This window comes from Ovis canadensis, chromosome 1 (assembly GCF_042477335.2).
Source record: "Ovis canadensis isolate MfBH-ARS-UI-01 breed Bighorn chromosome 1, ARS-UI_OviCan_v2, whole genome shotgun sequence".
In the NCBI taxonomy this organism is placed as follows: domain Eukaryota; kingdom Metazoa; phylum Chordata; class Mammalia; order Artiodactyla; family Bovidae; genus Ovis; species Ovis canadensis.
Window position 1 is genome coordinate 121,872,167 of NC_091245.1, and position 142,421 is coordinate 122,014,587.

The window sequence follows — 142,421 nt, forward strand, 5'->3', positions numbered from 1 at the left end:
TATATGCCCTAAGTTTTACATAATGGAAGATGCAGAGTCATCCAGGAGCAGCAGTCCTGACGCTTATTGATACCAGGCTTTCTTTCTGTATACTTTTCCGTATTCAGAAGGTTTCAGGTGATTTATATTATCTTCTGGCCAAGAGGTCTGTTAACATTTTATGTCTCTTTTCCTTGATGAATACTAATCAACCAAAAAACTCATTTTCCCTTGAAGTGTTTTTTCTTTAATCTGCATCACCCTCAAAGTACTAAATAAAGTTAAGTTACATTCCTATAGAACAAAGGTGCAGTTGGTTACAACAAAGCGTTTAACTCAAAGATCTAATGTTGATGCCAGGGCTACTACCTGTTTTTTTCTATATACCAACTATATCAAAGTAAAAGATATGAAAACTTGGCAGCAAGTATTGGCTCAACAATCAAACCCTTAACCACTTCTATTCTAATGATTTTTAACTCCTCAAAAGGCTCTACATTCCCACAATGTTTTAAGATTCCTGTGCCTCTCGCAGTTGGGAGGCTGTAAACAATCACATGCTTAGTTGAAAAAGTACAGATAAACCTGTCAGGCAAGTTAGAAAGCCATCAGAGGTGTTTGAATTGAAACACTCCAATTAAATGCCCAGGAGACTTATAAACTAGAGCTCTAAGATAATTTTCTTCAGAGAAAGGTGGTCGGGGACAGCCCCATGTTGGTAACAGAGGAGCTGATGAAAAATAGCAGGACAAGCAGATTTCGGTTTTGGGGTAGATGCTCGAGAAGGTCCAGTGGATCCCACAAGTAGTGAGTCAACTTTACCTGTAAGGACTCGTCCTCATGACCTTTGTCATGGGTAGGATCTCCCGAGCTGGCTCAAGGCAGACCCTCATGTCAAGATGAGGAAGGAACAATGGGGCTTTTCTTGAGATGTGGCGGGACACTTGGGGTTCCTCTCGAGTGGAGATGGGGATGTAGGGAAACTGCTTGAGTTGCATCAATGGTGTTAAAGACACTTTCAAGGCTCAAGAGGGAAAGTGGAATTTCTCTCGAGATGCCACAATGGAAAAGGGCCTCATCTCACGTGGAGGGGAGAATCTCCTTGTTTCTCTTGTGTTACAGCCGGAAACATGGGGTTCCTCTGGAGTTTAATGGAGACGTCAGGTTTCTGATCACGTTTCCTCAGGAGAGTCAAGTCTCCATGTGAGTTGCGAGGGTCCTTTTGGGATTCCTCTCCAGTCGGTGCAGGGGCCTATGGCCTCTTTAAGTGTTGAGGCCGGAATCTAAGATTCCTCTCCAGTGCTGACATGGATCTCGGGGTTCCTATGGAGTTTCAAAGGGGAGTCAGGCCTCGTATTGTGTGGAGACATGCAAGTCCGCTTTCCTCTCGAGCTGTAAAAGTAGTGTTAGGTTCCGGCCGAGATGACATAGGGATCTGTGGCTTTCTCTCCAGGTGCCACAGGGCTGTCACACATGCCAAAATTGTGTTGAATTGATTTTCGGGGTGACAGTCGAGTCAGTACAGGGGAATCAGGTGTATGTGGAGTGGATTGGGACATCAGGGTCTTTTTGAATTGTGGGAAAACCTATGGAGTTGCTCTAGAGTTTCAAGTTGAGACCGCCTCCTCTTGAAGTGCGTCGGGAACGCTGGGATTCCTTTCCCTACGAAGCAGGGAAATGGACCCTCATCTCGAGATGAAGAGGGAAAAACGGGGCTCTTCTTGAGTTGTGGCTGGACCCTAAGTGTTACTCTCGAGTGGGGGAGTGTACATCGGGGAACTTCTTGAGTTGCATCAAGGGTGTCAAGGACCCTTTCGAGGCTCAAGGGAGAAAGTGGGATTTCTCTCGAGACACCGTAGGGGAAAGAGGCCTCATCTCGCATTGAGAGGAGAATCTCCTGCTTTTTCTGTTTGCAGCAGGAAAACTGGGATTCCTCTCAAGTTGCGACGTGGCCCTCAGGGACCTGCTCATGTTGCCTCAGGAAAGTCAAGTCTCCATGCGAGTTGCAAGAGGCCTCTCAGGATGCTCTCCAGTCGGTACCGGGTCTTAGGTCCTTATCTCGAATTGAGGCTGAACCTCAGTGTTCCTCTCCAGGGCTGAAATGGATCTCAGGGTTCCTATGGAGTTTCAACAGGGTAGTAAGACCTGATCTCATCTCGTGTGGAGATACGCAAGTCAGCTTTCCTCTCGAAATGTAATAGTAGTTTCTGGTTTCTAGCTGAGTTGACATAGGCATCTGCTGCTTTCTCTCGAGGTGTCACAGGGCTGTCACACCTCCCATCGTGTTTTGAGTTGACATTTGGGGTGACAGTCGAGTCAGTGCAGGGGAATCAGGATTATCTGGAGTGGATTGGGACATCGAGGTCTTTTTGAATTGAAGCACAACCCCCGGAGTTCTCTCGAGTTTTAAATTGAGACCGTCTCCACTTGAGGTACGATGGGAACACTGGGATTCCTTTCCTGATGAAGCAGGGAAGTGGAATGTCATCTCGAGATGAGGAGGGAAAAACGGGGCTCATCTTGAGTTGAGGTGGGACACCCGGTGTTTCGCGTTGAGACGGGTATTTAGGGGAACTTCTTGAGTTGCATCAAGGGTGTCAAGGACCCTTTTGATGCTCAAGAGGGAAAGTGGGATATCTCCCAAGATGCCGCTGTGGAAAAAAGCCTCATCTCACGTTGAGAGGAGAATCTTCTGGTTTTACTCGAGTTGCGGCAGGAAACTTGGGGTTTCTCTTGAGTTACGACAAGGAAATCAGGAACCTACTTGTATTGCCTCAGGAAACTCCAGTCTCCATGCGAGTTGCATGGGCCTCTCGGGATTCCTTTCCAGTCGGTGTCGGGTCCTAGGTCCTCATCTGGAGCTGAGGCCAGAGCCTCAGGGTTCCTCTCCTGTCTGACGTGGATTTCAGGGTTCCTATGGAGTTTCAAAAGGGTATCAGGCCTCGTCTCGTGTGGAGACATGCAAATCTGCTTTCCTATTGAACTGTAACAGTAGTGTCAGGCTTCCTGTCGAGTTGACATAGGGATCTATGGTTATGTCTTGAGATGTCAAAGGCTGACATAAGTGCTATCGTGTTTAGAGTCAATACTTGGGTTGACAGTCGAGTCAGTGTTGGGGAGTCAGGTGTATCTAGAGGTATTGGGACATTGGGGTCTTTTGGAATGGTGGTATGACCCCTGGAGATCCTCTCGACTTTCAAGTAGGGACTGCCTCCTCTTGAGGTGCGATGGGAACACTGGGATTCCTTTCCGGACGAAGCAGAGAAATGGAACCTCATCGCAAGTTGAGGAGGGAAAACCGGGGTTCTTTTTGAGTTGTGGCGGGACCCTCGGTGTTCCTTTCAAGGGGAGACAGGTATGTCGGGGAATTTCTTGAGTTGCATGAACGTTTTCAAGGACCCTTTCGAGATTAAGAGGGAAGGTGGGATTTCTCTCAAGATGCCACAGCGGAAAAGGGCCTCATCTAGCGTTGAGTGGAGAATCTCCTGGTGTTTCTCAAGTTTATTCAGGAAACGTGGGGTTCCTCTTGAGATACGACGGGGACCTCATGAACTTGCTCGTGTTGCCACAGGAAAGTCAAGTCTCCATGCGAGTTGCGAAGGGCCTCTCAGGATTCCTCTCCAGTCAGTGCCAGGTCCTAGGTCCTCATCTGGATCTGAGGCCAGAACCTCAGGGTTCCTCTCCAGTGCTGACATGGATCTTGGGGTTCCTATGGGGTTTCAACAGGGGAGTCCGGCCTCGTCTCATGTGGAGACATGCAAGTCTGCTTTCCTCTCGAGCTGTAACTGTAGTGTCAGGCTTCCTGTCGAGTTGACACAGGGATCTGTGGCTTTTTCTCGAGGTTCCAGAGGGCTGTCACAGGTGCCATCGTGTTGTGAGTCGATGCTCGCGGTGACAGCTGAGTCAGTGCAGGGGAAACAGGTGTATCTGGAGTGGAATGGGAATTCGGGGTCTTTTGGAATGGTGGCATGACCCCTGAAGTTCCTTTCGAGGTTCAAATTGAGACCGCCTCCTCTTGAGGGACAACGGTAATGCTGGGATTCCTTTCTCGACAAAGATATACCCATCTCCACTCGAGAGGAAAACCGATGGTCCAGCCACAACTTTAGAAGAGCCCCTTTTTTCCTTCTCATCTCGAGATGAGTGTCCTTTCCTTGCTTCTTCAGGAAAGGAATCCCGGCTTTCCTGTCACCCCTCAAGAGGAGGCACTCTCAACTTGAAACACGAAAGGAACTCCAGGGGTCGTGCCACAATTCCAAAAGACTCCGATGTCCCAATCCACTCCAGAGACACCTGACTCCCCTGCACTGACTCGACTCTCACCCCGATTATCGACTCACAAGACGATGGCACGTGTGACAGCCCTGTGGCACCTCGAGAGAAAGCCACTGATCCCTATGTCAACTCAACAGGAAACCTGACACTACTGTTACAACGCGAGAGGAAAGCGGACTTGCTTGTTTCCACACGAGACGAGGCCTGACTCCTCTGTGGAAACTTCATAGGAATCCGAGATTCATGTCAGCACTGGAGAGGAAACCTGAGGCTCCGGACTCAGCTCCAGATAAGGACCTAGGACCTGGGACCGATTGGAGAGGAATCGCAAGAGGCCCCTCGCAACTCGCATGGAGACTGGACTTTCCTGAGGCCACACGAGCGGGCCCCAGAACTCCCCGTTATAACTTGAGAGGAATCCCAATTTTCCAGCCGCAACTCGAGAAAAACTGGGAGATTGTACCCTCAACGTGAGATGAGGTGCTTTTACACTGTGGCTTCTCAAGAGACATCCCACCTTCCCTTTGAGCCTCGAAAGGGTCCTTGTCACCCTTGATGCAACTCAAGAAGTTCCCCGACATACCTGTCTCCTCTTGAGAGGAACACTGAGTGTCTCACCAAAACTAAAGAAGAGCCCCATTTTTCCCTCCTTATCTTGAGATGAGGGTCCCTGTGGAATCCCTGCATTGCTGTCTCACCTCAAGAGGAGGTGGTCTCAACTTGATAATCGAGAGGAACTCCAGGGGTCGTGTCACCATTCCAAAAGACCCTGATATCCCAGTGCACTCCAGATACACCTAATTCCCCGTCACTGACTCGACTGTCACCCCGCGTAGCGACTCACAACACGATGGCACGTGTGACAGCCTGCCGGGAGCCAGAGTGAGGAATCCCGCCCATTGCGAAGGTCATGAGGAAGGAATCCTGACATACGCAAAAGGCATGATCTGGTTTCAGGGGTATCCCCCGGATTTTCCTGAGCATCTACCCCCCAAAACTGGAGTCTGCCTGCCTTATTGTACTGTGCATTCCACTCTTCTGACATTAACAGGGGCTGTCCCACACCACCTTTCTCTGGAAAATTTTAACTCAGAGCTCCAACCAGTCTCCTGTATATGAAAGGAATGTTTCAGCTCAAATCCCTCTGATGTTCTCTAACTTGCCTGAGAGGTTCCCCCAAACTTTTACAAGTTGTGATTGTTTACAGCCCCCCAGCCGCGAGAGGCACAAAGCTTAAAGCATCTTAAAGATACAGAGCCTTTTCTAAAAAGCTAAAAATTACTTTGGTGATGGGTTTCACTGTTGAGTCAAATACTTCTGCCAGGCCTCCATATTCTTTATCTTTTATATACCTGAAGGATATTAATCAATATACTTTGGATATAGAAAAAGGAATATAGTAGTTTTGATCTTACCAACACTAGACCTGTGAGTTAATTAATTTTCTCTTTGTTATAGATCACTGTACTCCTCTTTCTTTGTTATAAATTGTTGTGTCCTTGCTATGTAAGAATGTAACTTTATGTGGTGCTTTCTGAGAGTGGCACCAGGCTTTGCGAGAACAACACTTTTAAGGTGTTCTGGTTGACAGACCCTTATCAGAAAACGGCCGTAAAATGTTAATTGGCCCTCTGGCCAGAAGATGATGTAAATCACCTAAGACTTGTGTATACAGCTAGGTATGCAGAGAGAAAGCTTGGTCTCGATAAGAGTCAGGGCTGCTGACGCTGCATAATTTTGGATTATCCATTGATCTCTATGTACAACCAAAGGTATAAAAAGCTTTTCCAGACAATAAAGGATGGACCAGTTTCTCAGACCAGCTTCTGGAACTGGTTTCTTGGAAATCTGGCTCCCCCCGTGTCGACTTCCTCTCTTTCTCTTTCTCCCTCTCCTTCCCTCTCCTTTTCAGGCAGAATTCCCATCTGGAGCGTGGAGGCTCACCACGTGTACTTACGTGCCCTGGCTTCTAAGACCCACACGAGAGAGAGCTTAATGCAGGGCAGCCCCTGTTATTCAAGCGGACACTGGTGGCCTAATGTAGATGGTGCAAACCTCTTATTTGGAGGTTTTATTAGTTTCCCACGTAAACCATGTTATTCAGTCTCTATTCTCCATTCAGTCTTCTGCAACAATACTTTTTCATAATCTCTCTTATGTTTCAAATTAAATAGTCCTTTCCCAGAGTCTGACTCCATCCCTGCTTCAAATTCCCTGGATCCACCAGGGCTGGACCCAGACAAGAGCCCAGTGGTACTCCGAGAAAAAGCCACAAATCCCTATGTCAACCGGACAGGAAGCCTGACTCTACGGTTACAGCTTGAGAGGAAAACGGACTTGCATATCTCCACATGAGACGAGGCCTGAGTCCCCTGTGGTAACTCCATACGAACCCCGAGATCCATGTCAGCACTGGAGAGGAATTCTGAGGTTGCGGTCTTAGCTCCAGATGAGGACCTAGAACCTGGCAACGATTGAAGAGGAATCCCAAGAGGCCCCTCGTAACTCGCATGGAGACTGGACCTTCCTGAGACCACACCAGCGGTTGCCTGATGTCCCCATCGTAACTCGAGAGGAACTCCAAGTTTCCTGCCGCAACTTGAGAAAAACAAGAAGATTCTCCCTTCAACACAAGATGAGGCCGTTTTCCGCTGCGGCGTCTCGAGAGATATCCCACCTTCCCTCTTGCGTCTCGAAAGGGTCTTTGACACCCTTGAGGCAACTCAAGAAGTTCAACGACATACCCTTATCCACTCGAGAGGAACACCAAGGGTCCCGCCTCAATTCAGGAAGAGCCCCGGTTTTTCCTCCTCATCTCTAGATGAGGGTCCCTGTTCCTGCTTTGTTGGGAAAGGAATCCTAGGAATCCTGTTGCACCTCAAGAGGAGGTGGTATCAACTTGAAAGTCGAGAGGAACTCCAGAGGTCGTGCCACCATTCCAAAAGACCCCGATGTCCCGGTCCACTCCAGATACACCTGATTCCCCTGCATTGACTCGACTGTCACCCCGAGTATCAAATCACAACACGATGGCACATGTGACATCCATGTGGCACCACGATAGAATGCCACAGATCCCTATGTCAACTTGACAGGAAGTGTGACTCTACTGTTACAGCTGGGGAGGAAAGCGGACTTGCATGTCTCCACATGAGATGAGACCTGACTCCCCTGTGGAACTCCAAAGGAACACCGAGATCCATGTCAGCACTGGAGAGGGACCCTGAGGTTGTGGTCTCATCTCCAGGTGATGACATAGGACTGGCACCGAATGGAGAAGTATCCCGAGAGGCCCCTCACAACTCGCATGCAGACTGCACTTTCCTGAGGCGACACGAGGGGGTCCCTGAGTTCCCCGTTGTAACTCGAGAGGAACCCTGAGTTACTGCTGCAACACAAGAAAAGCCATGAGATTCTCTCCTCAAAGGGAGCTGAGGCCCTTTTCTGCTGCAGCATCTTGAGAGAAATCCCACCTTCCCTCTTGTGCCTTGAAAGGGCCCTTGACGCCATTGATGCAGCTCAAGAAGTTCCTGAACATACATGTCTCCACTTGAGAGGAACACTGAGGGTCCCGCCAACTCAAGAAGAGCCCTGTTCTTCAATTCTCATCTCAAGATGAGGGTCCCTTTTCCTGCTTCTTCGGGAAAGGAATCCCAGCATTTCTGTCACACCTCAAGAGGAGGAGGTCTCAACTTGAAAGTCGAGAGGAACTCTAGGGGTCGTGCCACCATTCCAAAAGAACTGGTTGTCCCAGTCCACACCAGATACACCTGATTCCCCTTCACTGACTTGACTGTCACCCCGAGTATCGACTCACAACATGATGGCACGTGTGAGAGCCCTGCGGCTCCTAGAGAGGAAGCCACAGATTCCTATTTCATCACGACAGGAAGCCTGACTCAACTGTTACAGCTCGGGAGGAAAGCGGACTTGCATGTCTCCAAATGAGAGGATGCCTGACTCCCCTGTGGAAACTCCATAGAAACCCCTAGATTCATGTAAGCACTGGAGAGGAAGCCTGAGGTTGCAGCTTCAGCTCCAGAAGGGGACCTAGGACCCAGCACCGACTGGAGAGGAATCCTGAGAGGCCCCTCGCAACTCGCATGGAGAGTGGACTTTCCTGAGCTCACACGATTGGGTCCCTGAGGTGTGCATCTTAACTCGAGAGGAATCCCAAGTTTCCTGCCGCAACTCCAGAAAAACAAGGAGATTCTCCCCTCAACGCAAGATGAGGCCTTTTCCCAATGCTGTGTCTGGAGAGAAATCCCACCTTCCCTCTTGAGCCTCGAAAGGGTCCGTGAAACCCTTGAGGCAACTCATGAAGTTCACCGACATATCCTATCCAATTGAGAGGAACCCGAGGGATCTGCCACAAGTCAGGAATAGCCCCATTTTTCCTTCCTCATCTCGAGATGAGGGTCCCTGTTCCTGCTTCATCAGGAAAGGAATCCCAGCAAACTCTTTGCACCTCAAGGGGAGGCGGTCTCAACTTGAAAGTCGAGAGGAAATCCAAGGATCGTACCACCATTCCAAAAGGACCTGATGTACCATTCCACGCCAGATACACCTGATTCCTCTGCACTGACTCGACTGTCACACTGAGTATCGACTCACAACACGATGGTCGTGTGACAGCCCTGTGGCACCTCGAGAGAAAGACACAGATCCCTATGACAGCTCAACAGGAATCCTGATGCTACAGTTTCAGCTTGGCAGGAATGTGGACTTGCATGTCTCCACATGAGCCAAGTCCTGACTCCCCTGTGGAAACTCCATAGGAACCCCGATATCCTAGTCAGCACTGGAGAGGAACCTGAGGTTGTGGCCTCAGATCCAGATGAAGACCTGGGAGCCAGCACCGACTGGAGAGGAATCCCGAGAGGCTCCTGGCAACTCGCATCGAGACTGTACTTTCCTGAGGCCACACGAGTGGGTCCCTGAGGTCCCCGTCGTAACTCGAGAGGAACCCCAAGTTTCCACCGCAACACGAGAAAAATCAGCACATTCTCCACTCAACGTGTGATGCGGCCTTTCTCCACTGCGACGTCTCAAGAGAAATCCCACCTTCCTTCTTGAGCCTTGAAAGGATCCTTGAGACCCTTGATACAACTCAGGAAGTTCCCCGATATACCCGTCACTACTCGACAGGAACACAGAGGATCCGCCACAACTCAAGAAGAGCCCTGTTTTTCCCTCCTCATCTCTAGATGAAGGTCCATTTCCCTGCTTCGTTGGGAAAGGAATCCTGGCGTTCTCATCGCACCTCAAGAGGAGGCGATCTCAGCTTGAAAGTCGAGAGGAACTCCAGGGGTCGAGCCACCATTCCAAAAGAACCCAATGTCCCAGTCCACTCCAGATCTACCTGATTCCCCTGCACTGACTCGACTGTCATCCGGATTATAGACTCACAATTCGATGGCAGGTGTGACAGCCATGTGGCACCTCGAAGGAAAGCCACAGATCCCTATGTCAACTCGACAGGAAGCCTAACTCTACTGTTACAGCTGGGGAGGAAAGCGAACTTGCATTACTCCACATGAGATGAGGACTGACTCCCCTGTGGGACTGCCTTAGGATCCCCGAGTTCCATGTCAGCATGAAAGAGGAACCCTAAGGTTGTGGCCTCAGCTCCAGATGAGGACCTAGGACTCAGCACAGACTGGAGAGGAGTCCCGAGAGGCTCCTCAGAACTCTCATGGAGACTGGATTTTCCTGAGGCCACACGAGCATGTTCCTGAGATCCCCGTCATAACTTGAGAGGAACACCACCTTTCCCGCTGCAACTCGAGAAAAACCAGGAGATTCGCCCTTCAATGCTAGATGAGGCCCTTTTCCACTTCAGCATCTCGAGAGAAATCCCATCTTCCATCTAGAGCCTTGAAAAGGTCCTTGACGCCCTTGATGCAACCCAAGAAGGTCACTGACATACCTTTATCAAATCGAGAGGAACACAGTGGGTCCCGCCACAACTCAAGAAAAGCCCCGTTTTTTCCTCCTTATCTCGAGATGAGTGACCCTTTTCCTGCTTTGTTGGGAAAGGAATCCCGGCATCCCCGACACACCTCAAGAGAAGGCGGTCTCATTTCTCCAAAGAAGACTTATGGATGGCTAAAAAACACATGAAAAGATGCTCAACATCACTCATTATCAGAGAAATGCAAATCAAGACCACAATGAGGTACCATTTCACACCAGTCAGAATGGCTGTGATCCAAAAGTCTGCAAGCAATAAATGCTGGAGAGGGTGTGGAGAAAAGGGAACTCTCTTACACTGTTGGTGGGAATGCAAACTAGTACAGCCACTATGGAGAAAAGTGTGGAGATTCCTTAAAAAATTGTAAATAGAAATGGTTATGACCCAGCAATCCCACTGCTGGGCATACACACCGAGGAAACCAGAATTGAAAGAGGCACATGTACCCCAATGTTCATTGCAGCACTGTTTATAATAGCCAGGACATGGAAACAACCTAGATGTCCATCAGCAGATGAATGGATAAGAAAGCTGTGGTACATATACACAATGGATTATTACTCAGCCATTAAAAAGAATACATTTGAATCAGTTCTAATGAGATGGATGAAAATGGAGCCGATTATACAGAGTGAAGTAAGCCAGAAAGAAAAATACCAATACAGTATACTAACACATAGATATGAAATTTAGAAAGATGGCAAGGATAACCCTGTATGTGAGACAGCAAAAGAGACACAGATGTATAGAACAGACTTTTGGACTCTGAGGGAGAGGGAGAGAGTGGGATGATTAGGGAGAATGGCACTGAAACATGTATACTATCATGTAAGAAACGAATCACCAATCTATGTTTGATACAGGATACAGGATGCTTGGGGCTGGTGCATGGAGATGATCCAGAGAGACGATATGGGGTGGGAGGTGGTAGGCGGTTTCAGGATTGGGAACTCATGTACACCCGTGGTGGATTCATGTCAATGTATGGCAAAACCAATACACTAGTGTAAAGTAAAATAAAGTAAAAATAAAAAATTTAAAAAAAATTAAAAAAAAAGAGAAGGCGGTCTCAACTTGAAAGATGAGAGGACCTCCAGGGGTCTTGCCACCATTCCAAAAGACATCTATGTCCCACTCCACTCCAGATACACCTGATTCCCCTGCACTGACTTGACTGTCACCCCAAGTATCGACTCACAACACGATGGCACGTGTGACAGCCCTGTGGCACCTGGAAAGAAAGCCACAGATCCGTATGTCAACTCAACAGGAAACCTAACTTTACTGTTACAGCTGGGGAGGAAGGAGAACTTGCAGGTCTCCACACGAGACGAGGCCTGATTCCTCTCTGGAAACTCCATAGGAACCTCGAGATCCATGTCAGCAAGGGAGAGGAAGCCTGAGGTTGTGGCCTCATCTCCAGATGAGGACCTAAGACCCGGCAACTACTGGAGAGGAATCCCAAGAGTCCCCTCCCAACTCACAAGGAGACTGGAGTTTCCTGAGGCCACACTAGTGGGTCCCTGCTTTCCCCATCTTAACTTGAGAGGAACCCCAAGTTTCCTGCCACAACTCGAGAAAAACCAGGAGATTCTCCCCTCAAGGCAAGATGAGTCCCTTTTCCACTGCGGCGTCTCTAGAGAAATCCCACCTTCCTTCTTGAGACTAGAAAGGTTCTTTGACGTCCTTGACGCAACTCAGGAAGCTCTTCGACCTATCCTTCTCCCTCGAGAGTAACACCGAGGGTCGAATCACAATTCAAGAAGAGCCCAGTTATTGTCTCCTCATCTCGAGATGAGGGACCATATCCCTGCTTCATCAGGAATGGAATCCCAGCATCCTGTCGCACTCAAGAGGAGGCGGTCTCAACTTGAAAGTTGACAGGAACTCCAGTGTTTGTGCCACCATTCCAAATAACCCCGATGTCCCAGTGCACTCCAGATACACCAAATTTCCCTGCACTTACTTGACTGTCACACAGATTATCGACTTACAACACAATAGCACGTGTGACAGCCCTGTGGAACCTCGAGAGAAAGCCACAGAGCCCTATGTCAACTCGACAGGAAGCTTGACTCTACTGTTACAGCACGGTAGGAAAGTGGACTTGCATGTCTCCACATGAGACGAGGCCTGACTCCCCTGTGGAAACTTCATAGGAACCTCGAGATCCATGTCAGCAGGGAGAGGAACACTGAGGTTGCAGCCTCAGCTCCAGATGAGGACCTAGGTCCTGGCACCGACTGCAGAGGAATCCTGAGAGGACCCTCTCAGCTCGCATGGAGACTGGACTTTCCTGAGTACACAAGAGCGGGTCCCGGAGGTCCCCAACGTAACTCGAGAGGAAACCTAAGTTTCCTGCCACAACTCGAGAAAAACAAGGAGGTTCTCCCCTCAATGTGAGATGAGGCCCTTTTCTGCTGCGGCGTCTGGAGAGAAATCCCATATTCACTCTTCAGACTCAAAAGGGTCCTTGACATCCTTGAGGCAACTCAAGAAGTTCCCCGGATATCCGTCTCCACTCGAGAGGAACACCGAGGGTTCAGCCACCTCAAGAAGAGCCCCATTTTCCCCTCCTCATCCCGAGTTGGGGGTCCCTTTCTCTGCTTCTTTGGGAAAGGAATCCCGAAATTCCTGTCGCACCTCAAGAAGAGGTGGTCTCAACTTGAAATTAGAGAAGAACTCCAGGGTTCATGCCACCGTTTCAAAAGATCCTGATGTCCCAGTCCACTCCAGATACACCGGATTCCCCTGCGCTGGTTTGACTGTCACACCGAGTATCCACTCACAACAGGAATGCACGTGTGACAGCCCTGTTGCACCTTGAGAGAAAGCCACAGGTCCCTATGTCAACTCGAAAGGAGGCCTGACACTACTGTTACAGCTCTGGAGGTGAGCAGAATTGCATGTCTCCACATGAGGTGAGGCCTGACACCCCTGTGGAGACTGCATAGAAGCCCTGAAATCCATGTCAGCACTGAAGAAGAAGCCTGAGGTTGCGGTCTCAGCTCCAGATGAGGACTTAGAACCTGGCACAGATGGGAGAGGAATCCCGAGAGGCCCCTTGCAACTCGCATGGAGACTGGACTTTCCTGCGATCACACGAGCAACTCCGCGAGGTCCCCGTCGTAACTTGAAAGGAACCCAAAGTTTCCTGCGTCAACTCGAGAAAAACCAGGAGATTCTCCCCTCAACGCGAAATGAGGCCCTTTTCCACTAGAGCGTCTCGAGAGAAATCCCGCCTTCCCTCTTGAGCCTCGAAAGGGTCCTTGACCCTCTTGAGGCAATTGAAGAAGTTCCCTGACATACCCGGCTACACTCAAGCCAAGACCGAGGGTCCTAACACAACACAAGAAGAGTCCCATTTTTCCCTCCTCATCTCGAGGTGAGGGTCCCTTCCCCTGCTTCGTCAAGAAAGGAATCCCATCGTTCCTGTTGCACCTCAAGAGGAGGCGCTCTCAACTTGAATGTTGAGGATATCACCAGGGGTCAAGCCACTGTTCCAAAAGACCCCAACATCCTAGTCCAATCCAGATACAACTAATTCCCCTGCACTGACTGGACTGTCACCCAGAGTGTCGGTTTACAACACGATGGTATGTGTGACAGTATTGTGACACTGCGAGAGAAAGCCACAGACCCCTATGTCAACCCGACAGGAAGACTGACACTACTGTTAGAGCTCAGGAGGAAAGCGGACTTGCATGTCTCCACACAAACGAGGCCAGACTCTGCTCTGGAAACTCCATAGGAACCCCGAGATCCATGTCAGCACTGGCAGGAACCCTGAGGTTGCAGCCTCAGCTCCAGATGAGGATCTCGGCCCCAGAAGTGACTGGAGAGGAACCCGAGAGGTCCCTTGCAACTCACATGGAGACTGGACTTTTCAGAGGCCACACGAGCGATACCCTGCGGTCCTCATAGTAACTCAAGAAGAACCCCAAGTTTCCTGATGCAACTCGAGAAAAACCAGGAGATTTTCTCCTCAACGCGAGATGAAGCCCTTTTCTGCTGCAGTGTCTTGAGAGAAATCCACCTTCCCTCTCGAGCCTCGAAAGGGTCCTTGACACACTTGATGCAATTCAAGAAGTTCCCCGACATAACCGTCTCCACTCGAGAGGAACACCGACGGTCCTGCCACAGCTCAAGAGGAGCCCCGCTTTTCCCTCCTCATCTCAAGATGAGGGTCCATTTCCCTGCTTCTTCGGTAAGGAATCCTGGCATTCATGTTGCACCTCAAGAGGAAGCAGTCACAACTTGAAAGACAAGAGGAACTCCAGGGTTTGTGCCAACATTGCAAAAGACCCCAAAATCCTAGTCCACATGAGATATGCCTCCTTCTTGACTCACAACACGATGGCACGTGTGATAGTCCTGTGGCACCAAGAGAAAGCCACAGATCCCTATGTCAACTCGACAGGAAGCGTGACTCGACTGTTACAGTTCAGAAGGAAAGCGGACTGCGTGTCTCCATAAGAGATGAGCCCTGACTCCCCTGTGGAAATTCCATAGGAACACCGAGATCCATGTTAGCACTGGAGAGGAAACCAGAGGTTGTGGCCTCAGCTCCAGATGAGGACCAAGGACCCGGCACCGAATGGAGAGGGATCCCGAGAGGCCTTCATAACTTGACAGAAACTGGAATTTACTGAGGTGACACGAGCGGGTCACTGAGGTCCCTGTTGTAACTCGAGAAGAACCCCAATTTTCCTGCTGCAACTCGAGAATAACCAGGAGATTCTCACCTCAACACGAGATGAGACCCTTTTCTGTTGCAGCATCTCGAGAGAAATCCCACCTTCTCTCTTGAGCCTTGAGAGGGTCCTTGACACCCTTGATGCAACTCAAGAAATTCCACGACAAACCCATTTCCACTCCAGTGGAACACCGAGGGTTCCACACAACTCAAGAAGAGCCCCCTTTTTCCCTCCTCATCTCGAGATGAGGGTCCTTTTCCCTGCTACGTCGGGAATGGAAATCCGGTGTTCCCGTCACACCTCAAGTGAGGCGCTCTCAACTTGGAAGCCGACAGGAACTCCAGGGGTCGTGCCACAATTCAAAAAGACCTCGTTATCCCAGTCCATTCCAGATACACCTGATTTCCCTGGACTGACTCGAATGTCACCTCGGGTATCGACTCAAAACATGATGTCATGTGTGACAGCCCTGTGACACCTCGAGAGAAAACCACAGATCCCTATGTCAACTCGACAGGAAGTGCGACTCGACTGTTACAGCTCAGAAGGAAAGCGGACTTGCATGTCTCCATACGAGATGAGGCCTGATTGCCCTGTGGAATCTCCATAGAAACACCGAGATCCATGTCAGCACTGGAGAAGTAATCTGAGGTTGCGTTTTCAGCTCCAGATGAGGACCTAGGATGCAGCACAGAATGGAGAGGGATGGCGAGAGTCCCCTTGCAACTCACATGGAGACTGCACTTTCCTGTGGTCACTTGAGCGGGTCCCTGAGGTCCCCCTCGTAACTCAAGAGGAACCCCAAGTTTCTTGCCACAACTCGAGAAAAACCAGGAGATTCTCCCCTCAACGCGAGATGAGGCCCTTTTCCACTGCAGCGGCTAGAGAGAAATCCTACCTTCCCTCTTATGCCTCGAAAGGGTCTTTGACACCCTTGATGCAACTCAATAACTTCCCCTACATACCCATCTCCACTCGAGAGGAAAACTGAGGGTCCCGCCACAACTTCAAGAAGGGCACCGGTGTTCCCGCCTCATCTCGAGATGAGGATCTCTTCCGCTGCTTAGTCGGGAAAGGAATCTCGGCGTTCCCGTCGCACCTCAAGAGGAGGCACTCTCAACGTGAAAGTCGAGAGGAACTCCAGCGGTCGTGCCACTGTTCCAAAAGACCCCGATGTCCAAATCCACTCCAGATACACCAGATTCCCCTGCACTGATTTGACTGTCAGCCCGATTATCGACTCACAACAGGATGGCACGTGTGACTGCCTCCCAGGAGCCAGCGTTAAGAATCCCATCTATGGCACAGGTTATGAGGAAGGAAGCCTGACATATGCAAAGGCGTATTCTGGTTTCAGGCGTTCCCTCTGGATTTTCCTGGGCATCTACCCCCAAATACAAGAGTTTGCCAGCCTTATTGTGCTGTGCTTTCCACTCTTCTGACATTAACAGGGGCCGTCCCCTATGTCCTTCCCCTGGAAAAAGTTAACTTAGAGCTCCAACTGGTCTCCTGCATGTGAAAGGAATGTTTTAGCTCAAATCCCCCTGAGGGCTCTCTAACTTGCCTGACAGGTTCTCCCGCACTTATACAACTTGTGATTGTTTCAGTTCAGTTCAGTTCAGTTCAGTTCAGTAGCTCAGTCGTGTCTGACTCTTTGCAACCCCATGAATTGCAGCACGCCAGGCCTCCCTGTCCATCACCAACTCCCAGAGTTCATTCAGACTCATGTCCATCGAGTCAGTGATGCCGTCCAGCCATTTCATCCATTGTCGTCCCCTTCTCCTCCTGCCCCCCGTCCCTCCCAGCATCAGAGTCTTTTCCAATGAGTCAACACTTCACATGAGGTGGCCAAAGTACTGTTTCAGCTTTAGCATCATTCCTTCCAAAGAAATCCCAGGATTGTTCTCCTTCAGAATGGACTGGTTGTATCTCCTTGCAGTCCAAGGGACTCTCAAGAGCCTTCTCCAACACCACAGTTCCAAAGCATCAATTCTTTGGCACTCAGCCTACTTCACAGTCCAACTCTCACTTCCATACATGACCCCTGGAAAAACCATAGCCTTGACTAGATGGACCTTAGTCGGCAAAGTAATGTATCTGCTTTTGAATATGCTATCCAGGTTGGTCATAACTTTTCTTCCAAGGATAAGCGTCTTTTAATTTCATGGCTGCAGTCACCATCTGCAGTAATTTTGGAGCCCAAAAAACAAAGTCAGTCACAGCATCATCTTTCAGGATTTGAAATAGCTCCACTGGGATTCCATCACCTCCACTAGCTTTGTTTGTAGTGATTCTTCCTAAGGCCCACTTGACTTCACATTCCAGGATGTCTGGCTCTATATGAGTGATCACACCATCGTGATTATCTTTGTCGTGAAGATCTTTTTTGTACAGTTCTTCTGTGTATTCTTGCCACCTCTTCTTAATATTTTCTGCTTCTGTTAGGTCCATACCATTTCTGTCCTTTATTGAGCCCATCTTTGCATGAAGTTTTCCCTTGGTATCTAATTTTCTTGAAGAGATCTCTAGTGTTTCCCATTCTGTTGTTTTCCTCTATTTCTTTGCATTGATCGCTGAAGAAGGCTTTCTTATCTCTTCTTGCTATCCTTTGGAACTCTGCATTCAGATGGTTAGAGCTTTCCTTTTCTTCTTTGCTTTTCATTTCTCTTCTTTTCACAGCTATTTGTAAGGCCTCCCCAACAGCAATTTTGCTTTTTAGCATTTCTTTTCCATGAGGATGGTCTTGATCCCTGTCTCCTGTACAATGTCACAAACCTCATTCCATAGTTCTTCAGGTACTCTATCTATCAGATCTTGGCCCTTAAATCTATTTCTCACTTCCACTGTATAATCATAAGGGTTTTGATTTAGGTCATACCTAAGTGGTCTAGCGGTTTCCCCTACTTTCTTCAATTTAAGGGTGAATTTGGCAATAAGGAGTTCATGATCTGAGCCACAGTCAGCTCCCCGTCTTGTTTTTGCTGCCTGTATAGAGCTTCTCAATCTTTGGCTGCAAAGAATATAATCAATCTGATTTCGGTATTGACCATCTGGTGATGTCCATGTGTAGAGTCTTCTCTTGTGTTGTTGGAATGGGGTGTTTGCTATGACCAGTGCATTTTCTTGGCAAAACTCTATTAGTCTTTGCCCTGTTTCATTACGTATTCCAAGGCTAAAGTTGCCTGTTACTCCAGGTGTTTCTTGACTTCCTATTTTTTCATTCCAGTCCCCTATAATGAAAAGGACACATTTTTTGGGTGTTACTTCTACAAGGTCTTGTAGGTCTTCATAGAACCTTTCAACTTCAGTTTCTTCAGCATTACTGGTTGGGGCATAGACTTGGATTACGGTGATATTGAATGGTTTGCCTTGGAAACGAACAGAGATCATACTGTTGTTTTTGTTATTGCATCCAAGTACTGCATTTCGGACTCTTTTGCTGACCATGATGGCTACTCCATTTCTTCTGAGGGATTCCTGCCCACAGTAGTAGATATAATGGTCATCTGAGTTAAACTTACCCATTCCATTCCATTTTAGGTCGCTGATTCCTATAATGTCGATGTTCACTCTTGCCAGCTCTTGTTTGACCACTTACAATTTCCCTTGATTCTTGGACCTGACATTCCAGGTTCCTATGCAATATTGCTCTTTACAGCATAGGACTTTATTTCTACCACCAGTCACATCCACAGCTGGGTATTGTTTTTGTTTTGGCTCCATCCCTTTTTTCTTTCTGGAGTTATTTCTCCACTGATCTCCAGTAGCCTATTGGACACCTACAGACCTGGGGAGTTCCTCATTCAGTATCCTATTATTTTGCCTTTTCATACTGTTCGTGGGGTTCTCAAGGCAAAAATACTGAATTGGTTTGCCATTCCTTTCTCCAGTGTACCACATTCTGTCAGACCTCTGGTCATGGTGTGATTGTTTACAGCCCCCCAACCGTGAGAGGCATGAAGCTTAAAGCATCTTAAAGATACAGAGCCTTGTCTAAAAAGCTAAAAGTTTTATTGGTGATGGGTTTCACTGTTGACTCAATAACTGCCGCCTGGCCTCCATATTCTTTATCGTTTAGGCACCTGAATGATATTAATCAATATAATTGGGATATAGAAAAAGGAATATAGTAGTTTTGATGTTAGCAACACTAGACTTTTGAGTTAATTAAATTTCTCTTTGTTATAAGTCACTGCACTCCTCTTTCTTTGTTATAAATTGTTGTGTCCTTGCTATGTAAGAATGTAACTCTATTTAGTGCTTTCTGAGAGTGGCACCAGACTTTGGGAAGAACAACACTTTTAAAGTTTTCTGGTTGACAGACCCTTATCAAAAGAGGGCCATAAAATGTTAATTGGCCCTCTGGCCAGAAGATGATGTAAATCATCTAAGACTGGTGTATATAGCTACGTATGCAGAGAGAAAGCCTGGTCTCGATAAAAGTCAGGGCTGCTGACGCTGCATAATTTTGGATTATCCATTGATCTCTATGTAAAACCAAAGGTATAAAAAGCTTTTCTGGTCAATAAAGGATGGACCAGTTTCTCAGATCAGCTTCTGGAACTGGTTTCTTGGAAATCTGGTTCCCCCACGTCGACTTCCTCTCTCTCTCTCTTTCTCCTTCTCCCTCCCTCTCCTTTTCAGGATGAATTCCCTGAAAGGAGGAGGCTCACCATGTCTACTTACTTGCCCTTGCTTCTAAGACCCACCTGAGAGGGAGAACAAGACGGGGCACCCTCCACTATTCAAGTGGGCTCTGAAGGCCTAACGTAGATGGTGCAAACCTCTTGTCTTGAGGTTTTATTAGTTTTCCACGTAAGCAAAGTTATTCAGCCTCTTTTCTCTGTTAAATTTTCATACTACACTATTTTTTCCTAATCTCTTGTATATTTCTAATTAAAGAGTCCTTTCCCAGACTCCAACTCTTTCCCTGCTTTGAATTCACTGGATCCACCGGGGCTGGACCCTGGCAACAGCCCTGTAGAACTTCGAGAGAAAGCCACAGATCCCTATGTCAACTCGACATGAAGTCTGACACTACTGTTAAAGCTCGAGAGGAAAGCAAACTTGCATGTCTCCACACGAGACAAGGCCTGATTCCATATTGAAACTAGACAGAAACCCCAAGATCCATGTCAGCACTGGAGAGGAAACCTGAGGTTCTGGCCTCAGCTTCAGATGAGGACTTAAGACCTGGCACTGACTGGAGAGGAATCCCGAGAGGCCCCTCGCAACTCGCATGCAGACTAGACTTTCCTAAGGCAACACGAGCAGGTCCCTGAGGTCCCCATCATAACTCAAGAGGAACCCCTCGTTTCCTGCCACAACTCGAGAAAAACCAGGAGATTCTCCCCTCAATGTGAGATAAGGCTGTTTTCCGCTGTGGCATCTCAAGAGAAATCCTACCATCCCCCTTGAGCCTCGAAAGGGTCCTTGACATCTTGATGTAATTCAAGAAGTTCCCCGACATACCCATCTCCACTCGAGAGAAACACCAAGGGTCCTGTCACAACTCAAGTATAGCCCCGTTTTTCCCTCTTCATCTCGAGATGAGGGGCAATTACCCTGCTTCATCAAGAAAGCAATCCCGGTGTTCCCGTCGCAAGTCAAGAGGAGGAGTTCTCAAATTGAAAGTGGAGAGGAACGCCAGGGGTCGTGCCACCATTCCAAAAGACCACAATGTCCCAATCCACTGCAGATACGAACTGATTCCCTTGCATTGACTCCATTGTCACCCCGTGTATTGACTCACAACATGATGGCACGTGTGACAGCCTTGTGGCACCTCAAGAGAAAGACACAGTTCCCTGTCAAATCCACAGGAAGCCTGACGCTAATGTTACAGCTCGAGAGGAAAGAGGACTTACATGTTTGTACATGAGACGAAGCCTGACACCCTATTGAAACTCCAGTGGAATTCCGAGTTCCATGTCAGCACTGGAGAGGAAGCCTGAGGTTCTGACCTCAGCTCCACATGAGGACCTAGGACCCGGCACTGACTGGAGAGAAATCCTGAGAGGCCCCTCGCAACTCGCATGGAGACTGGACTTTCCTGAGGCCACACAAGCGGGTCCCTGAGTTCCCTGTCATAACTCGAGAGGAACCCCAAGTTTCCTGCCCCAACTCGAGAAAAATCAGGAGATTCTCCCCTCAACCCGAGATGAGGCCCTTTTCCACTGCGACGTCTCGAGAGAAATCCCATCTTCCCTCTTGCGCCTCAAAAGGGTCCTTGACACCCTTGATTCAACTCAAGAAGTTTCCCAACATACCTGTCTCCACTCGAGACGATCACCGAGAGTCCCGTCAAAACTCAAGAAGAACCCCATATTTCCGTCCTCATCTCGAGATGAGGGTCCATTTCCCTGCTTCTTTGGGAAAGGTAATCCTGCCGTGTCCAGCCCCTGTGCATCCAGGATAATTCGATGTGAAGACGGAGTCGGTGATTGATTTAGAGAAACATAATGAAAGAATGTTGTAGATAAGAAAATGGAGGAGAGAAAGAGGCTGATATTCCTTGGTTTACATGGAGAACCAATAAAACTTCGAGACGAGAAGTTTGCCCTGTTCACAGTGGCCACAGGTTCCCTCCCAGTCTCTCGAGTGAGTGAAGATGCAGAACGTCTTCCCGTTCAGGTCTTAGAAACTCGGGCAGATAACTGATCACATTGAGCCTCTATGCTCCAAGAGATCAGCCTGAGAAAGAGATTGAGAGGGAGAGAGAGAGAGAATGATAGACACGGGGAGACCAAGCTGGTTCAATGAGTGAGGCCCAATAACTTTATTTTCAAAATTACTTTTATACATTTTCCACAAATGATGCTGTGTACATTATCTTCTGGCCTTGGAGGCCTGTGAAACATTTTAAGACCCTCTTTTGATAAAGGCTGCTCAACGAGAAAACTTATTTTTCCCTTGAAGTGTTTTTTCTTTATATTTCTAATCTAAGTCAGCCTCAGAAACTATCAAACAAAGTTACATTTTCATGAAGCAAAGGTGCAGCGAGTTACAACCAAGAAAGAACCAATTAGCTCAAAGGTCTGATGTGGTTAGTTTCAAGGCTACATTTGTTTATGTTAATTCTGAATATGTTAACAAATGTACTCCCAGGTGCACAGTGGATAAAAGATATGGGAACTTAGCAACAAGCATTGGCCCAATAATGAAATCTTACACCTGCACTACTCTAATAACTTAACTCTTTGAAAGGCTCTATGTTTTAGGCTTCCCTTACCTCTCACAGTTGGGAAGCTGTAAACAATCACATGCATGGTTGTAAAAGTCCAGGTAAGGCAAGTTAGAGAGCCATCAAAGGGTTTGAGCTGAAACACTGCCTTTATATGCAGGAGACTGTTAACTGGAGTTCTAAGTTAACTTTTTCTAGAGAAAGGTGGTCAGGGATAGGCCCACTGTAATGTCAGAAAAATAGGTGGAAAGCATAATGAGGTAAGGCAGGCAGAATATGGTTTTGGGGTAGATGTTTGAGAAAATTCAGTGAGGCTCCCTTAAGGTGTGACTCGCATTTGCCTGTGGGACCCTTAACCTCAAGACCTTTTCCACGGGTGGTATTCCCCATGCTGGCTGCCGGCAAATGCCGGCATTCCCGACACACCTCAAGAGGAGGTAATCTCAATTTGAAAGTTGAAAGGAACTCCAGGGGTCCTGCCACCATTCCAAAAGACCCATTTATGTCCCAATCCACTCCAGATACACCTGATTCCCCTGCACTGACTTGACTGTCAGCCCTAGTATTGACTCAAAACATGATGGAATGTGTGACAATGCTATGGCACCTCGAAAGAAAGCCACAGACCCCTATGTCAACTTGAAAGGAAGCCTGACACTACTGTTACAGCTCGAAGGAAAGCGGACTTGCATGTCTCCACACAAGACGAGGCCTGATTCCACTGTTGAAGCTCCATAGGGATACCAAGAACACTGTCAGCACTGGAGAGGAATCTTGAGGTTCCGGCCTCAGCTCCAGATGAGGACATAGGACCCGGCACCGACTGAAGAGGAGTTCCTAGAGGCCACTCGCAACTCTCATGGAGACTGGACTTTCCTGTGGCCACATGAGTGGGTCCCTGAGGTCCTCGTTGAAACAGGAGAGGAACCCCAAGCTTCCTGGCACAGCTGGAGAAAAACCAGGAGATTATCCCCTTAACACGAGATGAGGCCCTTCTCCACTGCATGTCTCGAGAGAAATCTCACCTTCCCTCTTGAGCCTCGAAAGGGTCCTTGACATTCCTGATGCAACTCAAGAAGTTCCCCAATATACCCGTCTCCTCTCGAGAGGAACACTGAGAGTCCCGACACAACTCAAGAAGAGCCCCGTTTTTCCCTCCTCATCTCGAGATGAGGGTCCCTTTCCCTGCTTCATCGGGAAAGGAAACCCGGCGTTCCCGTCACACCTCAAGAGGAGGCTCTCTCAACTTGAAAGTCGAGAGGAACTCCAGGTGTTGTGACACCATTCCAAAAGACCCTGATGTCTCAGTCCAGTCCAGATACACCTGATTCCCATGCACTCACACGACTGTAACACCGAGGATCAACTCACAACACGATGGCACGTGTGACAGCTCTGTGGCATCTCAAAGAAAGCCACAAATTCCTGTGTCAACTTGACAAGAAGCCTGACACTAATGTTACAGCTCAGGAGGAAAGCGGACTTGTATGTCTCCACACGAGACAAGGCATGACTCCCCTGTGGAAACTCCATAGGAACCCCGAGATCCATGTCAGCAATGGAGTGGAAACCAGAGGTTTCGGAATCAGTTCCAGATGAGGACCTAGGACGCGGCACCGACTGGAGAGGAATCCCGAGAAACCCCTCGCAACTCGCATGGAGACTAGACTTTCCTAAGGCCACAAGAGCGGGTCCCTGAGGTTCCCATCGTAACTCGAGAGGAACCCCAAGTTTCCTGCCGCAACTCGAGAAAAACCAGGAGATTCTCCTCTCAATGCGAGATGAGGCCCTTTTCTGCTGCGGCATCTTGAGAGAAATCCCACCTTGCCTCTTGAGCCTCGAAAGGGTCATGGACACCCTTGATGCAACTCAAGGAATTCCTCGACATACCCGTCTCCAATCGTAAGGAATCCAGAGGGTGCCGCCAAAACTCAAGAAGAGCCCCTTTTTCTGTCCTCATTTCGAGATGTGGGTCCCTTTCCCTGCTTCGTAGGAAAAGGAATCCTGGCATTCCGGTTGGACCTCAAGAGAAGGTGCTCTCAAATGGATCATTGGGAGGAACTCCAGAGGTCGTGCCACCATTCAAAAACACCCCAATATCGCAGTCCACTCGAGATACACCTGATTTCCCTGCACTGACTCGACTGTCACCCCAAGTATGGACTCACAAAATGATGGCACATGTGACAGCCCTGTGACACTTCTAGAGAAAGCCACAAATCCCTATGTCAACTCTACAGGAAGCCTGACTCTACTGATACAGATCGGTAGGAAAGCAGACTTGCATGTCTCCACAAGAGATGAGGCCTGACTCCCTTGTGGGAACTCCATAGGAACACCAAGATCCATGTCAGCACGGGAAGGGAATCCTGAGTTTGCGGCCTCAGCTCCAAATGAGGTCCTAGGACCTGGCATCGATGGGAGAGGAATCCCGAGAGGACCCTCGCAACTCGCATGGAGACTGGACATTCCTGAGGCCACATGAGCGGGTCCCTGAAGTCCCCGTCATAACTCAGGAGGAACTGTGACTTTACTGCCACAACCTGAGAACAACCAGGAAATTCTCCCCTCAGTGCGATATGAGGCCCTTTTCTGCTATGGCATCTCAAAATAAATCTCACCTTCCCTCTTGAGCCTCAAAAGGGTCCATGACACCCTTGATGCAACTCAAGAAGTTCCCCAACAAACCCATCTCCACTCGAGAGGAACACCGAGGGTCCCACCACAACTCAAGAACAGCCCTGTTTTTCCATCCTCACCTCTAGATGAGGGTCCCTTTCCCTACTTCTTCGCGAAAGGAATCCCGGCATACCCGTTGCACCTCAAGAGGAGGCGCTCTCAACTTGTTAGTCGAGAGGAACTCCAGCGGTCGTGCCACCATTCCAAAAGACCCTGATGTCTCAGTCCAGTCCAGATACACCTGATTCCCCTGCACTGACTCGACTATCACGCCAAATATCGACTCAAAACATGATGGCCGTTGTGACAGCCCTGTGGCACCTCAAGAGAAAGCCACAGATCCCTATGGCAACACGACAGCACTTCCTTTGCTGCCTATTTTGGGACTCCATACCCCCCAATAGAGAACTGAAAGGGAGATTGGAAGGTCACCTTCTCTTACTTAAAAGAGTATCCAACTTTCTGGTTGTCATTTTTCCATTGAAATTCTGGTTCAAGTGCCCCATCTCGGCTGCTTTCAGTGGCTGAGCCTATAATGGCTCCCTGCATTCTACTCCTTTACTTTCATAATTTGGGTCATTTTCCCACTTCTGTGGTGATTGGGCACTGTCATTGCTTCTAACTTCCAGATAGATTTATGAAAAGGTCTGTAAAATCTACTCATTTCCTCTCTCTTGATCAGTGTCTCTCTCTAGACATCTCTTTCTTTTCCTTTCAAAATTCTGTCTCTGTCTTCCTTTTTCTCTTTCTGTGTCTCCTGTGGATGTATGGAAGCCTTTGAATGCACATGTATATTAATAGCTTAGGGATAGTTTTTAGGGATAGGTTAAAGTGAGATCAAGTGTTTAGTTTGGAGTTGAATTTGGGGGATGGGACAAGGGTGGTGTGTTTTTTCTTGGAGACTTGAGTGCTGTTTATTCTTAGTCTATTTTACATAGGATCTGCTTATCAGATACATCACTTGCAAGTCGTCTCTTGTGTACAGTTTACTATATTTTTGATTTGTGAAAGCTTGATTCCCTGGTGGCTCAGTTGGTAAAGTGTCTGCTCGTAATGTGGGACCCTGATTTTATCGCTGGGGTGGGAAGATCCCCTGGAGAAGGAAATGGCCAATCACTCCAGTACTTTTGCCTAGAAAATTCCATAGATGGAGGAGCCTGGTGGGCTACAGTCTATGGAGTCACAAACAGTCGGACAGGACTGAGCCACTTAACTTTACTAGTGGTTGGCAAAAAGATTTGTAGTTTCAACACCACTAAAGACTGTGTGCAGGTGCAGGAGGGCTGAGAGGAGCTACTCCACGTTCAAGGTCAGGAGAGGTGGCCCTGATGAGATACCCCTCGTCCAAGGTAAGGAGCAGTGGCTGCGCTTTGCTGGAGCAGCCGTGAATAGATACCCCATGACCAAGGAAATCGAAACTTAACTAAGACGGTTGGTGTTGTGAGACAGCATCAGAGGGCAGACACATTGAGACCATAATGACAGACAACTAGCCAATCTGATCACATGAACCACAGCCTTGTTTAACTCAATGAATCTAGGCCATGCCGTGAGGGGCCACCCAAGTCGCCCAGGACATGATGGAGAGGGCTGACAGAATGTGGTCCACTGGAGAAGGGAATGGCAAACCACTTCAGTATTCTTGCCTTGAGAACCCCATGAACAGTGTGATAAGGCAAAATGAGAGGATATTGAAAGAGGAAATTCCAGGTTGGTAAGTGCTCAATATGCTACTGGAGATCAGTGGAGAAATAACTCCAGAAAGAATGAAGGGATGGAGCCAAAGCAAACACAATACCCAGTTGTGGATGTGACTGGTGAAACAAGCAAGGACTGATGCTGTAACCAGCAATATTGCATAGGAACCTGGTATGTTAGGTTCAGGAATAAAGGTAAAGTGGAAGTGGTCAAACAGGGGATAGCAAGAGTGAACATTAACATTCTAGGAATCAGCGAACTAAAATGGACTGAGTTGGGTGAATTTAACTCAGATGACCATGATATCTCCTACTGTGGGCAGGAATCCCTTAGAAGAAATGGAGTAGCCATCATGGTCAACTAAAGAATCTGAAATGCAGTACTTGGATGCCCTCTCAAAAACGACAGAATGATCTCTATTTCTTTCCAAAGCAAACCACTCAATATCAGGTAATCCAAGCCTATGCCCCAACCAGTAATGCTGAAGAAGTTGACATTGAACGGTTCTATGAAGACTTTCAAGACCTTTTCGAACTAACACCCAATAAAGTTGTCCTTTTCATTCTAGGGGACTGGAATGCAAAAGTAGGAAGTCAAAAAACACCTGGAATAATAGGCAAATTTGGCCTTGGAGTACGGAATGAAGCAGGGCAAATAATAGAATTTTGCCAAGAGAGCGCACTGGTCATAGCAAACAGCCTCTTCCCACAACACAAGAGAAGCCTCTTCCCACAACACAAGAGAAGACTCTACACGTGGACATCATCAGATGGTCAACACTGAAATCAGACTGATTACATTCTTTGCAGCCAAAGGTGAAGAAGCTCCATAGATTGTGCAGAAACAAGACAGGGAGCTGACTGGCTCAGATGATGAACTTCTTATTGCTAAATTTAGATTTAATTGAAGAAAGTAGGAAAAACCACTAGAAAATTCAGGTATGACCTAAATCAAATCCCTGATGATTATACAGTGGAATTGAGAAATAGATTTAACAGATTAGATCTGATAGAGTGCCTGATGAACTATGGACAGAGGTTCATGACATTGTACAGGAACAGGGATCAAGACCATCCCCAAGAAAAAGAAAGGCAAAAAAGCAAAATCGCTTTCTGAGGAGGCCTTACAAATAGCTGTGAACAGAAGAGAAGAGAAAAGCAAAGGAGAAAATGAAAGATATAAGCCGCTGAAAGCATCGTTCCAAAGAATAGCAAGGAGTGATAAGAAAGCCTTCAGGAGTGCACAGTGCAAAGAAATAAAGGGAAACAACAGAATGGAAAAGACTCAAGATCTCATCAAGAAAATGAGAGATACCATGGGATCACTTCATGCGAAGATGGGCTCAATAAAGACAGAAACGGTATGGACCTAACAGAAGCAGAAGATATTAAGAAGTGGCAAGAATTCACAGAAAAGCTGTACCAAAAAAATCTTCATGACCCAGATAATCACGATGGTGTGATCACTCACCTAGTATCAGACATCCTGGAATGTGAAGTCAAGTGGGCCTTAGCATCACTATGAAGAAACTAGGGGAGATGATGGATCACCAGTGGAGCTCTTTCAAATCCTGAAAGATGATGCTGTGAAAGTGCTGCACTCAATATGACAGCAAATTTGGAAAACTCAGCAGTGGCCCCAGGACTGGAAAATGTCAGTTTTCATTCCAGGGCCAAAGAATGCTCAAACTACCACACAGTTGCACTCATCTCACACGCTAGAAAAGTAACGCTCAAAATTCTCCAAGCAAGGCTTCAGCAATACATGAACTGTGAACTTCCAGATATTCAAGGTGGTTTTAGAAAAGGCAGAGGAACCAGAGATCAAATTGCCAACACTGCTGCATCCTCGCAAAAGCAAGAGACTTCTAGAAAAACATCTATTTCTGCTTTATTGACTATGCCAAAACCTTTGACTGTGTGGATCACAACAAAGTGTTGGCAAATTTTCAAGAGATAGGAATCCCAGACCACCTGACCTGCCTCTTGAGAAACCTATACGCAGGTCACGAAGCAAAACTTAGAACTTGACATGGAACAACAGACTGGTTCCAAATAGGGAACGGAGTAGGTCAAGGCTCTATATTGTCCCCCTGCTTGTATAACTTATATGGAGAGAACATAATGAGAAAGTCTGGGCTGGAAAAAGCACAAGCTGGAATCAAGATTGCCGGGAGAACTATCAATAACATGGTGATATGCAAATGAAAACACCCTTCTGGCAGAAAGTGAAGAGGAACTAAAGTGCCTCTTGGTGAAAGAGAAACAGGAGAGTGAAAACGTTGGCTTCAAGCTCAACATTCAGAAAACTAAGATCATGGCATCTGTCCCATTATGTCATGGCAAATAGATGGGGAATTGTGGAAACAGTGTCAGACATTATTTTGAGGGGGCTCCAAAACCACTGCAGATGATTGCAGCCATGAAATTAAAAGACGCTGACTCCTTGGAAGGAAAGTAAAGAACAACCTAGGTAGCATATTCAAAAGCAGAGACAATAATTACTTTGCCAACAAAGTTGCAGCTAGTCAAGCCTATGGTTTTCCCAGTTGTCTTGTATGGATGTGAGAGTTGGACTGTGAAGAAAGCTGAGTGCCGAAGAATTGATGCTTTGAAACTGTGGTGTTGGAGAAGACTCTTGAGAGTCCCTTGGACTACAAGGAGATCCAACCAGTCCATTCTGAAGATCAACCCTGGGATTGTGTTGGAAGGAATGAAGCCAAAACTGAAACTCCAGTACTTTGGCCACCTCATGTGAAGTGTTGACTCATTGGAAAAGACATTGATACTGGGACGGATTGGGGGCAGGAGAAGAACGGGACAACCGAGGATGAGATGGCTGGATGGCATCACTGACTTGATGGATGTGAGTCTGAGTAAACTCCAGGAGTTGGTGATGGACAGGGAGGCATGGCGTGCTGCGATTCATGGGGTTGCAAAGAGTCAGGCATGACTGAGCAATTTAACTGGACTGAACTGAAAGGCTGAAGTAGGCTCCAGGGGTTCAGAACTAGGGCTTGGGCCAAAGTGACTCAACAGGCGTTTGGATGCCAGGGGAGGCTTCTGGCTCTAGTGGGAATGGGGTGAGTTTCTTGAGGTTCTGAAGGACCACTCTGTGCAGTTTCATGGTGCATAGGGAAGAGAAGGTGGAGTCTAAAATGGAGGTGGTCGCAGCTCATGGCTGAGTCAGCTGCCTTCCTGAGAGTGGGATGTGGGGCAGAGGAAGGGACCCAGGTCTCCTCCCTCGTGTGGTACCCGGGGCATGTTGACACCAGACTAAACACTTACACGGTGAAGACCATCGCTGCTGTCTGCAAAGGGTTTACACTGGCATGTGTCTTCATATGAGAGGTCAGGCCATCTTGAAACGACTCTGGCCATGGGCATGGCCTGTCCACCCTCACATGTTTCTTCTCTTCCTTACTGAACATTCATTTCCAAGAGGGTTTTGGGCCATAGGATGTTGGGTTTTCTCTAGCTTTGTCCAATGAGGAATGCTTTTTGGTCTTGGTGTTGTCATTTTCCAGCTCTCTCTTTTGGCTTCTTTTGTGAATTTGTTTGTGGAACAGAAAGAGCTCCGAATCTCCCTTCTGGCTGAGATGTCACATTTACAACAGCAACGCCTACCTGGAACGTTCTGACCAGATTTGCCAAAAGGGCTTGGTTTTGCAGATGACATCCTGAAAGTACCTACACTGTCCCTTCTTTTACCGAAAGGATACTTCAAATGAAATAAAAAAAGATAATTCTCAAGTTGAATGTTGCAATATGTGCAGAGTCAGAAAAATCCCCTGGAGAATGGAAAAGTTACCCATTCCAGTTTTCTGACCTAGATAACCCCATGGACTGTAAAAACCATGGAACTGCAAAGAGTCCAACATGACTAAGCGCCTATAAAATTCCTTTTCTGTCAAAAAAAAAAGAATCTATTTTTCTTTCATTTCAGTGATTGGCATTGATTGTGGACACCCAAAGAATGGGAAGAAGTGGAGAAAGAGGACAACTAAATGTTTTCAGGTGGAGGAAGAAGAAATGGGGAGTGCTTGACATGAATGGGGAGTGCTTGACATGGATTTTCTGGGAAGTGGGGGGATAGAATGAGAAGATGAGAATGTAGACATTGGTGATGGTTACACAGCACTGTGAAGGCCTTAATATTCCCAGATTGCATTAATTAAATTTAAATTTACTAAGAGAATCTTAACAGAAACAAATAAATAAAGCCATAAATAAAATAAAACATCACAAGAAAGCTACACACCCACCAGATGCAAATAAGCTCGGGGGAAGGGCACTCAATCTGCCCTGAGTGGGGATCGAGTTGATGGCATCCACAGGAAGCAGGCAGGGATGGAGGCTGCAGAGCCAACTGCTCCCCTGGACAAGGTGTTTCCAGAAAGGGCTCTGGGTCTCTGTCCAGAGTGGGGGCCCATTCTCCCTGCAGGGATGGGTCAGTCATCGTGGGCATCTGGGTCTTGGGCAGGAGCCAGGGCAGGCTCTCCCTGCAGAGGTGGTGACTCATCCTCTGACTCGGGTTCTTCTGCCAAAGCCTCGGCAGGTACAGGTGCAGGTTGAGGTGGATGTTCTCGCTGAGGGGGTGGGACATCGGTGCCTGTGGCTGGGGGTCCTGCAGGCACAGAGGTCCAATATGCCCAGTGTGTGGCCAGTACCCAGCTGGCCCAGTGTCTTTGGGAAGAGAAGTCTCAGGTCTCGATGTCCCCTCAGTGGATCCCTGGATCCTGCACCTGGAGCACCCACTGCTGTAGGGACAGGATTTGGAGGTGGAGTCTGTAATGAGAGGCCAGTGCTAGAGCTGTGAGAGAAGAGGTTACCCATTGCCAGCATTTTGATGTGTGTATACGGGGACAGAAAGCTTCCCAGAGAATCACAAAGAATACCCAGCATAGGATGCACTCTGACTGCATTGTGAAAGATGGGTGGTGTGAGGCCAGCCTTTGTTCCAGGCCCAGACCCAGCTGTGGGGGACTCATCCCTGTGTAGACCAGCAGCCCTTCCCCACACACTCACATGCACAGCCCCAGCCTCCTCACCTCTCTGCTCTGCTGTGCTGAGCTCCAGGTCCTCCTGCTGCCTCAGAGGCAGGGGTTCTCGGGGCTCAGGGTCAGAGCCGTGTGCTGAGCTCCATGGCAGCATGAGACTGGGCCCCAGGGTGTGTCCTGGGTGGTGTGTGTGGAGCAGGCCTTCCCTGCTCCCTATTCTTTCCTAGTTGGGCTGATCCCTCCATAGGCACACTCACCTGAAGCCTGCACTGGGCCTCACGGGCAGGGGGTTGGTGATCCGACGCCTCCCTTGGAGAGGTGAATGGGTTGACCCCTCATCGGCCACGTCGACTGGGAAGCTCTGAAATGACACTGACCATCAGCCAGCCCTGCCTGGAGTCTACTGAGCTGGGCCTGAGCAGTATCATGGCTGCTTCTGCCCACTCGAAATTCTGCTGCCAGCAGAAACATGTGTCTGCTCAGGTACCCACCCTGGACGAAGGAGATGCCCCTGTGGGTGTGGGGTCTTCCTGGGCAGCCAGTGCTGCCTGGACTTTCCCCATCCCACCCAGCCTGGTCTCCCCTGGAGTGTGGACACACCCAGCCCACACACTTGTGAGCCACATCCGCAAGGGCTTGCATGAGGCAGAGATACCCCAGGAAACCCCCATACACACACAGGGAAAGGACTCAGGGTTACCCTGGTGGGATGGAAGAGGGGACCTGGCCTGGGCTGGAGCTCCCCTGTTACCTTTCTGTTCCTTCGGTCAAAGGGCCAGAGGCCTCTTGGGGGTTTCCTGAGGCTGTACCAACTGTGTTCCCACACACCTGGCTGGTGAGCTCTCTCGAGGCACCCAGCAAAACATCCTGGCTGCCCTTGAACTTGCTGGGGTCTCCTCTCCACTGTGAGGCCTGGAGATCTGGTTTCCGTGTTCTGTTTGGTTCTGTTACCAGGAAGTGACATCATTTCCTAAGTTCCTTGCCGAGGTCTCTTACCAAAGCTCCCCAAGCGGACCTCTGGATTTCTGTCTGTTCACCCACCCCCTTAGGCCATGTGCAGGCACAGTGACACGCACACCAGTCACCCCACAGCTTTGGAAAGCCTGGGTGCAGCCAGGGCCTGAGCTCTGAAAACACAGCTCTTTCAGACAGGCTCCTTCTTATCTGTGATGTGGCCCTTGAAAATCCATATGCCCCTCAGGGTTTCCCTGTTCTCTCCATCTGCAGAGTGGGGTCAATCTCTCATCTAATGCCTTGGTCTGTCAGCCTAGAGCACCTACATGCCTTTCAACCTGGGGCTGGTATCACAAGGAGCTTGTGCCCTGGGACTTTCCAAAAGCAAGATTCAATAAATGGCTGAACTAGCACAGAATGCGGCAGAAACGGTTGTGGATGGGCTCTCGGACCTAGAAAAATGTCAGGGAAATTATCAGGACGTCTGAGACTACTTTTGCAGCTCGAGAGGAAAGCGGGCTTCCTTCTCTCCACGCAAGATGAGCCATGACTCCCCTTTTGAAACTCCATAGGAGCCCCGAGATCCATGTCAGCACTTTGAGGGATCCTGCGGTTCCAGCCTCTAGTTAGATGAAGATCTATGCCCCTGCACTGACTGAAGAGGAATCCCTAGAGGCCCATCACAACCTGCATGGAGACTTGACTTTCCTGAGGCAACTCGAGCAGGTCCCTGAGGTCCCCATCGTAACTTGAGAGGAACCCCAAGTTTCCTGCTGCATCTCGAGAAAAACCAGGATATTCTCCCCTCAAAGCGAGATGAGGCCTGTTTCCACTGAATCGTCTCCAGAGAAATCCCATCTTCACTCTTCAGCCTCGAACGGGTCCTTGACACCTTTAATACAACTTAAGAAATTCCCCAATATACCCATCCCCTCTCGAGAGGAACACCGAGGGACCCGCCACAACTAAAGAAGAGCCCCATTTTCCCTCCTCATCGCGAGTTCAGGCTCCATTTCCCTGCTTCGTCGTGAAAGGAATCCCAGCATTCCCCTTGCACCTTAAGAGGAGTCAGTGTCTACTTGAACCTCGAGAGGATATCCAGGGGTCGTGCCACAATTCAAAAAGACCCTGATGTTACAGTCCATGCCAGATACACCTGATTGCCCTGCACTGAGTGTACTGTCAACACAAGTATCACCTCAAAACACGATGGGAGTGGTGACAGCCCTGTGGAACCTCAAGAGAAAGCCACAGATCCCTATGTCAACTCGAAGGAAGCCTGACACTATTTTGACAGCTCGAGAGGCAAGAGGACTTCCATGTCTCCGCAAGAAACGAGGCATGACTCCCCTATTGAAACTCCATAGGAACCCCGCGATCCATGTCAGCACTGGAGAGGAACCCTGAGTTTCTGGGCTCAAATACAGATGAGGACCTAGGCCCTTACACTGCCTGGAGAGGAATCCCGAGAGGCCCTTCGCAAGTCACATGGAGAATTGACTTTCCTGAGGCAACAAGAGCGGGTCCCTGAGGTCCTCATCATAACTCAATAGGAAACCCAAGTATGCTGCCAGAACTCTAGAAAAACCAGGAGATTCACCCCTCAACGTGAGATGAGGCCCTTTTCCTCTTTGGTGTCTCGAACAAAATCCCAGCTTCCCGCTTGAGTCTCGAAAGGGTCTTGACACCCTTGATGCAGCTCAAGAAATTCCACTATATAAACATCCCCACTCAAGAGGAACACTGAGAGTGCCACCGCAACTCAAGAAGAGCCCCGTTTTTCCCTCCTCATTTCGAGATGAGAGTCCATTTCCCTGATTCGTCAGGAAAGGAAACCTGGCATTCCGATCGCATCTCAAGTGGAGGCGGTCTAAAATTTAACCTTGAAAGAAACTCCAGGGGAGGTGCCACAAATTAAAAAGACCCCGTTGCCCCAATCCACTCCAGAAAAAACTTATTCCCTGGCACTGACTCGACTGTCACCCCAAGTGCCAACTCAAAACACGATGTCAGGTGTGAAAGCCCTGTGGCTCCTCGAGAGTAAGCCTCAGATCTGTATGTCAACTCGACAGGAAGCCTGACACTACTTTTACAGCTCGAGAGGAAAGCACACATCCATGTCTCCACACGAGACGAGGCCTGACACCACTGTTGAAACTCCATAGGAACACTGAATTCCATGGCAGCACTGGAGAGGAACACTGAAGTTCCTGCCTCAACTCGAGATGAGGACCTAGGCCCCTGCACCAACTGCAGAGGAATCCTGAGAGACCCCTCGAGCTCGCATGGAGAGTGGACTTTCCTTAGGCAACATGAGCGGTTCCCTGAGGTCCCCATTGTAACTTGAGAGGAACCCCCAGTTTGCTGCCACAACTTGAGAAAAAACGGGAGATGCTCCCCTCAAAGCGAGATGAGGCCCTTTTTCACTGAAGTGTCTCTAGAGAAATCCAACCTTCCCTCTTGAGCCTCGAAAGGGTGCTTGACACCCTTGATGCACCTCAAGAAGTTCCATGACAAACCCGTCTCCACTAGAGAGGAAAACTGAGTATCCTGTCACAAATCCAAGAAGAGCCCCGTTTTTCCCTCCTCATCTCAAGATGAGGGTCCATTTCCCTTCTTAGTCGGGAAAGGAATCCCGGAGTTCTCATCACACCTCAAGAGGAGGCTGTCTCAAATTGAAACTCAAGAGGAACTCCAGGGGTCTGCCACAATTAAAAAAGATCCCAGTGTTCCAATCTACTCCAGATCAAAATGATTCCCTTCACTGTATTGACTGTCACCCCAAGTATCGACCCAAAACAAGATGGGAGTTGTGACAGCCCTGTGGCATTTCCATACGAAGCCACAGATCCCTATGTCAACTTGAGAGGAAGTCTGACACTAATTTTAAACCTCAAAAAGAAAGTGGACTTCCATGACTCCGAAAGAGACGAGGCCTGATACCCACGTTGAAACTCCATAGGAAGCTCGAGATCCATGCCAGCACTGGAGAGGAACCCTGAGGTTCCAGCCTTAACTTGAGATGAGGATATAGGCCACTGCACTGCCTGGAGAGGTATCTCGAGAGGCCCCTCGCAACTCGCATTTGACTTGACTTTCCTGAGGCAACACAAGCACTTCCCTGAGGTCCCTGTCGTAACTCGACAGGAATCCCTAGATTCCTGCTGCCACTCGAGAAAAACCAGGAGATTCTACACTCAAAGCGAGATGAGGCCCTTTTCTGTTGTGGTGTCTCGAGAGAAATCCCACCTTCACTCTTGCGCCTCAAAAGGGTCCTTGACACCCCTGATGCAACTCAAGAAGTTCCCCGACATACCCCTTTCCACTCGAGAGGAACACCGAGGGTCCCACCATAACTTAAGAAGAGCCCCATTTTTCCCTCCTGATATCGAGATGAGGGTCTCTTTTCCTGCTTCGTTGGGAAAGGAATCCCATTGGTCCCGTTGCACCTCAAGAGGAGGTGCTCTCAACTTGAAAGTCAAGAGGAACTCCAGGGGTGGTGCCACCATTCCAAAAGACCGTGATGTCCCAGTCCACTCCAGATACATTTGATTCCCTTGCACTGACTCGACTGTCATCCTAAGTATCGAGTCCAAACGGATGGCAGGTGTGACTGCTCTGTAGCACCTTGATAGAAAGCCAGAGATCTCTATGTAAACTTGACAGGAAGCCTGACACTACTTTAACAGCTCGAGAGGAAAGCAGAGTTCCATGTCTCCACACGAAACGAGGCCTGACTCCCCTGTTGAACTCCATAGGAACCCCGAGATCCATGTCAGCACTAGAGAGGAAACTTGAGGTTCTGGTGTCAGCTCCAGATGAAGACCTGGGACCCTGCACCGACTGAAGAGGAATCCTGAGAGGCCCCTAGCAACTCGCATGGAGATTTAACTTCCCTGAGGCAACATGTGAGACTCCCTGAGTTCCACGGAGTAGCTGGAGAAGAATCCCAAACCTCCTGCTGCAACTCGAGAAAAACGAGGAGATTCCCCCGTCCTCGCGACATGAGACCATTTGTTCCTGCAGCACCTAGAGAGCACTCCTGAGTGCCCTCTCCAATCTTGAGATGAGGCTTGACTCTTTTCATGCAATTAGAGGGAGTCCAGAGATCCCCATTACACCTCAAGTGGAAGCCCTTTTTTCCAGCCACAATTCGGGAAGAACCCCATGTTTCCCATCTCACGTGGAGATGAGGGCCCATTCCCTGCTTCAACTCAAGAGGAATCCCAACTTCCCCTTGCATGGCCAAAGGAGGCCTGCCTCACCTATTGATCTCAAGTGGAACCCTGAGGATCCTGCTACAGGGGAAAAGGACACCAAGTTCCCACTCAACTCGAGATAAGTCCTAATTCCCCTGCAACAGCTCCAAAGGAACACCAAGGATCCCCTCACAACATGATGGGAGGCCTGACTCCCTTGCTGATCCTCTTGTAAAAGCCCAGATTCCCCACCTGAACTCGACAGGAAGCCTGACACCCCTTTGACAACTCGAGAGGAAAGCAGAGTTCCATGCCCTGACACCAGACGAGGCCTGACTCCCTGTTGAACCTTGAGAGGAAGCCCCAGATCCCCATCGCCTCTGGACAGGAACACTGAGTTGACCAACAGAACTCTAGACACGGCCCTATTTCCCGGTGGCGATTGGAGAAGAATCCCGACATGCCCCTTGCAAAGTGGAAAGAGACCTGACTTCTCGGAGGCAACACAAGCAGGTCCATGAGGTCCCTTTTGCAACTTGAGAGGAACCCCAAGCTTCCTGCTGCAACTTGAGAAAAACCAGGAGATTTCCCCCTCAACGCGAGATGAGGCCCTTTTCCAGAGCAGTGTCTAGAGAGGAATACCAAGTTCCCTCTTGAAATGCAAAAGTGTATTTGACACCCTTTATGCAACTGAGATACCCGTCCCCACTCGGGAGGAACACTGAGTTTCATGCCACAACTCAAGAAGAACCACGTTTAGCCCTCCTCAACTGGAGATGAGGGTCGATTCCCCTGCTTCGTGGGGAAAGGAATCACGAAGTTCCTATCGTACCTCAAGAGGAGGCCAGTCTCACCTTGAAACTCGAGCGCATCCCCAGGAATTGTGCCTGTATTTGAGAAGACCCCGATGTCACCATCCACTCCAGATAAGCCCAATTCCCCTACACTGACTCGGCTGTCACCCCAAGTATTGACTCACAACACGATGGCAAGTGTGACAGCCCAGTGGCACCTCGAGAGAAAGCAACAGATCCCTGTCAACTCGACAGGAAGCTTGACACTACTTTTACAGCTCAAAAGGAAAGCGGACTTGTATGTCTCCACTAGAGATGAGGCCTGACTTCCCTGCTTAAACTCCATAGGAACCCCAAGATCCATGTCAGCACTGGAGAGGAACACTGAGGTTCTGGCCTCAGCTCCAGATGAGGACCTCGGCCCCTGCACCGACTTGAGAGGAATCCAGAGAGGCCCCTTGCAACTCGCATGGAGACTGGACTTTCCTGAGGCAACACGAGCAGCTCCCTGAGGTCCCTGTCGTAATTCAAGAGGAACCTCAAGTTTCCTGCCCCAACTCGAGAAAAACCAGGAAATTCTCCCCTCAAAGTGAGATGAGGCCCTTTTCCACTGCAGCATCTCGAGAGAAATCCCAACTTCCCTCTTGAGCCTCGAAAGGTCCTTGACACCCTTGAGGCAACTCCAGAAGTTTCCCAACATTCCCGTCTCCACTGGTGAAGAACCCCAACTGTCCTGGTACAACTCAAGAAGAGCCCAGTATTTCCCTCCTCATCTCAAGATGAGGGTCCATTTCTGTGCTTCTTTGGGAAAAAAATCCCGGCGTTGATATAGGGATAAGTGTCCTTCTCTCAAGGTGCCACAGGGCTGTCACACATGCCATCGTGTTTTGAGTTGATGCTTAATGACAGTCGAGTCAGTGCAGGGGAACCAGGTGTATCTGGAGTGGATTGGGACATCTGTGTCTTTTGGAATGGTGGCACGACCCCTGGAGTTCCTCTCCAGTTTCACGTTGAGATCACCTCCTCTTGAGGTGCGAAAGGAACGCAGGGATTCCTTTCCCGACAAAGCAGGGAATTGGACCATCATCTCGAGATGAGGACAGAAAAACAGGGCTCTCCTTGAGTAGTGACGGGACACTCGGGGTTCCTTTCCAGTAGAGACGGGTATGTCGGGGAATTTTGTGAGTTGCATCAAGGGTGTCAAGGAACCTTTTGAGGCTCAAGAAGGAAGGTGGGATTTCTCTCGCAACCGCGCAAAGGAAAAGGGCCACATCTTGCAAAGAGAGGAGAATCTTCCGGTTTTTCTCGAGTTGCGGCAGGAAATATGGGGCTCCTCTTGAGTTACGGTGGGGATCTTAGGGATCTGCTCGTGTTTCTGCGGGGAAGTCAGGTATTCATGCCAGTTGCGAGGGGCCACTAGGGATTGCTCTCCAGGTGGTGCAGTGGCCTAGGGATTCATCTGGAATTGAGGCCAGAAACTCAGGGTGCCGCTCCAGTGCTGACATGGATCTCAGGGTACCTATGGAGCTTCCTCATGGGAGTCAGGCCTCATCTCGTGTGGAGACTTGCAAGTCCGCTTTCCTCTCGAGCTGTCAAAGTAGCGTCAGACTTCCTGTCGAGTTGACATAGGGATCTGTGTCTTTCTCTCAAGGTGCCACAGGACTGTGACTGCCATCTTGTTTGGAGTGGATAATCGGGGTGACAGTCGAATCAGTGCAGGGGAATGCGGTGTATCTGGAGTGGATTTGGACATTGGGGTCTTTCAGAATTGTGGCATGACCCATGGAGTTCCTCTCGAATTTCAAGTTGAGACCGCCTCCTCTTGAGGTGCAACGGGAATGCCGAGGTTCCTTTCCCAACGAAGCAGGGAAATGGAACCTCATCTCAAGATGAGGAGGGAAAATGTGGCTTTTCTTGAGTTGTGGTGGGACCCTCGGTGTTCCTCTCAAGTGGAGATGGGTATGTGGGGAACTTCTTGAGTTGCATCAGTGGTGTCTAGGACCTTTTCGAGGTGCAAGAGTGAAGGTGGGATTTCTTGAGAGGCCGCAGAGAAGGGCCTCATCTCGCATTGAGGGGAGAAACTCCTGGTTTTCCTCAAGTTGCGGCAGGAAACTTGGGGTTCCTCTCGAGTTACGACGGGGACCTCAGGGACCCCCTTGTGGGGCATCAGGAAGGTCAAGTCTCCATGCCAGTTCCAAGCAACCTCTCGGGATTCCTCTCCATTCGGTGATGGGGCCGAGGTCCTCATCTGGAGTTGATACCAGAACCTCAGGTTTCCTCTCCAGTGCTGATATGGATCTCGGGGTTCCTATAGAGTTTCAACAGGGGAGTCAGGCCTCATCTCCTATGGAGACGTGTAATTCCGCTCTCCTCTCTAGCTAGAACATTTGTGTCAGGCTTTCTGGCCAGTTGTCATAGTGATCTGCGACTTTCTCTCGAGGTACCACAGGGCTGTCACACTTGCCATCGTGTTTTGAGTCGATACTCGGGGTGACAGTCGAGTCAGTGCAGGGGAATCCGGTTCATCTCAAGTTGATTTGGACATCAGGGTCTTTTTGAATTGTGGCATGATGCCGGGAGCCTGTACATGAGATTCCACTCATGACAAGGTCATGCCGATGATCCTGACAGTGCAAGTCAGATCAGGTCTCAAGAGGTCCTGCCTGAGCATCGGCCCCGAGCCTGTACGTGAGATTCCACTCATGACAAGGTCATGCCGATGATCCTGACAGTGCAAGTCAGATCAGGTCTCAAGAGGTCCTGCCTGAGCATCGGCCCCCAAACCAGAATCTGTCTGTTTTATTATTTCATGTCTCTCACCAATACTTCTGACATTAATGGGGGACTCTCCCTGACCACCTTTCTCTAAATAAAATTAACTTAGAGGTCTAGTTAATAAGTCTCCTGGACCTATTGGAGTGTTTTTATTCAGACCCATCTAGTAGCTTTCTAACCTGCCTGACAGGTTTAACTGGACTTTTACTACTACGCATATGATTTCTTAGAGCTGCCCAATCACGAGAGGCACAGGATGCTTAAAAAATTCTAAGTATGCAGAGCGTTTTGAGGAGTTAAAAAATCATTAGAATAGAATTGGTTAAGGGTTTCATTGTTGAGCCAATACTTGCTGACAAGTTTTCATATCCTTTATTTGTTGTGTACCCAGGAGTGCATTAAATAATATAGTTGGTATATAGAAAAAACAAGTAGCACCATTAGATCTTTGAGTTAAGTACTTTCTTAGTTGTAACCCACTGCACCTTTGTTCTATAAGGATGCGACCTTAGTACTTTGAGGGTGACAGAGATTAAGAAAAACACTTCAAGGGAAAATGAGTTTTTTGTTCAATTAACATTTATCAAGGAAACGTCCGATAAAATGTTAACATGCCTCCTGGCCAGAAGATAATGTAAATCACCTGAGACCTTTTGTATTCAGAAAGGTATGCTGAAAGAAAGCCTAATATTGATAAAGGCCAGGACTGCTGACCCTTCATGACTCTGCATCTTCTGTTATGTAAAACTTAGGATATATAAGCACCTTTTGAAAATACAGTTATGGGGTTTTTGCACAAGCGTGACCTCCCACATGTCAATTCTTTCTCTCTTTCTCCCTCTCTCTCCCTCTCGTTTTCAGGCTATTCCCTTTGAAGACAGAGGCTCTATGTGTTCACTTTTCTGCCCGGGCTTCTAAGACCCACGCGAGAGGGAGCCCAAGGTGGGGTAAACTCCACTATTCAAGTGGGCGCCTGTGGCCTACGAGAACAGAGCAAGTGTCTTGTCTTGAGACTTTATTAGCTATTTGCGTAAACCAAGGAATATCAGCCACTTTCTCTCCTTTAATTTCATAATGGCTCTCTTACCTCCCTCTATAACTCTAAGTATATAAATCTATATCTATATACCTCTCTGGCTTAGCCATCCACTCTTCGGATACCCTGGAACCAACCGGGGCTGGACCCCAGTAGCACGACTCCTGAGTTCCTCTCGAGTTTCAAGTTGAGACAGGTTCCTTTTGAGGTGCGACGGGAATGCTGGCATATCTTTCCAAACGAATCAGGGAAATGGACACACATCTCGAGATGAGGAGGGAAAAACGGGGCTCTTCTTGAGTTGTAGCAGGACCCTTGGTGTTCCTCTTGAGTGGAGACAGGTATGTCGGGGAACTTCTTTAGATGCAACAATGGTGTCAAGGACCCTTTCGAGGCTCAAGAGGGTAAGTGGGATTTTTCTGGAGACACCACAGTGGGAAAGGGCCTCATCTCGCATTGAGGAAAGAATCTCTTGGATTTTCTTGAGTTGCAGCGGGAAACTTGGGATTCCTCTCGAGTTACGACGGGGACATCAGGGACCCGCTCATGTTGCCTCAGGAATGTCCAGTCTCCATGCGAGTTGCGAGGGGTCTCTCGGGATTCCTCTCCAGTCAGTTCTGGGTCCTAGGTCCTCATCTAGAGTTGCGGCTGGAACCTCAGTGTTCCCCTCAAGTGCTGACATGGATCTAGGGGTTCCTATGGAATTTCAACAGGTGAGTCAGGCCTCATCTCTTGTGGAGACATGCTAGTCCACTTTCCTCTAGAGCTGTAAAAATAATGTCAGGTTTCCTGTCGAGTTGACATAGGGATCTGTGGCTTTCTCTCAAGGTGCCACAGGGGTGTCACACATGCCATCATGTTTTGAGTCGATTCTCGGGGTGACAGTCCTGTCAGTGCATTAGAATCAGGTGTAAATGGAGTGGATTGGGAATCGGGGTCTTTTTGAATTGTTCCACGATCCCTGGAGTTCCTCTCAAGTTTCAACATGAGATCGCCTTCCTTTGAGGTGCGACAGGAATGCCTGGATTCCTTTCCTGACCAAGCAGGGAAATGGACCCTTACTGGGGTCCTTCCCCAGTTGCATCCAGGGTATCCAAAGCTTGAACGGTGAGGTGAAAGGGCTATATATATAGAGAGAGATAAGGAAAGAGTTTGCAATTAAGAGAATAGAGGAGAGAAGAGAGGCTGATATGCCTTGATTTACACAGAAAGCCAATAAAGTCCCAAGCCAAGGGACTTACACAATTCACGTAGGCCACCGGTGCCCATTTGAATAGCGGAGGGTGCCTCTCTTTGGGCTCCTTCTTACGTGGGTCCTAGAAGCCCAGGCAGAGAAGTGAACACGGAGGACCCCTGCATCCCAAGGGATCATCCTGAAAAAGAAATAAACTGAGAAAGAAAGTTCGACACGGGGAGGCCAAACTTCTCCAAGACCCGTAGCTTTATTTTCAAAAGGACCTTACATACCCTAAGTTTTACATAATGGAAAATGCAGTCATTCAGGGGCAGCAGTCCTGACCTTTATCGATACCAGGCTTTCTTTCTGCATACTTTTCCATATGCAAAAGGTCTCAGGTGATTTACATTATCTTCTGGCCAAGAGGCCTGTTAATATTTTATGTCCCTTTTCCTTTATGAATGTTAATCAACCAGAAAACACATTTTCCCTTGAGGTGTTTTTTTTTTCTTTTTAATCTGCATCACCCTCAAAGTACTAATAAAGTTAAGTTACATTCCTATAGAACAAAGGTGCAGTGGGTTACAACAAAGAACTTAACTCAAAGATCAAATGTTGCTGATGCCAGGGCTAATACCTGTTTTTTCTATATATCAACTATATCAACAAATAAAATATATGAAAACTTGGAAGCAAATATTGGCTCAACAATGAAACCCTTAACCAGTCCTATTCCAAGAATTTTTAACTCTTCAAAAAGCTCTACATTTATAGAATGTTTTAGATTCCTGTGCCTCACATGGTTGGGAGGCTGTAAACAATCACATGCGGAGTTGAAAAAGTCCAGATAAACCTGTAAGGCAAGTTAGAAAGCTATCAGAGGTGTTTGAATTGAAACACTCCAACTACAGGCCCAGGAGACTTATAAACTAGAGCTCTAAGTTAATTTTTTTTCAGAGAAAGGTGGTCAGGGACAGCCCCCCGTTGGAGTTGTTGAAAAATAGCAGGACAGGCAGATTCAGGTTTGGGGGCTGATGTTCATGTATGTCCAGAGGATCCCTCAAGTTCTGAGTTGTCTTTTCTGTAAGGCGTCGTCCCCTTGACCTTTGTTATGGGTGGGATCTGCGTGCTGGCTCCCAGCAGACCCTCATGTCAAGATGAGGAGGGCAAAACGGGGCTCTTCCTGAGTTGTGGCAGGAAACTCGGTGTTCCACTCGAGTGGAGACGGGTATTTTGGGGAACTTCTTGAGTTGCATCAAGGGTGTCAAGGAACCTTTCGAGGCTCAAGAAAGAAGGTGGGATTTCTCTTGCGACCTCGCAGAGGGAAAAGGCCTCATCTCGCATTGAGAGGAGAATCTCCCAGTTTTTCTCGAGTTGCGGCAGTAAATATGGGGCTCCTCTCGAGTTACAATGAGGAACTCAGGGACCTGCTCGTGTTTCCACAGGGAAGTCAGGTCTTCATGCCAGTTGTGAAGAGCCACTAGGGATTGCTCTCCAGTTAGTGCCGAGGCCTAGGGATTCATCTGGAGTTGAGGACGGAAACTCAGGACGCCCTTCCAGTGCTGACATGGATCTCAGGATTCCTATGTAGTTTCCACAGGGGAGTCAGGCCTCATCTCATGTGGAGACTTGCAAGTCTGCTTTCCTCTCGTGCTGTCAAAGTAGTGTCAGACTTCCTGTCGAGTTGACATAGGGGTCTGCGACTTTCTCTCAAGGTGGCACAGGGATGTCACACATGCCATCTTGTTTTGAGTCAATGCTCGGAGTGACAGTCGAGTCCGTGCATGGGAATCCGGTTTATCTCGAGTTGATTTGGACATTGGGGTCTTTTTGAATTGTGGTATGATGCTGGGAGCCTGTACATGAGATTCCACTCATGACAAGTTCATGCCAAAGATCCTGACAGTGCAAGTCAGATCAAGTCTCAAGAGGTCCTCTGCCTGAGCATCAGCCCCAAAACCAGAACCTGCCAGTTTTATTATTTCATGTCTCTTACCATCACCTCTGACATTAATGGGGCTCTCCCCGAACACCTCTCTCTAAATAAAATTAACTTAGAGGTCTAGTTTATTAGTTTCCTGGGCCTAATTGGAGCGTTTCTATTCAGACCCATCTGATAGCTTTCTAACTTGCCTGACAGGTTATCCGGACTTTGACTACAATGCGTATGATTGTTTAGAGCTGCCCAACCGCGAGAGGCACAGGATGCTTAAAAAATTCTAAGTATGTAGAGCATTTTGAGGAGTTAAAATATCATTAGAATGGAACTGGTTAAGGTTTTCACTGTTGAGCCAATACTTGCTGCCAAGTTTTCATATCCTTTATTTGTTGTGTACCCGGGAGTGCATTAAATAATATAGTTGGTATATAGAAAAAACAAGTAGCACCATTAGATCTTTGAGTTAAGTACTTTCTTAGTTGTAACCCACTGCGCCTTTACTCTATAAGGATGTAACTTTATTTAGTACTTTGAGGGTAACACAGATTAAAGAAAAACACTTCAAGGGAAAATGAGTTTTTTGGTTGATTAATATTCATCAAGGAAAAGTGCCATAAAATGCTAACATGCCTCCTGGCCAGAAGATAACGTAAATCACCTGAGACCTTTTGTATTCAGAAAGGTATGCAGAAAGAAAGCTTGATACCGATAAGGGTCAGGACTGCTGACTCTTCATGACTCTGCATCTTCTGTTATGTAAAACTTAGGATATATAAGCACCTTTTGAAAATAAAGTTATGGGGGTTTTGCACAAGCTTGACCTCCCTCATGTCAATTCTCTCTCTCTTTCTCCCTCTCACTCCCTCTCGTTTTCAAGCCGATCCCTTGGAAGATAGAGGCTCTATGTGTTCACTTTTCTGCCCGGGCTTCTAGGACCTACGCAAGAGGGAGCCCAAGGTGGGGCAACCACCGCTATTCAAGTGGGCCCCTTGGCCTACGAGAACAGAGCAAGTCTCTTGACTTGAGACTTTTTTAGCTATTTGTGTAAACCAAGGAATATCAGCCTCTTTCTCTCCTTTAATTTCGTAATGGCTCTCTTAACTCCCTCTATAACTCTAAGTATATAAATCTATATCTATATAACTCTCTGGCCTAGCCATCCATGCTTTGGATACCCTGGAACCAACTGGGGCTGGACCCCAGTAGTACAACTCCTGAGTTCCTCTCCAGTTTCAAGTTGGGACTGGCTCCTCTTGAGGTGGGATGGGAACGCTGGCATATCTTTCCAAACGAATCAGGGAAATGGACACTCATCTCGAGATGAGGAGGGAAAAACGGGGCTCTTCTTGAGTTGTGGCAGGACCCTCGGTGTTCCTCTCGAGTGGAGAAGGGTATGTTGGGGAACTTCTTGAGTTGCATCAAGGGTTTCAAGGACCCTTTCCAGGCTCAAGAGGGAAATTGGGATTTCTCTCGAGACAGCACAGCAGAAAAGGGTCTCATCTCGAGTTGAGGGGAGAATCTCTTGGATTTTTTCGAGTTGCGGTGGGAAACTTGGGATTCCTCTCGAGTTATGACTGGGACTTCAGGGACCCGCTCGTGTTGCCTCAGGAAAGTCCAGTCTCCATGCGAGTTGCGAGCGGCCTCTCAGGATTCCTCTCCAGTTGGTGCCAGGTCCTAGACTCACCTCTGGAGTAGGGGGAGGAACCTAAGTGTTCCCCTCCAATGATGACATGGATCTTGGGGTTCCTATTGAAATTCAACAGTAAAGTCAGGCCTCGTCTCGGGGGAGACATGCAAGTCCGCTTTCCTCTCGAGCTCTAAAAGTAGTGTCAGGCTTCTTGTGGAGTTGACATAGGGATCTGCGGCTATCTCTTGAGGTGCCCAGGGCTGTAACTCCTGCCAACTTTGTTTTAGTCAATTGTCGGGGGGACTGTCGCCTCAGTGCAGGGGAATCAAGTATATCTGGAGTGGATTGGGCCCTCGGGGTCTTTTTGAATTGTGGCACGACCCCTGGAGTTCCTCTCGAGTTTCACGTAGAGACTTCCTTATCTTGAATCGCGACTAGAATGCCAGGATTCCTTTCCCGACCAAGCAGGGAAATGGACCCTTACCGGGGTCCAGCCCTGGTTGGATCCAGGGTATCCGAAGCATGGACAGTGAGGCAAGAGAGATATATAGATATAGAGAGAGATAAGGAAAGAATTTGCAGTTAAGAGAATAGACGAGAGAACAGAGACTGATATTCCTTGGTTTACACAGAAAGCCAATAAAGTCCCAAGACAAGGGATTTATACCATTCACGTAGGCCACCGGCGCCTGCTTGAATTGTGGAGGGTGCTCCGCCTTGGGCTCCTTCTCATGTGGGTCTTAGAAGCCCAGGCAGAGAAGTGAACACGGAGGACCCCTGCATCCCAAGGGATCAGCCTAAAAAAGAAGTATACAGAGAAAGAAAGTACGACACCAGGAGGCCAAGCTTGTGCAAGACCCGTAGCTTTGTTTTCAAAAGAAGCTTATATATCCTAAGTTTTACATAATGGAAGATGCAGAGTCATGCAGGGGCAGCAGTCCTGACCCTTATCGATACCAGGCTTTCTTTCTGTATACTTTTCCGTATTCAAAAGCTCTCAGGTGATTTACCTTATCTTCCGGCCAAGAGGCCTGTTAACATTTTATGTCTCTTTTCCTTGATGAATACTAATCAACCAAAAAACTCATTTTCCCTTGAAGTGTTTTTTTCTTTAATCTGCATCACCCTCAAAGTACTAATAAAGTTAAGTTACATTCTTATAGAACAAAGGTGCAGTTGGTTACAACAAAGTACTTAACTCAAAGATCTAATGTTGCTGATGCCAGGGCAACTACCTGTGTTTCTTTTTTTCTATATACCAACTATGTTTAAAAAAAAATATGAAAACTTGGCAGCAATTATTGGCTCAACAATGAAACCTTTAACCAGTTCTATTCTAATGATTTTTAACTCCTCAAAAGGCTCTACATTCCCACAATGTTTTAAGATTCCTGTGCCTCTTGCAGTTGGGAGGCTGTAAACAATCACATGCTTAGTTGAAAAAGTACAGATAAACCTGTCAGGCAAGTTAGAAAGCCATCAGAGGTGTTTGAATTGAACCACTCCAATTACATGCCCAGGAGACTTATAATATAGAGCTCTAAGATAATTTTCTTCAGAGAAAGGTGGTCGGGGACAGCCCCATGTTGGTAACAGAGGAGCTGATGAAAAATAGGACAGGCAGATTATGGATTTGGGGTAGATGCTTGAGAAGGTCCAGTGGATCCCACAAGTACTGAGTCAACTTTACCTGTAAGGACTCGTCCTGGTAACATTTGTCATGGGTAGGATCTCCTGTGCAGGCTCAAGGCAGACCCTCATGTCAAGATGAGGAGGGAAAAACAGGCCTCTTCTTGAGAGGAACACTTGGGGTTCCTCTCAAGACGGGGATGTAGGGAAACTGCTTGAGTTGCATCAAGGGTGTCAAAGACACTTTCAAGGCTCAAGAGGGAAGGTGGAATATCTCTTGAGATGCTGTAGCAGAAAAGGGCCTCATTTCGCATGGAGGGGAGAATCTCCTGGTTTTTCTTGAGTTACGGCCGGAAACTTGGGGTTCCTCTGGAGTTACGACGGAGATGTTATGTTCCCGATCATGTTTCCTCAGGAAAGTCAAGTCTCCATGCGAGTTGCGAGGGGCCTCTCGGGATTCCTCTCCAGTCGGTGCAGAGGCCTCTTTAACGTTGAGGCCAGACCCTAAGATTCCTCTCCAGTGCTGACATGGATCTCGGGGTTCCTATGGAGTTTCAAAGAGGAGTCAGGCCTCGTCTTGTGTAGAGACATGGAAATCCGCTTTCCTCTTGAGCTGTAAAAGTAGTGTCAGGTTCCGGCCGAGATGACATAGGGATCTGTGGTTTCTCTCGAGGCGCCACAGGGCTGTCACACGTTCCAACGTGTGTTGAGTTGATTTTCGTGGTGACAGTTGAGTCAGTGCAGGGATATCAGTTGTATCTGGAGTAGATTGGGACACCAGGGTCTTTTTTTGTTTGTTTGTTTTTGTTTTTAATTTTTATTTTTACTATATTTTACTTTACAATACTGTATTGGTTTCGCCATACATTGACTTGAATCTGCCATGGATGTATATGGGTTCCAATCCTGAGCACCCCTCCCACCTCCCACCCCATATCATCTCTCTGGATCATCCCTGTGCACCAGCGCCAAGCATCCCATATCCTGTATAGAATATAGACTGGCGATTTGTTTCTTACATGATAGTATACAAGTTTCAATGCCATTCTCCCTAATCATCCCACCCTCTCCCTCTCCCTCAGAGTCTAAAAGTCCGTTTTATACATCTGTGTCTCTTTTGCTGTCTCGCATACAGGGTTATCCTTACCATCTTTCTAGATTCCATATCTATGTGTTAGCATACTGTATTGGTATTTTTCTTTCTGGCTTACTTCACTCTGTATAATCGGCTCCATTTCATCCATCTCATTAGAACCAATTCAAATGTATTCTTTTTAATGGCTGAGCAATACTCCACTGTGTATATGTACCACAGCTTTCTTATCCATTCATCTGCTGATGGACATCTAGGTTGTTTCCATGTCCTGGCTATTATAAACAGTGCTGCAATGAACATTGGGGTACGTATGCCTCTTTCAATTCTGGTTTCCTCGGTGTCTATGCCCAGCAGTGGGATTGCTGGGTCATAAGGCATTTCTGTTTACAATTTTTTAAGGAATCTCCACACTTTTCTCCATAGTGGCTGTACTAGTTTGCATTCCAACCAACAGTGTAAGAGGGTTCCTTTTTCTCCACACCCTCTCCAGCATTTATTGCTTGCAGACTTTTGGATCACAGCTATTCTGACTGGTGTGAAATGGTACCTCATTGTGGTATTGATTTGCATTTCTCTGATAATGAGTGATGTCGAGCATCTTTTCATGTGTTTGTTAGCCATCCATATGTCTTCTTTGGTGAAATGTCTATTTAGATCTTTGGCCCATTTTTTGATTGGGTCATTTATTTTTCTGGAATTGAGCTGCATAAGTTGCTTGTATATTTTTGAGATTAGTTGTTTGTCAGTTGTTTCATTTGCTATGATTTTCTCCCATTCAGAAGGCTGTCTTTTCACCTTGCTTATAGTTTTCTTTGCTGTGCAGAAGCTTTTAATTTTAACTAGATCCCATTTGTTTATTTTTGCTTTTATTTCCAGAATTCTGGGAGGTGGATCATAGAGGATCCTGCTGTGATTTATGTCGGAGAGTGTTTTGCCTATATTCTCCTCTAGGAGTTTTGTAGTTTCTGGTCTTACATTTAGATCTTTAATCCATTTTGAGTTTATTTTTGTGTGTGGTGTTAGAAAGTGATCTAGTTTCATTCCTTTACAAGTGGTTGACCAGTTTTCCCAGCACCACTTGTTAAAGAGATTTTCTTTACGCCATTGTATATTCTTGCCTCCTTTGTCAAAGATAAGGTGTCCATAGGTGTGTGTGGATTTATCTCTTGTCTTTCTATTTTGTTCCATTGATCTATATTTCTGTCTTTGTGCCAGTACCATACTGTACTGATGACTGTGGTTTGGTAGTAGAGCCTGAAGATAGGCAAGTTGATTCCTCCAGTTCCATTCTTCCTTCTCAAGATTGCTTTTGCTATTCGAGTTTTTTTGTATTTTGACACAAATCTTGAAATTATTTGTTCTAGTTTTGTGAAACATACCGCTGGTAGCTTGATAGGGATTTCATTGAATCTGTAGATTGCTTTGGGTAGTATACTCATTTTCACTATGGTAATTCTTCCAATCCATGAACATGGTATATTTCTCCATCTATTAGTGTGCTCTTTGATTTCTTTCATTAGTGTTTTAGTTTTCTATATATAGGTCTTTTGTTTCTTTAGGTAGATATATTCCTAAGTATTTTATTCTTTTCGTTGCAATTGTGAATGGAATTGTTTCCTTAATTTCTTTTTCTACTTTCTCATTATTAGTGTATAGGAATGCAAGGGATTTCTGTGTGTTGATTTTATATCCTGCAACTTTACTATATTCATTGATGAGCTCTAGTACTTTTCTGGTGGAGTCTTTAGGGTTTTCTATGTAGAGGATCATGTCATCTGCAAACAGGGAGAGTTTTACTTCTTCTTTTGCAATTTGGATTCCTTTTATTTCTTTTTCTGCTCTGATTGCTGTGGCCCAAACTTCCAGAACTATGTTGAATAGTAGCAGTGAAAGTGGGCACCCTTGTCTTGTTCCTGACTTTAGGGGAAATGCTTTCAATTTTTCACCATTGAGGATAATGTTTGCTGTGGGTTTGTCATATATAGCTTTTATTATGTTGAGGTATGTTTCTTCTATTCCTGCTTTCTGGAGAGTTTTAATCGTAAATGGATGTTGAATTTTGTCAAAGGCCTTCTCTGCATCTATTGAGATGATCATATGGCTTTTATTTTTCAATTTGTTAATGTGGTGAATTACATTGATTGATTTGCGGTTATTGAAGAATCCTTGCATCCCTGGGATAAAGCCCACTTGGTCAGGGTGTATGATCTTTTTAATGTGTTGTTGCATTCTGATTGCTAGAATTCTGTTGAGGATTTTTGCATCTATGTTCATCAGTGATATTGGCCTGTAGTTTTCTTTCTTTGTGGCATCTTTGTCAGGTTTTGGTATTAGGGTGATGTGGCCTCATAGAATGAGTTTGGAAGTTTACCTTCCTCTGCAATTTTCTGGAAGAGTTTGAGGAGGATAGGTGTTAGCTCTTCTCGAAATTTTTGGTAGAATTCAGTTGTGAAGCCGTCTGAATCTGGGCTTTTGTTTGCTGGGAGATTTCTGATTACAGTTTCAATTTCCATGCTTGTGATGGGTCTGTTAAGATTTTCTATTTCCTCCTGGTTCAGTTTTGGAAAGTTGTACTTTTCTAAGAATTTGTCCATTTCTTCCACGTTGTCCATTTTGTTGGCATATAATTGCTGATAGTAGTCTCTTATGATCCTTTGTGTTTCTGTGTTGTCTGTTGTGATCTCTCCATTTTCATTTCTATTTTTATTGATTTGATTTTTCTCCCTTTGTTTCTTGATGAGTCTGGCTAATGGTTTGTCAATTTTCTTTATCCTTTCAAAGAACCAGCTTTTGGCTTTGTTGATTTTTGCTATGGTCTCTTTTGTTTCTTTTGCATTTATTTCTGCCCTAATTTTTAAGATTTCTTTCCTTCTACTAACTCTGGGTTGCCCATTTCTTCCGTTTCTATTGCTTTAGGTGTAGAGTTAGGTTATTTATTTGACTTTTTCTTGTTTCTTGAGGTATGCCTGTATTGCTATGAACTTTCCTCTTAGCACTGCTTTTATAGTGTCCCACAATTTTGGGTTGTTGTGTTTTCATTTTCATTTGCTTCTATGCATATTTTGATTTCTTTTTTGATTTCTTCTGTGATTTGTTGGTTATTCAGAAGCATGTTGTTCAGCCTCCATATGTTGGAATTTTTAATATTTTTTCTCCTGTAATTGAGGTCTAATCTTATTGCATTATGGTCAGAAAAAAGATGCTTGGAATGATTTCATTTTTTTTTAATTTATCAAGGTTAGATTCATGGCCCAGGATGTGATCTATCCTGGAGAAGGTTCCGTGCACACTTGAGAAAAAGTTGAAATTCATTGTTTTGGGGTGAAATGTCCTATAGATATTAATTAGGTCTAACTGGTCTATTGTATCATTTAAAATTTGCGTTTCTTTGTTAATTTTCTGTTTAGTCGATCTGTCCATAGGTGTGAGTGGGGCATTAAAGTCTCCCACTATTATTGTGTTACTCTTAGTTTCCCCTTTCATACTTGGTAGCAATTGTCTTACATAGTGCAGTGCTCCTATGTTGGGTGCATATATATTTATAATTGTCATATCTTCTTCTTGGATTGATCCTTTGATCATTATGTAGTGGCCTTCTTTGTCTCTTTTCACAGCCTTTGTTTTAAAGTCTATTTCATCTGATATGAGTATTGCTACTCCTGCTTTCTTTTGGTCTCTATTTGCATGGAATATCTTTTTCCAGCCCTTCACTTTCAGTCTGTATGTGTCCCTTGTTTTGAGGTGGGTTTCTTGTAGGCAACATATATAGGGATCTTGTTTTGTATCCATTCAGCCAGTCTTTGCCTTTTGGTTGGGGCATTCAACCCATTTACGTTTAAGGTAATTATTGATAAGTATGATCCCGTTGCCATTTACTTTACTGTTTTGGGTTTGGGTTTATACACCCTTTTTGTGTTTCCTGTCTAGAGAATATCCTTTAGCATTTGTTAGAGAGCTGGTTTGCTGGTGCTGAATTCTCTCAGCTTTTGCTTGTCTGTAGAGCTTTTCATTTCTCCTCCATATTTGAACGAGATCCTTGCTGGGTACAGTAATCTTGGCTGTAGGTTATTTTCTTTCATCATTTTATGTATGTCTTGCAATTCCCTCCTGGCCTGAAGAGTTTCTATTGAAAGATCTGCATTTATCCTTCTGGGAATCCCTTTGTGTGTTATTTGTTGTTTTTCCCTTGCTGCTTTTAATATTTGTTCTTTGTGTTTGATCTTTGTTAATTTGATTAATATGTGTCTTGGGGTGTTTCGCCTTGGGTTTATCCTATTTGGAACTCTCTGGGTTTCTTGGACTTGGGTGATTATTTCCTTCCCCATTTAGTGAAGTTTTCAACTGTTATCTCCTCAAGTATTTTCTCATGGTCTTTCTTTTTGTCTTCTTCTTCTGGGACTCCTATAATTCAAATATTGGAGTGTTTCATATTGTCCTGGAGGTCTCTGAGATTGTCCTAATTTCTTTTAATTTGTTTTTCTTTTCTCATCTCTGATTCATTTATTTCTACGATTCTATCTTCTATTTCATTAATCCTATCTTCTGCCCCCGTTATTCTACTATTTGTTGCCTCCAGAGTGTTTCTGATCTCATTTATTGAATTATTTATTATATATTGACTCTTTTTTATTTCTTCTAGGTCCCTGTTAAACCTTTCTTGCATCTTCTCATTCCTTGTCTCCAGGCTATTTATCTGTGATTCCATTTTGCTTTCAAGGTTTTGGATCATTTTCACTATCAATATTCAGAATTCTTTCTCAGGTAGATTCCCTCTTTCTTCCTCTTTCGTTTGGTTTGGTGGGCATTTATCTTGTTCCCTTACCTGCTGGGTATTCCTTTGTCTCTTCATCTTGGTTATATTGCTGCGTTTTGGGGGCCTTTCTATATTCTGGGAATTTGTGAAGTTCTCTTTATTGTGAAGTTTCCTCACTGTGGGTGGGGTTGTATCAGTGGCTTGTCAAGGTTTCTTGGTTAGGGAGGCTTGTGTTGGAGTTCTGGTGGGTGGAGATAGATTTCTTCTCTCTGCAGTGCAATGAAGTGGCCAGTAATGAGTTATGAGAGGTCAATGGTTTTGGAGTAACTTTGAGCTGCCTGTATATCAAAGCTCAGGCATGTGTTCCTGTGTTGCTGGAAAATTTGTGTGGTATGTCTTGCTCTGGAACTTGTTGGCCTTTCGATGGTGCTTGGTTTCAGTGTAGGTATGGAGGTGTTTTATGAGCTTCTATCGATTAATGTTCCCGGGTTCAGGAGTTCTCTGATGTTCTCAGGATTTGGACTTAAGCCTCCTGATTCTGGTTTTCAGTTTTATTTTTACAGTATCCTCAAGACTTCTCCATCTATACAGCACTGATGATAAAACATCTAGGTTAAAGATGAAAAGTTTCTCCACATTGAGGGATACCCAGAGAGGTTCACTGAGTTACATGGAGAAGAGAAGAGGGAGGGGGAATTTAGAGGTGACTGGAATGAGATGAGGTGGGATCAAAAGAGGAGAGAGCAAGCTAGCAAGTAACCACTTCCTATGTGCACTCCAGTCTGGTCTGCTCAGAGGTGTTCACAGAGGTGTACAGGGAAGAGGAGAGGGAGGAAGTAGACAGAGGTGGCCAGGAGGATAAAAGAGGGAAATGAAAAGGAGAGAGACAGATCCAGCCAATAACCAGTTCCCTAAGTGTTCTCCACCGTCTGGAACACATAGAGATTCACAGAGTTGGGTAGAGAAGAGAAAGGGGAGGAAGGAGACAGAGGCGACCTGGTGGAGGAAAAGGAGAGTCCAAAGGAGGAAAGAGTGGTCAAGCCAGTAATCTCACTCTCAGGTAAAACTGAGTACTGAATATTAGGTTTTTAAATGTACAAAATTGACAACAAATAAAAAAAGCAAAGATTAAAAATCTAGCATAGAGGTTGTATTTTCAAAAACACAATATTAAAGAAAAGACGAAGAAGGAGAAGAAAAAAAAAGAAAAAAAGCCATAGGAATTATTATAAAATGACGACAACCACAAAAAGACTATATACAGCTTTTGCTTTAAAAATAGGGTGTTTTTTTTGAAAAGTAATAGTGGGTTATAAAAATAAAAATTAAAGAAGAAATAGAGGACTTAAATTTTAAAATGGTTAAAAAAAGAAGAAAAGGAAAAGAAAAAAAACAATCACACAACAATATCAACAACAACAACAACAAGAATGATTATAAAAATATTAAAGCTATATTTGGCCCTTTCTCTGGTGTTGTGGGCCATGTGGGGTCACTTCCAAGGAGGTTCCCTCTGTTTAACTTCTTCTGTTTTCTGGTCTCTTCAGTGTCTGATTTCCACCCTGACACAGGGTGGGCAGTGGTGGAGACTTTTTTTTTTTAGGCTCACTTGTTCAGTCGTGCTGTGGGTAGGGAGGGATGCTGCAAACAAATAACACTGTTGTGTGCTTACAGTGTCTCAGCCCCGCTGGGCCTGCCCCTGCTCGTGGCACACACTGCTCAGGCTCTATGTTGCTCTGCAGGGAACCGTCTGAGGCTGGCCCTAGGCTGCATGCACCTCCCCGGTCTAAGCCACTCAGGCTTGGTGTTCAGGTAGCCCTCAGAGGTGAAGATTTGGTTGGGCCTGTGTTTTGTGCCCTTCCCAGGACCGAGTAGCTCGGGTGTTTGGTGAGCACAGTCGCTGTGACTTATCGCCTTTCCCGTCTCTGCTGCTTAGTTTTCTGGGTGTATCGCTGGTATCCCTTCTCAGGAGAATGATGATTGTCCAGAACCCCAGAAGTCTTAGTTAGCAAAGAAGCCTGCTTGCATTTTGGTAGGTTATGCCTCTCTTGGGCTGCGATTGCCCCCTTCCAGCCCTTATTGCTCTGGCTGCCTGTCACCAGAGGGGCAGCCGGCTATTTCTGTTCTGTCCTTTGTTCTGTGTGCAGTCCTAGCAGCGTCTTAGGTTCGAGCTTTTTGCGTGGTAGCTATCCTACAGTCTGGTTTGCTAGCCCAAGTTAGTTTACTCTGGTTACGCTTGGGGCATTCCGGCCCGAATCTTACAAAGCACTGCAGCCTGCACCTCCCGCGCCTCCCTGCCCAACCCCCACTTGCTAGTGGCTGATGCAGGTGTCTGCATTGCTTCTCCGCTGGGGGAGTTACTGTTGGGCTCATAATCTGTTGGTTTTAATTATTTATTTATTTTTCTTTCCTGTTATGTTGCCCTCTGTGCTTCCAAGGCTCTCCACAGACTCGGCAGCAAGAGTGTTTCCTGGAGTTTGGAAACCTCTCTTCTTAAGATTCCATTCCAAGGATGGAGCTCCCTCCCTACCTCCTTTGTCTCCTTTTTCATCTTTTATGTTTTTTCCTACCCGTTTTTGAAGACAATGGTCTGCTTTTCTGGGTGCCTGATGTCCTCTGCCAGCATTCAGAAGTTGTTTTTTGGAATTTACTCAGCGTTGAAATTTTCTTTTGATGAATTTTTGAGGGAAAAAATTGGTCTCCCCGTCCTATTCCTCCGCCATCTTAGGACCCCCCCCCCCAAGAGTCTTTTTGAATTGTGGGAAAACCGCTGGAGTTCCTCTCGAGTTGCCAGTTGAGAGCACCTCTGCTTGAAGTGCAATGGGAATGCTGTGATTCCTTTCCCTACGAAGCTGGGAAATGGACCCTTATCTCGAGATGAAGAGGGAAACCAGGGCTCTTCTTGAGTTGTAGCAGGACCCTAAGTGTTACTCTCCAGTGAGGGAGGGTATGTCGGGGAACTTCTTGAATTGCATCAAGAGTGTCAAGGACCACTTCGAGGCTCAAGAGGGTAGGTGGGATTTCTCTCCAGACACCGCAGGGGAAAGGGGCCTCATCTCGCATTGAGGGGAGAATCTCCTGCTTTCTCTGTAGTTATGGCAGGAAAAATGGGGTTCCTCTCATTTATGACATGGCCCTCAGGGACCGGCTCGTGTTGCCTCAGGAAAGTCAAGTCTCCAAGCGAGTTGCAAGAGGGCTCTCAGGATCTTCTCCAGTCAGTACCGGGGCCTAGGTCCTTATCTTGAGTTGAGGCCAAACCTCAGGGCTCCTCTCCAGGGCTGAAATGGATCTCAAGGTTCCTATGGAGTTTCAACAGGGGATTCAGGTCTCATCTCCTGTGGAGACATGCAAGTCCACTTTCCTTTTGAACTGGAAAAGTAGTTTCTGGTTTCCAGCTGAGTTGACATAGGGATCTGAGGCTTTCTCTCTAGGTGTCACAGGGCTGTCACACCTCCCATTGTGTTTTGAGTTGACATTCGGGGTGACAGTCGAGTCAGTGTAGAGGAATCAGTATTATCTGGAGTGGATTGGGACATTGGGGTCTTTTTGAATTGGAGCACAACCCCCAAGAGCTCCTTTCGAGTTTCAAGTTGAGACTGCCTCCACTTGAGGTGTGACAGGAATGCTGGGATTCCTTTCCTGATAAAGCAGGGAAATGGAATGTCATCTCGAGATGAGGAGGGAAAAACAGGGCTCTTCTTGAGTTGTGGCAGGACACTCGGTGTTTCTGTAGTTGAGACGGGTATTTCAGGGAACTTCTTGAGTTGCATCAAGGGTATCAAGGACCCTTTCGAGGCTCAAGAGGGAAGGTGGGATTTCTCTTGAGATGCTGCTGCGAAAAATGGCCTCATCTCACGTTGAGGGGAGAATTTTATGATTTTAATAGAGTTGCGGCCGGAAACTTGGGGTTTCTATCGAGTTACGATAGGGAACTCTGAGACCCGATCATATTGCCTCTGGAAACACCAGTCTCCATGCAAGTTGCAGGGGCCTCTCAGGATTCCTCTCCAGTCGGTGCCGGGTCCTAGGTCCTCATCTGGAGCTGAGGCCAGGACCTCAGGTTTCCTTTCCAGTGTCGACGTGGATCTCGGGTTCCTATGGAGTTTCAAAAGGGCATCAGGCCTCGTCTCGTGTGGAGACATGAAAGTCCGCTTCCCTCTCAAGCTGTAACAGTAGTGTCAGTCTTCCTGTCGAGTTGACTTAGGGATCTGTGGCTTTGTCTGGAGATGTCAAAGGCTATCATAGGTGCTATCGTATTTAGAGTCAATACTCGGGGTGACAGTTGAGTCATTGTTGGGGAATCAGGTGTATCTGGAGTGTATTGGAACATCGGGGTCTTTTGGAATGGTGGTACGACCTCTGGAGTTCTTCTCGACTTTCAAGTAGGGATCACCTCCTCTTGAGGTGTGATGGTAATGCCGGGATTCCTTTCCCAACGAAGCAGTGAAATGGAACCGCATCTCAAGTTGAAGACGGAAAAACGGGGCTTTTCTTGAGTTGTGGCAGGACCTTCGGGGTTCCTCTCGATTGAAGACGGGTATGTCAGGGAACTTCTTGAGTTGCATCAAGTGTGTCAAGGACCCTTTCAAGATTAAGAGGGAAGGTGAGATTTCTCTCGAGATGCTGCGGTGGAAAAGGGCCTCATCTCGTGTTGAGGGGAGAATCTTCTGGCGTTTCTTGAGTTGCTGCAGGAAATATGGGATTCCTCTCGAGTTACGACGGGGACATCCGGGACATGTTCGTGTTGCCTGACGAAAGTCCAGTCTCCATGCGAGTTGCGAAGGGCCTCTCAGGATTCCTCTCCAGTTGGTGCCAGGATCTATGTCCTCATCTGAAAGCTGAGCCCGGAACCTCAGGGTTCCTCTCCAGTGCTGACATGGTCTCCGGGTTCCTATGGTGCTTCAACAGGTGAGTCTGGCATCGTCTCGTGTGGAGACATGCAAGTCTGCTTTCCTCTCGAGCTGTAACAGTAGTGTCAGTCTTCCTGTCAAGTTGACATAGGGATCTGTGGCTTTCTCTTGAGGTGCCACAGGGCTGTCAGATGTGCCATCGTGTTGTGAGTCGATACTTGGGGTGACAGTGCAGTCAGTGCAGGGGAATCAGGTGTAACTGGAGTGGACTGGAACTTCGGAGTCTTTTGGAATGGTGGCACAACCTCTGGAGTTCCTTTCGAGTTTCAAGTTGAGACTGCCTCCTCTTGAGGAGTGACGGTAACTCCGGGATTCCTTTATCAATGAAGACATACCTGTCTCCACTCAAGAGGAAAACCGATGATTCAGCCACAACTCAAGAAGAGACCCTTTTTCCTCCTCATCTCTAGATGAGGGTCCCTTTCCCTGCTTCTTCAGGAAAAGAATCCCGGCTTTCCTGCCACCTGTCAAGAGGAGGCGGTCTCAACTTGAAACTCGAAGGAACTCCAGGGATTGTGCCACCATTCCAAAAGACCCCTATTACCCAGTCCTCTTCAGATACACCTGATTCCCCTGGACTGACTCGACTGTCAACCTGAGAATTGACTCAAAACATGATGGCACGTCTTACAGCCCTGTGGCACGTCGAGAAGAAGCCACCAATCCCTATGTCAACTCGACAGGAAGCCTGACACTACTGGCTGGAGAGGACAGCAGACTTGCAAGTCTCCACTGGAGATGAGGCCTGACTCCCCTATGGAAACTCCATAGGAACCTCGAGATCCATGTCAGCAGTTTAGAGGAACCCTGAGGTTGCAGCCTCAGCTCCAGATGAGGACCTAGGACCCAGTACTGACTGGAGAGGAATCCCGAGAGACCCCTCGCAACTCGCAAGGAAACTGGACTTTCCTGAGGCCACATGAGCAGGTCCCTGAAGTCCCCCTCCTAACTCGAGAGGAACCCCATGTTTCCTGCTGCAACTTGCAAAAAACCAGGAGATTCTCCGTTCAATGCAAGATGAGGCCCTTTTCTGCTGCGGCGTCTTGAGAGAAATCTCACCTTCCCTCTTGAGCCTGGAAAGGGTCCTTGACACGCTTGATGCACCTCAAGAAGTTCCCCCAACATACCCATCTCCGCTTGAGAGGAACACCAAGAGTCCTGCCTCTACTCAATAAGAGCCTCGTTTTTTCTCTCCTCATCTCGAGATGAGGGTCCCTTGCCCTGCTTCGTCGGGAAAGGAATCCCGGCATTCCCGTCGTGCCTCAAGAGGAGGCGGTCTCATCTTGAAAGTCGAGAGGAACTCCAGGGATCGTGCCACCATTCCAGAAGACCCCAATGTCCCAGTCCACTCCAGATACACCTGATTTCCCTGCACTGACTAGACTGTCACCACGACTATTGACGCACAACACGATTGCACGTGTGACAGCCTGCCAGGAGCCAGCCTGAGGAATCCCGCCCGTGGCAAAACTCATGAAGAAGGAATCCGGACATACACAAAGGCATGATCTGGCTTCAGGGGTTCCCCCTGGGATTTTCCTGAGCATCTACCCCCCCAAAACCTGAGTCTGCCAGCCTTATTGTACTGTGCATTCCACTCTTCTGACATTAACAGGGGCTGTCCCGCACCACCCTTCTCTTAAAATGTTAACTCAGAGCTCAAACCAGTCTCCTGCATATGAAAGGAATGTTTCAGCTCAAATCCCTCTGATGGCTCTCTAACTTGCCTGACAGGTTTCCCCAGACTTTTGCAAGCTGTGATTGTTTACAGCCCCACAACTGCAAGAGGCACGAAGCTTAAAGCATCTTAAAGATACAGAGCCTTTTCTAAAAAGCTAGAAATTATTTTGGTGATGGGTTTCACTGTTGAGTCAAATACTGCTGCCAGGCCTCCATATTCTTTATCTTTTATATACCTGAAGGAAATTAATCAATATATTTGTGATTTAGAAAAAGGAAAATAGTAGTTTTGATGTTAGCAACATTAGACCTTTGAGTTAATTAATTTTCTCTTTGTTATAAATCATTGTACTCCTCTTTCTTTGTTATAAATTGTGTCCTTGCTATGTAAGAATTTAACTTTATTTGGTGCTTTCTGAGAGTGGCACCAGACTTTGGGAAGAGCAACACTTTTAAGCTTTTCTGGTTACAGGCCCTTATCAGAAAAGGGCTGTAAAATGTTAATTGGCCTACTGGCCAGAAGGTGATGTAAATCACCAAGACTTGTGTATACATTAGGTATGCAGAGAGAAAGCCTGGTCTCAATAAGAGTCAGGGCTGCTGACGCTGCATAATTTTGGAATATCCACTGATCTCTACGTACAACCAAATGTATAAAAAGCTTTTCCAGACAATAAAGGATGATCAGTTTCTCAGACCAGCTTTTGGAACTGGTTTCTTGGAAATCTGGCACCCCCAGTGTCGACTTCGTCTCTCTCTATCTTTCTCACTCTCCCTCCCTCTCCTTTTCAGGCTGAATTCCCATCTGGAGCATGGAGGCACACCACGTCTATTTATGTGTGCTGGCTTCTAAGACCCACACGAGAGGGAGTGAAATGCAGGGCAACCTCCGTTATTCAAGCGGACATTGGTGGCCTAACGTAGGTGGTGCAAACCTCCTGTTTCTAGGTTTTATTAGTTTTCCATGTAAACCAAGTTATTCAGTCTCTTTTCTCCATTAAATTTTACCACTACAATACTTTTTCATAATCTCTCTTACATTTCTAATTAAATAGTCCTTTCTCAGACTCTGGCTCCTCCCTTGCTTCGAATTCGCTGGATCAACCGGGGCTGGACCCCAACAACAGCCCTATAGCACTCCGAGAAAAGCCACAAATCCCTTTATCAACTCGACAGGAAGCCTGACACTACTGTTACAGATAGAGAGGAAAGCGGACTTGCATATCTCCACACGAGACGAGGCCTGACTCCCCTGTTAAAACTCCGTAGGAACACCAAGAACCATGTCAGCACTGGAGAGGAACCCTGAGGTTCTGGCTTCAGTTTCAGATGAGGACCTAGGACCCGGCAAAGACTGGAGAGGAATCCCAAGGGGTGCCTCGCAGTTCGCATGGAGACTGGACTTTCCTGAGGCAACACGAGCGGTTCCCTGAGGTCCCTGCCATAACTCGAGAGGAACCCCAAGTTTCCTGCTGCAACTCGAGCAAAACCAGGAGATTCTCCCCTCAACGTGAGATGAGGCCCTTTTCCACTGAAGTGTCTCAAGAGAAATCCCACCTTTCCTCTTGAACCTAGAAAGGGTCCTTGACTCCCTTGATGCAACTCAAGAAATTCCCCAACATACCTGTCTGCACTGGAGTGGAACACAGAGCATCCCGCCACAACTCAAGAAGAGCCCCGTTTTTCCCTCCTCATCTCGAGATGAGGGTCCCTTTCCCTGCTTTGTCGGGAAAGGAATCCCGGCATTCTCGTTGCACCTCAGGATGGGGCAATCTCAACTTGAAAGTTTAGAGGAACCCAAGGGTTGTGCCACCATTCCAAAAGACACAGATGTCCCAATCCATTCCAGATACATTTGATTCCCCTGCACTGCCTCGATTATCACCCCAAGTATCGACTCAAAACATGATGGCATGTGTGACAGCCCTGTGGCACCTTGAGAGAAAGCCACAGATACCTATGTCAACTGGACAGGAAGCCTGACACTACTGTCACAGCTCACTAGGAAAGGGGAATTGCATGTCTCCAGATGAGACGAGGCCCAACTCCCCTGTTGAAACTCCATAGGAACCTTGAGATCCATGTCAGCACTGGAGAGGAACCTGATGTGCCAGGGTCCAGCCCCGGTGGATCCAGGGTAATTAGAAGGAGAGATGGAGTTTTCATCCTAGGAAAAATCTATTTAATCGAAATATATAGAGAGATTTGAAAAGAATAGTGTAGTAGGAAAACTAGTGGAGAAAAGAGGCTGAATAACTTGGTTTACGTGGAAAACCAATAAACTCCAAGACAAGGAATTTGAACCATTTACACAGGCCACTGGCTCCTGCTTGAATAGCAGAGCACACCCTGCTTTTGCCTCCCTCTCCCATGGGTCTTAAAAGCCAGGGCAAGTAAGTAGACATGGTGAGCCTCCCCACTCCAGATGGAAATTCAGCCAGAAAAGAAGAGAACGAGAAAAGACCACACGGGGGAACCAGTCTTTCCAGGAACTGGTCCGTTTTCTTTATTTTTCAGGTTTGCTTATATACTTTTTGTTATACATAGAGATAGAATACAAAGTCACGCGGGGTCAGCAGACCTGACTTTTATCAAAATCAGGTGCTTCATATAATTGTATACAAAAGGTCTTAGGTGGCTTTACATCATCTTCTGGCCATGAGGCCTGCTGACATTTTGTGACCCTTTCTTTCTGATAACGGTCAGTCAGCCAGAAAACCTATTTTCCATGGGTGAATTTTCTTAAACCAGAAGCCACCCTCTGAAGGTACCAGATAAAGTTGCATTCCTATAGGGTGAAGGTGCAATGGGTTACAATCGAGAAAGGAATTTACTTAGCCTAAGGTTTAACACGATTATACCAAAGGTTAATACTTATTTCTCTTATATGCTAGTTATATTCATTAATGTGTATAAAGGCAAGGAATATGGAGACTTAGCAGCAAATATTGGCCCAACAAATGAAAAGCCTTCACTAGTATAATTTCTCACCAACCCAATATACTAATAAATTCTAACTTCTCAAAAGAATCTGTATTTAAGAAAGTTTAAAGCATCTCGTGCCTCTCATGGTTGGGAGGCTGTAAACAATCACATGCGGCTGGACGAACCTGCTCAGGCAGGCTAGAGAACCTTCAGAGGAATTTGTACATTGAAACACTCTTGTCATGCCCAGGAATTTTTATTGACTGGTGCTGCAAGTTAAATATTTCTCTGAGAGAGGTGGTGGGGGACTGCCCACCGTAAAGTCAGAGGTGTAGTTGAGAGCATAAAGCAGTAAAGCAGGCAGACTCTGGTTTGGGGGGTATATGCTCGTGAACAGGGGGTATCCTGAGACTCGATCCCACCTTTGCGTATGCCAAAGCCTCCTTCCTCATGACTTTTGCCATGCACGGAGTTCCTCACGCTGGCTCCCAGCACTGAAGTTCCGACTTCAGCTCCAGATGAGGACCTAAGACACAGCAGCAAAAGCAGAGGAATCCCGAGAGGGGCTTCACAACTCGCATGGAGACTGGCCTTTCCTGAGGTAACACAAGGGGGTCCCTGAGGTCCCCGTCGTAACTCGAGAGGAACCCCACATTTCCTGCCGCAACTGGAGAAAAACAAGTCCCCATCTCCCCTCAAAGTGAGATGAGGCCCTTTTCCATTGCAGCATCTCGAGAGAAATCCCACCTTCCCTCCTGAGCCTAGAAAGGGTCCTTGACATGCTTGATGAAACTCAAGAAGTTCCCCGAAATGCCCGTCTCCACTCAAGAGGAACACCGAGGGTCCCGCCATAACTCAAGAAGAGTCCCGTTTTTCCCTCCTCATTTCGAGATAAGGTCCCTTGCCCTGCTACGTAGGGAAAGGATTTGGAGCATTCCATCACATCTCAAGTGAAGGCGGTCTCAACTTGAAAGTCAAGAGGAACTCCAGGGATGGTGCCACCATTCCAAAAGACCCCGTAATCCCAATCCACTCCAGAAGCACCTAATTCCCCGGCACTGACTCGACTGTCACCCCGAGTATCGACTCAAAACACGATGGCACATGTGACGGCCCTGTGGCACCTCGAGAGAAAGCCACAGATCCCTATGTCAACCCGAAAGGAAGCCTGAAACTACTGTTACAGATCAAGAGGAAAGTGGACTTGCATGTCTTCACACGAGACAAGCCTAACTTCCCTGTTGAAACTCCATAGGAAACCCGGGATCGATGTCAGCACTGGAGAGTAAAACTGAGTTTGCGGCCTCAGCTCCAGATGAGGACCTAGGACCAAGCACCGAATGGAGAGGAATCCCGAGAGGCCCCTCGCAACTCACATGGAAACTCTGGGTTCCTGAGGCCACATGAGAGGGTCCCTGAAGTCCCCATCATAACTCGAGGGAAACCCCAATTTTCCTGAAGCAACTCGAGAAAAACTAGGAGATTCTCCCCTCAAGGCGAGATGAGGCCATTTTCCATGGTGGCATCTCGAGAGAAATCCCACTTTTACTCTTGAGCCTTGAAAGGGTCTTTGATACCCTTGAGGGTGTCAACTCAAGAAGTTCCCCAACATACCCGTCTCCACTCGAAAGGAACACCGAGGGTCCACTCAAACTCAAGAAGAGCTCCGTTTTACCCTCCTCATCTCGAGATGAGGCTCCCTTTCCCTGTTTCGTTGGGAAAGTAATTACGGCATTCTGGTCGCTCCTCAAAAGGAGGTGGTCTCAACTTGAAAGTCGAGAGGAACTCCAGGGGTCATTCCAGCATTCCAAAAGACCTCGATGTCCCAGTCCACACCCCATACACCTGATTCCCCTGCACTGACTCGACTGTCACACTGAGGATTGATTCACAACACGATGACACATTTGACAGCCCTGTGGCACCTTGAGGGAAAGCCGCAGATCCCGATGTCAACTGGACAGGAAGCCTGGCACTACTTTTCCAGATCGAGCAGAAAGCGGACTTGCATGTGTCCTTACAAGACGAGGCCTGACTCCCCTGTGGAAACTCCATAGGATGGCTGAGATCCATGTCAGCACTGGAGAGGAAACCTGAGGTTGCGGCCTCAGCTCTAGATGAGCACCTAAGACCCGGTACCGACTGGAGAGGAATCCCGAGAGGGGCTTCACAACTCTCATGGAGACTGGCCTTTCCTGAGGTAACACAAGTGGGTCCCTGAGGTCCCCATCATAATTCGAGAGGAACTGCAATTTTACTGCCGCAACTAGAGAAACACCAAGAGATACACCCCTCAATGAGAGATGAGACCCTTTTCCACTGCGGCGTCTCGAGAGAAATCCCACCATAACTCTTGAGCCTCAAAAGTGTCCTTGACACCCTTGATGCAACTCAAGATATTCCCCGACATTCCTGTCTCCACTCTAGAGGAGCACCGAAGGTCCTGCCACAACTCATGTTGAGCCCGTTTTTTACCTCCTCATCTGAGATGAAGGTCCCTTTCCCTGCTTCATCGGGAAAGGATTCGCGGCGTTCCCATCGCAAAAGAAGGGGCGGTTACCACTTGAATGTCGAAAGGCACTCCAGAGGGCGTGCAACACTCCAAAAGACCCTGATGTCCCAGTCCACTCCAGATACATCGGATTCCCCTGCATTGACTTGACAGTCACCCTGAGGACTGACTCAGAACACTAGGGCAGGTGTGATAGCCCTGTGGCGCCTCAAGAGAAAGCCACTGATCCTTATGGTCAACACGACGGGAAGCCTGACACTGCTTTTCTGGCTTGAGTGGAGAGCGCACTTGCATGGATCCACACAAGACGAGGCCCTGACTCCCCTGTGGATGCCCCAGAGGAACCCCGAGATCCATGTTGGCCCTGGAGAGGAAACATGAGGTACTGGACTCAACTACAGATAAGGACCTCGGACCCGGCAGGGACTTCAGAGGAATCCCGATGGGCCTCTCGCGAATCACGTGGAGACTGGACCTCCCTGAGGCCCCATGAGCGGGTCCCTGAGGTCCTCATCTTAACTCGAGAGGAACACCACCGCAACTCGAGAAGAACAAGAAGATTCTCCCCTCAACATGGGATGTGGCCCTTTTCCACTGCAGCGTCTTGAGAGAAATCCTTCCTTCCCTCCTGAGCCACGTAAGGGTCCTTGACATCCTTGAGGCAACTCAAGAAGTTACCTGACATACCCGTATGCACTAGAGGAACACCGAGGGTGCTGACGCAACTTAAGAAGAGCACCGGTTCTCCCTCCTCATCCCGAGAGGAGGGTTCGTTTCCCTGCTTTGTCGGAAAGGAAATCCCGACATCGCACCTTAAGAGGAGGCAGTCTCTACTTGACCCTTGAGAGGAACTCCAGGGGTCATGCCACCATTTCAAAAGGCCCCGATGTCCCAGTGCACACAAGACAAACCTGACTCCCCTGCACTGACTCGACAGTCACCCCGAGGACCGACTCAAAACACGATGGCAGATGTGACAAACAAGTGGCTCCTCGAGAGAAAGCCACTGATCCCTATGGTGAACACGACAGGAAACCTGACACTGCTTTTCTGGCTTGAGAGGAGAGCGGACTTGCATGGCTCCACACGAGACAGGGCCTGACTCCCCTGTGGACGCCCCAGAAGAACCCCGAGATCAATGTCGGCACTGGAGAGGAAGCCTGAGTTTCTGGCCTCAACTCCAGATGAGGACCGTGGCCCTGACAGCGACTGTAGAGGAATCCCGAGGGGCTCCTCACGACTCGCGAGGAGACTGGACCTCCCTGAGGCAAAAGAGCGGGTCCCTGAGGTCCCCGTTGTAACTCGAGAGGAACCCCGCCACAAGAGGGGAAGAACCAGGAGATTCTCCCTTCAACACGAGCTGAGACTCTTTTCCTCTGCAGCGTCTTGAGAGAAATCCCACCTTTCCTCCTGAACCGTGAAAGGGTCCTTGCCACCTGTGAAGCAACTCAAGAAGTTCCCCAACATCCTCGTCTTCCCCCGAGAGGAACACCGAGGGTCCCACCACAACTCACGAAGAGCCCTGGTTCTCCCTCTTCATCCCGAGAGGAGGGTCCGTTTCCCTGCTTCGGTGGGGAGGAAATCCAGAACTTCCCGTCACACCTAAAGAGGAGGCTGTCTCCACTTGATGCTCGAGAGGAACTCCAGGGGTCGTGCCATCATTTCAAAAGACCCCCAATGTCCCAGTGCACTCCAGACACAGCTGACTCCCCTTCACTGGCTTGACGGTCACCTCTGAGGACCGACTCAAAACACGATGGCAGGTGTGACAGCCCTGTGGCGCCTCGAGAGAAAGCCACCTATCCCTTTGGACAACACGACAAGAAGCCTAACACTGCTTTTCCCAATCGAGAGGAGAGTGGACTTGCATGGTTCCACAGGAGATGAGGCCTGAATCCTCTGTGGACGCCCCACAGGAACCCCGAGATCGATGTCGGCCCTGGAGAGGAAACCTGAGGTTCTGGCCTCAACTCCATATGGGGACCTTGGCCCCGGAAGCGACTGCAGAGGAATACCGAGGGGCCCATCACGACTGGAGTGGAAACTGGACTTCCCTGAGACCACACGAGTGGGTCCCTGAAGTCCCCATCATAGCTAGAGAGGAATCCCGCCGCAACTCGAGAAAAACCAGGAGATTCTCCCCTCAACTCGAGCTGAGGCCCTTTTCCACTACAGCATCTCGAGAGAAATCCCACCTTCCCTCCTGAGCTCCGAAAGGGTCCTTGGCACCCTTGAGGCAAATAAAGAAGTTCACCGACATCTCCGTCTGCACTGAGAAGAACACCGAGGGTTCCGCCAAAACTCAGGAGGAGCTCAAGTTCTCCCTCCTCATCCCTTCATCCCGAGACGAGATTCCTTTCCCCTGCTTAGTTGGGGAGGGAATCCCAGCGTTCCTGTCACACCTCAAGAGGAGACGGTCTCCACGTGACACTCGAGAGAAACTCCAGGGGTCGTGCCACCATTTCAAACAACCCCTGAAGTCCCAGTGCACTCCAAAATCACCTGACTCCACTGCACTGAGTTGACAGTCAAACTGAGGACCGCCTCAAAATACGATGGCTGGTGTGACAGCCTTGTGGGCCTCGAGAGAAAGCCACCGATCCCTGTGGTCAACCCAACAGGAAGCCTGACACTGTTTTTCTGGCTCGAGAGGAGAGCAGACTTGCATGGCTCCACACGAGACGAGGCCTGACTCCCCTGTGGATGCCCTAGATGAACCCTGAGATCCATGTCAGCCCTAGAGAGGAAACCTGAGTTACCGGCCTGAACTCCAGATGAGGACCTCGGACCCAGCATCGACTGCAGAGGTATCCTGAGGGGCCCCTCGCTACTCGCGTGGAGATTGGACCTTCCTAAGGACCCACGAACGGGTCCCTGAGGTCTCCGTCGTAACTCGAGAGGAACCCCACCACAACTAGAGAAAAGCCAGGAGATTCTCCCCTCAATGCGGGCTGAGGCCCTTTTCCCCTGAAGAGTCTCGAGAAAAATCCCACCTTCCCTCCTGAGCCCCGAAAGGGTCTTTAACACCCTTGAGGCAACTCAAGAATTTCCCCGTCATCCCCGTCTGCACTCGAGAGGAACACCGAAGGTCCCGCCACAACTCAAGAAGAGCCCCGGTTCTCCCTCCTCATCCCGAAAGGAGGGTCCGTTTCCCTGCTTCATCGTGGAAGGAATCCAAGCGTTCCCGTTGCACCTCAAGAGGAAGCCGTTTCCACTTGACTCTCGAGAGGAATTCCAGGGGTCATGCCACCATTTCAAAAGGCCCCCAATGTCCCAGTGCATTCCAGAAACACCTGACTCCCCTGCAATGACTCGATGGTCATCCCGAAGACCAACTCAAAACACGATGGCAGGTGTGAGAGCCCTGTGGAGCCTCGAGAGAAAGCCACCAATCCCTTTGGACTACCTGACAGGAAGCCTGACACTGCCTTTCCAGCTCATGAGGAGACTGGACTTGCATGGCTCTACATGAGACGAGGCCTGACTCCACTTTGGACACCCCAGAGGAACCCCAAGATCCATGTCGGCCCTGAAGAGGAACCCTGAGTTTCCAGCCTCAACTCCAGATGAGGACCTCGGCCCTGGCAGCGACTTCAGAGCAATCCCGAGGGGCCCCTTGAGACTCGCGTGGAGACTGGACCTCCCTGAGGCCCCTCGAACGGCTCCCTGATGTCCCATCATAACTCAAGAGGAACCCCGCTGCAACATGAGAAAAACCAGGAGATTCTCACCTCAATGCGCGCTAAGGCTCTTTTCTGCTTCGGCATATCGAGAGAAATCCCATCTCCCCTCCTGAGCCCCGAAAGCATCCTTACACCCTTGAGGCAACTCAAGAAGTTCCCTGACATCCCCGTCTGCACTCGAGAGGAACACCGAGGATCCCGCCACAACTCAGGAAGAGCCCCGGTTCTCCCTCTTCATCCCCTCATCCCAAGAGGATGTTCCTTTACCCTGCTTTGTCAGGGAGTGAATCCCAGCATTCCGGTGGCATCTCAAGAGAAGGCTGTCTCCGCTTGACACTCGAGAGGAATTCCAGGGGTCTTGCCACTATTCAAAAGACCCCCAATGTCCCAGTGCACTCCAGACACACCTGACTCCCCTGCACTGATTTGACGGTCACCCAGTTGACCGACTCAAAACACGATGGCAGGTGTGACAGCCCTGTGGTGCCTCAAGAGAAAGCCACCTATCCCTATGGTCAAACCACCAGGTACACTGACACTGCTTTTCACGCTTGAGAGGAGAGAGGACTTGCATGGCTCCACACGAGACGAGGCCTGACTTACCTCCGGATGCCCAGAGGAACACCGAAATCCATGTCGGCATTGGAGAGGAAACCTGAGGTTCCGGACTCAAATCCAGATGAGAACCTCAGCCCGGGCAGCGACTGCAGAGGAATCCCGAGGGGCCACTCGGGATTCGGGTGGAGACTGGACCTTGCTGAGGCCCCACGAGTGGGTCCCTGAGGTCCCCGTCATAACTCGAGAGGAACCCCACCACAACTCGAGAAAAACCAGGAGATTCTCCCCTCAACGCCAGCTGAGGCTTTTTTCTGCTGCGGCATCTTGTGAGAAATCCCACCTTCTTTCCTGAGCCCCGAAAGGGTCCTTGACACCCTTGAGGCAACTTAAGAAGTTCACCGACATCCATGTCTGCACTCGAGAGGAACATCAAGTGTTCTGCCACAACTCAAGAAGACCCCCGGATCTCCCTCCTCATCCCGAGAGGAGGGTCCGTTTCCCTGCTTCGTCGGGGAGGGAATCCTGGCATTACTGTCACACCTCAACAGGTGGCGGTCTCCACTTGATGCTCGAGAGGAACTCCAGGGGTCTTGCCACCATTGCAGGAGACCACCAAATCCCAGTGCACTCCAGACACACCTGACCCCTCTGCAGTGACTCGGTGATTTCCCCAAGGACTGACTCAAAACATGATTGCAGGTGTGACAGCCCTGTGGCAGCTCGAGAGAAAGCCACTGATCCCTATGTTCAACCAGACGGGAAGCCTGACACTGTTTTCTGGCTCGAGAGGAGAGCGGACATGCATGGCTCCAAAAGAGACAAGGCCTGACTCCCCTGTGGACGCCCCAGAGGAACCCTGAGATCCCTGTTGGCCCTGGAGAGGAACCCTGAGTTTCTGGCCTCAACTCCAGATGAGGACCTTGGTCCCGGCAGCGAGCACAGAGGAATCCTGAGGGGGCCCTCACGACTCGCGTGGAGACTGGACCTCCCAAAGGCCCCACAAGCAGGTCCCTGAGGTCCCCGTTGTAACTTGAGAGGAACGCCGCCACAACTCGAGAAAACCAGGAGATTCTCCCCTCAAGCTAGCTGATGACCTTTTCTGCTGTGGTGTCGCGAGAGAAATCCCACCTTCCATCCTGAGCAACAAAAGGGTCCTTGACAGCCTTGAGGCAACTCAAGAAGTTCCCGCACATACCCTTCTGCACTCGAGTGGAACACCGAGGGTCCCGCCACAACTCAAGAAGAGCCCCGGTTCTCTCTCCTCATCTGGAGAGGAGGATCCATTTCCCTGTTTCGCCATAGAGGGAATACCGGCATTCCCGTTGCACCTCAAGAGGAGGCGGTCTCCACTTGACACTCGAGATGAACTCAAGGTGTTGTCCCACCAGTTTAAAAGACCCCCAAAATCCCAGTGCACTCCAGACACACCTGACTCCCATGCACTGACTCTATGGTCACCCCGAGGAGCGACTGCAAACACGATGGCAGGTGTGATAGCCCTGTGGCACCTCGAGAGAAAGCCACCAATCCCTAAGGTCAACCCAACTGGAGGCCGGACACTCCTTTTCAAATTTGAGAGGAGAATGAACTTGCATGGCTCCACACGAGACGAGTCCTGACTCCCCAGAGGTAGCCCCAGAGAAATCCCGAGATGCATGTCGGCCCTGGAGAGGAACCCTGAGGTTCCGGCCTCAACTCCAGATGAGGACCTCGGCTCTGGCAATGACTGCAGTGGAATCCCGAAGGGCCCCTCGCGACTCGCGTGGAGACTGAACCTCCTTGAGCCCCAAGAGTGGGTCCCTGAGGTACTCATTTTAACTCAAGAGGAACCCTGCAGCAACTCGAGAAAATCCAGGAGATTCTCCCCTCAATGCGAGTTGAGGCCCTTTTCCGCTGTTGGGTCTCGACAGGAATCCCACCTTCCTTCCTGAGCCCCGAAAGGCTCCTTGACAACCTTGAGGCAACTCAAGATGTTCCCCGTCTGCACTCAAGAGGAACACCGAGGGTTCCGCCATAACTCAAGAAAAGCCCCGGTTCTCCCTCCTCATTCCGGGAGGAGGGTCAGTTTGCATACTTCCTCATGGAGGGAATCCCAGGGTTCCCTTCGCACCGCAAGAGGTGGCAGTCTCACTTGATGCTTGAGAGTAACTCCAAGGGTCTTGTCACAATTTCAAAAGACCCCCCAACGTCCCAGTGCACTGCAGACACACCAGACTTCCCTGCACTGACTCGACGGTCACCCCGAGGACCGACTCAAAATACGATGTCAGGTGTGACAGCCCTGTGGTGCTTGGAGAGAAAGCCACCGATCCCTATCGTCAACCCGACAGGAAGCCTGACACTGCTTTTCTGGCTTGAGAAGAGAGTGGACGTGCATGGCTTTACACGAGATGAGGCCCTGACTCCCCTCTGGATGCCCCAGAGGAACCCCGCAATCCATGTCGGCCCTGGAATGGAACGCTGAGGATCCAGCCTCAATTATAGATGGGGACCTTAGCCCTGGCAGCGACTGCAGCTGAATTCCGAATGGCCCATCGTGACTCACGGTGAGACTGGACCTCCGTGAGGCCCCACGAGCTGGTCCCTAATTTCCCTGTCATAACTCGAGAGGAAACCCACTGCAACTCGAGAAAAACCAGGAGATTCTCCCCTCCACATGAGCTGAGGCCCTTTTCCTATAAGACATCTCGAGAGAAATCCCACCTTCCCTCCTGAGCCCCGAAAGGGTCCTTGACACCCTTGAGGCAATTCAAGAAGTTCCCCGATATCCCCATCTGCCCTCACGAGAAACACCGAGGGTCCCACCACAACTCAAGAAGAGCCTCGGTTCTCCCTCCTCATCCAGAGAGGAGGGTTAGTTTCCCTGCTTCGTTGGGGAGGGAATCCTGGCATTCCTGTCGAACCTCAAGTGGAGGCCGTCTCCACTTGACGCTCGAGAGGAACTCCAGGGGTCGTGCCACCATTTCAAAAGACAACCGACATCCCAGTGCACTCCTGACTAACATGACTCCCCTGCCTTAACTCGACGGTCACCCTGAGAACCGACTCAAACGAGATGGCAGGTGTGACAGCACTGTGGCACATCGAGAGAAAGCCACCGATCCCTATGGTCAACCAGGCAGGAAGCCTGACACTGCTTTTGTGGCTCGAGAGTAGAATGGAATTGCATGGTTCCACACTAAACGAGGCTCTGACTGCCCTGTGGATGCCCCAGAGGAACCCCGAGGTCCATGTCGGCCCTGGAGAGGAACCCTGAGTTTCCAGCCTCAACTTCAGATGAGGACATCAGCCCAAGCAGCGACTGCAGAGGAATCCCTAGGGGTCCTTCCCAACTTGCATGGCGACTGGACTTCCCTGAGGCACCATGAGCTGGTCCCTGAGGTCCCCGTCGTAACTCAAGAAAAACCAGGAGATTCTCCCCTCAATGCTAGCTGAGGCCCTTTTCCGTTGCAGCGTCTCGAGAGAAATCCCACCTTCACTCCTGAGCCCCGAAAGTGTCCTTGACACTCTTGAGGCAACTCAAGAAGATCCCCGACATCCCCGTCTGCCCTTGAGAGGAACACCGAGGGTCTCACCACAACTCAAGAAGAGCCCCGGTTCTCCCTCCTCATCCCGAGAGGAGTGTCCGTTTTCTTGCTTCGTCGGAAAGGGAATCCCGCCATTGTCGTAGCACCTCAAGAGGAGGCAGTGTCCACTTGACGCTCAAGAGGAGCTCCAGGTGTCGTGCCAACATTTCAAAAGGCCCTGGAAGTCCCAGTGCACTCCAGACACACCTGACTCCCATGCACTGACTCGACAGTCACCCGTGGATGGACTCAAAAGAAGATGGCAGGTGTGACAACCCTGTGGCGCCTCGAGAGAAAGCCATCAATCCCTATGGTCAACCTGACAGGAAGCCGAACACTCCTTTTCCGGCTCAAGTGTAGAGCAGAATTGCATGGCTCCACATGAGATGAGGCCTGACTCCCTTGTGCATCCAAAGGAACCCCAAGATCCATGTCGGTCCTGGAGAGGAACCCTGAGGTTCTGGTCTCAACTCCAGATGAGGACCTCTGCCCCAGCAACTGCGGAGGAATCCCGAGGGGCCCCTCGTGTCTCGCTGGCCCATTGTAACTAGAGAGGAACACCACTGCATCTCAAGAAAAACCAGGGGATTCTCCCCTTAACGCTAGCTGAGGCACTTTTCCACTGCACCAACTCGAGAGAAAACCCACCTTCCCTCCTGAGCCCCGAAAGGGTCTTGACATCCTTGAGGCAACTCAAGAAGTTCCCTGACATCCCCATCTGCACGTGAGAGAAACACGGATGGTCCCAGAACAACTCAAGAGGAGCCCCGGTTCTCCCTTCTCATCCTGAGAGGAGTGTCCATTTCCCTGCTTCATCAGGGAGGGAATCCCGGCGTTCCCATCACACCTTAAGAGGAGGCGGTCTCCAGTTGACAATTGAGAGGAACTTCAGGGGTCGTGCCACCGTTTCAAAAGACCCCTGATGTCCCAGTGCACTCCATACACACCTGACTCCCCTGCAATGACTCGACGGTCACCCCAAGGAGCGACTTCAAACACGATGGAAGGTGTGAAAGCCCTGTAGCACCTCGAGAGAAAGCCACCGATTCCTACAGTCAATCCGACAGGAACCCAGACACTGCTTTTCTGGCTCGAGAGGTGAGCAGACGTGCATGACTCCACACGAGACGAAGCCTGACTCCCTTGTAGACGCCCCAGAGGAACCCTGAGATCCATGTCGGCCTTGGAGAGGAACCCTGAAGTTCCAGCCTCAACTCCAGATGAGGACCTCAGCTCCGGGAGCGACTGCAGAGGAATCACGATGGGCCCCTTGCGACTTGCGTGGAGACTGGACCTCCCTGAGGTCACACGAGCGGGTCCCTGATGTCCTCATTTTAGCTCAAGAGGAACCCCGCTGCAACTCGAGAAAAAACAGGAGATTCTCCCCTCAACGTGACCTGAGGCCATTTTCCACTGAGGCGTCTCGAGAGAAAACCCACCTTCCCTCCTGACCCCGAAATGGTCCTTGACACACTTGATGCAACTCAAGAAGTTCCCGACATCCCCGTCTGCACTCGAGAGGAACACTGATATTCCCACCACAACTCAAGAAGAGCCCCAGATCTCCCTCCTCATCCCGAGAGTAGGGTCTGTTTCCCTGCTTGGTCAGGGAGGGAATCCTGGTGTTCCCGTCGCACCTCCAGAGGAACCGGTCTCCACTTGATGGTCGAGAGGAACTCCAGGCATCGTGCCACCATTACAAAAGACCCCCGATGTCCCAGTGCACTCCAGACACACCTGACTCCCCTGCACTGACTCGACAGTAACTCTGAGATTCAAATGAAAACATGATGTCAGCTGTGACAGCCCTGTGACGCCTCTGGTGAAAGCCAACGATCCCTATAGTCAACCCGACGGGAAGCCTGCACTGCTTTTTCGGCTCGAGAGGGGAGTGGACGTGAATGGCTCCACAGTAGATGAGGCCCTGACTCCCCAGTGGACGCCCCAGAGGAACCCCCTGGATCAATGTAGGACCTGGAGAGGAACCCTGAGGTTCAGGCCTCAACTGCAGATGAGGACCTCGGCCCCGGCAGCGACTGCAGAGGAATACCAAGGGGCCCCTCGCGACTCGCATGGAGATTGAACCTCCGTGAGCCCCCACGAGCGGGTTCCTGAGGTCCCCGTGGTAACTCGAGAGGAAGCTCGCTGCAACATGAGAAAAACCAGGAGATTCTCCCCTCAAAGCTAGCTGAGGCCCTTTTCTGCTGCGGTGTCTCGAGGGAAATCCCACCGTCCCTCCTGAGCCCCGAAAGAGTTTTGACACCCTTGAGGATTATCAAGTTCCCCGACAACACCATCTGCACTCGAGAGGACAGCGAGGGTCCCGCCACAACTCAAGTAGAGCCCCGGTTCTCCCTCCTCATTCCAGGAGGAGGGTCCTTTTCCCTGATTCCTCATGGAGGGAATCCCAGGGTTCCCGTCGCACCTCAAGAGGAGGCGGTCTCACTTGATTCCCGAGAGTAACTTCAAGGACTGTGTCACCATTTCAAAAGATCCCCGACGTCCCAGTGCGCTGCAGACACAACTGACTCGCCTGCACTGACTCGACTGTTACCCAGAGGACCAACTCAAAATACGATGGCAGGTGTGACAGCCCTGTGGTGCCTCCAGAGAAAACCACCAATCCCTATGGCCAACACGACAGGAAGACTGACATTGCTTTTCTGGCTCGAGACAAGAGCCGACTGGCATGGATGCAAAGGAGACGAGGCTGACTGCCCTGTGGATGCATCAGAGGAACCCAGAGATCCATGTCGGCCCTGGAGAGGACCCTCAGGTTCCAGCCTCGGTAAGGCATGAGGTCTTAGGACCCGGCACCGACTGGAGAGGAATCCCGAGATGCCCCCTAGCAACTCGCATGGAGACTGGCCTTTCCTGAGGCCACATGAGTGGGTCCCTGAGGTCCCTGTCGTAACTCGAGAGGAACCTGCTGCAACTTGAGAAAATCCAGAAGGTTCTCCCCTCCAGGCGAGATGAGGCCCTTTTCCAGTGAGGCGTCTGGAGGAAAATCACACCTTGCCTCTTGAACTTTGAAAGGGTCCTTCAAACCCATGCTGCAACTCCAGAAGTTCCCCGATATACCAGTTTCCAATCGAGAGGAACACCGAGGGTCCTGCCAAAATCAAGAAGAGCCAGATTCTGCCTCGTAGCTAGAGATGAAGTTTCCTTTCCCTGCTTCGACGGGAAAGGACTTCCGCGGTTCCCGTCGCATCTCAAGAGGAGGCGCTCTCAACAGGAACGACGAGAGGAACACAAGGGTTCTTGCAAAAAATTTAAAAGTCCCCCAAATATCTCAGTCCACTCCAGAGGAACCTGATTTCCCTGCACTGCCTCGAATTTCACGCCAAGTATCGACTCACACTACGGCCGCACGTGTGGCAGCCCTGTGGGAAAGCTTCAAGGGAAGCCACAGAGCGCTGTGTCAGTGCGACTGGAAGTCTGACACTGGTGCCACAACTGGGGAGGAAAGCGGACGTGTATGTCTCCACTGTAGACGAGGACTGACTCCACTGAGGACACTCCAGAGGTATCCCAAGATCCATGTCAGCACTTGAGAGGAAACCTGAGGTTCCGGCCTCGAATCCACATGAGGTCTTAGGCCCTGGCACCGACTGGAGAGGAATCCCGAGAGGCCCCTCCCAACTCGCATGGAGGCTGGCCTTTCTGGAGGCCATAAGAGAGGGTCCCATAGATCCCCATCGTTACTCCAGAGGAACCTGCTGCAACTCGGGAAATCCAGGAGATTCACCCCTCCAGGCGAGATGAGGCCCTTTTCCACTGAGGCGTCTCGAGGCAAATCACAACTTCCCCCTTGAACTTCGAAAGGGACATTCGCACCCTTGCTGCAACTGAAGAAGTTCCCCGACATACCCGTCTCCACTCGAGAGGAACACCGAGGGTCCCGCCAAACTGAAGAGGAGCCCTGATTCCGGCAAGTAGCTCGAGATGAGGGTTCCTTTCCCTGCTTCGTCGGGAAAGGATTCCCGGCATTCCCATCGCGTCTCAAGAAGAGGCCCTCTCAACAGGAAAGTCGAGAGGAACTCCAGGGGTCCTGCCACCATTCCAAAAGTCTCCCAAATGTTTCAGTCCACTCCAGAGGAACCTGATTTCCTGCACTGCCTCGACTTTCACGCCGAGTGTCGACTCACACCACGGTGGCATGTGTGACAGCCCTGCGGGAAAGCCTCGTGCAAAGGCCTCAAGGGAAAGCCACAGATCCCTGTATCAACTCGACTGGCAGCCTGAGACTGCTGCTACAGCACGGGAGGAAAGCGGATGTGCATGTCCCCACTCGAGATGAGGACTGAATCCCGTGTGGTGACTCCAGAAGTTCCCCAAGGTCAATGCGAGCACTGGAGAGGAATATCCGGAACCAGCCTCGACTCCATAGGAGGTCTTAGGCCCTGGCACTGACTGGAGCGGAATCCCGAGAGGCCCTTCACAAATCGCATGGAGATTGGCCTTTCCTGAAGCCACAAGAGCGCGTCCCTGAGGTCACCGTAACTCGAGAGGGACCTGACACAACTAGAGAAAATCCCGGAGATTCTTCCCTCCAGGCGAGATGAGGCCCTTTTCCACTGAGGCATCTCGAGGCAAATCACACCTTCCCTCTTGAACTTCAAAAGGGTCCTTCGCACCCTTGCTGCAACTCAAGAAGTTCCCTGACATACCTGTCTCCACTCGAGAAGAACACCGAGGGTCCTGCCAATATCAACAGGAGCCTCGTTTCCACCTCGAAGCTCGAGATGAGGGTTCCTTTCCCTACGTCTTTGGGACAGGATTCCTGGCGTTCCGGTCGCATCTCCAGAGGAGGCGCTCTCAACAGGAAAGTCGAGAGGAACTCAAGGGGCCATGCCACCACGGCAAAGGTCGCCCAAATGTCTCAGTCCACTCCAGAGGAACGTGTTTTCCCTGCACTGCCTCGACTTCCACTCCGAGGATCGACTAACACCATGGTGGCACGCGTGAAAGCCCTGTGGGGAAGCCTTAAGGGAAAGCCACAGATCCCTTTATCTATGTGACGGGAGGTCTGACACTGCTGCTACAGCTCGGGTGGTAAGCGGACGCACATGTCCTCTTTTGAGACGAGGACTGACTCCCCTGTGGAGATTCCAAAAGTACCCCAAGATAAATGTCAGCCCTGCAGAGGAATCCTCAGGTTCCGGCCTCGAATCCACAGAAGGTCTAAGGACCCGTCGCCGACTGGAGAGGAGTCCAGAGCGGCCCCTCACAACTCGCATGGATACTGGCCTTTCCTAAGGCCACAAGAGTGGGTCCTTGAGGGCCCATCGTAACTCGAGAGGCACCTGCCGCAACTCGAGAAAATCCAGGAGGTTCTCCCCTCCAGGCGAGATGAGGCCCATTTCCGCTGAGGTGTCTCGAAACAATTCACACCTTCCCTCTTAAACTTCAAAAGGGTCCTTCACACCCTTACAGCAACTCAAGAAGTATCCCGACATACCCGTCTCCAATCGAGAGGAACACCGAGGGTCCCGTCAACATCAAGAGCAGCCCCATTTCTGCCTCGTAGCTCAAGATGAGTGCTATTTTCCCTGCTTTTTGGGAAAGGATTCCCAGTGTTCCCCATCGCATTTCAAGGTGAGGCATTCTCAGCAGGAAAGTCGAGGGGAACTCAAGGTGACGTGCCACCATTCCAAACGTCCCCCAGATGACTCAGTCCTCTCCAGAGGAATCTGATTACCCTGCACTGCCTCGACTTTCACACCGAGTATCGACTCACACCACGGTGGCCTGTGTGACAGCCCTGTGGGAAAGGCTCATGGGAAAGCCTCGAGGGACAGCCACAGATCCTTGTATCAACGTGACGGGAAGACTGATACAGCTGCTATAGGTTGGGAGGAAAGTGGTCGTGCATGTCCCCACTCAAGACGAGGACTGAAACTCCTGTGGAGACTCCAGAAGCACCCCAAGATCCATGTCAGCACTGGAGAGGAATCCTCAGGTTCCGGCCTCGCCTCCACACGAGGTTTAGGCCCCGGTACCAACTGGAGAAGAATCCCGAGAGGCCCCTCGCAACTCGCATGGTAGTGGCCTTTCCTGAGGCCACAAGAGTGGGTCCCTGAGGTCCCCGTCGTAACTCGAGAGCGACCTGCTCCAACATGAGAAAATCCAAGAGGTTCTCCCCTCCAGGCGAGAGGAGGCCCTTTTCCGCTGAGGCGTCTCGAGGCAATTCACACCTTTCCTCTTGAACTTCGAAAGGATCCTTCAAACCCTTGCTGAAAATCAAGAAGTTCCCCGACATACCCATTGCCACTCAAGAAGAACACCGAGGGTCCCGCGGACATCAAGAGGAGCCCCATTTCCGCCTCGAAACTCGATATGAGAATTGCTTTCCCTGCTTTGTCGGGAAAGGATTCCCGGCATTCCCGGAGTATGTCAGGAGGAGGCGCTCTCAACAAGAAAGTCGAGAGGAACTCAAGGAGTAGTGCTACCATGCCCAAATCCCTCTAATATCTCAGTCCACTCCAGAGGAACCTGATTTGCCTGCACTGCCTCGACTTTCACGCCGAGGATCGACTGACACCACGGTGGCACGTGTGACAGCCCTGTGGAAAGCCTAGCGGGAAAGCCTCGAGGAAAAGCCACAGATCCCTATATCAACGAGACAGGAAGACTGACACTGCTGCTTCAGCTCGGGAGGAAAGCGGACGTGCATGTCCCCACTCGAGATGAGGACTGACTCCCCTGTGGAGACTCCAGAAGTACCCCAATATCCATGTGAGCACTGGAGAGGAATCCTCAGGTTCTGGCCTCGACACCACATGAGGTCTTAGGACCCGGCACTGACTGGAGGGGAATCCCAAGAGGCCCTTCCCAACTCGAATGGAGACTGGCCTTTCCTGAGGCCACAAGCGGGTCCCTGAGGTCCCCGTCATAACTCGAGAGGGCCCAGCCGCAACTCGAGAAAATCTAGGAGGTTCTCCCCTCCAGGCAAGTCAGGCCCTTTTCCACTGAGGTGTCTCCAGGCAAATCACACCCTCTCTCTTGAACTTTGAAAGCTTCCCTCACACCCCTGCTGCAACTCAAGAATTTCCCCGACATACCCATCTCTACTTGAGAGGAACACCGAGGGTTCAGCCAAACTCAAGAGGAGCCACGTTTCCACCTCGTAGCTCGAGATGAGTATCCCTTTCCCTGCTGCGTTGGGGAAGGACTCTGGGCATTCCCATCACAACTCAAGAGGAGGCACTCTCTACAGGAAAGTCAAGAGGAACTCAAGGGGTCGTGCCACCATTTCAAAGTCCCCCAAATGTCTCAGGTCACTCCAGAGGAACCGGATTTCCCTCCACTGCCTCGACTTTCACGCCGAGGATCGACTCACAGAACAGTGGCATGAGTGACAGCCCTGTGGGAAAGCGTTGTGGGAAGGCTTCGAGGGAAAGACACAGATCCCTTATCAATGGGACAGGAAGACTGACACTGTTGCCACAGCTCGGGAGGAAAGTGGAGGTGCATGTCCCCACTCGAGACGAGGACTGACTCCACTGTGGAGACTCCAAAAGTACCCCAAGATCGATATCAGCACTGGAGAGGAATCCTCAGGTTCCGGCCTCGACTCCACACAAGATTTAGGCCCCGCCATCAACTGGAGAGGAATCCTGAGAGGCCCCTCGCAACACGCATGGAGACTGGCCTTTCCTGAGGCCACAAAGCCGGGTCCCTGAGGTCCCCATCGTAAATTGAGAGGGACCTGCCACAACTCGAGAAAACACAGGAGGTTCTTAACTCCAGGCAAGATGAGGCCCTTTTCCACTGAGGCTTCTCAAGGCAAATCACACATACCCGTTTCCACTCGAGAGAAACACCAAGGGTCCCACCAACATCAAGAGGATCCCCGTTTCCTCCTTGTAGCTCAAGATGAGGGTTCCTTTCCCTGCTTCTTCGGAAAAGGATTCCCGGCTTTCCCGTCGCATCTCAAGAGGAGACACTCTCAACAGGATAGTCGAGAGGAAATCCAGGGGTCGTGCCACAATTCAAAAAGTCCCCCAAAAGTCTCAGCCCACTCAAGAGGAACCTGATTTGCCTGCACTGCCTCGACTTTCACGCCGAGGATCAACTCACACCACGGGGGTACATGAGATAGCCCTGTGGGAAAGCCTCGTGGGAAAGCCTCGAGGGAAAGACAGATCCCTGTATCAACGCGACGGGAAGCGTGACACTGCTGCTACATCTTGGGAGGAAAGCGGACTTGCATATCCCAACTCGAGACGAGGACTGATTCCCCTGTGGAGAGTCCAAAAGTACACCAAGATCCCTGTCAGTACTGGAGAGTAATCTTCGGGTTCAGGCCTCGAATCCACGGGAGGTCTTAGGCGGCAGCACCGACTGGAGAGGAATCCCAAGAAGCCCCTTACAATTCGCATGGAGACTGGACTTTCCTGAGGCCACAAGAAAGGGTCCCTGAGGTCCCCGTTTTAACCTGAGAGGGACCTGCCACAACTCGAGAAAATCCAGGAGATTCTCCCCACCAGGCGAGATGAGGCCCTTTTCTGCTGAGGCAATTCCAGGCAAATCTCACCTTGCCTCTTGAACTTCGAAAGGGTCCTTTACACCCTTGCTGCAACTCAAGAAGTTCCCCGACATGCCCGTCTCCACTCGGGAGGAACACCGACTGTCCCGCCACCATCAAGAGGAACCCCGTTTCCACCTCGTAGTTCAAGATGAAGGTTCCTGTCACTGCTTCGTCGGCAAAGGATTCCCTGCGTTCTGGTAGCATCTCAAGAGGAGGCGGTCTGAACAGGAAAGTCGAGAGGAATTTCAGGGGTCGTGCCACCATTCCAAAAGTGCCCTAAATGTCTCAGTCCACTCCAGAGGAACTGACTTCCCTGCACTGCCTCGAATTTCACGCTGAGGATCGACTCACACCACCGTCGCACTTGTGACAGCCCTGTGGGAAAGCCTCGAGGGAAAGACACAGATCCCTGTATCAACGCGACGGGAAGCCTGACACTGCTGCTACAACTAGGGAGGAAAGTGGACGTGCAAGTCCCCACTCGAGACGAGGACTGACTCCCCTGTGGAGACTCCAGAAATACCCCAAGATCCATGTCAGCACTGGAGAGGAATCGTTCAGGTTCCTGCCCCGACTCCACACAAGGTCTTAGGCCTCGGCATCGACTGGAGAGGAATCCCGAGAGGCCCCTAACAACTCGCATGGAGACTGGCCTTGCCTGAGGGCACCCATGTGGGTCCCTGACGTCCCTGTCAGAACTACAGAGGGACATGCCACAACTTGAGAAAATACAGGAGGTTCTCCCCTCCAGGCAAAATGAGGCCTTTTTCTGCTGAGGCGTCTTGAGGCTAATCAAACCTTCCCTCTTGAACTCCAAAAGGATCCTCACATCATTGCTGCAAACCAAGAAGTTCCCCGACATACCTGAACGAGGGTCCCGCCAACATCAAAAAGAGCCCCGTTACCGCCTCGTAGCTCTAGATGTGGTATCCTTTCCCTGCTTCTTCGGGAAAGAATTCCAGGCATTCCCGTCGCATCTCAAGAGGAGGCACTAACCTGGAAAGACGAGAGGAACTCCAGGGTCGTGCCACCATTCCAAAACTTTCGCACATGTCACAGTCCATTCCAGAGGAACATGTTTTCCCTGCACTGCCTCGACTTTCACGCCAAGGATTGACTAACACCACGGTGGCACGTGTGACAGCCCTGTGGGAAAGTCTCATAGGACAGCCTCGAGGGAAAGTGATGGATCCCTAGATCAACGCAATGGGAAGTGTGACACTGCTGGTAAAACTAGGGAGGAAAGCGGACGTGCATGTCCCCACTCGAGACGAGGACTGACTCCCCTGTGGAGACTCCAGAAGTGCCCCAAGTTCCATGTCAGCACTGGAGAGGATTCCTCAGGTTTTGGCCCCTAATCCACACGAGGTCTTAGGCCCCGGCATCGACTGGAGAGGAATCCCGAGAGGCCCCGTAGAACTCCCGTGGAGAATGGCCTTCCCTGAGGCCACAAGATAGGGTCCCTGAGGTCCCCGTCGTAACTCGAGAGGCACCTGCCACAACTCGAGAAAATTCAGGAGGTTCTCCCCTCCAGGCGAGATGAGGCCCATTTCCGCTGAGGCGTCTCGAGGCTAATCACACCTTTCCTCTTGAACTTTGAAAGGGTCCTTCACAGCCTTGCTGCAACTCACAAAGTTCCCCGACATACCCATCTCCACTCGAGAGGAAGAAAGAGGATCCCACCAACATCAAGAGGAGCCCTGTTTCCATCTCGTAGCTGGAGATGAGGGATCCTTTCCCTGCTTTGTCGGGAAATAATTCCCGGCGTTCCCGTCGCATCTCAAGAGGAGGCGTTCCCAACACGAAGATGAGAGGAACTCCAGGGCCATGCCACCATTCCAAGAGTCCCTCACACGTCTCAGTCCATTCCAGAGGAACCTGTTTTCGTGCACTGCCTCGACTTTCATGCCGAGGATCCACTAACACCACAGTGGCACCTGTGACAGCCCTGTGGGAAAGCCTCGAGGGAAATCACAGATCCCTATATCAAAGACAAGGGAAGCATGACACTGCTGCTAGAGCTCGAGAGGAAAGCGGACCTGCATGTCCCCACTCGAGACGAGGTTTGACTCCCCTGTGGAGACTCCAGAAGTACCCCAAGATCCATGTCAGCACTGGAGAGGAATCCTCATGTTCCGGCCCCAACTTCACACAAGGTCTTAGGCCCCGGCATCGACTGGAGAGGAATCCCGATAGGCGCCCTAGCAACTCGCATGGAGACTGGCCTTTCCTGAGGCCACCAGAGTGGGTCCCGGAGGTCACCGTCGTAACTCGAGAGGCACCTGCCCCAACTCGAAAAAATCCAGGAGGTTCTCCCCTCCAAGCGAGTTGAGGCACATTTTCGCTGAGGCATCTCGAGGCTACTCACACTTTCTTTCTTGAACTTCGAAAGGGTCCTTCACACCCTTGCTGCAACTCAAGAAGTTCCCCGACATACCCATCTCCACTCGAGAGGAAGTACGAGGGTCCTGCCAACGTCAAGAGGAGCCCCGTTTCCATCTCGAAGCTCGAGATGAAGGATCCTTTCCCTGCTTCGTCGGGAAAGAATTCCCGGCGTTCCCGTCACATCTCAAGAGGAGGCCCTCTCAACGGGAAAGACCAGAGGAACTCCAGTGTCGTGCCACCATTGCAATAGTCCCCCAAATGTCTCAGTCCATTCCAGAGGAACATGTTTTCCCTGCACTGCCTCGAATTTCACGCCGAGGATCGACTAACACCTCGGTGGCACGTGTGACAGAACTGTGGGAAAGCCTTGTGGGAAAGCGTCGAGGGAAACCCACGGATCCCTATATCAACGCGACGGGAAGTGTGACACTGCTGTTACAGGTCGGGAGGAAAGCAGACGTGCATGTCCCCACACAGGATGAGTACTGACTCCCCTGTGGTGACCTCAGAAGTACCCCCAAGATCCATGTTAGCCCTGGAGAGGAATCCTCAGGTTCTGGCTGAGACTCCACACAAGGGCTTAGGCCCCGGCATTGACTGGAGAGGAATCCTGAGAGGCCCCCTAGCAACTCGCATGGAGACTGGCCTTTCCTGAGGGCACCAGTGCGGGTCCCTGAGGTCCCCGTCATAACTCAAGAGGCACCTGCCACAACTGGAGAAAATCCAGGAGGTTTTCCCCTCCAGGCCAGATGAGGCCCATTTCTGCTGAGGCGTCTCAAGGCTAATCACACCTTCCCTCTTGAACTTCAAAAGGGTCCTTCCCACCCTTACTACACCTCAAGAAGTTCCCCGACGTACCTGTCTCCACTCGAGAGGAAGAACGAGTGTCCCGCCAACATCAAGAGGAGCCCTGTTTCCGCCTCGTAGCTCCCGAGGGGGAATCCTTTCCCTACTTCGTCAGGAAAGAATTCCCGGTGTTCCCGTCGCATCTCAAGAGGAAGTGCTCTCAACGGGAAAGACGAGAGGAATTCCAGGGTCGTGCCACCATTCTAAGAGTCCCCCACATGTCTCAGTCCATTCCAGAGGAACCTGTTTTCCCTGCACTGCCTCGACTTTCATGCCGAGGATCAACTAACATCATGGTGGCACGTGTGAAAGCCCTGTGGGAAAGCCTCGTGGGAAAGCTTCGAGGGAAAGCCACAGATCCCTATGTCAACGCAATGGGAAGTGTGACACTGCTGCTACAGCTCCAGAGGAAATCGCACGTTCATGTCCCCACTCGAGCCCAGGACTGACTCCCCTGTGGAGACTCCAGAAGTAACCCAAGATTCATGTCAGCACTGGAGAGGAATCCTCAGGTTCCAGCCCCGACTCAAGACAAGGTCTAAGGCCCTGACCTCGACTGGAGAGCAATCCCGAGAAGCCCCCCAGCAACTCGCATGGAGACTGGCCTTTCCTGAGGCCACAAGAGCAGGTCCCTGAGGTCCCCGTCCTAACTCGACAGGCACCTGCCGCAACTTGAGAAAATCCAGATCTCCCCTCCAGGCGAGATGAAGCCTATTTCCGCTGAGGCGTCTCGAGGCTAATCACACCTTCTCTCTTGAACTTCAAAAGGGTCCTTCACACCCTTGCTATACCTCAAGAAGTTCCCCGACATACCTGTCTCCACTCGAGAGGAAGAACGAGGGTCCCGCCAACATCAAGAGGAGCCGTGTTTCAGCCTCCTAGCTGGAGAGGAGGGACCTTTCGCTGCTTCATCGGGAAAGAATTCCTGGGGTTCCTGTCGCATCTCAAGAAGAGGCGCTCTCAACGGGAAAGACGAGAGGAACTCCAGGGCCGTGCCACCATTCCAAAACTTTCGCACATGTCACAGTCCTTTCCAGAAGAACCTGTTTACCCTGCACTGCCTCGACTTTCACGCCAAGGATCGACTACACCACGGTGGCACGTGGGACAGCCCTGTGGGAAAACCTCGTGGGAAAGCCTCCAGGGAAACCCACAGATCCCTATGTCAACCCCACTGGAAGCGTGACACTGCTGCTACAGCTCTGGAGGAAAGCGGACGTGCATGTCCCCACTCGAGACGAGGTCTGACTCCCCTGTGGAGACTTCAGAAGTACCCCAAGATCCATGTCAGCACTGGAGAGAAGTCCTCAGGTTCCAGCCTCGACTCCACACAAGGTTTTAGGTCCCAGCATCGACTGGAGAGGAATCCCGAGAGGCTCCCTAGCAGCTCGGGAGGAGACTGGCCTTTCCTGAGGCCACAGGAGCGGGTCCCTGAGGTCCCCGTCATAACTCGAGAGGCACCTGCGGCAACTGGAGAAAATCTAGGAGGTTCTCCCCTCCAGGCGAGATGAAGCCCATTTCTGCTGAGGCGTCTCATGGCTAATCACACCTTCCCTCTTGAACTTCGAAAGGGTCCTTCACACCCTTGCTGCAACTCAAGAAGTTCCCCGACATACCCGTCTCCACTCGAGAGGAAGAACGAGGGTCCCGCCTACATCAAGAGTAGCCCCGTTTCCGCCTCGTAGCTCGAGAGGAGGGATCCTTTCTCTGCCTCGTCGGGAAAGAAATCCCAGCATTCCCGTCCCAACTCAAGAGGAGGCGCTCTCAACGGGAAAGACGAGAGGAACTCCAGGGTCATGCCACCATTCCAAGAGTCCCCAAAAAGATTCAGTCCATTCCAGAGGAACCTGTTTTCCCTGCACAGCCTCGATTTTCACTCCGAGGATCGACTAACACCACGGTGGCACGTGGGACAGCCCTGTGGGAAAGCCTTGTGGGAAAGCCTCGAGGAAAAGCCACAGATCCCTAGATGAACGCGATGGGACGCATGACACTCCGCTACAGCTCGGGAGGAAAGCGGACGTGCATGCCCCCACTCGAAATGAGGACTGACTCTCCTGTGGAGACTCCAGAAGTACCCCAAGATCCATGTCAGCACTGGAGAGGAATCCCCAGGTTCCGGCCCCAACTACACACAAGTTCTTAGGCCCCAGCATCAACTGGAGAGGAATCCCGAGAGGCTCCCTAGCAATTAGCATGGAGACTAGCCTTTCCTGAGGCCACTAGAGCGGATCCCTGAGGTCCCCAACATAACTCGAGAGTCACCTGCCGCAATTCGATAAAATCCAGGAGTTTCTCCCCTCCAGGCCAGATGAGGTCCATTTCCAATGACGCATCTAGAGGCTAATCACACCTTCCCTGTTGAACCGTGACAGGGTCATTCAGACACTTGTTGCAACTCAAGAAGTTCCCCAACATGCCCGTCTCCACTCGAGAGGAAGAACGAGGGGCCCGCCCACATCAAGAGGAGCCCCGATTACGCCTCATAGCTTGAGATGAGGGATCCTTTCCATGCTTCATCGGGAAAGAATTCCCGGCGTTCACTTCCCATCTCAAGAGGAGGCACTCTCAACAGGAAAGACCAGAGGAACTCCAGTGTCGTGCCACCATTGCAATAGTCCCCCAAATGTCTCAGTCCATTCCAGGGGAACACGTTTTCCCTGCACTGCCTTGACTTTCACGCCGAGAATCGATTAACACCACGGTGTTACGTGGAACAGCCCTGTGGGAAAGCCTCGTGGGAAAGCTCCGAGGGAAAGCCACAGAACCCTAGGTCTACCCGACCGGAAGAGTGACACTGCTGCTACAGCTCGGGAGGAAAGTGGACGTGCATGTCCCCAATTGAGACGAGGACTGACTCCCCTGTGGAGACTCCAGAAGTATCCCGACATCCATGACAGCACTGGAGAGGAATCCTCAGGTTCTGTCCCCAGGAAACCTTCAGGCTCCCAGGACCCTGGCTGGAGTCTGCAGTTCCCCACACACGGAGGATGACTTCATGGGCACCCAGCAACTGCCTGACAGCCGAAGATAGGCTAGCGCTATCCACCCCAGCAGTAACCTGTGCAGGTGGCTGGGGCCTGCCCCTGCGTGTCTGGGCTCACTCGCACAGCCCAGCTAGGGGAAGCAGCCCCTGAGCCAAGACCTGCCAGATGTGTGGGGCGCCGCCGCCTGGAAGCCAAGTCCACAGCATGTGGGGAAGCCAGGCTCCTCGGGGGAAGATGAGGCAGCCCAGCCCCCTGCGGCTGCAACCCTGCTTGGGCGGAGCAGAGTGAGCCTCCAGGACGGCAGAGCTCCAGCTCTGCTCAGAGGCCCGATCTGGCAGAGTTTCTGGCGCGAGGCTGCTCTGCCCTGGGTGAGCCTTGCCCAGACTTGCCTCGCTGCTAGGCTTCCTGCCCAGGAAGCAGCAGGCTGCGCGAGGCTGGGAGACGCCACTGGCGCCTTCCTGGCCTCAGCTCCGCTCCTGCCTTGCCTTTGCACCTAGGCCCCAGGCGTCCTTGGGGAGGGCTTAGGGGCCGGTGGCTTGCACACTGCCAAGGGCTCCAGCAGGGAGAGCTCTGTGAGAGGGAAGAGAGGGCACGTGCAGGGCTCCTCCAGCGCTTGCTTGGCCCCCCAGACTCAGCACCGCACGGAGAGCACCAGGCTCCCAGGGCCCCTGGCTGGGGTCTGCAGCCCTGCACACCCGGAGGCTGACTCCTTGAGCGACAAGCAGCTGCCTCACACTCGTAGGTTCCCTAGCGCTCTCCTCCCCAACAGAGACGTGGGCAGCTGTTTGGGGCCTGCCCCTTGTATCTGGGCTCCCGCCCACAGCCCCAGCTCAGGGCAAGCAGCCCCTGAGTCAAGTTCTGCAGGAGGCGCAGAGAGCCCCCGCCTGGAAGCCGAGTGAACAGCATGCGGGGAAGCGAGCCTCCTCAGTGGAAGAAGAGGCAGCCCAGCCTCGTGCCGCTAAAGCCCTCTCTGGGCGGAGCTGAGTGCGCCTCCAGTAAGGCAGAGCTCCAGGTCTGCTCAGAGGCCCGATCTGGCAGAGTTGCTGGCGCGAGGCTGCTCTGCCCTTGGCGAGCCTTGCCCAGACTTGCCTCGCTGATAGGCTTCCTTCCCAGGAAGGAGCAGGCTGCGCGAGGCTTAGAGAAGCCACTGGCGCCTTCCTGGCCTCAGCTCCGCTCCTGCCTTGCCTTTGTACCTAGGCCCCAGGCGTCCTTGTGGAGGGCTCCAGCAGGGAGAGCTCTGTCAGAGGGAAGGGAAGGGCAAGTGCAGGGCTCTTCCAAAGGTTGTTTGGCCCCCCTGACTCAGCACCGCACGGAGAGGACCAGGCTCCCAGGGCCCCTGGCTGGGGTCTGCAGCCCCGCACACCCGGAGGCTGACTCCGTGGGCGCCCAGCAGCTGCCTCACACACGAAGCTTCCCTAGCGCTCTCCTCCCCAGCAGAGACGTGTGCAGGTGGTTGCGGCTTGCCCCTGCGTATCTAGGCTCCCGCCCATGGCCCCAGCTCAGGGGAAGCAGCCCTTGAGCCAAGACCGGAAGGAGGGGAGAGGAGCCTGTGCATGTAAGCGGAATGAACAGCATGTGCGGAATCGAGCCTCCTCGGGGGAAAACGAGGCAGCACAGCCACGTGCGGCTGCAAGCCCTGCTTGGGCGTATCCGAGTGCGCCTCCAGTAGGGCAGAGCTCCAGCTCTGCTCAGAGGCCACTGGCGCCTTCCTGGCCTCAGCTCTGCTCCTGCCCTGCCTTTGCACCTAGTCCCCAGTCTTCCTTTGGGAGGGCTTAGGGGCCCGTGGGTTGCACACTGCCAAGCAATCCAGCAGTGAGAGCTGTGTCAGAGGGAAGGGAAGGGCAACTGCAGGACTCCTTCAGTTGTTGCTTGGCCACCCAGACTAGCGTAGCACGGAGAACACCATGCACCCATGACCCTGGCTGGCATCTGCAGCCCCCAGATCAGGAGAGTCACTCCGTGGCCCCCGCAGGTGCCTAACAGACATAGGTTCCCTTGGGCTGTCTTCCCCTGCAGAGACCTGTGCAGGTGGTGGGGCCTGCCCATGCCTGTCTGGGCTCCTGCACACAGTCCCAGCTCAGGGAAAGCAGCCCCTGAGCCAAGACTTGAAGGAGGCGAGGGGCGGCTCCTCCTGGAAGCTGAGTGCATAGCACTCGGGTAAGCGAGCCTCCTCAGGGAAGAGGAAGCAGCCAGCCGCGTGTGCCTGCAGTTCGGCAGAGCTCCAGCTCTGCTCAGAGGCTCGATCTGGCAGAGTTCCTGGTGCGACGCTACTCTGCCCTGGCGAGCCTTGCTGAAACGTGCCTGGCTGCTAGGCTTCCTGCCCAGGAAGGAGCAGGCTGGGTGAGGCTGGGAGACACCACTGCCGCCTTCCTGGCCTCAGCTCTGCTCCTGATTGCCTTTGCACTTAGGCCCCTGGCGTCCTTGTGGAGGGGTTAGGGGCCGGTGTGTTCCACACTGTCAAGAGCTCCAGCAGTGAGAGCTCTGTCAGAGGGAAGGGAAGGGCAACTGCAGGGCTCCTCCAGCTGTTGCTTGGCTGGCAAGACTCAGCCCGGAACTGAGAGCACCAAGCACCCAGGGCCCCTGGCTGGGGTCTGCAGCCCCCTGACCCGGAGACTCATTCCATGGTGCCTAACAGATGTAAGTTCTCTAGCACTCTCCTCCTCAGCAGAGACGTGTGCAGGGGCTTGGGGCCGGGCCCTGCATGTCTGGGCCCCCGCCATAGCCCCAGCTCAGGGGAAGAAGCCCCTGAGTTAAGTCCTGTAGGAGGAGCAGGGTGGCCTGCCTGGAAGCCGAGTGCACAGCATGATGGGAAGCGAGCATCCTCGGGGGAAGATGGGGCAGCTCAGCCACGTGTGGCTGCAAGCTCTGGTTGGGAGGGGCCGAGTGCGCCTCCTGTAAGACAGAGCGCCAGCTCTGCTCAGAGGCCTGATCTGGCAAAGTTCCTGGCATGAGGTTGCTCTGCCCTGGGCGAGCCTTGCCCAGACTTGCCTCGCTGCTAGGCTTCCTGCCCAGGAAGGAGCAGGCTTCACGAAGTTGGGAGACGTCACTGGCGCCTTCCTGGCCTAAGCTCCGCTCCTGCCTTGCCTTTGCACCTATGTCCCAGGCGTCCTTTGGGAGGGCTTATGGGCTGGTGTGTTCCACACTGCCAGGGGTCCCACAGTGAGAGCTCTGTTCAAGGGAAGGGATGGGTATATTTGGAGTATGATCCTTTATCATATGTGAGGCCCACACCTTCACCCTGAACGCTCACTCTGAACCCTCACCCCGAACCCTTACCCTCACCCTCTCCCTGAACCCTTACCCTCATCCTGAATCCTAATCCTCACTCTGAACCCTCAACCTGAACCCTCACCCTGAATCCTTACCCTCAGCCTCACCCTGAACCCTCACACCTCACCCCTCACCCTAACAAGTTTGGAGGGCTGTTCCCCGAACTCTAACCTTTACCCTACCCTCACCCGACACCCTATCCACATCCTAAACCTAACCCACATCATAGTCACGCCCTCAACCCTATACTTACCCTTGAAGTACGTACCCGCATCATCTTCATTTTTGACACTTCCCATGCATAAGAAAAGACGAGGTTGTAATGTTTCAAACATGGATCCAAGACCCATTATCCACATAAAAGGGATATAAATACTGTGATCTCATCATTTAAATCTGTTGCTCACCAAAATACCTCTCCACCACGTATCCAGTCGCCATTGATGGATCACATCTATCTCATACATTTTATAACTTAGCAATCAAATACGCACCAGTAATCTGGGTAATTATATACACAAGATTTATTTATACCATAAATATTTCAACAAAGTCCACTTTCTACGATGAGTTCAATCTTCACAAAAGTAGGATGAACAGCACCTGTTTCCACTAGGATCCATAGCATTGCACAAGGTGACAGTGAGTGTGAAAATCTTAATGATGACCACCAGAAAGAAGGTCAGCACAGTTGATATCACAGATTTTTCAGTGTTCCAATACAAGTTCTACCCAAATCCATAAAGAAAGACATACGCATAGGAAACTAAAAATTGAAAGCAAGTCTATTGAGATAAATACTGGACGTCAGTTGTATGAATCTTTAAGGCATAACTGCAGACATTCTTCAGACATTCTTCAAATTCATAGAATGACAACAAAGTATGGCTATGTACAATCCATTTGGTTTTATAAACCACTCATGAATAACCTCACAAGCCATTTAAAACCAGATGACAATTTCAAATAGCTTTGATCTACAAACAAGGCTGTAAGACAGAAAGTTAAAATCGAAATACATGAAGTAAATCCTCAATAGATATGAAAACATCCCATGGTAGTGAAGTCAATTAGCATTAGTTATTAGGGCTTTCATGCACAGACTCATCTCTGATCAATGTGATCCCAATTCATATTTGGCAAAAAATACGAAAGCTGATCTTAACAGTCATATTATTTTTCTTTGTACCCCTAAAAAGAAAAATGAACACGAAAAACTAAATTAAGCTTGGAGGCTCACATTTCCCAATCGGTATACAAAGCAACAGCATGTCAAACTTTCTAATTCACATATGCATTTAAATGAAATTGGATGAAATACCCTAAATAAACACATACTTTTATGCCCAATGTTTCACAAGGCAGAAAACACTCAATGAATGAAACTGAGAGGGTAACAGCCAGGAAGGCCAGGGGTCTCCAAAGGGAGGAAATGGGGTGCAAGTGTCAGACAGTTGTTATCTGTCACTTCCGAGGCAGGAGGAAACAAGCTGTTATCTTTTTTCCCCTTCTTGATACAAATTTAAAAAGGTTTTCTCTTACAATTCTGTGTTGATATAATGACACCTGGTTCCGCCTGAACTTCACTTTTCTCATACTTTGAGCTGACCAAGGCATTTTTCTTATGGAAAGGTTTGCCTTAAGCTATGTGAATGTACTATGTATTTACCCTAGACTCTATCTTCAAGTAGGTTCTGCCTAAAGGCTCAGAACTGACAAACCAATATGCTTTACTCATACATGGTTCTCCTGATCTATGTGAATGAAGCTATCTATTTGCTCATATCAATCGTTTTATGGCCCAGGATGACTCATCTGGTGCCACGGTCATCTCCATATATCTTGTGGGTGAGGGGTCTGCTGCCATTCCTTTCTCTAATGAGTAGACTGCTAGTAGCTAGATAACATCCAGCCAAAGATGAGTAGGGGGGCACTCTTTCTGCCCCCTTCTGATGTCTATGTCAGAAGCTTTCTCTCTTTTATACTTTAATAAAACTTTGGGACACAAAAGCTCTGACTGATCAAGCCTCATCACTGGCCCCGGGTTGAATTCTTCCTCTAAGGAGCCCAAGAATTCAAGCATCTTTCATGGTTAGACAACAACCTTTCCAAACAATGGTCTTTTCAAAAAAAAAAATGATGATAAGTGATGAGTATGCATATGTCTACGAATGAAATGGGACCTATATGTCAAACCACATAAAAATATATCTTCCCTCAACATACATATAACACAACCAGGCCTTCATATGCATTGATTCTCCAACTATCAAGTCATACAAAGATGGATGCAAAATATCACAATGCATTCCAAAGTTTAAAAGTGATGGATATTGACTTTCGCCCACTGGTGCTTCTTTTTATGTCATCTCCATTATATTAGCTATGACAATGAATCATGTGCTGTGTGAAGTCACTTACATTGTGTCCAACTCTTTGGGATCATATGGACTAGGCCCCACCAGGCTCCTCTCTCCATGAGATTCTCTAGGCAAGGATACTGGAGTGGGTTGCCATGCTCTCCCTCAGGAGATCTTCCTGCCCCAGGGATCGAATCCATACCTCCCATGTCTCCTGCATGGGTATGTTCTGCATGTTCTTTACCACTAGAACCACCTGGGAAGCCCCAAGACACATGAACATCGGTGGATTTGGGGATCCACGGGGCATATACAGAACCATTCCTCCAACAAAACTGAAGAATGACTTTAAAATCTCAAACAAAACATGAGTATATGTGTTCACAAACTTCATGGAGCAAGGGTTTCTTCGATCTGAAAACTGGCGTCGATGAAGGACTGTGTGAAGAATACTTCAAAGTCTATTTGGCAAACACAGCCTACGTTGGCTATATTTAGTCCTCAGATGAATGGAATGTCATGAGTACTGGTCGTTTCAAATAAGTAGCATGTGAAGCTGTTTACACTTATTGGGATGCGTGGTATACCACATTCACACATTTCAGTAGCATTGGTGCAAAAACGATACATTTCTCAGGGGAAGCTTCTACATGGACTCTTGGGATCAGAGCTCTAACTCATACACACATACTTTTCCTTTTAAAATGATCCTGCATGATAAGCAAACAAAACACTGGATGAACACCTAGACGGTGAGCTCTGTACTAAATGATTTTAAAGCCAGTAGATGGAATGAGCTGATGAGGAAGACTACAAACGAGTCATCTTCTTCAACTTGGTCAAACTGCTCATAGTCATACAAGTGAATGAAAAGTTGAGCCTGTTGTCATTAAATTGGTTTAAAAGAAATAGAATAATAAAAGAAATTAGTAAATCTTATTTTCTTAATAAACATTGTATTATTTCTGCACAGCTTTGTTACTGGCATGAATAGAATATCTACAATAATAACTTGTCACAGTGAAATGGATTCACATTCAATATCGATTCACATCTATAATTGATGCCATAGCTGTTTGATACTATTGCTTGAATGAATGCAACTTATGTGACTTCACAAACTACAAACACGACTAACATAATAGGTATTAAAAAAACCTTGAGTGACATGAGCGTGAAGACTTAGTAGAGTTGGTCTCAAGAATAATGATACTATTATTCACTCTAGCCATAGTACTGGAATCTGTACATTAACACCCCTGCAAAAGAAATGGAAAGGATAGAATAATAATAAAGGAACTTCATAACTATATTCCTACTGTAAACATTCAACACTATGTTTTCTTTTAAACTGACTTTCATATTTGGTCTACTGTAACCTCTTCTGTGTTCATTTTATGCTAAACTTATTGCTAACAGTAAAATTACCATACGAGCTCTAATTAATTTTTTTTTACTTGCAAAGCTAGTGATAGAACCAAAGGTTGATATCTACATCAAACAGGAGGAACGGAATGGAAATTGTAAACAATTTTATGGAATAGCATTTCCGTGCTCCTATTCAGTCAAACGGACATTCAAAAGGATGTGATTTTTCTGAAAGTTTATTTCGGAAACTTGGAAGTGGATGACTGCAAACAATAAAACGAATAATATATTGATACATAATATTAATAATAAACAGTGGGTCATTCTTTTTTCTATTCTGCCAGAGCTAACTGACTGGAAGTCAGTTGTCATAACTACTACTAACATAAGACCCTCACTGATGAGTGAAGATATATAGGAAAATCCATAATAGATCTAAAAACCATCAAAGACAAAATGGTAATAAAAAAATACAGTGACAGTTTAGTTGGTATAAGAAACAGGATGATTATGAAAGCAAAGCCAACAATCATGGATAGGCCATGGAAGCCCGTGGCTGTCACGAGTGTTGACTTGTATCCTTCATCTGAGGTTGTTAAAAGTGCGTGGTAAAATCCAGAGGTTTGCAGCAGTGGTAACCTCCTGAGCAGACTGAAATAAAAAGGGTTTCCAGAATATCCTGACGATTTCCATCTACTAGGCTGTGGTGAGCTCAAGCAATACATACTCCAGAGGACAGAAGACAGACAGGTTGGGAACACGTCTACTGCACTTAGGGAGAAAGGGAATGTTGCTACTCAGCCTAGTACAAGTGTAGAAGCAACACCTCGGTGATTCGACCTTTAAAGACTCGATACATATGAGAACGACTGGTATGAATAAACCTTCAGAAGTGCCTTCTCAGACCTCCTCCCATCATAAGCACAAGCATAATGAAAACACTGAGTTTTCATGGTCTCACGCAAAATTAGACTCACTTATGACTTTGCTTTGAGAAGAGTTGAACTACTCATTGTTTAAGAGAAATGACCCTTTCTTCTCTGAAGATTTGTGAATCATTCATAGGGTGTGGTGAATAAACTACTTAAGGATCTAATACATAAAAATGCAATAGGCTAAGCACAGAGATGTTTTTCTCCCTTTCTCAAAGGATGGAACATTTTGTATTTGCACTGATTTTATGTCTTGACTTCATGTACAATTATATATTGATTTTTTTAGTTGACATACAATAGGACTAAAAATATTGATATAATACTAATAACTCATGTTGGTATATGTGGTTGTCACATAGGATTCACAGGAGATTTAAATTCACAGTTGTCAATGTAAAGGATGAATGCTATTTAGCTTCTTCGTGAATCTAGACCATGAATGAAGAGTTTTCCTCAACATATTTCACTGAGGGAAATACAAGGATGATAGGCATAATACTATGCTTCGACTCATGGATATCTAAACATTGTTCACAATACAGATCTGATTTTCGAAATCAGGGTTCTTTCAGTGTCCTTGAACAGCATTTGTTTTTCTGTATACAGAAGAAAAAACTCATGAGTATCAAACTGGTTCACATAAAACATGTGTATGAATTGTTATCTTCCTGAACCAGGGATCAAACCCACATCACTTCCACCTCCTGCACTGGTAGGCAGATTATTTATTTATCAACTGCGCCACCTGGGAATCGACATACATTTCAAGGGCCACTGCCATCAGCTTCTACTGTTCATGACCAAAGTAGGAGAAACAACATTGGAAGAAGTACTCATAAGGGTACTCATAGGAAGTACTCATAAGTCAAGGAACTGTTATACTGGGTACTCTCATTATTACTGGGACAAGTCAGTTCCTCCGATGATGATGGGTATAACTGAAAAATGATTACAAATGCATGGGATGCGATGTCTACATGATAAATGTGTTCCTCTTATACTATTGCTTCAGGGATGCCTACTTCAGCATGAAGGACTTGCACTTCAAGGGATGCCTGCTATTCCAGCTCAAGCAACAGATAGTGAAGTGCAGATCATTGTCCTTTGTTGAAAATAATCAGCAGTTTGTCAACATAGGGAACATGCCGGAGGAACCCTTGGGATGGAACTCTAAAAACAGGTTAGGCCCTCTTTTTGCCAAGCCCTGCGATAAAATACAAATCAGAAAAAGAAAAATAGCATTGGTTTTGTCAGGACTTCCTCATCTTTTCTTTCTCGGTAGCAGGAAGCAGACATTGAGGCCAGAGGACTGCAGGATTTCATTGTGAACTAACGTTGGGTGGGGTGGAGGCTCATCACTCTAGTAAGAATGTGGCTCAATAAAACGAAATTTCATTCACTTCATGGACATAGAGTTCTATAATCCTTCATTAAGGAATTCAATGTTATATTTCCTTACACCTTCACAATCTCTTGGTTTACAAGAATGTCAATTGCTAGTCCAGCACTTATACAATGAGTGTTACAGGTAGTATTAGTGTATAAATGATGACGAGCAATGACAGGAAGTTTATTTATTCTCTGTTTGAATTCTTGATTTTTTATATAATTTTTTATAATATCCTTACAGATGTGAATATTTTAGTGACATGTATAAATACACGTTGAGTAGTGCTATGATAACTCATAGTGTTGGCACAATAAATATCATGGTTACTATGTGCTTTTCATATATTCCTTTTGAGAGTCTCTTCCATTATACATTATCATAAGATATTTAATAGTTTCCTAAACTGTACAGTAGGTCCTTGTGGCTTCTTTTATATATAGTAATGTGTTTGTTAATAATTCAAACAAAAACTGGTACACAAATATTCATAGTGACATTCACAATAGCTCAAAGGTAGAACTCATTCAAGTGTTCGTTGGTGGGAGACTGAGTATGCAACACAAGGTATATTCAGAAGCTTGAACGGTATTCCACCATACAAAAAGTACATTAAATGGTGCTGCCACTCTGCAAGACATTACAGAAATGACTCCAAAACAAACACGTGGAATAAATACATAGTTCGATCCCAATTCATGCTATGTACCCAAAAGGATTGGGAAAGGGGGCTGAAAAAATGGATACTTCTTCCGTCATACTCACAACAGCATGATTCACACTGGCAAACAAACAGAAGTGATCTAAGTGTCCATGGCAGCCAATTCCATAAACAAACTGTGGTATACACACAATGGAATCTGATTCGGCCCTTCAAAGTCAGTAATTCTGACAATGCGACAACGTGGACAAACCTTATGGTCATTAGATTAAGTGAAATAAACCAGACCAAAAAAAGACAAACGTTCTGTGATTCCACTCATATGACATATCCAAACAAGTCAAATCTGTCAGAAATAGCAGAAAGTGATTTCGACCGATCGAAAAGAGTTCATGTTTCATGGACCTCAGTTTCCCTTGGAAAAACTGACTTCCCATGATCTCCAAAACCAATTAGACAAATAATTGGAAGCTATATCCAGTCAAATGAATGTAGACATAATGTTACAGTGTACACCAAACTCACTCAAACTTCTCAACAGACAAAAGGCAAAACTGCATCTATGGTACCTCAGCTTAGCTTAAAACTGTATCTACAGTACCTCACTTCTGCTTATAAAATTTAACAACAACAACAAGACACTAAAGTCTATCCAAAAAAGGATATAAAACTTATATAACATCAACTTTAAAAAATTAGAAATTTAAACTGTGAAAAACCTTATTCACAAAACTTAAACACAAGCCACAGGAAAATATATTTATAAAATACATATCTGATAAAGGATTGTACTCCAAATATATCAAAAAATCTAGAACAATCTCATAAAAAATGTATACACCTAAACACCTGGACTACAAAAATATAAAGATAGTAAATAAGCCTATCAAAAAGACTCAAAATCACATCTCATTAGGAAATTACAAACTAAAATAACAGTGAGGTAGCACTGCACACCTATTAGATCCAGTAAACTCAATAAAAGGGGGTAGGGCACAGCTTCTCCAGTGGCTCAGTGGTAAAGAATCTGCCTGACAATGCAAGACACTCTAGTTCAATCCCTTACCCCAGAAGATCCCACATGCCACAGAGAAACATAGCTGGATTTTTCCACAGCTAAACAAGGCTCACCTGTGACCTGAATACTACATGTCTAGCACTTACTAAACAGCTTTGAAAACATGTCCAGACAAAAAAGTATCGCATGATTATATACAACAGCTCTACTTGTAATAACTAAAAACTTTCAAATATCAGGATGTCTTCAGTAGATTACAGTGTAAACAAATGGGGATACATCCAAAGTGAAGGGGAGCAAATGCTACCACAAAATATACCACCTCAGCATGAGGATTAGTTGGACCCAATTAACTTTTATTTTTTTTAGAGGACACATGATCATCTCTGAAACCCAAGTTCAAGACAGCTCTTCTGTGAGTCACATTTACCAGAGAAATCTCATTTCAAAGGAATCCTCTCTATATGCCAGATAGAAGGATGAGACACAATCTTTTGAAACTCTTTTTTCTTTTCTATCGATAGGGAAAGCTAAGCCGTAAATCTGCACAACCACCATACCCTTCCTTTCCTTTGGTTGTATTTTTTAAATATTTGTTTCTTTTTTAATTTGGCTGTGCCAGGTCAACCTTCATTGAGGCAAGCCAGATATTTAGCTACAGCATGCAAATTCTCCGTTGTGGCATGGGAGATCTAGTTCTTGGATCAGGGAATGAACCTGGGCCTCCTTCTTTGGGAGTGTCCAGTCTCAGCCACTGGACCACCAGGAAGTGCCTGTTTTGTTTTTAGATGAAGATGGAATCTAAGGTGATATCTTGGGCCATTTCAGTCACTGACTCAGTTTCCTGAGTTTCTCCAAAGCACGCACAAGGTGCACATTATTAAACTGGTTTGCAAAACAAGAAAAGGTTGTCTGCTACAACACTGTATGCTTACAAATATCTAAATGGTAAATGGCATATTATTTATTTTTAATTACTATGGGGGGAGAAAGAATGCAGGATTCATACATGTTACAACATGAATAAATATTAAAACCATCTTCAGTGAAAAAAAAAATCCACATAGAAAAGGCCACCCAGAACCCTTATTCACCATGTCTGCTTTCAATCCATCAAGTTTGTCCAAATAACTGAAAATCTCAGTAACACTCTAAATAAAGAAAAAAGGATGAAGATGGAAACAAAAGATATATTCATACACTTGAACAATTGCTAAAAGTGGAAGTGGGGCTGTGGATTACATTATAATGTAGATACCATATGATTTCCTGATTTTGGAGATTATGTGCTGGTTCTGCAGAAGGTACCCATTTTGGATAAAACACATAGAGTATTTTAGATGATGTGGCAAATGCTAGCCCTTGTTCCCACTGCTAGGCATTTTCTGTACATTTTAAATGACTGGAAAGTATACTAGGTTTCCAAACAACCATGTCAATACCACAAAAGAAATTTAGAGTAGACAGGCAGGAAACTTTCTGATACAGGCCAAGACTTACGCAGATGAAGTTCAAGGGAAGCTGCGATGCTCACTGCCCTTGAAGGAGTCCATGTGGAATGAAGAAGTACTGTGGGAAGTCTATTAGTAACCACCATGTCTTGGGTCCTCTGGATGACCTACTGCAGGAGAAACAGATCTTACAGATAAAATGTTCCACATCACTTCACAAAAAGTTGTTAGACTACATTCAGTAAAGCTGAATCATTTTGGATCAATTTACAATCATATAAAATACTACCATTTACAGTCCAAAAATCACTTGCATTTCTATACACTAATAACAATCAGAAAAAAATATTAAGAAAATCCCACTTAAATAAAACATCTAGCAACAAACTTAATCAAGAACATAAAAGACCAGTAGTCAGAAAACTAGAAAGCACTGATAAAGAAACCAAAGGAAACACAAATACACAGAAAACTATTCCATGCTCATGCACTGGAACAATGAGGAATTAAAAGGTCCATTCCAACCAAAGTCATCAACAAATACACGGACTGCAATCACAAAATAATATTCAATGGCATTTTTCACAGAAATAGAAATATTCCTAATATTAGGCTGCTAATGTTGAACAGGACCTTAAACGGCCAAAAAGACTCTGATAAAGAGGAACACAGCTGGAGGCATCTTCCTATCCCTCTTCAAACTACATCACAGAGCTGTAGTGACCACCACAGTGAGGAACTGGCAGGAACACAGACACATGGACTCCAGGAGAGAATAGAGAGCCCAGAAACGAACCCACATGTACATGGTCAGTTCCTGAAAATCAAACCAGGAACGAGCGAAGAGGAAAGGACAGTCTTCTCAAGAAACAGTGACAGGAAAACGGCCACCTACACGGAAGAACATCAGTGTTCATCCTCTACATCATCTAACGCAAATCTAACTGAAAACCCACCGTTTTGCACACGGAGCTCTTTCCCCCTGAGTCCTCTGAGATGGACCTCCAGTCAGCCCTCAGCTGGACACAGGAAACGTCTACTCCGTCCTCATTTTTCACTCTTGCAGCGCCTCCCTGCTGGTGGGCACTGAGGCAACCCTGCTCTTCTCAGCCTGGATGCAGCCCTCTTATCCAGAAGCCTGAGCCCTGATGGTCCTGAGGAGACAAAGCTCCCGCCAGCTGCTCCCGCCAGCTGCTCACGGAGCAGAGTCTAAAGGCAAAGCGTCCTGCGCCCACGGGTCAGAGGGGGCTTTGGCGCCCCCTGCTGGCCACAAGAGAAGAGCGGGCAGCCCGGCGCTCACAGACCTCAGAGGGCTCACCCAGAAGCAGCTCTGCTGCAAGCACTCAGACTGGAAGCCCAAACTGAAATGGAGCAGAATAGCTCCATGACCCTCCGCAAAACATGGCTAAGGAACAATCAGAGCCTGTATGGAATGCAGCCATAAAAAGGAACACATTTGAGTTTGTTCTAATAAAGGGGAGGGAAGTCAGTCAAAGAGAGAAAAACATGGAATCTAGAAGGATGATACTGACGAGTCTGTTCACAGAGCAGCAATGGAGGTGCAGACATAGAGAACAGACTTACAGACGAGGGTGGGGAACAAGAGGGAGAGGGTGAGATGAATGGAGAGAGCAGCATGGATGCAGGTACACCAACATTTGTAAATAGACAACCAATGGGAATTTGCTGTATGATTCAGGGAACTCAAACTGGGGCTCAGTAGTAACCTAGAGAGGTGGGAATGGGTGCGAGGTGGGAGGGAGATTCAAGAGCAAGAGGACATAGGTACACCTATGGTTAATTCATATGGATGTATGACAAATCAAACCAATATTGTAAAGCAATGATCAATCAACTAAAAAGAAATAACTGTTTAAAAAATATGAACATAAACACAAACTTTGCAACAAGGTAACTCCATTTAAAAAACTATTGAAATTTTAGAAAACTGCAAAAGTTCTACATGACCTTCGGTCTGGTGATCAGGTCTAACATACACAAAAAAAGCCAACTTACCAAATTATGAATATAAATTAGTTAAAACATTGCCTTTTATCATTTCATACATTTACCCTGTGGAGGACCTTACTCGAGAGAACCAAAAACAAACTGTTAAATGAACCACGGACCACCCACCCTGGCCAGGCAACAGAGAAAAGAAAACACTTGCAGGAGTCATCTTACAACAGGAGGTCCTGGGAAGGAATAAGGAACGAACAAGCTACCACCAACCAGAATTCTGGAGAGGTCAGGAGATGGGAGGCTCCAGTTCAGAGGTCCTACCAACCTCCCAGGATCCACTTCGCTGGAATCCATCTCGGCTGAGTGATGCGTGTGCCTCCAAGAAGGATCCCAATTCAGAATGCCTGGCAAGAGACAAACCAGAAATGAACCCGATGACCATAAAACCTGAGCCTGTGAGCCACGTGACAGAGTGGTTCTCTCCGTTTCCCTCGCCCTCCTGCCCTCCACCCCGGCAGCCCTTCCCAATGAAGCCTCTCGCTTGGACAGCACTCCTCTTCTCAAACAACTCATTGCCCAGTGTCAGACAAGAACTCACTCTCAAGCCCTGGAAGGGATCCCCCTTCCTTCATCAAAAACAATATCCAGGAGAAAATATCTTCAAAATGCTATCTTGCAGAGAAGGAAATCAGAGAAGGCAATGGCAACCCGCTCCAGTACCATTGGCTGGAGAATCCCACGGACAGAGGAGCCTGGTAGGCTGCAACCCCGGGGTCACTAAGAGTCGGACATGACTTCACTGAGTGACTTCACTTTCACTTTTCACTTTCATGCACTGGAGAAGGACATGGCAACCCACTCCAGTGTTCTTGCCTGGAGAATCTCAGGGACAGAGGAGCCTGGTAGGCTGCTGTCTATGGGGTTGCACAGAGTCAGGCATGACTGAAGTGACGCAGCAGCAGCAGCAGAGAAGGAAATGGCACCACCTGCAGTATTCTGGTCTCCGAAATCCCAGGGACAGAGGAGCTTGGTGGGCTACAGTCCAAAAGCAGGGCATTTCTGACGGGAGGAAACAGTCCCAGGGAAGCTGAGCTGCTCACCAAAGGCCCCAGAGCTTTGGATAGCACACCAGAGCTGTGGCTGAGGATTCCCAGCTGCCATGCCTCTTGATCCTGGCCTCTTTCACTAGATACATGTGTGGAAAACTAGAATCTAAAATATGCCCTGGTGGTTCCATAGTAAAGAATCCACCTGCCAGTGCTGGAGATGCATGTGCGATCCCTAGGATGGGAAGATCCCACATCCTATGGAGCCCGTGTGCCACAACTGCCGAGCCTGTGCTCTAGATCCTGGAAGCCACGATGCCGAGTTCACATGCCACAGCCACTGAAGCCCGTGAGCCAGTGCCCCTCAACAAGAGGAGACACTGCAGTGAGAAGCCTGCAAACCACTAGTTATGGCTCATGCTCACCAAAACTAGAGAAAAGCCCACACACAAAGATGCAACACAGCCAACAATAAATAAAACTGTTTTCCTAAAAAAAAAATGCATATCTGACAAAGAAACTGTACTCGAATTGTCCAAGAACACTAGAGCAAACAAGCCCATTCATAATTGGTAACGACTGAAATAGACACCTGGCCACTGAGGGTATACTGATAGTAAACTATCATACAAAAACATACTCAAGATACTGGTGCAATGCACGCAGAGCCCCCTTTGAAAGACAATCTGACAGTTTTTTTTCAGTAACCACGTGGGACAAGCACTGAATTCTGTGTATGACAAGCAGTGGAAGCCAGGTATCTTACCATTGGAAGGCAAAGTTACAGATAAACAAAAGGAAACATTACAATGTCCATGTCGTGGTGGATCAGGTTGGAGACATTATCACAAATTACCTTTAACTGAATATGTTCAAAGGTGAGCTGGAATACATGTATGTATATATATATATCCATGTATTGTCAGCTGAGCATATTGAGCTCCTACATGTATGTTTTAAATATCATTCTCTAATAAAAGGGAACAGGAAACATCTCCAATGGCCCGGTGGTAAAGAATCTGCCTACCGATGCAGGGAACACGGGTTCAATTCCTGTGTAGAAGATTCCACATGCCCAGGGGCAACGAAGCCCTTGAACAACTCTTGAAGTTTGCATGCTCCAGAGCCCAAGTTCTGCAAACAGAGAAAGCACTGCAATGAGAAGCCATGGCACAGCAACTAGAGGGTAGCCTCTGCTCACTACAACTAGACAAACTAGCAATAAAGACCCAGCACAGTCAAAAATAATGTAATGTTAAAAAACAAGAACAGTTCTTTGAAGAAATGACTGAGACTAGGGGTGAGACTGTCAATATATGAGCCAGGGTCATCTTAAATTGTGAGAAATTAAAGAAACTAAAGACAACTATCAAGCTGTCCAAACTGATACAAATGAATGATGACACAGTGTTATCTGTATACACCAGCAAATAACAATCTGAAAAGGAATTTAAACAAACAATTCCCCTTCAATCATGTCAACATTAATAAAAGACTTTGCTATGGATGGAATGAGGATGACAAGACTGGCACACTGGAAATGATACATGATTGCTGAAAAATACCCTAAAGACATGGACAGATACTCCATAGCGATGAAAAGACTTCAGTTGGCAATACTGTGGAATGCATCTTCAATCTGAAATGAAGATTCAATATGAATTACAAAAGGCTGAAAGGTGGTTGCTAAACCACAAAAGATGCCAGCATTCTTGGCCTCCAGAGGAGAATTCAATCCAGGGCAAGTGAAGAAGCTTGATGGCTCAGAGGTTTTCTGTTAAAAAGTTTTATTAAAGTATAAAAGAGATCGAGAGAGCTGCTGACGTAGACATTAAAAGGGGGAAGAAAGAGTACCCCCTGCTAGTCTTTAGCCAGATGTTATACAGCCACTCACAGTCTGCTAATGAAAGAAAGACAATGTCTCAGAGAATGGCACCAGGCCCCTCACCCACAGCATGCATTGAGATAACAGTGGCAGCAGATGAGTCATCCCAGGCCATAAAATGATGGACATGAATCTTGAAGAAAGGCAGATTTCCAAGCAAATATATAGTTTCATTCACATAGATTAAGAGAACAAGGTATGAGTAAAACATACTGGTTTGTCAAGCCGTTTCTGAGCCTTTAGGGGGAACTGACCTGAAGACAGAGCCTTGGGTAAATACATAGTACATTAACATACCTTAAGACAAACATTTCCATAAGAAAAATGCATTGCTTAGTTCAAGGTTTGAAAAAGTTAAATTCAGGTGGAGCCAGGAGTTGTCATGGCAACACAGAATTTTCAGAGAAACCTTTTAAATTTGTATCAAGATGGAGAAAAAAAATGCAGCACTCTTTTGTCTCCTCCTGCCTCTTAAGAGAGAAAAAAACGTCTGACACTTGCAGTCTATTTTCTCTGTCTGGAGACCCCTGGCTTTCCTGCCTGTTATCCTCTCCAGGCCTGTAGGAAGCAATACACTAGGCTGCTTGGGAAAACCGCGCGGGTCTGAGCTTTATGCAAAGGGGTAAAGCGGTAAAACCCTTGGCCCCAAAGGCGAGGCTTTTCTGTGACCGCCATTTTAGTCGGCTCCGAGACTGCAAACAAAGAGGGCAGAATACATGGTTCCCTGCTCCGCCGAGTCCGAGTTCCCTTACCTGTGGTCCACAGCCCTTCGCTCTGCTTGCTGGATGCCAATCGACGGGGACCCAGGAGCCCACGAAACGAGCATTCCCAGCTGCAATGGCGAGCCCTGAGAGCACAACTGGGAACCTCTGGCCCCCGACGCGCCGCCATGTTCATCCCGCCCCAGACCCGCTCACGTGAGCCGCGCTCCTGACCAGCTGCCCAGGTTGGCCCCGCCCCCGACGCGCTCACGGTGCGCCCCACCCCCACGCCCCCTTCCAGGACAGGCCCGCGGGACCGCGACTGCCTCCAGGTGAAACACAAGGACAAGCAAATCCACCCCACCGAGACAATCCAAGCTTTTTCTCAGCTGATCTGTCTATGATTTAGGGATAAAACTATGACTACAGAAAGCAAAGATGACCTAGCACAGCCATGATATTCTATAGAGCCGGACCCTGGCGGGCAGAGGCTTGAAGAGGGCCCAGGAGCGCTGCCAGAAGCAGCAATCCTCTGTAGCATAGCGGTTAGACAGGCTGTTAGTCAAGCAGACGAGGGTCTGTAAGTCACAAGTTCAAGTCCCCAGTTTAACCCTTGTGCTTTTAGGGGGCAGGGGACTGCAAGAGGCAGGGCTTAGACCAAAAAAGTTTATTTTTATTTTAGAGGTTTATTGTTAAGCTTAGGGTTAGGGTTCCGGCAACCCCCCAACTTGTTTGGGTTCGGGGTTAGGGTTAGAATTTGGGGAACCCCCCTCTTCTAAGAGTTCGGGTTTGGGTTAGGGTTCAGGTCAGGGTCAGGGTTCAGGTTACGGTTAGGGTTGGCATTAGCATTAGGGTTACAGTTTAAAGTGAGCGCTAATAGGGTCCATAGTTCTTTATTAGGCTACCCTGGTGGGCTGAGGCTTGAAGAGTGCCTGGGAGTAAACGAAAACCTAGTAAGCCTCTGTAGCCTAGTGGTTAGGTGGACAGCCAGGTAAATATGCAATCTGGATCTGTAGGCTGGGCTTTTAAGTCCCAGGTTTGCATCTTTTCCTTTTAGGGGGTTGGGGACTGCAAGGGGCGGGGCTTAGGCCAGAAAAGTTTATTTTTATGTTAGAGTTCAATTGTAAGGGTTAGGTTTAGGGTTCCAGCATCCCCCCAACTTGTTAGGGTTCAGGTTCAGAGTTCAGGTTTGGGGAATCCCCTCTCTTCTTAGGGTTCGGGTTAGGGTTCAGGGTTCATGTATAGGGTTTGGGGTTCAGGGTTTGGGGTTAGGGGTCTGCGGTTCTAGTTTGGGGTTTGGGGTTCCAATTAGGGGTTCAAGGTTCAGCTTAGGGGTTTGGGGTTTGGGTTAGGGGTTTGGGGATTAGGTTATGGGTTCTCGGTTCGGGTTAGGGGTTTGCAGTTCGGGTTTGGGGTTTGAGGTTAGGGTTAGGGGTTTGGGGTTTGGGGTTCACGGTTTGGGTTTGGGGTTTGGGGTTTGGGTTAGGGGTTCATGGTTGGGGTTTGGGGTTTGCAGTTCGAGGTTTGGGGTATGGGGTTTGCGTTTCGGGTTAGGGGTTGAGGGTTGGGGTTTGGGGTTCGCAGTTTGGGATAGGGGTTCACAGATTTGGTTAGGGATTAGGGGTTTGGGGTTTGGAGTTTGGGATTTGGGTCAGGGGTTTGCGGTTTGGGGTTCCAGTTATGGGTTTGGGGTTTGGGTTCAGGGCTGGGTGTTGGGGGTTTGGGGTTCGGTTTTTGGGTTCACGGTTAGGGTTGGGGATTAGGGGTTTGGGGTTTGGGTTTGGGGTTCGGGAATTGGGGTTCGAGGATTGGGGTTGGGGGTTCTGATTAGGGGTTCAGTATGTGAGGTTTGTGGCTTGGGGGTCGAGATTTGACATTTGGGGTTTGGGGTTCGGGGGTTTGGGTTCAGGGTTTGGGGTTGGGGGTGTGGGGTGCAGTTTTGAGTTTCGCTGTTCGGGTTAGGAGTTAGGGGTTGGCAGATCGGGGTCTGGCTTAGGGGTTCGGGGTGTGCGGTTTGGGGTTTGAAGTTTGGGGTTCTGGTTAGGTGTTTGGGGTTCGGGTTCGGGTCATGGGATTGGAGTGTGGGTTTGAAGGGTTGGGTTTTGGGTTTTGGGTTTTGGGGTTTAGGGTTCGGTTTAGGTGTTTGCGATTTGGGTTAGGGGTTTGGGGTTTGGGTTTGGGGTGTGGGGTGTGGTGTACGGGTTAGGGGTTTGGATTCAGGGTTTGGGGTGCGGTTTATGGGTTTGCGTGTCCGGTAAGGGATTAGGGGTGTGCGGTTTGGGTTTGGGTTTAGGATTCGGGTTAGCGGTTTGGGGTTGGGGGTTCGGGTTCCAGATTTGGGGTTCAGGGTTCGAGTTATGGATTCGGGGTTTGGGCTACGGGGTTCATGGTTTGCGGTTCGGGGTTTGGGGGTCAGGGTTTGGGATTGGGGTTTGGGGTTCGGGTAAGGGGTTCGGTTTCGAGTTAGGGGTTCACAGTTCGGCTTAGGGGTTTGGTTCGGCGTTTGGAGATTGGATTAGGGGTTTTGAGTTCGGGTTAGGGGTTAGGGGTTCACGGTTTGGGATAGGGGTTTGGGGTTCAGCGTTTGGGAATTGGGTTAGGGGTTTTGAGTTTGGGTTAGGGGTTTGGGGATCACGGTTCAGGGTTTGGGGTTTGCAGCTGGGATAGGGGTTCGGGGTTTGGGGTTCCATTTAGGGCTTTGTGGTTTGGACTTTGGGGCATGGGTTAGGGGTTTGAGGTCTGGGGTTTAGGTTTTGGGGTTTCGATTCAGTTTAGGGGTTCATGGTTCCAGTTTGGCCTCTGGCTTTGGGGTTGTGGGTTTGGGGCTCAAGGTTCAGGGTTCGCGGTTTGGGGTTCGGTTTAGGGGTTTGCTGTTCGGGTGAGGGGTTAGTGATTGGGGTTTGTGTTTTAGGGTAGGAGTTCGCAGTTCAGGTTATGGGTTAGGGGTTTGGTGTTTGGTTTTCGGGTTCGGGTTAAGGGTTCTGGTAGGGGTTTGGATTAGGGGATCCTGGTTCAGGTTGGGAGGTCGGTGCATGGGGTTCGAGATTTGGATTCGGTATATGGGTTGCGGTTCAAGGTATGGTGTTCGAGTTCGGGGTTTGTGGTTTCTGGTTCTGATTAGGGGCTTGGGGTTTGGGGTATGGGGTATGGCTTCGGAGTTAGAGGTTTGCGGTTTGGGGTTTGGGTTTGGAGACTGGAGTTTGGGTTTGGGATTTAGGGTTAGGTGTTCGGGTTTGGGGTTGGGTTAGGGTTACGGTATCATGGTTCAGGTTCATGGTTAGGGGATTGGAGCTCGGCTTTCGGTGTATGGGTTCGGGATATAGGGTTTTGAGATCAGGGTCGAGTTCGGGGTTTGGAATCGCGGTTAGGGGCTGGTGAGTGCGACACAGCCAAGGGCTCCAGCAGTGAGAGCTCTGTCAGAGGGAAGGGAAGGGGAACTACAGGGCTCCTCCCGCGGTTGCTTGGCCGCCCAGACTCAGCGCCTCACGGAGAGCACCAGGCTCCCAGGGCCCCTGGCTAGGGTCTGCAGCCCCGCACACCCGGAGGCTGACTCCGTGGGCACCCAGGGCTGCCTCACATACGTAGCTTCCCTAGCGCTCTCCTCCCCAGCAGACACGTGTGCAGCTGGTGGGGGCCTGACCCTGCGTGTCTGGGCTCCCGCCCACAGCCCCAGCTCAGGGCAAGCAGCCCCTGAGCCAAGACCTGCAGGAGGCGCAGAGCGCCCCCGCCTGGAAGCCGAGTGCACAGCAGGCAGGGAAGCAAGCCTTCTAGGGTGAAGGTGAGGCACCCCAGGCAAGCGCAACTGCAAGCTCTGCTTGGCCGGAGCCGAGTGCACTCCCAGTACAGCAGAGCTCCAGCTCTGCACAGAGGCCTGATCTGGCAGCGTTCCTGTGAGAGGCTGCTATGCCCTGGGCGAGCCTTGCGAGAATTGCCTCAATGCTAGGCTTACTGCCCAGGAAGGAGCAGGCTGTGCGAGGCTGGGAGACACCACTGGCACCTTCCTGGCCTCAGCTCCGCTCCAGACTTGCCTTTGCAACTAGTCCCCAGGTGTCCTTGGGAAGGGGTTAGGGGCAGGTGGGTTCCACACTGCCAAGGGCTCCAGCAGGGAGAGCTCTGTGAGAGGGAAGGGAAGGGAAACTGCAGGGCGCCAACAGCTCTTGCTTGGCTTCCCAGACTCAGCGCCTCACGGAGACCACAAGGCCCCCAAGGTCCCTGGCTGGCATCTGCAGCCCCCAGACCTGGAGACTCACTCCGTGGGTGCCCAGCAGGTGCCTTACAGACGTACGTTTCCTAGCACTCTCATCCCCAGCAGAGACGTGTTCAGGTGGTTGGGGCCTGCAATTGCGTGTCTGGGTGCCCGCCCACAGCGCCAGCTCTGCGGAAGTAGCCCCAGAGACAAGACATGCTGGAGGAGAAGTGCGGCTCCGGCTGAAAGCTAAGTGCACAGCACGCGGGGAAGAGAGATTCCTGGTGGGAATATGAGGCAGTGCAGCCACGTTCCGCTGCAAGCCCTGGTTGGGCAGAGCCCAGTGCGCCTCAAAACGCCAGAGCTCCAGCTCTGCCCAGATACCCGATCTGGAAGAGTTTCTGGGGCGAGGCAGCTCTGCACTGGGCGAGGCTTACTCAGAATTGCCTCGCAGCTAGGTTTAGTGCTCAGGAAGGAGCAGGCTGCGGGTGGCTGGGAGATGCTACTTGCGCCTTCCGGGCCTCAGCTCCGCTCATGCCTTGCCTTTGCACCCAGGCCCCAGGCGGCCTTGGTGAGGGGTTAGGAGCCGGTGTCTTTCACACGGCCAGGGGCTCCAGCAGTGAGAGCTCTGTCAGAGGGAAGGGAAGGGCAACTTCACGGCTCCTCCAGAGGTTGCTTGGCCGCCCAGACTCAGTGCCGCACAGAGAGCACCAGGCTCTCAGGGCCCTAGGCTGGGGTCGGCAGTCCGAAACACCCGGAGGCTGACTCCCTGGGCGCCCAGCAGCTGCATCACATACGTAGGTTCCCTAGCGCTCTCCTCCCCAGCAGAGACGTGTGCAGCGGGTTGGGGCCTGCCCCTGCCTGTCTGGGCTTCGGCACTCAGCCCAAGTTCACGGGAAGCAGCCTCTGAGAAAAGACCTGCAGGAGGCGCAGGGCGTTCCCGCCTGGAAGCCGAGTACACAGCATGCGTGGAAGCGAGCCTCCTCGGGGGAAGACGAGGCTGACAAGCCGAGTGCGGCTAAAGCCCTGATAGGGCAGAGGCGAGTGCGCCTCCAGGACGGCAGAGCCGCAGCCCTGCTCAGAGGCCTGATCTGGCGGAGATGCTGGTGCGAGGCTGCTCTGCCCTGGGCGACCCTTGCCCAGACTTGCCTCGCTGCTAGGCTTCCTGCACACGAAGGAGCAGGCTGCGCGAGGCTGGGAGACGCCACTGGCGCCTTCCTGGCCTCAGCTCCGCTCCTGCCTTGCCTTTGCACCTAGGCCCCAGGCGTCCTTGGGGAGGGCTTAGGGGCCGGTGGCTTGCACACTGCCAAGGGCTCCAGCATGGAGAACTCTGTCAGAGGAGAGGGAAGGGCAAATGCAGGGCTCCTCCAGCGGTTGCTTGGCCGCCCAGACTCAGCGCCACACGGAGTGCACCAGGCTCCCAGGGCCCCTGGCTGGGGTCTGCACCCCGCACAAACGGAGGCTGACTCCCTGGGCGCCCAGCAGCTGCCTCACACACGTAGCTTGCCTTGCGCTCTCCTCACCAACAGAGACGTGTGCAGCTGGTTGGGGCCTGCCCCTGCGTGCCTGGGCTCCCGCCCACAGCCCCAGCTCAGGGCAAGCAGCCCCTGAGCCAAGACCTGCAGGAGGCGCAGAGCGCCCCCGCCTGGAAGCCGAGTGAACAGCAGGCGGGGAGGCGAGCCTCCTCGAGGGAAGACGAGGCAGCCCAGCCGCGTGCGGCTCAAGCCCTGCTTGGCTGGAGCCGAGTGCGCCTCCAGAACGGCAGAGCTCCAGCTCTGCTCAGAGGCCCGATGTGGCAGAGTTGCTGGCGCGAGGCAGCTCTGCCCTGGGCGAGCCTTGCCCAGACTTGCCTCACTGCTAGGCTTCCTGCCCAGGCAGGAGCAGGCTGCGCGAGGCTGGGAGACGCCACTGGCGCCTTCCTGGCCTCAGCTCCGCTCCTGCCTTGCCTTTGCACCTAGGCCCCAGGCGTCATTGGGGAGGGCTTAGGGGCCGGTGGCTTGCACACTGCCAAGGGCGCCAGCAGGGAGAGCTCTGTGAGAGGGATGGGAAGGGCAAGTGCAGGGCTCCTCCAGCGGTTGCTTGGCCGCCCAGACTCAGCGCCGTACGGAGTGCACTAGGCTCCCAGGGCCCATGGCTGGGGTCTGCAGCCCCGAACACCTGGAGGCTGACTCCCTGGGCCCCCAGCAGCTGCCTCACACACGTAGCTTGCCTAGCGCTCTCCTCCCCAGCAGAGACGTGTGCAGCTGGTTGGGGCCTGCCCCTGCGTGTCTGGGCTCCCACACACAGCCCCAGCTCAGGGCAAGCAGCCCCTGAGCCAAGACCTGCAGGAGGCGCAGAGGGCCCCCGCCTGCAAGCCGAGTGAACAGCAGGCGGGGAGGCGAGCCTCCTCGAGGGAAGAAGAGGCAGCCCAGCAGCGTGCGGCTCAAGCCTTGCTTGGCTGGAGCCGAGTGCGCCTCCAGGACGGCAGAGCTCCAGCTCTGCTCAGAGACCCGATGTGGCAGAGTTGCTGGCGCGAGGCTGCTCTGCCCTGGGCGAGCCTTGCCCAGACTTGCCTCGCTGCTAGGCTTCCTGCCCAGGAAGGAGCAGGCTGCGCGAGGCTGGGAGACGCCACTGGCGTCTGCCTGGCCTCAGTTCCGCTCCAGCCTTGCCTTTGCACCTAGGCCCCAGGCGTCCTTGGGGAGGGCTTAGGGGCCGGTGGCTTGCACACTGCCAAGGGCTCCAGCAGGGAGAGCTCTGTGAGAGGGAAGGGAAGGGCAAGTGCAGGGCTCCTCCAGCGGTTGCTTGGCCACCCAGACTCAGCGCCGCACGGAGTGCACCAGGCTCCCAGTGCCCCTGGCTGGGGTCTGCAGCCCCGCACACCCGGAGGCTGACTCCCTGGGCCCCCAGCAGCTGCCTCACACACGTAGCTTGCCTAGCGCTCTCCTCCCCAGCAGAGACGTGTGCAGCTGGTTGGGGCCTGCCCCTGCGTGCCTGGGCTCCCGCCCACAGCCCCAGCTCAGGGCAAGCAGCCCCTGAGCCAAGACCTGCAGGAGGCCCAGACCTCCCCCGCCTGGAAGCCGAGTGAACAGCAGGCAGGGAGGCGAGCCTCCTCGAGGGAAGAAGAGGCAGCCCAGCCACGTGCGGCTAAAGCCCTGCTTGGCTGGAGCCGAGTGCGCCTCCTGGACGGCAGAGCTCTAGCTCTGCTCAGAGGCCCGATGTGGCAGAGTTGCTGGCGCCAGGCTGCTCTGCCCTGGGAGAGCCTTTCCCAGATTTGCCTCCCTGCTAGGCTTCCTGTCCAGGAAGGAGCAGGCTGCGCGAGGCTGGGAGACACCACTGGCGCCTTCCTGGCCTCAGCTCCGCTCCTGCCTTGCCTTTGCACCTAGGCCCCAGGCGTCCTTGGGGAGGGCTTAGGGGCCGGTGGCTTGCACACTGACAAGGGCTCCAGCAGGGAGACCTCTGGGAGAGGGAAGGGAAGGGCAAGTGCAGGGCTCCTCCAGCGGTTGCTTGGCCGCCCAGACTCAGCGCCGCACGGAGTGCACCAGGCTCCACGGGCCCCTGGCTGGTGTCTGCAGCCCCGCACACCCGGAGGCTCACTCCCTGCTTGCCCAGCAGCTGCCTCACACACGTAGCTTCCCTAGCGCTCTCCTCCCCAGCAGAGACGTGTGCAGCTGGTTGGGGCCTGCCCCTGCGTGCCTGGGCTCCCGCCCACAGCCCCAGCTAAGGGCAAGCAGCCCCTGAGCCAAGACCTGCAGGAGGCCCAGAGCGCCCCCGCCTGGAAGCCGAGTGAACAGCAGGCAGGGAGGCGAGACTCCTCGAGGGAAGACGCGGCAGCCCAGCTGCCTGTGGCTCAAGCCCTGCTTGGCTGGAGCGAGTGCGCCTCCAGGACGGCAGAGCTCCAGCTCTGCTCCGAGGCCCGATGTGGCAGAGTTGCTGGCGCGAGGATGCTCTGCCCTGGGCGAGCCTTGCCCAGACTTGCCTCCCTGCTAGGCTTCCTGCCCAGGAAGGAGCAGGCTGCGAGAGGCTGGGAGACACCACTGGCGCCTTCCTGGCCTCAGCTCCGCTCCTGCCTTGCATTTGCACCTAGGCCCCACGCGTCCATGGGGAGGTCTTAGGGGCCGGTGGCTTGCACACTGCCAAGGTCTCCAGCAGGGAGAGCTCTGTGAGAGGGAAGGGAAGGGCAAGTGCAGGGCTCCTCCAGCGGTTGCTTGGCCGCCCAGATCAGCGCCGCACGGAGTGCACCAGGCTCCCAGGGCACCTGGCTGGGGTCTGCAGCCCCGAACACCCGGATGGCTGACTCCCTGGGCGGCCAGCAGCTGCCTCACACATGTAGCTTGCCTAGCGCTCTCCTCCCCAGCAGAGACGTGTGCGGCTGATTGGGGCCTGCCCCTGCGTGCCTGGGCTCCCGCCCACAGTCCCAGCTCAGGGCAAGCAGCCCCTGAGCCAAGACCTGCAGGAGGCGCAGAGCGCCCTGGCCTGGAAGCCGAGTGAACAGCAAGCGGGGAGGCGAGCCTCCTCGAGGGAAGAAGAGGCACCCCAGCCGCGTGTGGCTCAAGCCCTGCTTGGCTGGAGCCGAGTGCGCCTCCAGGACGGCAGAGCTCCAGCTCTGCTCAGAGGCCCGATGTGGCAGAGTTGCTGGCGCGAGGCTGCTCTGCCCAGGGCGAGCCTCGCCCAGACTTGCCTCGCTGCTAGGCTTCCTGCCCAGGAAGGAGCAGGCTGCGCGAGGCTGGGAGACGCCACTGGCGCCTTCCTGGCCTCAGCTCCGCTCCTGCCTTGCCTTTGCACCTAGGCCCCAGGCGTCCTTGGGGAGGGCTTAGGGGCCGGTGGCTTGCACACTGCCAAGGGCTCCAGCAGGGAGAGCTCTGTGAGAGGGAAGGGAAGGGCAAGTGCAGGGCTCCTCCAGCGGTTGCTTGGCCGCCCAGACTCAGCCCCGCACGGACTGCACCAGGCTCCCAGGGCCCCTGGCTGGGGTCTGCAGCCCCGCACTCCCAGAGGCTGACTCCCTGGGCGCCCTGCAGCTGCCTCACACACGTAGCTTGCCTAGCGCTCTCCTCCCCAGCAGAGATGTGTGCAGCTGGTTGGGGCCTGCCCCTGCGTTACTGGGCTCCCGCACACAGCCGCAGCTCAGGACAAGCAGCCCCTTAGCCAAGACCTGCAGGAGGCGCAGAGCGCCCCCGCCTGGAAGCCGAGTGAACAGCAGGCGGGGAGGCCAGCCTCCTCGAGGGAAGACGAGGCAGCCCAGCCGCGTGCGGCTCAAGCCCTGCTTGGCTGGAGCGAGTGCGCCTCCAGGACGGCAGAGCTCCAGCTCTGCTCAGAGGCCCGATGTGGCAGAGTTGCTGGTGCGAGGCTGCTCTACCCTGGGCGAGCCTTGACCAGACTTGCCCTGCTGTTAAGCTTCCTGCCCAGGAAGGAGCAGGCTGTGCGAGGCTGGGAGACGCCACTGGCGCCTTCCTGGCCTCAGCTTCGCTCCTGCCTTGCCTTTGCACCTAGGCCCCATGGGTCCTTGGGGAGGGCTTAGGGGTCGGTGGCTTGCACATTGCCAAGGGCTCCAGCAGGGAGAGTTGTGGGAGAGGGAAGGGAAGGGCAAGTGCAGGGCTACTCCAGCGGTTGCTTGGCCGCCTAGATTCAAAGCCGCACGGAGTGCACCAGGCTCAACGGGCCCCTGGCTGGGGTCTGCAGCCCCGCACATCCGGAGGCTGACTCCCTGGGCGCCCAGAAGCTGCCTCACACACGTAGCTTGCCTAGCGCTCTCCTCCCCAGCAGAGACGTGTGCAGCTGGTTGGGGCCTGCCCCTGCGTTCCTGGGCTCCCGCCCACAGTCCCAGTTCAGGGCAAGCAGCCCCTGAGCCAAGACCTGCAGGAGGCGCAGAGCGCCCCCGCCTGGAAGCCGAGTGAACAGCAGGCGGGGAGGCGAGCCTCCTCGAGGGATGAAGAGGCAGCCCAGTAGCATGCGGCTCAAGCCCTGCTTGGCTGGAGCCAAGTGCGCCTCCAGGACGGCAGAGCTCCAGCTCTGCTCAGAGGCCCGATGTGGCAGAGTTGCTGGCGCGAGGCTGCTCTGCCCTGGGCGAGCCTTGCCCAGACTTGCCTCCCTGCTAGGCTTCCTGCCCAGGAAGGAGCAGGCTGCGCCAGGCTGGGAGACGCCACTGGCGCCTTCCTGGCCTCAGCTCCTCTCCTGCCTTGCCTTTGCACCTAGGCCCCAGGGGTCCTTGGGGAGGGCTTAGGGGTCGGTGGCTTGAACACTGCCAAGTGCTCCAGCAGGGAGAGCTCTGTGAGAGGGAAGAGAGGGCAAGTGCAGGGCTCCTCCAGCGGTTACTTGGCCGCCCAGACTCAGCGCCGCACGGAGTGCACCAAGCTCCTAGGGCCCCTGGCTGGGGTCTGCAGCCCCCCACACCCGGAGGCTGACTCTCTGGGCGCCCAGCAGCTGCCTCACACACGTAGCTTGCCTAGCGCTCTCCTCCCCAGCAGAGACGTGTGCAGCTGGTTGGGGCCTACCCCTGCGTGCCTGGGCTCCCGCCCACAGCCCCAGCTCAGGGCAAGCAGCCCCTGAGCCAAGACCTGCAGGAGGCGCAGAGCGCCCCCGCCTGGAAGCCGAGTGAACAGCAGGCGGGGAGGCGAGCCTCCTCGAGGGAAGACGAGGCAGCCCAGCCGCGTGAGGCTCAAGCCCTGCTTGGCTGGAGCCGAGTGCGCCTCCAGGATGGCAGAGCTCCAGCTCTGCTCAGAGGCCCGATGTGGCAGAGTTCCTGGCGCGAGGCTGCTCTGCCCTGGGCGAGCCTTGCTCAGACTTGCCTCCCTGCTAGGCTTCCTGCCCAGGAAGGAGCAGGCTGCGCGAGGCTGGGAGACGCCACTGGCGCCTTCCTGGCCTAAGCTCCGCTCCTGCTTTGCCTTTGCACCTAGGCCCCAGGCGTCTGTGGGGCGGGCTTAGGGGCCGGTGGCTTGCACACTGCCAAGGGCTCCAGGAGGGAGAGCTCTGTGAGAGGGAAGGGAAGGGCAAGTGCAGGGCTCCTCCAGCGGTTGCTTGGCCGCCCAGACTCAGCCCCTCAAGGAGTGCACCAGGCTCCCAGGGCCCCTGGCTGGGGTCTGCAGCCTCACACACCCGGAGGCTGACTCCCTGGGCGCCCAGCAGCTGCCATACACACGTTGTTTGCCTAGCGCTCTTCTCCCCAGCAGAGACGTGTGCAGCTGGTTGGGTCCTGCCCCTGCGTGGCTGGGCTCCCGCTCACAGCCCCAGCTCAGGGCAAGCAGCCCCTGAGCCAAGACCTGCAGTAGGCGCAGAGCGCCTCCGCCTGGAAGCCGAGTGAACAGCAGGCGGGGAGGCGAGCCTCCTCGAGGGAAGAAGAGGCAGCCCAGCCGCGTGCGGCTCAAGCCCTGCTTGGCTGGAGCTGAGTGCGCCTCCAGGACGGCAGAGCTCCAGCTCTGCTCAGAGGCCCGATGTGGCAGAGTTGCTGGCGCGAGGCTGCTCTGCCCTGGGCGAGCCTTGCCCAGACTTGCCCTGCTGTTAAGCTTACTGCCCAGGAAGGAGCAGGCTGCGCGAAGCTGCGAGACGCCAATGGCGCCTTCCTGGCCTCAGCTCCGCTCCTGCCTTGCCTTTGCACCTAGGACCCAGGCCTCCTTTGGGAGGGCTTAGGGGCCGGTGGCTTGCACACTGCCAAGGGCTCCAGCATGGAGAGCTCTGTGAGAGAGAAGGGAAGCGCAAGTGCAGGGCTCCTCGAGCGGTTGCTTGGCTGCCCAGATTCAGCGCGGCACGGAGTGCACCAGGCTCCCAGGGCCCCTGGCTGGGGTCTGCAGCCCCGAACACCCGGAGGCTGACTCCCTGGGCGCCCAGCAGCTGCCTCATACATGTAGCTTGCCTAGCGCTCTCCTCCCCAACAGAGACGTGTGCGGCTGGTTGGGGCCTGCCCCTGCGTGCCTGGGCTCCCGCCCACAGCCCCAGCTCAGGGCAAGCAGCCCCTGAGCCAAGACCTGCAGGAGGCACAGAGCGCCCCCGCCTGGAAGCCGAGTGAACAGCAGGCGGGGAGGCGAGCCTCCTCGAGGGAAGAAGAGGCAGCCCAGCCGCATGGGGCTCAAGCCCTGCTTGGCTGGAGCCGAGTGCTCCTCCAGGACGGCAGAGCTCCAGCTCTGCTCAGAGGCCCCACGTGGCAGAGTATCTGGCGCGAGGCTGCTCTGCCCTGGGCGAGCCTTGCCCAGACTTGCCTCGCTGCTAGGCTTCCTGCCCAGGAAGGAGCAGTCTGCGTGAGGCTGGGAGACGCCACTGGCGCCTTCCTCGCCTCAGCTCCGCTCCTGCCTTGCCTTTGCACCTAGGCCCCAGGCGTCCTTGGGGAGGGCTTAGGGGCCGGTGGCTTGCACGCTGCCAAGGGCTCCAGCAGGGAGAGCTCTGTGAGAGGGAAGGGAAGGGCAAGTGCAGGGCTCCTCCAGTGGTTGCTTGGCCGCCCAGACTCAGCGCCGCACGGACTGCACCAGGCTCCCAGGCCCCCTGGCTGGGGTCTGCAGCCCCGCACACCCGGAGGCTGACTCCCTGGGCGCCCAGCAGCTGCCTCACACACGTAGCTTGCCTAGCGCTCTCCTCCCCAGCAGATACTTGTGCAGCTGGTTGGGGCCTGCCCCTGCGGGCCTGGGCTCCCGCCCACAGCCCCAGCTCAGGGCAAGCAGCCCCTGAGCCAAGACCTGCAGGAGGCGCAGAGCGCCCCCGCCTGGAAGCCGAGTGAACAGCAGGCGGGGAGGCGAGCCTCCTCGAGGGAAGAAGAGGCAGCCCAGCCGCGTGTGGCTCAAGCCCTGCTTGGCTGGAGCCGAGTGCGTCTCCAGGATGGCAGAGCTCCAGCTCAGCTCAGAGGCCCGATGTGGCAGAGTTGCTAGCGCGAGGCTGCTCTGCCCTGGGCGAGCCTTGCCCAGACTTGCCTCGCTGCTAGGCTTCCTGCCCACGAAGGAGCAGGCTGCGCGAGGCTGGGAGACGCCACTGGCGCCTTCCTGGCCTCAGCTCCGCTCCTGCCTTGCCTTTGCACCTAGGCCCCCGGCGTCCTTGGGGAGGGCTTAGGGGCCGGTGGCTTGCACGCTGCCAAGGGCTCCAGCAGGGAGAGCTCTGTGAGAGGGAAGGGAGGGCAAGTGCAGGGCTCTTCCAGCAGTTGCTTGGCCGCCCAGACTCAGCGCCGCACATACTGCACCAGGCTCACAGGGCCCCTGGCTGGGGTCTGCAGCCCCGCACACCCGGAGGCTGACTCCCTGGGCGCCCAGCAGCTGCCTCACAGACGTAGCTTGTCAAGCGCTCTCCTCCTCAGCAGAGACATGTGCAGCTGGTTGGGGCCTGCCCCTGCGGGCCTGGGCTCCCGCCCACAGCCCCAGCTCAGGGCAAGCAGCCCCTGAGCCAAGACCTGCAGGAGGCACAGAGCGCCCCCGCCTGGAAGCCGAGTGAACAGCAGGCGGGGAGGCGAGCCTCCTCGAGGGAAGAAGAGGCAGCCCAGCCGCGTGCGGCTAAAGCCCTGCTTGGCTGGAGCCGAGTGCGCCTCCAGGACGGCAGAGCTCCAGCTCTGCTCAAAGGCCGGATGTGGAAGAGTTGCTGGCGCGAGGCTGCTCTTCCCTGGGCGAGCCTTGTCCAGACTTGCCTCGCTGCTAGTCTTCCTGCCCACGAAGGAGCAAGCTGCGCGAGCCTAAGAGACGCCACTGGCGCCTTCCTGGCCTCAGCTCCGCTCCTGCCTTGCCTTTGCCCCTAGGTCCCAGGGGTCCTTGGGGAGGGCTTCGGGGCCGTTGGCTTGCAGACTGCCAAGGGCTCCAGCCGGGTGAGGTCTGTGAGAGGGAAGGGAAGGGCAAGTGCAGGGCTCCTGCAGCGGTTGCTTGGCCGCCCAGACTCAGCGCCGCCCGGAGGGCACCAGGCTCCGAGGGCCCCTGGCTGGGGTCTGCAGCCCCGCACACCCGGAGGCTGACTCCCTGGGCGCCCAGCAGCTGCCTCACACACGTAGCTTGCCTAGCGCTCTCCTCCCAAGCAGAGACGTGTGCAGCTGGTTGGGGCCTGCCCCTGCGTGCCTGGGCTCCCGCCCACAGCCCCAGCTCAGGGCAAGCAGCCCCTGAGCCAAGACCTGCAGGAGGCGCAGAGCGCCCCCGCCTGGAAGCCGAGTGAACAGCAGGCGGGAAGGCGAGCCTCCTCGAGGGAAGAAGAGGCAGCCCAGCCGCGTGCATCTCAAGCCCTGCTTGGCTGGAGCCAAGTGCGCCTCCAGGACGGCAGAGCTCCAGCTCTGCTCAGTGGCCCGATGTGGCAGAGTTGCTGGCGAGAGGCTGCTCTGCCCTGGGCGAGCCTTGCCCAGACTTGCCTCGCTGCTAGGCTTCCTGCCCACGAAGGAGCAGGCTGCGTGAGGCTGGGAGATTCCACTGGCGCCTTCCTGGACTCAGCTCCGCTCCAGCCTTGACTTTGCACCTATGCCCCAGGCGTCCTTGGGGAGGGCTTAGGGGCCGGTGGCTTGCACACTACCAAGGGCTCCAGCAGGGAGAGCTCTGTGAGAGGGAAGGGAAGGGCACGTGCAGGGCTCCTCCAGCGGTTGCTTGGCCGCCCAGACTCAGCGCCGCACGGAGTGCACCAGGCTCCCAGGGCCCCTGGCTGGGGTGTGCAGCCCCGCACACCCGGAGGCTGACTCCCTGGGCGCCCAGCAGCTGCCTCACACACGTAGCTTGCCAAGCGCTCTCCTCCCCAGCAGAGACGTGTGCAGCTGGTTGCGGCCTGCCCCTGCGTGCCTGGGCTTCTGCCCACAGCCTCAGCACAGGGCAAGCAGCCCCTGAGCCAAGACCTGCAGGAGGCGCAGAGCGCCCCCGCCTGGAAGCCGAGTGAACAGCAGGCGGGGAGGCGAGCCTCCTCGAGGGAAGAAGAGGCAGCCCAGCCGCGTGCGGCTCAAGCCCTGCTTGGCTGGAGCCGAGTGCGCCTCCAGGACGGCAGAGCTCCAGCTCTGCTCAGAGGCCCCACGTGGCAGAGTAGCTGGCGCGAGGCTGCTCTGCCCTGGGCGAGCCTTGCCCAGACTTGCCTCGCTGCTAGGCTTCCTGCCCACGAAGGAGCAGGCTGAGCGAGGCTGGGAGACGCCACGGGTGCCTTCCTGGCCTCAGCTCCGCTCCTGCCTTGCCTTTGCACCTAGGCCTCAGGCATCCTTGGGGAGGGCTTCGGGGCCGGTGGCTTGCACACTGCCAAGGGCTCCAGCTGGTTGAGCTCTGTGAGAGGGAAGGGAAGGGCAAGTGCAGGGCTCCTGCAGCGGTTGCTTGGCCGACCAGAATCAGCACCGCACGGAGTGCACCAGGCTCCCAGGGCCCCTGGCTGGGGTCTGCAGCCCCGCACACCCGGAGGCTGACTCCCTGGGCGCCCAGCCTCTGCCTCACAGACGTAGCTTGTCAAGCGCTCTCCTCCCCAGCAGAGACGTGTGCAGCTGGTTGGGGCATGCCCCTGCGTGCCTGGGCTCCCGCCCACAGCCCCAGCTCAGGGCAAGCAGCCCCTGAGCCAAGACCTGCAGGAGGCGCAGAGCGCCCCCGCCTGGAAGCCGAGTGAACAGCAGGCGGGGAGGCGAGCCTCCTCGAGGGAAGAAGAGGCAGCCCAGCCGCGTGCGGCTCAAGCCCTGCTTGGCTGGAGCCGAGTGCGCCTCCAGGACGGCAGAGCTCCAGCTCTGCTCAGTGGCCCGATGTGGCAGAGTTGCTGGCGCGAGGCTGCTCTGCCCTGGGCGAGCCTTGCCCAGACTTGCCTCGCTGCTAGGCTTCCTGCCCACGAAGGAGCAGGCTGCGTGAGGCTGGGAGATGCCACTGGCCCCTTCCTGGACTCACCTCTGCTCCAGCCTTGCCTTTGCACCTATGCCCCAGGCGTCCTTGGGAAGGGCTTAGGGGCCGGTGGCTTGCACACTGCCAAGGGCTCCAGCAGGGAGAGCTCTGTGAGAGGGAAGGGAAGGGCAAGTGCAGGGCTCCTCCAGCGGTTGCTTGGCCGCCCAGACTCAGCGCCACACGGAGTGCACCAGGCTCCCAGGGCCCCTGGCTGGGGTCTGCAGCTCCGCACACCCGGAGGCTGACTCCCTGGGCGCCCAGCAGCTGCCTCACACAAGTAGCTTGCCTAGTGCTCTCCTCCCCAGCAGAGACATGTGCAGCTGGTTGGGGCCTGCCCCTCCGTGCCTGGGCTCCCACCCACAGCCCCAGCTCAGCGCAAGCAGCCCCTGAGCCAAGACCTGCAGGAGGCGCAGTGCGCCCCGCCTGGAAGCCGAGTGAGCAGCAGGCGGGGAGGCGAGCCTCCTCGAGGGAAGAAGAGGCAGCCCAGCCGCGTGCGGCTCAAGCCCTGCTTGGCTGGAGCCGAGTGCGCCTCCAGGACGGCAGGGCTCCAGCTCTGCTCAGAGGCCCCACGTGGCATAGTAACTGGCGCGAGGCTGCTCTGCCCTGGGCGAGCCTTGCCCAGACTTGCCTCGCGGCTAGGCTTCCTGCCCAGGAAGGAGCAGGCTGCGCGAGGCTGGGAGACGCCACTGGCACCTGGCTGGCCTCAGCTCCGCTCCTGCCTTGCCTTTGCACTTAGGCCCAAGGCGTCCTTGGGGAGGGCTTAGGGGACGGTGGCTTGCACACTGCCAAGGGCTCCAGCTGGTTGAGCTCTGTGTGAGGGAACGGAAGGGCAAGTGCAAGGCTCCTGCAGTGGTTGCTAGGCCGCCCCGACTCAGCACCGCATGGAGTGCACCAGGCTCCCAGGGCCCCTGGCTGGGGTCTGCAGCCCCGCACACCCGGAGGCTGACTCCCTGGGCGCCCAGCAGCTGCCTCACACACGTAGCTTGCCAAGCGCTCTCCTCCCCAGCAGAGACATGTGCAGCTGGTTGGGGCCTGCCCCTGCGTGCCTGGGCTCCCGCCCACAGCCCCAGCTCAGGGCAAGCAGCCCCTGAGCCAAGACCTGCAGGAGGCGCAGAGCGCCCCCGCCTGAAAGCCGAGTGAACAGCAGGCGGGGAGGCGAGCCTCCTCGAGGGAAGAAGAGGCAGCCCAACCGCGTGCGGCTCAAGCCCTGCTTGGCTGGAGCCGAGTGCGCCTCCAGGACGGCAGGGCTCCAGCTCTGCTCAGAGGCCCCACGTGGCAGAGTAGCTGGCGCGAGGCTGCTCTGCCCTGGGCGAGCATTGCCAAGACATGCCTCGCTGCTAGGCTTCCTGCCCACGAAGGAGCAGGCTGCGCGAGGCTGGGAGACGCCACTGGTGCCTTCCTGGCCTCAGCTCCGCTCCTGCCTTGCCTTTGCACCTAGGCCCCAGGCGTCCTTGGGGAGGGCTTCGGGGCCGGTGGCTTGCACACTGCCAAGGGCTCCAGCCGGGTGAGCTCTGTGAGAGGGAAGGGAAGGGCAAGTGCAGGGCTCCTCCAGCGGTTGCCTGGCCGCCCAGACTCAGCGCCGCACGGAGTGCACCAGGCTCCCAGGGCCCCTGGCTGGGGTCTGCAGCCCCGCACACCCGGAGGCTGACTCCCTGGGCGTCCAGCAGCTGCCTCACAGACGTAGCTTGCCAAGCGCTCTCCTCCCCAGCAGAGACGTGTGCAGCTGGTTGGGGCCTGCCCCTGCGTGCCTGGGCTCCCGCCCACAGCCCCAGCTCAGGGCAAGCAGCCCCTGAGCCAAGATCTGCAGGAGGCGCAGAGCGCCCCCGCCTGGAAGCCGAGTGAACAGCAGGCGGGGAGTCGAGCCTCCTCGAGGGAAGAAAAGGCAGCCCAGCCGCGTGCGGCTCAAGCCCTGCTTGGCTGGAGCCGAGTGCGCCTCCAGGACGGCAGAGCTCCAGCTCTGCTCAGAGGCCCGATGTGGCAGAATTACTGGCGCGAGGCTGCTCTGCCCTGGGCGAGCCTTTCCCAGACTTGCCTCGCTGCTAGGCTTCCTGCCTACGAAGGAGCAGGCTGCGCTAGCCTAGGAGACGCCACTGGCGCCTTCCTGGCCTCAGCTCCGCTCCTGCCTTGCCTTTGCACCTAGGTCCCAGGCGTCCTTGGGGAAGGCTTTGGGGCCGGTGGCTTGCATACTGCCAAGGGCTCCAGCAGGGAGAGCTCTGTGAGAGGGAAGGGAAGGGCAAGTGCAGGGCTCCTCCAGCGGTTGCTTGGCCGCCCAGACTCAGCGCCGCACGGAGTGCACCAGGCTCCCAGGGCCCCTGGCTGGGGTCTGCAGCCCCGCACACCCGGAGGCTGACTCCCTGGGCGCCCAGCAGCTGCCTCACACACGTAGCTTCCCTAGCGCTCTCCTCCCCAGCAGAGACGTGTGCAGCTTTTTGGGGCCTGCCCCTGCGTGCCTGGGCTCCCGCCCACAGCCCCAGCTCAGGGCAAGCAGCCCCTGAGCCAAGACCTGCAGGAGGCGCAGAGCGCCCCCGCCTGGAAGCCGAGTGAACAGCAGGCGGGGAGGCGAGCCTCCTCGAGGGAAGAAGAGGCAGCCCAGCCGCGTGCGGCTCAAGCCCTGCTTGGCTGGAGCCGAGTGCGCCTCCAGGACGGCAGAGCTCCAGCTCTGCTCAGAGGCCCCATGTGGCAGAGTAGCTGGCGCGAGGCTGCTCTGCCCTGGGCGAGCCTTGCCCAGACTTGCCTCGCTGCTAGGTTTCCTGCCCAGGAAGGAGCAGGCTGCGCGAGGCTGGGAGACGCCACTGGCGCCTTCCTGGCCTCAGCTCCGCTCCTTTCTTGCCTTTGCACCTAGGCCCCAGGCGTCCTTGGGGAGGGCTTAGGGGCCGGTGGCTTGCACACTGCCAAGGGCTCCAGCCGGGAGAGCTCTATGAGAAGGAAGGGAATGGCAAGTGCAGGGCTCCTCCAGCGTTTGCTTGGCCGCCCAAACTCAGCGCCGCACGTACTGCACCAGGCTCCCAGGGCCCCTGGCTGGGGTCTGCAGCCCCGCACACCCGGAGGCTGACTCTCTGGGCGCCCAGCAGCTGCCTCACACACGTAGCTTTCCAAGAGCTCTCCTCCCCAGCAGAGACGTGTGCAGCTGGTTGGGGCCTGCCCCTGCGTGCCTGGGCTCCTGCCCACAGCCCCAGCTCAGGGCAAGCAGCCCCTGAGCCAAGACCTGCATGAGGCGCAGAGCGCCCCCGCCTGGAAGCCGAGTGAACAGCAGGCGGGGAGGCGAGCCTCCTCGAGGGAAGAAGAGGCAGCCCAGCCGCGTGCGGCTCAAGCCCTGCTTGGCTGGAGCCGAGTGCGCCTCCAGGACGGCAGAGCTCCAACTCTGCTCAGAGGCCCGATGTGGCAAAATTACTGGCGCGAGGCTGCTCTGCCCTGGGCGAGCCTTGCCGAGACTTGCCTCGCGGCTAGGCTTCCTGCCCAGGAAGGAGCAGGCTGCGCGAGGCTGGGAGACGCCACTGGACCTTCCTGGCCTCAGCTCCGCTCCTGCCTTGCCTTTGCACCTAGGCCCCAGGCGTCCTTGGCGAGGGCTTGGGGGGGGGGGTGGCTTGCCACTGCCAAGGGCTCCAGCAGGGAGAGCTCTGTGAGAGGGAAGGGAAGGGCAAGTGCAGGGCTCCTCCAGCGGTTGCTTGGCCGCCCAGACTCAGCCCCTCAAGGAGTGCACCAGGCTCCCAGGGCCCCTGGCTGGGTTCTGCAGCCCCGCACACCCGGAGGCTGACTCCATGGGCGCCCAGCAGCTGCCTCACAGACGTAGCTTGCCAAGCGCTCTCCTCCCCAGCAGAGACGTGTGCAGCTCGTTGGGGCCTGCCCCTGCGTGCCTGGGCTCCCGCCCACAGCCCCAGCTCAGGGCAAGCAGCCCCTGAGCCAAGACCTGCAGGAGGCGCAGAGCGCCCCCGCCTGGAAGCCGAGTGAACAGCAGGCGGAGAGGCGAGCCTCCTCGAGGGAAGAAGAGGTAGCGCAGCCACGTGCGGCTCAAGCCCTGCTTGGCTTGAGCCGAGTGCGCCTCCAGGACGGCAGAGCTCCAGCTCTGCTCAGAGGCCCGATGTGGCAGAATTACTGGCGCGAGGCCCCTCTGCCCTGGCCGAGCCTTGCCCAGACTTGCCTCGCTGCTAGGCTTCCTGCCCACGAAGGAGCAGGCTGAGCGAGGCTGGGAGTCGCCACTGGCGCCTTCTTGGCCTCAGCTCCGCTCCTGCCTTGCCTTTGCACCTAGGCCCCAGGCGTCCTTGGAGAGGGCTTACGGGCCGGTGGCTTGCACACTACCAAGGGCTCCAGCCGGGAGAGCTCGGTGAGAGGGAAGGGAAGGGCAAGTGCAGGGCTCCTCCAGCGGTTGCTTGGCCGCCCAGACTCAGCGCCGCACGGAGTGCACCATGCTCCCACGGCCTCTGGCTGGGGACTGCAGCCCCGCACACCCGGAGGCTGACTCCCTGGGCGCCCAGGAGCTGCCTCACACACGTAGCTTGCCAAGTGCTCTCCTCCCCAGCAGAGACGTGTGCAGCTGGTTGGGGCCTGCCCCTGCGTGCCTGGGTCCCGCCCACAGCCCCAGCTCAGGTCAAGCAGCCCCTGAGCCAAGACCTGCAGGAGGCGCAGAGCGCCCCCGCCTGGAAGCCGAGTGAACAGCAGGCGGGGAGGCGAGCCTCCTCGAGGGAAGAAAAGGCAGCCCAGCCGCGTGCGGCTCAAGCCCTGCTTGGCTGGAGCCGTGTGCGCCTCTAGGACGGCAGAGCTCCAGCTCTGCTCAGAGGCCCGATGTGACAGAGTTGCTGGCGCGAGGCCCCTCTGCCCTGGGCGAGCCTTGTCCAGACTTGCCTCGCTGCTAGGCTTCCTGCCCACGAAGGAGCAGGCTGCGCGAGTCTGGGAGATGCCACTGGGCCTTTCCTGGCCTCAGCTCCGCTCCTGCCTTCCCTTTACACCTAGGCCCCAGGCGTCCTTGGGGAGGGCTTCGGGGCCGGTGGCTTGCAGACTGCCAAGGGCTCCAGCCGGGTGAGGTCTGTGAGAGGGAAGGGAAGGGCAAGTGCAGGGCTCCTCCAGCGGTTTCTTGGCCGCCCAGACTCAGCGACGCACGGAGTGCACCAGGCTCCCAGGGCCCCTGGCTGGGGTCTGCAGCCCCGCACACCCGGAGGCTGACTCCCTGGCCTCCAGCAGCTGCCTCACACAAGTAGCTTCCCTAGTGCTCTTCTCCCCAGCAGAGACATGTGCAGCTGGTTGGGGCCTGCCCCTGCGTGCCTGGGCTCCCGCCCACAGCCCCAGCTCAGGGCAAGCAGCCCCTGAGCCAAGACCTGCAGGAGGCGCAGAGCGCCCCCGCCTGGAAGCCGAGTGAACAGCAGGAGGGGAGGAGAGCCGCCTCGAGGGAAGAAGAGGCAGCCCAGCCGCGTGCGGCTCAAGCCCTGCTTGGCTGGAGCCGAGTGAGCCTCCAGGGCGGCAGAGCTCCAACTCTGCTCAGAGGCCCCACGTGGCAGAGTAGCTGGCACGAGGCTGCTCTGCCCTGGGCGAGCCTTGCCCAGACTTGCCTCGCTGCTAGGCTTCCTGCCACGAAGGAGCAGGCTGAGCGAGGCTGGGAGACGCCACTGGGCCCTTCCTGGCCTCAGCTCCGCTCCTGTCTTGCCTTTGCACCTAGGCCCCAGGCGTCCTTGGGGAGGGCTTCAGGGCCGGTGGCATGCACACTGCCAAGGGCTCCGGCCGGGTGAGCTCTGTGAGAGGGAAGGGAAGGGCAAGTGCAGGGCTCCTCCAGCGGTTGCTTGGCCGCCCAGACTCAGCGTCGCACGGAGTGCACCAGGCTCCCAGGGCCCCTGGCTGGGGTCTGCAGCCCCGCACACCCGGAGGCTGACTCCATGGGTGCCCAGCAGCTGCCTCACAGACGTAGTGTGCCAAGCGCTCTCCTACCCAGCAGAGACCTGTGCAGCTGGTTGGGGCCTGCCCCTGCGTGCCTGGGCTCCTGCCCACAGCCCCAGCTCAGGGCAAGCAGCCCCTGAGCCAAGACCAGCAGGAGGCACAGAGCGCCCCCGCCTGGAAGCCGAGTGAACAGCAGGCGGGGAGGCGAGCCTCCTCGAGGGAAGAAAAGGCAGCCCAGCCGCGTGCGGCTCAAGCCCTGCTTGGCTGGAGCCGAGTGCGCCTACAGGACGGCAGAGCTCCAGCTCTGCTCAGAGGCCCCAAAGGCAGAGTAGCTGGCGCGAGGCTGCTCTGCCCTGGGCGAGCCTTGCCCAGACTTGCCTCGCTGCTAGGCTTCCTGCCCACGAAGGAGCAGGCTGCGCGAGGATGGGAGACGCCACTGGGGCTTTCCTGGCCTCAGCTCCAATCCTGCCTTGCCTTTGCACCTAGGCCCCAGGCGTTCTTGGGGAGGGCTTCGGGGCCGGTGGCTTGCACACTGCTAAGGGCTCCAGCCGGGTGAGGTCTGTGAGAGGGAAGGGAAGGGCAAGTGCAAGGCTCCTCCAGCGGTAGCTTGGCCGCCCAGACTCATCGCCGCACGGAGTGCACCAGGCTCCCAGGGCCCCTTGCTGGGGACTGCAGCCCCGCACACCCGGAGGCTGACTCCCTGGGCGCCCAGCAGCTGCCTCACACAAGTAGCTTCCCTAGTGCTCTCCTCCCCAGCAGAGACATGTGCAGCTGGTTGGGGCCTACCCCTGCGTGCCTGGGCTCACGCCCACAGGCCCAGCTCAAGGCAAGCAGCCCCTGACCAAAGACCTGCAGGAGGCGCAGAGCGCCCCCGCCTGGAAGCCGAGTGAACAGCAGGCGGGGAGGCGAGCCTCCTCGACGGAAGAAGAGGCAGCCCAGCCGCGTGCGGCTCAAGCCCTGCTTGGCTGGAGCCGAGTGAGCCTCCAGGACGGCAGAGCTCCAGCTCTGTTCAGAGGCCCCACGTGGCAGAGTAGCTGGCGCGAGGCTGCTCTGCCCTGGGCGAGCCTTGCCCAGACTTGCCTCGCTGCTAGGCTTCCTGCCCAGGAAGGAGCAGGCTGAGCGAGGCTGGTAGACGCCACTGGCGCCTTCTTGGCCTCAGCTCCGCTCCTGCCTTGCCTTTGCACCTAGGCCCCAGGCGTCCTTGGGGAGGTCTTCGGGGCCGGTGGCTTGGAAACTGCCAAGGGCTCCAGCCGGGAGAGCTCTGTGAGAGGGAAGGGAAGGGCAAGTGCAGGGCTCCTCCAGCAGTTGCTTGGCCGCCCAGACTCAGCGCCGCACGTACTGCACCAGGCTCGCAGGGCCCCTGGCTGGGGTCTGCAGCCCCGCACACCCGGAGGCTGACTCCCTGGGCGCCCAGCAGCTGCCTCACAGACGTAGCTTTCCAAGCGCTCTCCTCCCCAGCAGAGACGTGTGCAGCTGGTTGGGGCCTACCCCTGCGTGCCTTTGCTCCCGCCCACAGCCCAGGCTCAGGGCAAGCAGCCCCTGACCAAAGACCTGCAGGAGGCGCAGAGCGCCCCCGCCTGGAAGCCGAGTGAACAGCAGGCGGGGAGGCGAGCCTCCTCGAGGGAAGAAGAGGCAGCCCAGCCGCGTGCGGCTCAAGCCCTGCTTGGCTGGAGCCGAGTGCGCCTCCAGGACGGCAGAGCTCCAGCTCTGCTCAGAGGCCCGATGTGGAAGAGTTGCTGGCGCCAGGCTGCTCTGCCCTGGGCGAGCCTTGTCCAGACTTGCCTCGCTGCTAGGCTTCCTGCCCAGGAAGGAGCAGGCTGCGCGAGCCTAGGAGACGCCACTGGCGCCTTCCTGGCCTAAGCTCCGCTCCTGCCTTGCCTTTGCACCTAGGCCCCAGGCGTCCTTGGGGAGGGCTTAGGGGCCGGTGGCTTGCACACTGCCAAGGGCTCCAGCCGGTAGAGCTCTGTGAGAGGGAAGGGAAGGGCAAGTGCAGGGCTCCTCCAGCGGTTGTCTGGCCGCCCAGACTCAGCGCCGCACGGAGTGCACCAGGCTCCCAGGGCCCCTGGCTGGGGTCTGCAGCCCAGCACACCCGGAGGCTGACTCCTTGGGCGCCCAGCAGCTGCCTCACACACGTAGCTTGCCTAGCGCTCTCCTCGCCAGCAGAGACATGTGCAGCTGGTTGGGGCCTGCCCCTGTGTGCCTGGGCTCCCGCCCACAGCCCCAGCTCAGGGCAAGCAGCCCCTGAGCCAAGACCTGCAGGAGGCGCAGAGCGCCCCCGCCTGGAAGCCGAGTGAACAGCAGGCGGGGAGGCGAGCCTCCTCGAGGGAAGAAGGGGCAGCCCAGCCGCGTGCGGCTCAAGCCCTGATTGGCTGGAGCCGAGTGCGCCTCCAGGACGGCAGAGCTCCAGCTCTGCTCAGAGGCCCGATGTGGCAGAGTTGCTGGCGCGAGGCCCCTCTGCCCTGGGCGAGCCTTGTCCAGACTTGCCTCGCTGCTAGGCTTCCTGCCCACGAAGGAGCAGGCTGCGCGAGTCTGGGAGACGCCACTGGGCCTTTCCTGGCCTCAGCTCCGCTCCTGCCTTCCCTTTGCACCTAGGCCCCAGGCGTCCTTGGGGAGGGCTTCGGGGCCCTTGGCTTGCAGACTGCCAAGGGCTCCAGCCGGGTGAGGTCTGTGAGAGGGAAGGGAAGGGCAAGTGCAGGGCTCCTCCAGCGGTTGCTTGGCCGCCCAGACTCAGCGCCGCACGTACTGCAACAGGCTCCCAGGGCCCCTGGCTGGGGTCTGCAGCCCCGCACACCCGGAGGCTGACTCCCTGGGCGCCCAGCAGCTGCCTCACACATGTAGCTTGCCAAGGGCTCTCCTCCCCAGCAGAGACGTGTGCAGCTGGTTGGGGCCTGCCCCTGCGTGCCTGGGCTCCCGCCCACAGCCCCAGCTCAGGGCAAGCAGCCCCTGAGCCAAGACCTGCAGGAGGCGCAGAGCGCCCCCGCCTGGAAGCCGAGTGAACAGCAGGCGGGGAGGCGAGCCTCCTCGAGGGAAGAAGAGGCAGCCCAGCCGCGTGCGGCTCAAGCCCTGCTTGGCTGGAGCCGAGTGCGCCTCCAGGACGGCAGAGCTCCAGCTCTGCTCAGAGGCCCCATGTGGCAGAGTAGCTGGCGCGAGGCTGCTCTGCCCTGGGCGAGCCTTGCCCAGACTTGCCTCGCTGCTAGGCTTCCTGCCCACGAAGGAGCAGGCTGCGCGAGGCTGGGAGACGCCACTAGGGCCTTCCTGGCCTCAGCTCCGCTCCTGCCTTGCCTTTGCACCTAGGCCCCAGGCGTCCTTGGGGAGGGCTTCAGGGCCGGTGGCATGCACACTGCCAAGGGCTCCGGCCGGGTGAGCTCTGTGAGAGGGAAGGGAAGGGCAAGTGCAGGGCTCCTCCAGCGGTTGCTTGGCCGCCCAGACTCAGCGTCGCACGGAGTGCACCAGGCTCCCAGGGCCCCTGGCTGGGGTCTGCAGCCCCGCACACCCGGAGGCTGACTCCATGGGTGCCCAGCAGCTGCCTCACAGACGTAGTGTGCCAAGCGCTCTCCTCCCCAGTAGAGACGTGTGCAGCTGGTTGGGGCCTGCCCCTGCGTGCCTGGGCTCCTGCCCACAGCCCCAGCTCAGGGCAAGCAGCCCCTGAGCCAAGACCTGCAGGAGGCGCAGAGCGCCCCCGCCTGGAAGCCGAGTGAACAGCAGGCGGGGAGGCGAGCCTCCTCGAGGGAAGAAAAGGCAGCCCAGCCGCGTGCGGCTCAAGCCCTGCTTGGCTGGAGCCGAGTGCGCCTACAGGACGGCAGAGCTCCAGCTCTGCTCAGAGGCCCCAAAGGCAGAGTAGCTGGCGCGAGGCTGCTCTGCCCTGGGCGAGCCTTGCCCAGACTTGCCTCGCTGCTAGGCTTCCTGCCCACGAAGGAGCAGGCTGCGCGAGGATGGGAGACGCCACTGGGGCTTTCCTGGCCTCAGCTCCGATCCTGCCTTGCCTTTGCACCTAGGCCCCAGGCGTCCTTGGGAAGGGCTTCGGGGCCGGTGGCTTGCACACTGCTAAGGGCTCCAGCCGGGTGAGGTCTGTGAGAGGGAAGGGAAGGGCAAGTGCAAGGCTCCTCCAGCGGTAGCTTGGCCGCCCAGACTCATCGCCGCACGGAGTGCACCAGGCTCCCAGGGCCCCTTGATGGGGACTGCAGCCCCGCACACCCGGAGGCTGACTCCCTGGGCACCCAGCAGCTGCCTCACACAAGTAGCTTCCCTAGTGCTCTCCTCCCCAGCAGAGACATGTGCAGGTGGTTGGGGCCTACCCCTGCGTGCCTGGGCTCCCGCCCACAGGCCCAGCTCAAGGCAAGCAGCCCCTGACCAAAGACCTGCAGGAGGCGCAGAGCGCCCCCGCCTGGAAGCCGAGTGAACAGCAGGCGGGGAGGCGAGCCTCCTCGACGGAAGAAGAGGCAGCCCAGCCGCGTGCGGCTCAAGCCCTGCTTGGCTGGAGCCGAGTGAGCCTCCAGGACGGCAGAGCTCCAGCTCTGTTCAGAGGCCCCACGTGGCAGAGTAGCTGGCGCGAGGCTGCTCTGCCCTGGGCGAGCCTTGCCCAGACTTGCCTCGCTGCTAGGCTTCCTGCCAACGAAGGAGCAGGCTGAGCGAGGCTGGTAGACGCCACTGGCGCCTTCTTGGCCTCAGCTCCGCTCCTGCCTTGCCTTTCCACCTAGGCCCCAGGCGTCCTTGGGGAGGTCTTCGGGGCCGGTGGCTTGCAAACTGCCAAGGGCTCCATCCGGGAGAGCTCTGTGAGAGGGAAGGGAAGGGCAAGTGCAGGGCTCCTCCAGCAGTTGCTTGGCCGCCCAGACTCAGCGCCGCACGTACTGCACCAGGCTCCCAGGGCCCCTGGCTGGGGTCTGCAGCCCCGCACACCCGGAGGCTGACTCCCTGGGCGCCCAGCAGCTGCCTCACAGACGTAGCTTTCCAAGCGCTCTCCTCCCCAGCAGAGACGTGTGCAGCTGGTTGGGGCCTGCCCCTGCGTGCCTTTGCTCCCGCCCACAGCCCAGGCTCAGGGCAAGCAGCCCCTGAACAAAGACTTGCAGGAGGCGCAGAGCGCCCCCGCCTGGAAGCCGAGTGAACAGCAGGCGGGGATGCGAGCCTCCTCGAGGGAAGAAGAGGCAGCCCAGCCGCGTGCGGCTCAAGCCCTGCTTGGCTGGAGCCGAGTGCGCCTCCAGGACGGCAGAGCTCCAGCTCTGCTCAGAGGCCCGATGTGGAAGAGTTGCTGGCGCCAGGCTGCTCTGCCCTGGGCGAGCCTTGTCCAGACTTGCCTCGCTGCTAGGCTTCCTGCCCAGGAAGGAGCAGGCTGCGCGAGCCTAGGAGACGCCACTGGCGCCTTCCTGGCCTAAGCTCCGCTCCTGCCTTGCCTTTGCACCTAGGCCCCAGGCGTCCTTGGGGAGGGCTTAGGGGCCGGTGGCTTGCACACTGCCAAGGGCTCCAGCAGGGAGAGCTCTGTGAGAGGGAAGGGAAGGGCAAGTGCAGGGCTCCTCCAGCGGTTGTCTGGCCGCCCAGACTCAGCGCCGCACGGAGTGCACCAGGCTCCCAGGGCCCCTGACTGGGGTCTGCAGCCCAGCACACCCGGAGGCTGACTCCTTGGGCGCCCAGCAGCTGCCTCACACACGTAGCTTGCCTAGCGCTCTCCTCGCCAGCAGAGACATGTGCAGCTGGTTGGGGCCTGCCCCTGTGTGCCTGGGCTCCCGCCCACAGCCCCAGCTCAGGGTAAGCAGCCCCTGAGCCAAGACCTGCAGGAGGCCCAGAGCGCCCCCGCCTGGAAGCCGAGTGAACAGCAGGCGGGGAGGCGAGCCTCCTCGAGGGAAGAAGGGGCAGCCCAGCCGCGTGCGGCTCAAGCCCTGATTGGCTGGAGCCGAGTGCGCCTCCAGGACGGCAGAGCTCCAGCTCTGCTCAGAGGCCCGATGTGGCAGAGTTGCTGGCGCGAGGCCCCTCTGCCCTGGGCGAACCTTATCCAGACTTGCCTCGCTGCTAGGCTTCCTGCCCACGAAGGAGCAGGCTGCACGAGCCTAGGAGACGCCACTGGCGCCTTCCTGGCCTCAGCTCCGCTCCTGCCTTGCCTTTGCACCTAGGCCCCAGGCGTCCTTGGGGAGGGCTTCGGGGCCGGTGGCTTGCACACTGTCAAGGGCGCCAGCAGGGAGAGCTCTGTGAGAGGGAAGGGAAGGGCAAGTGCAGGGCTCCTGCAGTGGTTGCCTGGCCCCCCAGACTCAGCGCCACACGGAGTGCACCAGGCTCCCAGGGTCCTGGCTGGGGTCTGCAGCCCCGCACACCCGGAGGCTGACTCCCTGGGCGCCCAGGAACTGCCTCACACACGTAGCTTCCCTAGCGCTCTCCTCCCCAGCAGAGACGTGTGCAGCTGGTTGGGGCCTGCCCCTGTGTGCCTGGGCTCCCGCCCACAGCCCCAGCTCAGGGCAAGCAGCCCCTGAGCCAAGACCAGCAGGAGGCGCAGAGCGCCCCCGCCTGAAAGCCGAGTGAACAGCAGGCGGGGAGGCGAGCCGCCTCGAGGGAAGAAGAGGCAGCCCAGCCGCGTGCGGCTCAAGCCCTGCTTGGCTGGAGCCGAGTGAGCCTCCAGGGCGGCAGAGCTCCAACTCTGCTCAGAGGCCCCACGTGGCAGAGTAGCTGGCACGAGGCTGCTCTGCCCTGGGCGAGCCTTGCCCAGACTTGCCTCGCTGCTAGGCTTCCTGCCCACGAAGGAGCAGGCTGCGCGAGTCTGGGAGACGCCACTGGGGCTTTCCTGGCCTCAGCTCCGCTCCTGCCTTGCCTTTGCACCTAGGCCCCAGGCGTCCTTGGGGAGTGCTTCGGGGCCGGTGGCTTGCAGACTGCCAAGGGCTCCAGCCGGGTGAGGTCTGTGAGAGGGAAGGGAAGGGCAAGTGCAGGGCTCCTCCAGCGGTTGTCTGGCCGCCCAGACTCAGCGCCGCACGGAGTGCACCATGCTCCCAGGGCCCCTGGCTGGGGTCTGCAGCCCAGCACACCCGGAGGCTGACTCCTTGGGCGCCCAGCAGCTGCCTCACACACGTAGCTTGCCTAGCGCTCTCCTCGCCAGCAGAGACATGTGCAGCTGGTTGGGGCCTGACCCTGTGTGCCTGGGCTCCCGCCCACAGCCCCAGCTCAGGGCAAGCAGCCCCTGAGCCAAGACCTGCAGGAGGCGCAGAGCGCCCCCGCCTGGAAGCCGAGTGAACAGCAGGCGGGGAGGCGAGCCTCCTCGAGGGAAGAAGGGGCAGCCCAGCCGCGTGCGGCTCAAGCCCTGATTGGCTGGAGCCGAGTGCGCCTCCAGGACGGCAGAGCTCCAGCTCTGCTCAGAGGCCCGATGTGGCAGAGTTGCTGGCGCGAGGCCCCTCTGCCCTGGGCGAACCTTATCCAGACTTGCCTCGCTGCTAGGCTTCCTGCCCACGAAGGAGCAGGCTGCACGAGCCTAGGAGACGCCACTGGCGCCTTCCTGGCCTCAGCTCCGCTCCTGCCTTGCCTTTGCACCTAGGACCCAGGCGTCCTTGGGGAGGGCTTCGGGGCCGGTGGCTTGCACACTGTCAAGGGTGCCAGCAGGGAGAGCTCTGTGAGAGGGAAGGGAAGGGTAAGTGCAGGGCTCCTTCAGTAGTTGCCTGGCCCCCCAGACTCAGCGCCACACGGAGTGCACCAGGCTCCCAGGGTCCTGGCTGGGGTCTGCAGCCCCGCACACCCGGAGGCTGACTCCCTGAGCGCCCAGGAACTGCCTCACACACGTAGCTTCCCTAGCGCTCTCCTCCCCAGCAGAGACGTGTGCAGCTGGTTGGGGCCTGCCCCTGTGTGCCTGGGCTCCCGCCCACAGCCCCAGCTCAGGGCAAGCAGCCCCTGAGCCAAGACCTGCAGGAGGCGCAGAGCGCCCCCGCCTGGAAGCCGAGTGAACAGCAGGCGGGGAGGCGAGCCCCCTCGAGGGAAGAAGAGGCAGCCCAGCCGCGTGCGGCTCAAGCCCTGCTTGGCTGGAGCCGAGTGCGCCTCCAGGACGGCAGAGCTCCAGCTCTGCTCAGAGGCCCCATGTGGCAGAGTAGCTGGCGCGAGGTTGCTCTGCCCTGGGCGAGCCTTGCCCAGACTTGCCTCGCTGCTAGGCTTCCTGCCCACGAAGGAGCAGGCTGCGCGAGTCTGGGAGACGCCACTGGGCCTTTCCTGGCCTCAACTCCGCTCCTGCCTTCCCTTTGCACCTAGGCCCCAGGCGTCCTTGGGGAGGGCTTCGGGGCCGGTGGCTTGCAGACTGCCAAGGGCTCCAGCCGGGTGAGGTCTGTGAGAGGGAAGGGAAGGGCAAGTGCAGGGCTCCTCCAGCGGTTTCTTGGCCGCCCAGACTCAGCGACGCACGGAGTGCACCAGGCTCCCAGGGCCCCTGGCTGGGGTCTGCAGCCCCGCACACCCGGAGGCTGACTCCCTGGGCGCCCAGCAGCTGCCTCACACAAGTAGCTTCCCTAGTGCTCTCCTCCCCAGCAGAGACATGTGCAGCTGGTTGGGGCCTGCCCCTGCGTGCCTGGGCTCCCGCCCACAGCCCCAGCTCAGGGCAAGCAGCCCCTGACCAAAGACCTGCAGGAGGCGCAGAGTGCCCCCGCCTGGAAGCCGAGTGAACAGCAGGCGGGGAGGCGAGCCGCCTCGAGGGAAGAAGAGGCAGCCCAGCCGCGTGCGGCTCAAGCCCTGCTTGGCTGGAGCCGAGTGAGCCTCCAGGGCGGCAGAGCTCCAACTCTGCTCAGAGGCCCCACGTGGCAGAGTAGCTGGCACGAGGCTGCTCTGCCCTGGGCGAGCCTTGCCCAGACTTGCCTCGCTGCTAGGCTTCCTGCCCACGAAGGAGCAGGCTGCGCGAGGCTGGGAGACGCCACTGGGGCTTTCCTGGCCTCAGCTCCGCTCCTGCCTTGCCTTTGCACCTAGGCCCCAGGCGTCCTTGGGGAGTGCTTCGGGGCCGGTGGCTTGCAGACTGCCAAGGGCTCCAGCCGGGTGAGGTCTGTGAGAGGGAAGGGAAGGGCAAGTGCAGGGCTCCTCCAGCGGTTGCTTGGCCGCCCAGACTCAGCGACGCACGGAGTGCACCAGGCTCCCAGGGCCCCTGGCTGGGGACTGCAGCCCCGCACACCCGGAGGCTGACTCTCTGGGCGCCCAGCAGCTGCCTCACACAAGTAGCTTCCCTAGTGCTCTCCTCCAAATCAGAGACATGTGCAGCTGGTTGGGGCCTGCCCCTGCGTGCCTGGGCTCCCGCCCACAGCCACAGCTTAGGGCAAGCAGCCCCTGACCAAAGACCTGCAGGAGGCGCAGGGCGCCCCCGCCTGGAAGCCGAGTGAACAGCAGGCGGGGAGGCGAGCCTCCTCGAGGGAAGAAGAGGCAGCCCAGCCGCGTGCGGCTCAAGCCCTGCTTGGCTGGAGCCGAGTGCGCCTCCAGGACGGCAGAGCTCCAGCTCTGCTCAGAGGCCCGATGTGACAGAGTTGCTGGCGCGAGGCCCCTCTGCCCTGGGCGAGCCTTGTCCAGACTTGCCTCGCTGCTAGGCTTCCTGCCCCCGAAGGAGCAGGCTGCGCGAGTCTGGGAGACGCCACTGGGCCTTTCCTGGCCTCAGCTCCGCTCCTGCCTTGCCTTTGCACCTAGGCCCCAGGCGTCCTTGGGGAGGGCTTCGGGGCCGGTGGCTTGCAGACTGCCAAGGGCTCCAGCCGGGTGAGGTCTGTGAGAGGGAAGGGAAGGGCAAGTGCAGGGCTCCTCCAGCGGTTTCTTGGCCGCCCAGACTCAGCGACGCACGGAGTGCACCAGGCTCCCAGGGCCCCTGGCTGGGGTCTGCAGCCCCGCACACCCGGAGGCTGGCTCCCTGGGCGCCCAGCAGCTGCCTCACACAAGTAGCTTCCCTAGTGCTCTTCTCCCCAGCAGAGACATGTGCAGCTGGTTGGGGCCTGCCCCTGCGTGCCTGGGCTCCCGCCCACAGCCCCAGCTCAGGGCAAGCAGCCCCTGACCAAAAACCTGCAGGAGGCGCAGAGCGCCCCCGCCTGGAAGCCGAGTGAACAGCAGGCGGGGAGGAGAGCCGCCTCGAGGGAAGAAGAGGCAGCCCAGCCGCGTGCGGCTCAAGCCCTGCTTGGCTGGAGCCGAGTGAGCCTCCAGGGCGGCAGAGCTCCAACTCTGCTCAGAGGCCCCACGTGGCAGAGTAGCTGGCACGAGGCTGCTCTGCCCTGGGCGAGCCTTGCCCAGACTTGCCTCGCTGCTAGGCTTCCTGCCACGAAGGAGCAGGCTGAGCGAGGCTGGGAGACGCCACTGGCGCCTTCTTGGCCTCAGCTGCGCTCCTGCCTTGCCTGTGCACCTAGGCCCCAGGCGTCCTTGGGGAGGTCTTCGGAGCCGGTGGCTTGCACACTGCCAAGGGCTCCAGCAGGGAGAGCTCGGTGAGAGGGAAGGGAAGGGCAAGTGCAGGGCTCCTCCAGCTGTTGCTTGGCCGCCCAGGCTCAGCGCCGCACGTACTGCAACAGGCTCCCAGGGCCCCTGGCTGGGGTCTGCAGCCCCGCACACCCGGAGGCTGACTCCCTGGGCGCCCAGCAGCTGCCTCACACACGTAGCTTGCCAAGTGCTCTCCTCGCCAGCAGAGACGTGTGCAGCTGGTTGGGGCCTGCCCCTGTGTGCCTGGGCTCCCGCCCACAGCCCCAGCTCAGGGCAAGCAGCCCCTGAGCCAAGACCAGCAGGAGGCGCAGAGCGCCCCCGCCTGGAAGCCGAGTGAACAGCAGGCGGGGAGGCGAGCCCCCTCGAGGGAAGAAGAGGCAGCCCAGCCGCGTGCGGCTCAAGCCCTGCTTGGCTGGAGCCGAGTGCGCCTCCAGGACGGCAGAGCTCCAGCTCTGCTCAGAGGCCCCATGTGGCAGAGTAGCTGGCGCGAGGTTGCTCTGCCCTGGGCGAGCCTTGCCCAGACTTGCCTCGCTGCTAGGCTTCCTGCCCACGAAGGAGCAGGCTGCGCGAGTCTGGGAGACGCCACTGGGCCTTTCCTGGCCTCAACTCCGCTCCTGCCTTCCCTTTGCACCTAGGCCCCAGGCGTCCTTGGGGAGGGCTTCGGGGCCGGTGGCTTGCAGACTGCCAAGGGCTCCAGCCGGGTGAGGTCTGTGAGAGGGAAGGGAAGGGCAAGTGCAGGGCTCCTCCAGCGGTTTCTTGGCCGCCCAGACTCAGCGACGCACGGAGTGCACCAGGCTCCCAGGGCCCCTGGCTGGGGTCTGCAGCCCCGCACACCCGGAGGCTGACTCCCTGGGCGCCCAGCAGCTGCCTCACACAAGTAGCTTCCCTAGTGCTCTCCTCCCCAGCAGAGACATGTGCAGCTGGTTGGGGCCTGCCCCTGCGTGCCTGGGCTCCCGCCCACAGCCCCAGCTCAGGGCAAGCAGCCCCTGACCAAAGACCTGCAGGAGGCGCAGAGCGCCCCCGCCTGGAAGCCGAGTGAACAGCAGGCGGGGAGGCGAGCCGCCTCGAGGGAAGAAGAGGCAGCCCAGCCGCGTGCGGCTCAAGCCCTGCTTGGCTGGAGCCGAGTGAGCCTCCAGGGCGGCAGAGCTCCAACTCTGCTCAGAGGCCCCACGTGGCAGAGTAGCTGGCACGAGGCTGCTCTGCCCTGGGGGGGCCTTGCCCAGACTTGCCTCGCTGCTAGGCTTCCTGCCCACGAAGGAGCAGGCTGCGCGAGGCTGGGAGACGCCACTGGGGCCTTCCTGGCCTCAGCTCCGCTCCTGCCTTGCCTTTGCACCTAGGCCCCAGGCGTCCTTGGGGAGGGCTTCAGGGCCGGTGGCATGCACACTGCCAAGGGCTCCGGCCGGGTGAGCTCTGTGAGAGGGAAGGGAAGGGCAAGTGCAGGGCTCCTCCAGCGGTTGCTTGGCCGCCCAGACTCAGCGTCGCACGGAGTGCACCAGGCTCCCAGGGCCCCTGGCTGGGGTCTGCAGCCCCGCACACCCGGAGGCTGACTCCATGGGTGCCCAGCAGCTGCCTCACAGACGTAGTGTGCCAAGCGCTCTCCTCCCCAGTAGAGACGTGTGCAGCTGGTTGGGGCCTGCCCCTGCGTGCCTGGGCTCCTGCCCACAGCCCCAGCTCAGGGCAAGCAGCCCCTGAGCCAAGACCTGCAGGAGGCGCAGAGCGCCCCCGCCTGGAAGCCGAGTGAACAGCAGGCGGGGAGGCGAGCCTCCTCGAGGGAAGAAAAGGCAGCCCAGCCGCGTGCGGCTCAAGCCCTGCTTGGCTGGAGCCGAGTGCGCCTCCAGGACGGCAGAGCTCCAGCTCTGCTCAGAGGCCCCAAAGGCAGAGTAGCTGGCGCGAGGCTGCTCTGCCCTGGGCGAGCCTTGCCCAGACTTGCCTCGCTGCTAGGCTTCCTGCCCACGAAGGAGCAGGCTGCGCGAGGATGGGAGACGCCACTGGGGCTTTCCTGGCCTCAGCTCCGATCCTGCCTTGCCTTTGCACCTAGGCCCCAGGCGTCCTTGGGGAGGGCTTCGGGGCCGGTGGCTTGCACACTGCTAAGGGCTCCAGCCGGGTGAGGTCTGTGAGAGGGAAGGGAAGGGCAAGTGCAAGGCTCCTCCAGCGGTAGCTTGGCCGCCCAGACTCATCGCCGCACGGAGTGCACCAGGCTCCCAGGGCCCCTTGCTGGGGACTGCAGCCCCGCACACCCGGAGGCTGACTCCCTGGGCGCCCAGCAGCTGCCTCACACAAGTAGCTTCCCTAGTGCTCTCCTCCCCAGCAGAGACATGTGCAGCTGGTTGGGGCCTACCCCTGCGTGCCTGGGCTCCCGCCCACAGGCCCAGCTCAAGGCAAGCAGGCCCTGACCAAAGACCTGCAGGAGGCGCAGAGCGCCCCCGCCTGGTAGCCGAGTGAACAGCAGGCGGGGAGGCGAGCCTCCTCGACGGAAGAAGAGGCAGCCCAGCCGCGTGCGGCTCAAGGCCTGCTTGGCTGGAGCCGAGTGAGCCTCCAGGACGGCAGAGCTCCAGCTCTGTTCAGAGGCCCCACGTGGCAGAGTAGCTGGCGCGAGGCAGCTCTGCCCTGGGCGAGCCTTGCCCAGACTTGCCTCGCTGCTAGGCTTCCTGCCCACGAAGGAGCAGGCTGAGCGAGGCTGGTAGACGCCACTGGCGCCTTCTTGGCCTCAGCTCCGCTCCTGCCTTGCCTTTCCACCTAGGCCCCAGGCGTCCTTGGGGAGGTCTTCGGGGCCGGTGGCTTGCACACTGCCAAGGGCTCCATCCGGGAGAGCTCTGTGAGAGGGAAGGGAAGGGCAAGTGCAGGGCTCCTCCAGCAGTTGCTTGGCCGCCCAGACTCAGCGCCGCACGTACTGCACCAGGCTCGCAGGGCCCCTGGCTGGGGTCTGCAGCCCCGCACACCCGGAGGCTGACTCCCTGGGCGCCCAGCAGCTGCCTCACAGACGTAGCTTTCCAAGCGCTCTCCTCCCCAGCAGAGACGTGTGCAGCTGGTTGGGGCCTGCCCCTGCGTGCCTTTGCTCCCGCCCACAGCCCAGGCTCAGGGCAAGCAGCCCCTGAACAAAGACCTGCAGGAGGCGCAGAGCGCCCCCGCCTGGAAGCCGAGTGAACAGCAGGCGGGGATGCCAGCCTCCTCGAGGGAAGAAGAGGCAGCCCAGCCGCGTGCGGCTCAAGCCCTGCTTGGCTGGAGCCGAGTGCGCCTCCAGGACGGCAGAGCTCCAGCTCTGCTCAGAGGCCCGATGTGGAAGAGTTGCTGGCGCCAGGCTGCTCTGCCCTGGGCGAGCCTTGTCCAGACTTGCCTCGCTGCTAGGCTTCCTGCCCAGGAAGGAGCAGGCTGCGCGAGCCTAGGAGACGCCACTGGCGCCGTCCTGGCCTCAGCTCCGCTCCTGCCTTGCCTTTGCACCTAGGCCCCAGGCGTCCTTGGGGAGGGCTTCGGGGCCGGTGGCTTGCACACTGCCAAGGGCTCCAGCAGGGAGAGCTCTGTGAGAGGGAAGGGAAGGGCAAGTGCAGGGCTCCTCCAGCGGTTGTCTGGCCGCCCAGACTCAGCGCCGCACGGAGTGCACCAGGCTCCCAGGGCCCCTGGCTGGGGTCTGCAGCCCAGCACACCCGGAGGCTGACTCCTTGGGCGCCCAGCAGCTGCCTCACACACGTAGCTTGCCTAGCGCTCTCCTCGCCAGCAGAGACATGTGCAGCTGGTTGGGGCCTGCCCCTGTGTGCCTGGGCTCCCGCCCACAGCCCCAGCTCAGGGCAAGCAGCCCCTGAGCCAAGACCTGCAGGAGGCGCAGAGCGCCCCCGCCTGGAAGCCGAGTGAACAGCAGGCGGGGAGGCGAGCCTCCTCGAGGGAAGAAGGGGCAGCCCAGCCGCCTGCGGCTCAAGCCATGATTGGCTGGACCCGAGTGCGCCTCCAGGACGGCAGAGCTCCAGCTCTGCTCAGAGGCCCGATGTGGCAGAGTTGCTGGCGCGAGGCCCCTCTGCCCTGGGCGAACCTTATCCAGACTTGCCTCGCTGCTAGGCTTCCTGCCCACGAAGGAGCAGGCTGCACGAGCCTAGGAGACGCCACTGGCGCCTTCCTGGCCTCAGCTCCGCTCCTGCCTTGCCTTTGCACCTAGGCCCCAGGCGTCC